At 37.0% G+C, this 116952-nt stretch overlaps 12 protein-coding genes, 1 non-coding gene and 1 pseudogene across 15 annotated transcripts; 12 read left to right on the forward strand and 2 right to left on the reverse strand.

Moving 5' to 3' along the window:
• The first annotated feature begins 435 nt into the window (after window positions 1-435).
• Window positions 436-6007, forward strand: LOC105976912 (fatty acid amide hydrolase-like). The gene is made up of 20 exons (XM_088821815.1): window positions 436-1069; window positions 1651-1760; window positions 2474-2534; window positions 2627-2817; window positions 2908-3037; window positions 3127-3204; window positions 3312-3459; window positions 3541-3653; window positions 3785-3860; window positions 3976-4047; window positions 4168-4222; window positions 4338-4412; window positions 4514-4594; window positions 4688-4788; window positions 4915-5007; window positions 5087-5155; window positions 5290-5354; window positions 5464-5525; window positions 5619-5714; window positions 5822-6007. The coding sequence occupies exons 1-20, from the start codon at window positions 970-972 to the stop codon at window positions 5882-5884; spliced, it is 1839 nt and encodes a 612-aa protein (XP_088677941.1). The 5' UTR covers window positions 436-969; the 3' UTR covers window positions 5885-6007.
• Window positions 6008-7327: 1320 nt separating this feature from the next.
• Window positions 7328-7399, reverse strand: TRNAQ-UUG (transfer RNA glutamine (anticodon UUG)). Its single transcript has one exon. It is a non-coding gene; the product is annotated as a tRNA-Gln (tRNA).
• A 1946-nt stretch (window positions 7400-9345) lies between these two features.
• LOC105976889 (CBS domain-containing protein CBSCBSPB3) lies at window positions 9346-17526 on the forward strand. Its single transcript, XM_013002153.2, has 14 exons — window positions 9346-9945; window positions 11664-11832; window positions 12099-12231; window positions 12561-12731; window positions 13176-13254; window positions 13351-13464; window positions 13555-13621; window positions 13996-14101; window positions 14201-14259; window positions 14973-15079; window positions 15167-15303; window positions 15558-15640; window positions 15728-15817; window positions 16968-17526. Exons 1-14 carry the CDS (start codon window positions 9794-9796, stop codon window positions 17145-17147), a joined length of 1647 nt encoding a protein of 548 aa, XP_012857607.2. The 5' UTR covers window positions 9346-9793; the 3' UTR covers window positions 17148-17526.
• Window positions 17527-18287: 761 nt separating this feature from the next.
• LOC105976901 (Tetratricopeptide repeat (TPR)-like superfamily protein) lies at window positions 18288-22567 on the forward strand. 3 transcript variants are annotated; one of them, XM_088821817.1, is made up of 3 exons: window positions 18288-20034; window positions 20128-20304; window positions 21079-22567. In XM_088821817.1, exons 1-3 carry the CDS (start codon window positions 18378-18380, stop codon window positions 21084-21086), a joined length of 1842 nt encoding a protein of 613 aa, XP_088677943.1. In that variant the 5' UTR covers window positions 18288-18377; the 3' UTR covers window positions 21087-22567. The 3 variants fall into 3 exon arrangements, with proteins under 3 accessions (XP_088677943.1, XP_088677942.1, XP_012857626.2); XM_088821816.1 differs by having other exon boundaries at window positions 21179-22567; XM_013002172.2 differs by lacking the exon at window positions 21079-22567 and adding an exon at window positions 20644-20996.
• Window positions 21112-22567, forward strand: LOC105976903 (putative aspartic proteinase GIP2). The gene is given in 2 exon segments (XM_013002173.2): window positions 21112-21164; window positions 21166-22567. Coding segments are annotated over 2 exon segments (1305 nt in total). The 3' UTR covers window positions 22418-22567.
• Window positions 22568-22851: 284 nt separating this feature from the next.
• On the forward strand, window positions 22852-24161 carry LOC105976818 (putative aspartic proteinase GIP2). Its single transcript, XM_013002077.2, is given in 3 exon segments — window positions 22852-23112; window positions 23115-23560; window positions 23562-24161. Coding segments are annotated over 3 exon segments (1290 nt in total). The 5' UTR covers window positions 22852-22868.
• Window positions 24162-37737: 13576 nt separating this feature from the next.
• On the forward strand, window positions 37738-39173 carry LOC105976819 (putative aspartic proteinase GIP2). Its single transcript, XM_013002078.2, has one exon. It carries the CDS (start codon window positions 37738-37740, stop codon window positions 39064-39066), a length of 1329 nt encoding a protein of 442 aa, XP_012857532.2. The 3' UTR covers window positions 39067-39173.
• Window positions 39174-51440: 12267 nt separating this feature from the next.
• Window positions 51441-52834, forward strand: LOC105976820 (putative aspartic proteinase GIP2). The gene has a single exon (XM_013002079.2). It carries the CDS (start codon window positions 51466-51468, stop codon window positions 52774-52776), a length of 1311 nt encoding a protein of 436 aa, XP_012857533.1. The 5' UTR covers window positions 51441-51465; the 3' UTR covers window positions 52777-52834.
• A 4172-nt stretch (window positions 52835-57006) lies between these two features.
• On the forward strand, window positions 57007-58585 carry LOC105976880 (putative aspartic proteinase GIP2). The gene has a single exon (XM_013002143.2). The coding sequence runs from the start codon at window positions 57124-57126 to the stop codon at window positions 58423-58425; it is 1302 nt and encodes a 433-aa protein (XP_012857597.2). The 5' UTR covers window positions 57007-57123; the 3' UTR covers window positions 58426-58585.
• A 1324-nt stretch (window positions 58586-59909) lies between these two features.
• LOC148768375 (putative receptor-like protein kinase At5g39000) lies at window positions 59910-64261 on the forward strand. The gene is made up of 2 exons (XM_088821819.1): window positions 59910-62852; window positions 62964-64261. The coding sequence occupies exons 1-2, from the start codon at window positions 60008-60010 to the stop codon at window positions 63869-63871; spliced, it is 3753 nt and encodes a 1250-aa protein (XP_088677945.1). The 5' UTR covers window positions 59910-60007; the 3' UTR covers window positions 63872-64261.
• A 13121-nt stretch (window positions 64262-77382) lies between these two features.
• Window positions 77383-78836, reverse strand: LOC148768376 (uncharacterized). The gene is made up of 2 exons (XM_088821174.1): window positions 78691-78836; window positions 77383-78583 (listed from the first exon to the last, which is right to left on the reverse strand). The coding sequence occupies exons 1-2, from the start codon at window positions 78834-78836 to the stop codon at window positions 77383-77385; spliced, it is 1347 nt and encodes a 448-aa protein (XP_088677300.1).
• A 5306-nt stretch (window positions 78837-84142) lies between these two features.
• On the forward strand, window positions 84143-87845 carry LOC105976915 (putative receptor-like protein kinase At5g39000). Its single transcript, XM_088821175.1, has 2 exons — window positions 84143-86806; window positions 86923-87845. Exons 1-2 carry the CDS (start codon window positions 84199-84201, stop codon window positions 87843-87845), a joined length of 3531 nt encoding a protein of 1176 aa, XP_088677301.1. The 5' UTR covers window positions 84143-84198.
• A 9289-nt stretch (window positions 87846-97134) lies between these two features.
• On the forward strand, window positions 97135-101684 carry LOC148768377 (uncharacterized; annotated as a pseudogene).
• A 5303-nt stretch (window positions 101685-106987) lies between these two features.
• Window positions 106988-113613, forward strand: LOC105976894 (CBS domain-containing protein CBSCBSPB3). Its single transcript, XM_013002162.2, has 14 exons — window positions 106988-107367; window positions 108246-108414; window positions 108707-108839; window positions 109206-109376; window positions 110386-110464; window positions 110560-110673; window positions 110784-110850; window positions 111374-111479; window positions 111548-111606; window positions 112086-112192; window positions 112285-112421; window positions 112577-112659; window positions 112754-112843; window positions 112991-113613. The coding sequence occupies exons 1-14, from the start codon at window positions 107237-107239 to the stop codon at window positions 113168-113170; spliced, it is 1626 nt and encodes a 541-aa protein (XP_012857616.1). The 5' UTR covers window positions 106988-107236; the 3' UTR covers window positions 113171-113613.
• Window positions 113614-116952: the final 3339 nt, after the last annotated feature.

Here is a 116952-nt window from a genome sequence, read left to right on the forward strand (position 1 = left end):
TGTAATTTTCCCAGTTTTTTTTATTTATATGTAATTACTTTCTTTTATATATTTCGAAACAGATTTATTTGAAATAAATAATATTATCAACTATCAATTTGCGATTGATCATTAAATTATAAGGAAGCACCAAAAATATTTGGAAATTTGATCAGAAATTACAAAATGGCCCATAACATGTCCCGGCTGGTGTCCTCGAGTGTCGGACATGTGAAACATTAAAAAATTGAAGTTTTCGTGTTACAGAGGTTAGCAATGAATGAAACATTAACGAAAATGACTAAAAGTGTTCAATTTTTTTTAAATACGAGGGACTAATCTGTTTTTTGTTATCAAGAAAGACCAAAAAAGAAACCGAGTTAAACTTAAGGGACTAAAAATATTTTTCCCATTTTAAATATTTATATTATATTAGAAAAATATGCGGTGGATATGTTTGCATATTGTGCTTTTCAAAAATCCGTTTATTTCTGGTTTTGACAAAAAAAAAAAAAAAAAAAAAAAAAAAAAAACAGCCGGCCTGTATATATAATATCTGATCATCGCTTTCTACCTTCTTTAATTTATTTATTTCCTTTTTCTCGGTAGTGTTGTTTTCTCTCGTCACCCATATTTAATTTATTTATATGCATGTGACGCACTTCACCTACATATTTCTTCATTGCCATCTCCGTCACCCCCCATCCCACCCCCACCCCCACCCCCACCCCCACCCCTACCCCCATACTCCGATATGATCTCTATATCTCTATATCTATATCTATACCCCCCACTATTTTATTTCAATGGCCTTTATTATTATAAGAGTTGTTTGATGCATTTTGTTTCTCCATTACTGCTATAATTTTACGATCAAACACTACTCTTTTTCTTCACCGATCATACATACATATATATACATACATACATACATACATACATACATACATACATATATATACACAAAAACACACACATATATATATAGGGATGGGAGTTTTGAAGGCAGAAGGAGTGGTTTACAGGCCCGTTGATGAAGTTGATCTCGGGCCCGAAAGTGACGAGTTCTATCTCCACCCCGAAGTCAAAGGTTTTGACTTTCTTATTTTCATTTTCCGTTTTCACCTTTTTTTTTTTTTTTTTTTAATTAATTTCTTTTCTTCACCCTGGAAAGTGGAAAGAACAAAATATCCATTAAATTATAAATTTCAGAAATTACAGATTCGCCCAAAAATAATTCTGCGCGAACAAATTCAGTGCCTTCTCTCTCCATTTCTTCTTCTTTTTTTTGGTTCCTTTGTGGGATTTTGTTTTCAATTTGTTTCATTTGGTTGAGTATTTTATTTTATTTTATTTTATTTTATGTGAGGGTAATTTTGTCATTTCATTTAAGTCAACCGCGAAAAACAGAATAAGGGGCAGTGTGCTTCGTAAAACATAACATAGGGGTTTTCTTGCTAATTCTTTTAACATGAGGACTTTTTCAGCAATTCAAAATTATACATCGGTGTTTTTTGTAGTTAACTCATTTGTTTGGCTATAATAATAATATATGTATATGTAGCGTTGACATGCAATGCCATACACTGTGTGTGTGTAATAATATTATTTCATTTAATTTCTGTTTTTTTAATTTGATTAATTAATTAATTAATTATATTTATATTATAGCTCCTCGTATGGCTGGACTTGTGGTGAAAATATTTGCTTGGTGTTTGGAGTTGCCCATTCTTGGAGGCATATTGCTCTACTTCTTGAAGAGGAACAATTTAATCCACATGGTATTTTTTATTTAATTTCTTATTAATTAATTAGTACCTATATATATAATAATTGCATTTTTTTCAAAAAAAAAAAAAACCCTTTAATTACAATTTAGTTATAAATTAATTTTTTTTATTCATCTGAGTCCTTCTCATTTGGTTATGAGAATAGGTGAATTTGTTGCCTTAAAAGAGTAAAAAAAAAACATTAAATTTTGCAGTTGAAGATTCTCTATCAGATGGTTGAATTATTTGTCTAATATGGACCACATGACATTTAAATGAGGATGGATATTAATTATTTTATAAATTAATTAAATATACTCTTCCATATTTATATATATACAGTTGTACATATATATATATTAAACGGACGTAACGAAAATGTAGTTTGCCGTTGGACGTCCCACGTTGTTGCTAGGCCGTCGTAGTCTCCTTCAATTTCTTACAGTTGGCTGTTATATATTCATATTGCTGCTATATATAAGCTATTGATCCTCGAAAATAAGCAACGTCGAAAAGTTTTCTTAATTAAATTGCTATAATTAGGTACGAAAGTAGGTTTGGTTGAAATTTTTAATCAATTAGTTATGTTGTATTCGACGCTGGCTACTGCGAATTAAGCTACAACTTTATTACAATGATCTACTTTAATTAATTTCAAAAAAAAAAGAATTAGAGAAAAATCGGATTGAAGTTTTATCAGAGAATTAAACGGCTTAATTTTGCAGCTCGTCTCATTTGCCGATATACAAGAACCACCTCTTTTTGTTCCGTCTCACCCCTACGAAGGTAGTGTATCGTTTTTTTTTTTTTTTTTTTTTTTTTTATCAACAAATTAAATAAAAAGAAATTCAAGCATAATTAATTATTTTTTGTAACAGGAATTGTCGAAAAAGAAGTAAAATGTATCGACTCTGATTTATCCCCACCGCAAAAAGTGCAACATGCTTTCGATTGTATTGAATCGTCACTAGAAAATGTACCGAAGAATATTCCGCCACTTAACTTTCGTAGATGGACTATTTTGGACTACGCAAAAGCTTATACTTATCGAGAAACAACTCCTACGATGGTACTTTAGTCGAATTCTTCGTTCATTTTATTTATTTTAAATGTATATATACAATTTTAATGAAAAAAATCACGTTTCTTGAATATATAGGTGGCGCGTCGATTTATAGCTTGTGTTCAAGATTCATCAAGTCCGAAGATGAAAATGTCGTTTTTTATCAACTACAATGTGGAAGATATTCTAACTCAGGCTGCAGAATCGACTCTTCGTTATGAACGAGGTGCGTAGTTGAATTTTTCTAATTTATTTATTTATTTATTTATTACGTTGTCCTGTTTTTAAATTACGAGTGCATGTTTATTTCGATAGGAGAACCGATATCAGTCTTGGATGGAGTGCCGGTAGCTGTTAAAGATGAGATTGATTGTATGCCGTATCCAACTACAGGTTTTACGCCGTTTTTTAAAAGTTATAATTCAGTTTAAATTTCTTGCATGCAAAATTAACCGGCTCGTAATCGACTAATCGTGTATTAATTCGACTTATTTATCTAGGAGGTACAAAGTGGATGCACAAAGTGAGACAATGTAATAAAGACGCGTGTTGCGTTAATCGCCTCCGTTCATGCGGTGCCATAATAGTCGGAAAAACAAACATGCACGAGCTCGGAGCAGGAATTAGTGGCATAAATCCTCATTATGGGTAATTAATCATATTGTTTTATTTATTTATTTTTCTAGAATTTTATTTTTTCATAACTTTAATTATTTTAATTATAAATAGTGCCGCTAGAAATCCATACGATAAAAACAAGATTACCGGAGGATCTTCGAGTGGATCTGCTGCTGTGGTAGCTGCCGGATTATGCCCTGTTGCACTCGGTGTTGATGGAGGAGGTACAATTTTTTATTGCATTTTTCAATTTTAATTTTTTATTTATTTATAGAAATGGTTCGATTTTCAATAATATTTCATCGAAATAACTTTCATTGTTTTTTTTTTCTGGTTGATTTCATGTATTGGTTAGGATCTGTTAGACTTCCAGCAGCTCTTTGTGGGGTCGTCGGCTTCAAACCAACTTTTGCACGTGTGCCTCTCGACGGGTGTGCATCGATTTTTCTGCATCTATTTAAATTAAATACAACATTAAAAGAATAGTATTTTTTGAACTATATTGATTTTGATCCGACGTATTTTTTTTCTTCGTTTTATTTGTAGAGTTCTTCCCATAAACTATACAGTTGGGATGATTGGAATTCTTGCAGCAACGGTCGAGGATTCGCTCATTGCGTAAGTTTTCTTGATTGGCTTATTAATTTAATTTTTTTTAGTTAATTACAACTCTTGTACATATACATACATATATTCTTGAAATTTATTTAACTAACCATAGTTGGAATTTTTAACCAGTTATGCAGCTATGGCTGGAAACCTTGTTCCATCTGATCACTCTAGCATTACAGTGGTATCAATTAATTAAACCACCATATGTATATATTCTATAGTCTTCATTCGAAATCGACGAAACTTATTATCTAATTATAATATAATTTTGTTGCAAAAAATTAAATTAAAAAAAGCCGAAAATCGATCTGCCCATGCTGAAATCTGCAAACTATACGTCTTCCGACATGAAAATAGCGAAATATGGAAAGGTTCGTGGTCCATTCTCGTCGTGCATTTTCTTTCTCTCCATTTATTTTTAATATAAAAAAATCGTGATTATTTTTTGCGTCTCTCTGTTTTGCTGGATCAGTGGTTCGATGACTGTAGCGATGACATCAGAAACTGCTGTTCCAACGCTGTCGCCGAACTATCTAACAAATACGGTTGGAAGGTAATTACAAAATTCAAAAGATTTCGATTTTTGAATATTTTCGCTATGTATCTAAATTTTCGATTGCACTTTTTTTTTTTTTTTTTTGTAAAGACTGTAGATGTGACGATACCGGAAATCGAAGTCATGCGCTTATCGCATTATCTAACAATCGGATCGGAATGCAGCCAATCAATTGCCACCTACCTAGACAAGTATCATCCCATAATTTATTTTCTTCTTTTTTTTTTGTCCATATAACTAAACGAAGATTTAATTAATTTAGACGTCGATCGATATATCATCGTAATTAAAATAATATTTATAAAATACTGGAACAGGAATAAGGAAGAGCTCGGATGGGACGTCCGAGTAGGTCTTTCCGTATACGGTTCTTTCCACAGCCACGAGTATCTCAATGCACAGAAAATCAGGTTAATTAACATGCATATGTATATATATATATATATAAAATAAGAAAAAATATTTATACATAAGTTTTTTCGTTTGCAGGAACCGTCAACTTCGATTCCACCAGAAGATATTTTCTATTGCAGATGTCATTGTTACTCCAACCGTCGGGTACGAACAATATTCTCTTCAAATAATTTAATTAATTAAAGGGCTCTTTATTATATATATATGCATAGCAAACAAAGTTTCAACTAAATTTTTCGATATTAACTAATTACCTTAAAAAAAATTGTTTTGAACAGTGTCACTGCATACACGATAGGGGACGATTCACTAAAAACCGGTGAACTAGACTACGTAAACGGAGGTAAACTATACTTATATTATATGTAACAAAATCCAATTACGCAGTTGATTATACGATGCGTTTTTTTTAGTGAAGGAATTAACTAATTGTTTTTGTACGATATTTTCAGCTGCGTTAGTACGATTTCAGATAGCTGGAAATTTTCTGGGATTGCCTGCAGTAACTATTCCTGTATGATGGTCACAATTAAGTTTTAATTATTTTTATTTATAGTTTTCGACTTGTAAGATTATCGACCGTTAAATATATATATATTTTTGGCAGATCGGATACAATAAGTCCGGCTTGCCTATCGGCCTCCAGTTCATCGGGAAGCCATGGTCTGAATCAATGCTGATTTACATTGCATCAGCCATGCAAGTAAGTTTTCATTACATTATATATATATATATATATATATATATATATATATATATATATATATATATATATATATTTTTTTTTTAATTTATTGATTTTATTTTCAGGCACTATGTATAACAGAGTGCAAGAAGCCAGAGGTGTTCTATGACTTGCTTGCTAAGGAGTAAAATTAATGTTGATAATTAGTCCTTCAACTGTGAATAAGAATTCTAATTCTGCTGCATTTTGGCATTTTAGTTTTTTAAGTGAATTGATTAATAATAATTTTGAACTCGATTTCTTGCATCAAATCCTTCAGCAGATGTTCAATAATACATATTTATAGAATTGAAAAGGAAAGATGCCTTTAAAAAAAAAAAAAAAAAAAAAAAATCAGTATTTGTATATTTTTAACACCTATAATTTACTATATTTCTAGGGGTTGTCTAGGGTCGTACTTCTCGGACCGTAATCACCCAATAAGAATGAGTCACGTAGGGTTAGTACGTACCCAGTAAAAAATATACGATACCTGCCCTATAATTAAAATTACATAAAAACCCCTAATACTAAAACTTAATTATAAACTAATAATTAATAACTAAAAATAATTACATGCAATGATGATCGTAAAATAATAACATAAATATTGTCGATTAACTTCTTCGTCAATGTTTCTGCGTTTATCCCTGTAAACCTTTCTTCCAACAAAATGATTGATGATCAATATGATGATAAACACATGATTTTTATAATTTATTTAAATTTCTATTAATGACTTTTTATAGTATTACATTGAGGGCAACAACTAGACGATTTTGTCAATCCTAATGTCCTTTTTTTTTTTTAATATCACTCACCATATTTCTCGATAAATTTCTTGGTTGTCTTTGCTATTAAAAAAAATCGAGAGGGGCAACGAAAACACGAAGAAACCCTAGATTCATTTTAATCTGATGACAGATTCTATAACAAGGTTAAAGAAGGTTAGCTAAGGAGAAAAAAATATCTAGATTTGCAGAAAGTTTGATTTTGATTTTGGAGAAAGACATTTGGGAACTTTTGATTTTATTCAACGTGTAATTTTGTTGATTATGATTATTATAATATTATTTTAATAGAGATTTTAATTAATTTGTTTTAACCATATTTTTTAATTTAGTGATTTGAGAATATACATGATTAATTAAGTAATTTATATGAAGTGATAGGTCGTACTAGGATCGTACACAAAATCAATGGATAAGATTAAAATTTAATTATTTTAAACGCACCAGATTAAATATTTTATGGTCCGAGAAGTACACCCTCTCGGACCCTAGACAACCCCATATTTCTAATATAACAAATATATAAAGTTAATAAGTTATATTAAGATTGTCAATAAATATACATAGTTTATACCAAAAATAATATATTAAATACTAAAATACCATTATCATTAATTAATTTTTAATTAATTTAATTAAGAGCGATGTTTATAAGAGCAAAATTATCTTATTGAAACATTAAAATAACAAATAATTTGGTAAAAAAGCCAGCCCAGAGTGAGTACACACATTATAAAATTATTAATTCAGTCATCAGGTGTAAAAACTAAAAACAAAATTAACAACATTATGAAAAAACAAAGGTCCTACCGGGAGTCGAACCCAGGTCGCTGGATTCAAAGTCCAGAGTGCTAACCACTACACCATAGAACCTCTTTGGTTACACTTTGGTCGTGTTAAATATTGTCTAATGCCAATATTTGTAAACATACAGTTCTGAACAGAAATACGAAAAACTGCTTCATTTTTTTTTTTGGCATTTAGTAGTAATTTACAAAAACCATTCAAGTTTAATTTGCTAAAAGTTACTCGAGCATTTTCATTTTAGACTGAAAATATGTAATCCTCCGTGCTCAAAAAAACGTTTGCTCCCGAAAATGGCTTATTGAAACCACGCTTACTTTCCATGGAACTGTGCATCCATTGGCAATTGATTCTCCCTTGCTTAATTTGCGTCTATTATATCGAATTGATTTCACCTTGCTTAATTTTACGTCCAAACTATGTATGCTTCTGAAAAAAAATAATTGGCCAGTGTGAGGCAGCGTGAGCGATATGAGTCGTTGGATTCGAGGGAGAAGATTCATCGGGCTCGCCTATCGCGGCTCTTGTTGTACTTTTGCCCTTCTTTGATATGAATTTTTTTTTTTCAAATCCCGCCATAGTTAGAACCTTCAACAAACACTAGCCAAATATTTTCGTTTGTTTGGTTTTGGGACCTGTTTGCTTGTTCTTCGTCTGCTATTTGAAGAAACCGTTTGCTATTCTTGAGCCCTTTGTGTTTGCGGTTCAACTTCTACGGATTGCAATTTCTATTTCACCCAATGTTTCAAATTACACATTTGAGTCTCGCTAAGCAACGTTCCTATAAATAAAATTTTCCACCCTGAACTACATATGATTTTTTCGATTTATTTTTATTCTCATCAAAACCAATTTATTTCTCTGGCAGTGTTTGTAAATAGATGATGCTGATTTTTTGTTTTTCCTGTTTGTTGTTTGCATTTGATGAAGTCATAAGTAGTTTGTTGTTTGCAATTCAGTAATACAAATTATAATTTTGAATTTGCTATTAGCATTTCATGAAGTTATAGGCGGTGACGCGGCAACAATGGTTTTTTTATAGTTTGAATTTGTACAATAAATAGTATATTTTTCTTTTCTGAAATGTTAAATGTCGTTTCAATTTTACTAATGTCGTTTTGACTTCGAACCTGATTTTGACATATTTCTATTTTGATTTTGGCAAAATTCGAAACACGATAACTGTATTCCTTTGGGTTAGCTTTCTAATACAACTTAAATCCGCTAGCTAGATTGGATGCCGTGTGACAAAGTTATGCATGAATGAGTTACATTTTGAATTTTAGATAACTCAGTACATCAAAGTTGTGGACAGTATCCATTGATTCATGTATATCTTTCCCGTCCGACATCCAATTTCGGTGATTCAAGTTGGATTAGAAAACTAACTCAGAATACTACAAATTCTATTTTTCGGGTTTTGCAAAATTTGGAATTAAAAATGATCAAAATCAAGTTTGAAGTCGTAACGGTATTATTAAGTTAAAATTAATTTTATTTTCAAGTTAAAATTTAGAAGAGAGAAGTTTGAAGAAATTTAATTTAGTAGAGATTTTGAGGATTCAATCTGACTTAATTATGGTATTTTACTACAATAATTATAATTAATTTATTGGAATATAAAATTTTCGAGTTGAATCTATTCACATAAATTAAAATTAATAATGTAGATGTGTATAGCATGTTCCACTCATAAAAGTCAGATTTATTACAAAACATGTTATTTCAATTCCCCAGGTAACAAACTAATTTTCTAATGTAGTGTCTATACTAGTTTTTATTCTATTGAATTCATCAAACATTTATGGAGTATTATTTTATTATTATTTATTATTATAAAACAAAGGGCAAATTACGGCCACCCCTGATGTATGATTAAATTATGAAAAAACCCCTTTTGTTTAGGTAATTACAACCACTCCCCTCCTTTTAAATATTTTTACGTAAAATTTATGTAATTCAGTTATTTACCGGACCAAATAATATATTTTGTTCGATAAACGGTATGAAATGTTGGCGTACCGAAATTTTGGTCCGTTTTTACCGAATTAACAACCCTAAATTTACCTCAGGAGGGGTCTTTTCATAAGATAAATACATAGTTGAGGGGGATGGCTGTAATTACCCAAACATGAGGGGGGTTTTCGTAATTTGACCATAGCTCAGGGGTGGCCGTAATTTGCCCTAAAACAAATACTCTATCGAATTATCTGAAATTGCTTCTGTGGGTACGTTTTAATTTCAAAAGAACTCTTCAATTCTCATTTTCAGTTTGAACAAAAAGTCAAGAAGAGGAGATTAAAGGGTTAGGGCATCCCCAAATATTCGAGCCCTAACCCCTCTCTCTATTGATTCAATAAAAAAATTTCTCCAATTCTCGAAAATGGTGAAATCCAGGTTCCCTCCAGCATAAAATTACGCATTAATTTTATGCGAATTGCAATAAATTAAAAGAAAATAAAAATGAATGGTTCTGTAGTCCCGCCGGCTCCGAGACGCAACAGTATGGCCCAAAAGCGCAATCCCTCCGCCGTGAAGAAGTCACCGGCGCCGCTTTCTGAGAACGGCTCCGCTGCTAATGGCACCAACGCCAAGCCATCCTCGCCTTCTAACTCGTAAGCTCCCCCCCCACCCCCAAGCCCCAAGAAATTTCTCTGTGCCTATTTGTGCATGTGTTGTTTTTTCATATGTATTTGTGTATATGTGCGCGTGTGTGTGGTACTGGTACACGTATTTATATGTATTTAGTTTCTAATTTGGGAAATAAAAGTTGCTGCTTGAAGGTTAAAGTTGAAATCTTTGGAAAGGATACGGTTTGAATGGTTGATATGTATTAGTAGGAATGAATTGGTCTAGGCCCGTATATTTGTGTCAGCTGACGTCAACTCTTTGGGTGTTTGCTGCATGCAGCACACAACGTTGTTGTTAGGGGTGCCGAGAATTTGACTCGGCTAAGATCATCGAACTCTCATTTCAGACTGAGAGCAAATAGTTAATTGGAAAAAAAAACTAGACATCAGCTAAAGAAAGGTAGCGCTTTTGAAGTTAATCCATCTAGTTAGGCATTTTTGAGGATAAATTCAGCTAATGAGCCCTTTAAGCTAGGCCCATCACAAGCCCCCACTCTCGAGAGTAGTTGATCGGTATTTGTAGATTCATCGTGGAGATGACCAAATTACTCTGTACTGAATGTGGATCACGCACGCTATTTTATATTGGTGCAAATTGCATGAAATTGTTGGGGGGATAGGAATATTTTTCTTTAAATAGTATTCAATGCTTTCATGCTCGTAAGTCTTCGTGTGAGTGTTCGAGGTGTTTTGATTACGTTGTCTCTGCATGTCTCTAGTATATGGCATTATGGACTTCACGAACATTTGATTGAGCTTTTATGTGATTTATTTGACATCATCTATGCTGATCGCAATATCTATGTTGTCCAAAGATTACTTGATGTGTTCATGCATATCTGCTTTTATATGTGTTACCTCTATCTCTTAATTATATTTCATTTGCCTATTTAGTCATCTAGTATATCAAAGTACAAAGATTACGGTACAATTATTCAGTTGTTGCCTATTTTACCTCTATGCTCCGACGAACTCAAACATAATTGGTTGTAAAATTGATGATATTTTATGGTTTGAGATCAATTATTTAATTTTGTATATCCACAGGGTTGATTACAAGTACCATCCCTGAGGGTTGGCCTATTTACCAATAAAATATCTTCACAATAAAGTTTAAAAAACGACCATTTAGATTTCTAGGTGGTAAAAATGCAAAATTTCCGATGTGGTACTTTATACAACCTAATGGATTTTAATACTTATGGTTTTTGAAATCTTTGTAGTTAAGTGGGATTTTGTGTAATTAGGTCCAACCTAAGGGATGGTATTTGTCACTAAGGTATTTTTTTTTTTCGATTTTTATTAATTTGTTATATTTTATCTATTCTTTTTCCTGAAAATTCTCACTTTTAATATATTATAGTTTTGTTATCTAATTATATATAAAATTTACTATTTGACTTTATATTTTAACAATGGTAAAAAATAATCGATATATATCTACTTTAAAGAAAATATATGTTATATTCGAATTTAGATGTATATCTGCTATGTTATATCTTAAATTAAGAAAAGTATAAACATTAATTAATAAAATGGTAATTATACTGATACATTATACCTAGCCTATATAGCGAATATAAAATCAGACAACAACCAGACCCCTGAGTTTTATGAAATGTTATAAATAATTTCAATAGCATTCTTGTAATTCGGCCAAACCTAAGGGATTATATTTGTAATTAACACATATCTACATGTAGAAATCTCGCTGGAGGGAGGACTGTGAAGAAACTCCGTTTATCTAAGGCACTTACGATTCCTGAGGGCACCACTGTGTCGGATGCGTGTAGGAGGATGGCATCCAGACGTGTGGATGCCGTTCTGCTAACTGATGCCAATGCCTTGCTTTCGGGAATTGTCACTGACAAGGTACGTATTGACGAGTGTCGTGTATGTAGTATTATTTTGTTGGCTTTGTTTTTTTTTTTTTTTTGCCTTTTGTTTTTCGTGTGTTTTCTTAAGTGGAAACAAGAAGGAAACAAAAATTTGAAGGTAGTTTTGCCTCAAAATCTAATCAGATTTACTTATACTGTCATGAAATCGACTTGCTTCCCTTTAAGTTAGCGAGGTCTATGTGCAGAATTTTATTTTTGAAGTTTTTTATGCTTGAAGCTACTGATTTTTTTTGTCTACAGGACATAGCAACGAGGGTTATAGCAGAGGAGTTGAGGCCAGAGCAGACAATGGTTTCAAAAGTGATGACACGAAATCCAATTTTTGTGAACGCAGATTCTTTGGCTATTGACGCTCTGCAGAAGATGGTCCAAGGTTCTTTTTTCTATTCCTTTAATGCAGACATCATTTGCATGAAAATTTGTATGATTTGGTAGTGAACTAAACTTATAGTTTCAGTTTGTGCGCGTAGCACATTTGAGAATTGATTTCAAGGTGTAAAAATATGAAGATTGGCCAACTTTAGCTGGTTTTAATTACACTGACGTACGCTGTCTTAGTACCGAGTGGAAACTTTCCTCTTTCAAAGTTACGAACACCTCTCATGAGGTTCTGCTTCATATAAAACAGAATATATTAGATAATTACTATATCACCCTTCATATTTGTTTAAATATCAGTGCTCAATTTATCTATTTTAATAGGGAAATTTCGTCACCTTCCTGTTGTTGAGAATGGTGAAGTTATAGCACTGCTAGATATCACTAAATGCCTTTATGATGCCATATCGAGAATGGAGAAGGCTGCAGAGCAGGGAAGTGCTATTGCAGCGGCGGTTGAAGGTGTTGAACGTCAATTTGGAAGCAATTTCTCTGGTTAGTGACTTCGTTTCCATTTTAATGGTTATTTTCTGTAAATATTGTTTATTTTGTTAGGAAGATCAGTTATATGTGTGTCAAAAATAAAGTATTTTCTGAGTGTTCGAAAATTAATTTTCACTTACATATGACACTTTCTCGCAAATCCTATGTTCATACGAAGGTATTGATTTTTTACCGTCAATAAGGAACATTGGCTTTCAATGTGTATAAATGAATCCCCTAGGCAATTGTAAAGTTATGTCGGACCGATACTTTTAATTCCTGGCATAGGCATGCTATCAACTTGAGTATAAAATTTTGTTAGGGTGAATATGCAAACTTGCCTTTACTGATAATTGTTTAGTAATTTTTTTTTTGTTGACTTGTTTATTAATTTAGTTATCTTTCTAATCTTGATAACGATTTCTTTGTATTTTTTGATTTTATTCTGTATTTCAGCCCCATCAGCATTTATAGAAACACTTAGGGAACGCATATTCAAACCTTCTCTATCCACAATCATTTCTGAAAGTTCTAGGTACGTCAAACTTGATTAGTGTTTTTCTTTCTACGAGCAGATGTCTTTCTTGGCCTTGTTTGTATCACTAAGTTTGTAATAATTTCACGCCTTCAGGGTCGCATTTGTATCACCCTCAGATCCTGTTCATGTTGCTGCTAAAAGAATGCGTGAATTACGAGTCAATTCTGTTCTTATTATGACAGGAAACGACATCCAGGGGATACTCACGTACAGTCTTTTGATACAAAACTAAGCTTCTTTTAATATGTGTTCGAAATTGACTTAACTCATGATTATTTTTTTGGACTTATATTTCAGTTCAAAAGATATACTTATGCGAGTTGTGGCGCAAAACTTCTCTCCTGAGCTGACTCTTGTGGAAAAGGTTCCACAGCTTCGTTTTTAATTGTTCCATTTTTCAGATTATGCTCTATTCTCCTCTTATTGCATCAATTACTTGAGTAACTTAATATACTCTTGAACCCTCATGATGTATATAAACACTTATCGTAGGGCTACTTTTGCACCTTACTACAAGTCAAGTCAATTGACTTAAATAACTGTCGGATACACGATTATTAGAAGCTGTCATTGACTTTGGGATCAAAATTACTGCAGTTCTTTTTTGATTTGAAAATCGCAAATCTACTGAAATGTGTTTCCATAAGTTTCATCTGATAATCACTGTTTGGTTCAAGATGTTTCTGTTCACTTATCATGCTTCCATACAATGTCTTTTTTTTTTTTTTTTTTATCAAGGTAATGACGCCTAACCCTGAATGTGCAACGATAGATACAACTATTCTCGAAGCATTGCATCTAATGCATGATGGGAAATTTTTGCATCTTCCAGTTGTCGACAAAGGTGAATACTAGTTCTATAAATCTTCTTTTTTTTTTTTTTTTTTTTTTTTTTTTTTTTTTTTTGTAATTCTCAAAAATTGAAATACTGGTTTCTTGGCAGAGGGATGTGTAGCTGCCTGTGTAGATGTCTTGCAGATAACTCATGCAGCATTTTCTATGGTAAAATCTCTTTTACTTGGTTAAGATAGATCAAGTACAGCTGCATGTGCACACTATGTTCGTTTTTTTTCTTAATACTTTCTGCTTTATTGATGATGCAATATGATGTACTGTGTGGAAATTGGCTAGTAATTGATGAAAACTTTGCCTGAGAATGTGTTTGCTATACTAAATACTCGTCTCGTTTTCTTACCTGTAACATGAGGAATTGAGCTCTGATAAAATAAGAGGAGTCTTTGAGAAGTGGAACTGAATAACAATCTTGTCAGAAGTGTCCTTTTAAGAGTCAAGGGATACTCGATGCTGCCCTTGTTTTTAAAATGTGGCGATGAACATCTCTATGAAATGGAATTTATGCTTTTTTCTTCACCAGTCTATGTATAACAAATACAGCTAATTTATGCTTCGTTTCTTAGATCATGCCATCTCATTTGAAACTTTCTTCATTTTTCTCATTTCATTTAGTTATTTAAAAAAAAAAAAGGAAGAAAAATCAGAAAACAACTCTTTTCTTCCCCTTCTCCGAAGGACTATTCTACACCTCATTTTCAGAAAATAAGACATTTTTGTCTGGTCAGAGGTTCTTCAGATCTGCAACTTGCATTGTCAATCGTTGATTATTTGCTGATGGAAACAATGTAGAATTACTGAATATGGCAGCGTATTATTTTTCAATGGAAGGAAAAGTAAGTTCATTTAATCTTTCTCTCTAGGTCGAAAGTGGCCCTGGCACTGCTAACGATATGGCAACTACAGTGATGCAAAATTTCTGGGATTCGGCACTTAATTTGGAGGCCCCTGACGATTTTGACACTCGCAGGTTCTTGCTTTGGCTTTTCTTTTAAATTATTCTGTCGATAATTGATAGATGTGTGTCTCGACTAATCTTGCTTGATCCTCTATTCAGTGAGATATCTATGTCCCAATATGTGGCATCAGAAGGGACGGAACATGCAAAGTCTGCATATCCATCTCTTGGTCTCGGGAATACGTTTTCTTTCAAATTCAAGGACAATAATGGACGCGTGCACCGATTTAACTATGGTGAGTGTGTAAAGATTTGAAGGCTTTCTATCTTTTATTTGTCTGCCATTGAATATGTGCCGTAAAACCATTTAGTTTTACAGAGCCCTGATTATGTCCTTTAATAAGTAAGCATGACGCCCAAATGTGAAATATGAAATGGAACTTGAAAATTAAAATTAATTAAAATTATTTTTTATTAAGTTTAATGACGAGAAAATCTTCTGTTTGTTCTAATAATGCTTTATGCTTCTTATTTTCGTCTTCCAAACCAGGCTCAGAAAATTTATCCGAACTTGTTTCTGCTGTTACACAACGGGTTGGTGCATCCAATGATCAAAATTGCCCGCAACTTTTGGTGGGTATATAGACATACATATATAGCGATTTCCTTTGTGTTTTTCTTAGTTATAAGGTTGATAATGTTCTTTCGGTACTATCTCAGTATGAAGATGACGAAGGTGACAAAGTTCTGCTCACAACAGATGAAGATCTTGTGAGTGCTGTAAACCATGCAAGATCGGTGGGATTAAAGGTCAGAATGATAGAAATGAACATGCAGATTCATTTACTTGAAAAAAAAATAATAATCATACCTTCCCGGAGCCATAAAATGTCCTTTCGCTGTTGTATGTCAAAATCGTTCATTCAAATGAATCTTTTGTGGAAATAAATCACGTTGTCATTTCCCAATAACTTGCGCAAACTCATTTTCATTCCATTACCCCTAAAATTTCCTGATTTCACTCACAAAACTAATTGTTTTATTATTTCTCCTCAAACGCCCGAATAGCACCAAACAGACAGTTAATAGTTATAACTTCTGTTATATGTTGAGTCGGCATTCCACAACCACCTCCACTACTAGTTGCACTGATGCAGAGATGATTAAGCTAGATATGTGGTGAATGCCATTATCGTAACTTTGGCTAATGTTATTTCCTTATTGTTATAGTGAATTTCTAAATTATCAGCTATTACATTTTTTCCTATAAATAAGTACACTTCCTCAAAATGCTTATCTCTCAATATCATCTTTCAATCGGAGAAGCTTTCATTACATATTTCCTAGTCTGTCATATCTAGGGGTATAAATTGGAACGTAATTTCCCAATTCCTCCGATTCCGATCCGAAATTTTTCAAATTTGGAACAATATTTTTCATTCCGAATTCCGAAAGTTCAAATTCCCAATGTTTCGAATTTTTTTGTAACGGGATTGGATACCATATTCGTTTCCGATTTTAATTTTCCAAAATATTTCCAAAAATTTCGATATTTGTTTTTCAAAAATAACACCAATAATATATATCTTATATGATAGGTTACTGAAGATTCCGAATCATCCAGTATCATTTATAATGGAAATTCCGAATTACGCAGATTCTAATCCGAAAATTTCCGATTTTGTATCAATTTTTTCCATTCCAATTTCCGAATTTCCAAAAGTTCAATTTTTCCAAAAGAATTTGGGAACAAAACTGGAATTAGATTTTCACTTCTGCTCCTATTTCCACACCTGACCATATCTCGCATGTCCTGGTGTGAAATGCTGCTAGAATCGACATCCCGACTACTAGTCTTGCCATTTTGCTTTAAAATAACAGTTTACTTTACTCCGGAGCTCACAATTGTCTCGAATGGTGTTGCTTGGCTTTTTCTTGATGTCGTGTCTTATTTTACCAGGTTTTGAGGTTGCATTTGGAGAGCCACAATTCAAGCGAACAGACAAGGGAGCTTTTATTAGATACCGTAACTGCAGAGAAACCTCGATCGTCAAGCTCTCTCCGCTACGGAATATTTGCAGGAGCAGTTGCTCTGACAAGCATTACAGCTATGGTCTACTTGAAGCGTTCAAACATATGATGTTTGATTCTTACAAAAAGCGGCCCTTTTGTTTTTTCTTCGCCATCAAAATCATGATGCATATGGAGGAAGAACATATTTCGAATTGGTGTAATATCTTGAAAGCAATACTGACAAGGGATCAAGAAACGAGGCGAATAGCAAAAGCAAAGTAAAAAAAGGAATAGTAGTATAGCAAATTTTGATGCCTGGCAAAAAAACAATTGATGAATTCGTGAAGCAAAAAATGTAAACGATCGAAGTAAATGTTTCGAGTCTAGATCCTCTAGACTCTGTTGGCAAGCAAAAATTGTCATCCCATTTTGTCATACTTGTGCATTTGTAATATTATTACACCATTGGAAGATCATCAATTTTGTCAATGTATTACCCTTCTAAAGAGATTATTTGTGCATCAATTGATTTCATTTTCATGTTTCTTTGTGGTGTGTTCTTTCTTCTATCTACAATTAATGAACAAATGTAAAATTGGTAAAATTAATTAATTATGCATTGACTACCTAACAAGTTAAGTAATATGAGATATTTGTTTTATCTGAAATGATAAATGCGGGACGATTTTTAGAAAATGCGGGACATTTATTTAAATTTAATTTTTAATTCTTTCAAACCTTTTATCTCCTTTCAGATACTGTCATTTACCAAAAAAATAAAATAAAATAATTTAAATAAATTAAAGAATCTTATAACTATGACATCTAAAATCTTCCAATTTATTTTTAACAAATTTAAAATTTTAGATGCAGATCACTTCTCGAACTTGAACCATACTTAAATTTATTTTAAACAAATTTTAGACGGAAGATGCCCTTTGCCTGTATGTAATCTTTATATGTGGGTTCTAAATTATATATGTATTTTATTTAAAATATTCTGTGTTACTAAAAATCGTCTATTGTTGCCCTCAAAATAAATAAATCTCGTTCTTCATTTATGAAATTCTTCTTTTAAACACATAAAATGGCATATATGGAGTATTAAATAATAATTTATTCAACTTAATCTCAAATTTTCTTTTAACATTACATCACGTTATACTATGTTTTTACCTATGATGGGTATCAATCAAACCCATTTATAAATCCAAACTTTTGTTCATAAGTTGTACTATTTCTGGATACCATATCTACCAGTTATTTGAACTCTTGGCGGGGAATCCCTCTCTCCCTCTCTCTCTCTCTCTCTCTCTCTCTCACACACACACACACACACACAGACACGCATTGATAAATGAGACGCTCTTCGGCCGAGTTAGCAAGTTTCGTGAGCCGTGCTCTGCTGACAGCATCCGACCAAGCGATTCCAACTCGGGCATGGACTCCGTTGCTAGAACAAACCCTCCACCAACTCGGTTGCCGCGACTCGCTCACTCCGACCCTCGTCGCCCGAGTCATCGACCCGTTCCTCCTCCACCACCACTCCCTCGCTTTCGGCTTCTTCAACTGGGCTTCCCAGCAACCGGGCTTCTCCCACACCTCCGCCACTTATCAATCCGTCCTCAAATCCCTCTCCGTTTCCCGCCAATTCAACTCCATTGATAAGCTCTTGAAGCAGGTCCGATTACAAAAGATTTTTCTACATCCCTCCATTTATCGTACAGTCATTGGTTCCCTTGTCTCCGGGAGGAAAACCCATTCGGCGTTCTCGGTCTTCTGCGATGCTGGTCCGATCGTTCCGGAGATTGGGCCAGAGGTTTGTAATTCGCTTCTCGCGGTGTTGTCTTCTGATGGGAGTATCAAGAGTGCTCACAAGGTGTTTGATGAAATGATTGACAGAGGTGTTCGCTTGAGCACTCTTGGTTTCGGGGTTTTTGTATGGCGGGCTTTTCGGCAGAAGGGATTAAATGAGATTTTCAGTTTGCTGGATGATGTGAGGAAGGTCGATTTTTCGGGAATCGACGGCTCAATAGTCGCCCTTCTGGTTGTTCATGGTTTGTGTACGGAATCCCGTGTGAAGGATGCAATAATTGCCCTCGAAGAATTAAGAAAACGAGACTGCAAGCCTGATTTCATGGCGTACAGAATAGTTGCCGAGTCATTGCGTGAGATGAGGAGTGTGGTTGACATGGACATGATTTTAAAGAAGAAACGTAAGTTAGGGGTGGCTCCAAGGGCTAGCGACTACAGAGAACTTATTCTTCAGTTCGTATCCGAAAAACTTATCTCTGAAGCCAAAGAACTCGGTGAAGTGATTGTGAGTGGGAATTTCTCGATCGACGACGATGTTCTGAACGTGCTTATAGGATCCGTATCCGCTACAGACCCTCTGCATGCAGTCTCGTTTATGAAATCCATGCTCAAAAAGGAAAAATTGCCAACTCTACTTACATTAACCAACTTGAGCGAAAATCTATGCAAGCACGAAAAGGGAGACGAGTTGGTCGAAGTTTTCCAGCTTCTGTCTGCAAAAGATTACTTCATGGACTTAGAGAGCTACAATGTGATGGTTTCCTCTCTCTGCAAGGGTAAAAAGGTCAAAGAAGCTTATCAGGTGCTTCACGAGATGAAGAAGAAAGGCGTGGGCCCGGATGTTTCGTCTTACAATTTTCTTCTAGAAGCTCTCTGCAACGAGGATCTAGTGCGGCCCGCTAAACGGTTATGGGATGAGATGTTTGCTAGTGGCTGCTGTGGAAATTTGGAGAGTTACGGTATTATTATTCGGAAATTCTGTGAAGTAGGATTGGTCGAAGATGCTTGCCGCCTGTTCCACCACATGTTTGATAAAGGGTTGAAACCGGACGAGTCGATATACAAATCTCTTCTTCAAGGCCTTTGCCAGGCGAGAAAACCCGAAACTGCCCTTGAAGTCTTCCATAAGTCGGTTGAACAGGATTCAACACTAGCGAAGACTTTACTGAATCCATTTGTTATTTGCCTGTGCCAAGAAGGTGAAGAATTAACTCATTTATTATTGTTATCGATAAATGGTTCCTGCTCAAAATGTTTTCGTGTTTAATTTATAGATATTTTTTTTCCTTCAGGCTTCCTCCATCGAGCGTCTAAATTATTGCGTGAGCTCACGTGCGTTGTAGTAAGCGTGGAGTCCCATTTGACTTTGCTGAGATACTTAGACGATATTGGAGAGAGTTCGTTGAGCGACGAACACATACAATGGGTTGCAGATAAATCGCCTTCATTGCTGCATGCTATTCGAACTGGTTAGCCATCACTTTCATCGTTTCTACTTTTAGTTGGTGTTTGCAAAAGCTTTTAAAAATAGATTATAAGCTTTTTTTCTCTTATAATTTCTTTTTAGATATTTGTTAAACCGATTTTTACTTTTGCTTAAGCTGCTTTAAGCTATAATTTTAAAAATATCCATGTAACTACTTATTCTATTTAAATTGATTTCCCAGATACTTTAAGAATTAAACACCTAATATCAACTTAACTCATAATAACTAACTTATCTTTTAAATAAGCTTTTGCAAACACCACCTATTTGATAATCAACTCTTTACAAAATATTTAAGAAAAATGGGTTGACCTTTTTATAGGCAGGGAACGCCACATCAGCAAAATCCACATTTTTTATTTATTTTCCATGATTGTGAGATAATAAAGAATTATGAAAAAAACAGAAAAAAAAACAGTTTACTTGTCAATGCTTCTGTTTTAATTGATTTGTTAGGCGTCCACACTTTTGACTATCATGCATTTGTCAAAATCATGAGATGCTATTCGTTTGAATATTATTAATGTAGTTATGACTTATGACTATTAGTTTGCATATGATATTAATATGTTGACTTTATGATATTATTATATTTACCACTTCAAATGAATGTGAAAGGTAATGGTTTGCTGGCATCCCATGTTGTCTGATTAGAAGCAAATCTTTACTTCTGAATCTCTTCTTGCAGATCTACCAAATTGCATTTAAATTTGAATATTTTTTTTTCTATCTAAATTATAAATATGTACATTTCCAGAAGAGTGATGTAGCTCCATTGTTCCTTCTCACAATGGCACCTTCTACTGTTTCAATAGTCATTGTCTCCTTAATTTTGTTAATCTCATTCAAATGCTAAGAGCTCTCGAAAACCCGAAGCCTTCACTTTCCCAATCAAGAAAGATGACTCAACCAATCAGTACTATACCAACATTCAGATTGGTTCCAACAGCACAAAATTCTATGTTGTGATTGATTTGGGCGGCAAATTACTATACTTCAACTCCATCAACTACTCTACAGCCTCGTATCGCCCCGTTCTTTGTGGGACCCCACAATGCAGCATCTCCAGCGGAGGCGGCTGCATGTTCTGCGTCTTTACGCCTCCCGACACACCGTGCACCAACAACACTTGCACGGACTACGCCCTCAACCCTTTCTCCGGCACTCGTGGGTACAGCCCCTTGGGTCAGGACTCCCTTCTCGTGCGCTACGCACGTGGGGCCCACCGCTACTACACCACGGTGGATAATTTCCCGTTCCAATTTTCGGACCCCGTCTTACGGGAAGGCCTTGCGGGTCCTGCCGCAGGCCTGATCGGCCTGGGCCGGACCCGGATCTCGCTGCCGGCGCAGATCGCATCGGCTTTCGGGGTCCGCCAGAGATTCGCGCTCTGCCTTCCGCCAGCTGGAGGCGACGGTAATTTGATAGTTGGAGAGACGACTTATAGCAATCCCTTTGAAGGAATCTCAAAGTTGTCTCTTTTCACCACACCCCTCATAAGAAATCGTGTGAGCACTTTTGGGAATGAAGTGATAGGCAATCTGACTCATGAGTACTTCATCGATGTCAAGTCTGTTAGAGTTGGTTCGAAGACACTCTCGTTGAACAAAACGCTGCTTTCGATTAACAAGAAAGACGGAAGTGGAGGAACGAGCATTCGGACCGTGAGGGCTTATACCGGTCTGCACAGATCGATTTACATGGCTTTGATCGATGAATTTGTGAAGGCTGCTGCTTCACAGAATATTAAGAGGGTGGCTTCTGTGGCTCCTTTCGGGGCTTGCTTCGGTTCGAAGACAGTTACAAGCTCGAAGACGGGCCCGCAAGTGCCGACTATTGATTTTGTTCTGCATAAGAAGAGTGTTTACTGGAGGTTTTATGGCGCAAACTCGATGGTTAGAGTTAGTGATGAGGTAATTTGCCTTGCGTTTGTGGAAGGGGCAACAAATTTGGTAGGGCCAACAACGTCGATAGAAGTGGGAGGATATCAAATGGAGAATTATCTGCTCGAGTTCGATGTGGCTTCTTCCAAGCTCGGGTTTAGCTCTTCACTTTTGCTGCACGATACAAGTTGTTCCAAGTTCGGAGCTTCCTAAGTTGTTGGATTCATTTCTTGGGAACTGCTGTAAAATTTAAAGTTCGGTTTTTACGGTTGCATTGTAATAGTTGGATCATGTTCCGCGGTGTTGGTTATTGGCATCATTGAATGAAGTAACGAGCTGATTGAGATTGTGCCGTATTCTTGATATACTCTGAAAAGATCCAACAACCCGTTAAGTGCACCGATGCACCGTGAACACAAGCAATCGTATTTCCGTTTCACTAATTCGGACATAACACACTTCTAGTGAACTCGACACAGTGGTGGAATCAGTATAGAACTATAATCGGGGGAATCGTTTGGACCCGCATTTTTTTTCATTGGCTAAGGACCCGCTCATTTGAATGTTATTAAAACGTGGTCATGGCACACATGGTACCAATATTTTATATTTTATGAAACACACATGTATCCACAAGATTGATGTATAGCTCCTCACAATATAAATGGCACACTCTACTATATCAATATTCTTTTTCTTCTCCTTATGTTTGTTCTCCTTTTATTCAAATGCCCAAACAACCCCTTCAAAACAACTCCAAGCCTTCATTTTCCCCATCAAGAAAGATGGCAAAACCAATCAATACTACACTAACATTCAGTTTGGTTCAAACAGCACCAAACTGAATGTAGTGATTGATCTCGGAGGCAACTTCCTCTGGTTCAACTCCGTCGACTACTTTAACGCTGCAAATGCCAAATCGCCGACACCGACGGCTGCATCTTATGCATTTCGGATCTTCCCGTGCCTGGATGCACAAACAACACGTGCTCCGACTTCGCGCTCAATCCCTTCACCGGCACTTTGGGTTTCAGCGGCCTAGGAGAGGACGCCCTGCACGTGCGGTCCGCATGTGGGGCCCACGTGCAGTACACGGTGGATGATTTCCCATTCCAGTATTCGGATCCCGTTTTGAGGACGGGCCTCGCGGGCCTCGCCGCGGGTGCGGTTGGGCTCGGCAGGACCGGGATCTCACTGCAGGCGCAGCTCGCTTCTGCTTCCAAGATTCGCGAGAAGTTCGCACTCTGCGTTCGGCCAGCTGGTGGTGACGGTAACTTGATCGTGGGAGAGACGGTTTATAGCATTCCTTTTGAAGAAATCTCGAAGTCGTGGCTTTTCACGACGCCGCTCGTACGTGAAAAATCCCGTGAGCATTTCCGGGAATGAGGTGATAGGCAATTTGACACACGAGTACTTCATCAATGTCAAGTCCATTAAAGTTGGTTCGAAGACACTATCGTTGAACAAGACGCTGCTCTCGATTAGTAAGAAACAAGGAAGTGGAGGCACGAGTATTAGGACAGTGAGGCCTTACACAACTCTGCACAAATCGATATACAAGGCTTTGATCAAAGCGTTTGTGAGGGCTGCTGCATCCAAGAATATTAAGAGAGTGAAATCCGTGGCTCCGTTTGGGGCGTGCTTTGATTCGAGGACAGTTACGAGCTTGAAGACGGGCCCACAAGTGCCGACTATCGATCTTGTTATGAATAAGAAGAAGGGAGTTTTTTGGAGGTTTTATGGATCAAACTCAATGGTTAGAGTTAGTAAAGACGTGACTTGCCTTGCGTTTGTGGAGGGAGGAATAAATTTGTCTGGACCGACGACGTCGATAGAAGTGGGAGGGTATCAAATGGAGAATCATTTGCTTGAGTTCGACGTGGCTTCTTCGAAGCTCGGGTTTAGCTCTTCACTCTTGCTGCATAATACAACATGTTCTAAGTTTGGTTCTTCCTAAGCTAGCTATATGAGTGTGATGGATGTCTTGGAAAGTATTGTAATATAACATTTGAAGTTCAGTTTTTAATTTGTTTATGGTCACATATCTATGTTTGTCCACTGTTTGGTTGTTTGGGTTGGAAATGTTAGAATGAAATATGATGAATGAGTTTGATTTGAGTTTGTGCAATATTATGTAATTCTCCCATGTTTGGGTAATTACAACTGTTCCCCTCAATTCTGAATCTTCTTACACGTTCTCCATTATTTGTGATGAATTCTACATAATTTTCTAAATTCTATGGAATGTCGTTCTCGTGTTTGTACTTGTTTGTGAGAAAATGCAGTTTCTGATGCATGCACCACAATCTGATATTTACAAGCCAAGAGACGCATCTTAGGTCATCTTATTTCAAAATTTGGAGCTCGAATGGGTACGAACTGAAAAATATTCGACATAATCTAAAAGATTCCACTAAATTTGGCACAAGAATTAACGTTTTGGCACAAGAATAAACGTGTAAGAATATTCATGGTTGATAAGATAATTGTAATTATTCAAACATAATTTTCTTTTCTTCATAATTTGACGTTACTTCACAGGCGGCCTTAATTTAACCTATAAAAATTTACATTTGTTATCAAAATGGCGAATGTTTTGAATAAAACATGCACCAAAAGAGTAGCTGCCCCCCACTCACAAGTCATAAGGGTTAATTACTCATTTTCTCAAGTATGATAGTTTTTGTGCAAGTTGAGGTGGTTTCGACAATAATTATGTACACCATGTGTTGTATATGATACGCACCAAATTCTCCTATGTTACAATTTTTTTTGCATAAAACTCACTCTATAGTTAACGACGTTAACTTTTAACGGAAAATGGGATTTCGTGCAAAGTATAATAAAATACAAGGGAGTTTTACGCAAGAAAAAAAAACACAGGAGAGTTTGGCGCATATTTTCCTTAACACAAGAGGGTTTTATGCTGTTTACCCTTTGATAAAACCCCCTCATATGCATTGTATCATTAGTTCAGATCATTTTGTTTTTTCAATTTTTTAGATAAATTCAATTGCATTTTATTCGGTACTTTTGGGAATGATGTGATTGGCAATTTGAGGGCTTATACCGGTCTGCACAGATCGATTTACATGGCTTTGATCGATGAATTTGTGAAGACTGCTGCTTCATAGAATATTTAGAGAGTGGCTTATGTGGCTCCTTTTGGGGCTTGCTTCGATACGAAGACAATTGCCAGCTCAAAAACGGGCCCGCAAGTGCCGACTATCGATCTCGTTATGCAGAACAAGAACGTGTATTGGAGGTTTTACGGCTCAAACTCGATGGTTAGAGTTAATAACGACGTAACCTGCCTTGCTTTTGTGGAAGCAGAAACAAATCTGACTGGGCCAACTATTGCGCCAACTACCTCAATAGTTGTCGGAGGCTATAAAATGGAGAATAATGATTATCTGCTTGAGTTTGACGTGGCTTCTTCCAAGCTCGGGTTTAGCACTTCATTAATTGGTATAACCATGCCAATATTACAAACAAAAATTGGTATTATAGTGCCGATTTTTCCAAAAAAAAAAAAAAAACAATTGGTATGAATATGCGAACTTAAAAAAAAAAAATCGGCGCATACACGCTGTTTTCCAGCTCCGATTTCAATCTTATAATTTAATCCTAAATTGATGAAACCATTGGCAACCAAATAATAAATAAGCATCGATTAATGTTCACAACGCATATTTATCAAGGAACCAATGCTCGATTAATATTTTCGAATTTATCAACAAAAGTTTAGTATAAAAGAACTTACTTGTTGGTGGTGGTCCGGTGGTGGTAGTGGTGTGCAAGTGGGTGGGTTGTATGTCGGCGCTATGGCGATCTCCATGGTCGGCGTCGCCATGGCGGGTTGGACATTTTTGTTTTTGTTTTTGTTTGTTTTTTCCTTGATTGGTCTTGAACAAATTAAAAATAGGAATATAGAGTTTGTGTTTGTATTTGTTAGTATTGGTGGATGAGGGCATATTCGTCCTCTTTCGTCTTGATATAAGAAAATTAGAAAAAAATGTGCGCTTGAACTATGGAACCCTTATATGTGTATTCGAACAATGAAAAAATTGAGCTTACACTAATTCGGACATAACACACTTCTAGTGGACAGGCATCTTCATTTGAATGTTATTCAAATATGGAGAAATGTGGGATACCCCTAATTTTAAAAATATATAGGGATATATTCTATGGATTTTTCTTTCTTGGTCAAAAATCTAAATTCTAATCTTAATTTGATAGACCCCTAGACAAATTGAAATACCCATTTTGCCCTTTTAATTTCAATTTAAAACCCTAAACCCTAGCCCTTTTTTTTCCTTTCCACTCCCACATCTATCTATGTGCCGTCCCCTCCCCACGCTCTCTCTTTCTTTCTCTCTCTCTTCATCTCTCTCTCTCTAACTCTCTCTCTCTTCTCTTTCTTTCTCTCTCTTCATCTCTATGCCCACAGCCCTCCGCCGCCGCTGTTGCTCCCCTCACCTCCTTGCGTCGCCGCCGCTGCTCCCCCACATCCTTGCGTCGCCGCTACTCTCCTCACCTCCTTGTGCTGCCGCCGCCGCTACTCCACCACTGCCTTGCGCCGCTGCTCCGCCACGGCCTTGTGCCGGCCGTCGTTGCTCCTCCCACCGCCTTGAACTCTGTATTAAACCATCCACTTCACCTTTAAAGGTATTTTTTTTAAGTTATGAATGTGCATTCATTTTTAATTTATTTTTTTAAGCTCTGAATTCTTACTATTTCACCTTTTTTAATTGTTTTTTTTATGAAAACCAACTGAATTCGAAAATTTAAATCGTGATGCGACGATGTGTAGTTAGATCTAATGGTGAATTTCAGATTTGAAACCGATGGTGTTTAATTTATATATATTTACTGCATTTATCAAAAAAAAAAAAAAAACATATCTACTATGTTTTTGAATTTTGGAAGATCTGTGAACAATTAATATTAAAATCTTTTTCTTTGGATTAATTAATATTTTTATTATAAATACATGTAATTTCTTTTTTGTATTTATAATGTAGTTTCTTTTTTGTATTTATTTGAAAATGATCCGAAATGCCTCAAGCGTGAGAGTTTTGTTTGTCTGTAGTAGAAATTTAATTAATAGTGGTTACTTAGTCATATACAGTCATATGTAGTCATGTATAGTCATGGCTACTTATAACTATACATGACTATAGGACTTGTAGTATACTATAGTCATTGTAGTTGATTTAAGTTCAGTAAATTAATCAACAAAAAAAAAGTCATTTTCTTTTGTATTTTTCATGTAATCTAATTCGCATGTTCCATTTTGCTATTTAACTCGTATTTTTTTGTTGCAGGTTCTGCTTTTGTTATAATTTTATGACATGCAGAGAATAAGATGCGATGAAGTGCCTTGTGAAGTTGAATTCATGCTACAGTAGTCTAGACCTTATGTGACTATATATAACTATAGATAATTGTAGATAACTATAGTCACCTGTAGTAACATACAACTATATGTATGTTATAGGTTTTTTAATGTACAGTAATACTTGTTCATGTTTGAAGAATATATGCATGTGATTGTATTTTTTTCATTTTTGTTTGTTAGTTGATTTATAATATCAATATCTAAATTGTGAATTTTATTTGTTGGTGGTGATGAATTTTGGGGTAAAAAGACAGTACATGACTACATATAACTATACAGGACTATTGAACTTGTAGTAAGCTGTAGTCATGTGTAGTATACTTTCAGTTCAGTAATTTTACCAAAATTAAAAAAAAATTAAAAAATGATAAATGCAGTTGGTGAAAATGCTGAATGCAGTTGGGCGAAAATTACAAATAAGGGCACAATAATACTTTTGTCTCTCCAGAGGTATCTCAAAAGAAGATTTTTAGGAATGGACTTATCCCTATATATTTTCCATATGAGGGGTGTATATCAAATGTAACCTTCAAATATAGGGCAAAAGACGAGCATCTTCATTTGAATGTTATTAAAACGTGATTAATTTACATTATGGGCATCTTTGGTTGGGTGGTTTGGATAGATAGCTATGGATGGGATATGGTATACTAGGACTAAATTGTTGATTCACAGTGAGTAATTCATTATTTGGTTGGAGTTATGGGGGAGAAACTAATAATACCTGCAATAATAATATCATGTTTTGTTTGGGTGATACCACTGTTTTCTATGGATTTTTTAGGTAAATTACTGGTTTGCCCCTTTTAATACATTTATTAATTAATCGCTCTCTCTACCAATACATCTCCGTCTTCATCATTTATATTTGGGTACAATCTTATGCGAAAGAAACCCTAATCTTCTGCGATGTCTGTGATTGTGGTAGTTTAAAAGATCTTCAATTTAAAAGCCGCTGAGGAATCCGAGCAAATAATTATCCCAAAAAAATTGTATGATCGAATTTAAGAGAAAAAAAAATGAATTGAAATTTAAAATCAGTAAACTGTAAACATACACATGAGAATCAATACGCGTTCTCCACCGGCGTCGCCTTCCTGGATCCTCCACCGCCGCCGCCGCTAGGAAATTCTGTAGCTCCACCGCCGCCGCCAGGAAATTCTCTAGCTTCACCGCCGTTCATCTAAGAGAAGTAGCTCACAATACCAAATAGAATGATTGATCAAATTCAATTCCTGACGTACATAATAGGTAATCAATCCCACAACACAAACAAGATCAAGAACACACACACACACACACACACACACACACACACACACACACACACACACACACACACACACACACACACACACACACACACACACACACACACACACACACACAAGAAATGACGCAGAACGGAAGCACGGTAAATAATTAATTTCTACGAATTAATCCTATAGAACACAAAAACTCTGGAATCCACCAGATAATTGTGAGAAAACTTAGAAATTTTATTAATAATGAAAAGATGCTGAAAAATAAACCCTAGAGCAACTATTTATACCAAAAAAAAAAACGAGAAACCTAATCAAAATAGGAAAACGAGAAAATTACCAAAAAAGACAAAAAAACGAAATAACTCCTAAACCTAATAGAATACCAAAAGTTGGAAACAACCCAACTTGCTCCGATTTTTCTAGAATTAATTATGAATTATTTAAGACTTTCCTAAAATAGCAAAAACGTCGTTTTGAAGGCCTAAACGACCTCGAAACGCCAAAATCCATCGCACATCACAGAACTGTGTGTTTGACTCCCCTCGTCGTTCCGGTTCGGAAAAGCTTGGCCCCACCCAATTCCGACTCCGCCACCTCTGCATCAAGAAACCAATTGCAACGATAATGTAACAAGGAAACGAACCTGTTTAAACGAGGCGACGTCCACCCATGAATTATTTGAATTCCTCGTCCAACAATTCGACATCTTCCAGGAAATAAAACGAATACTACAAATCGAAGAAAAGAGTCGTCATTTCATTTCATGCAAATTAAAATTTGAATTCAGAAGGTCAAAGAAAGATATTGTAGTTTCGATAACTAACCCATTAGAAAATATTCGCTGGTTTTCTTTCTCAGATATTGCACCAGCTTCTTCCGGGATTTTTTCGAATTCTCGTCTCTCTCATTATCTGTCTCACTAATGCAGATTCCTTCCAATCTCCAGTAGACGCCATTACACCCGATAACTGTACAAGAGCACCGGAAATTCGAGAATCGAGCTCGATAATTCTCTTGGCAACTTTCAAAGAAAGCGACTTTTCGCCGTTTTCGATGCAACCTCTCAAAATCGCTGACCACATAGTTGCATCGGACTGAAAAAGAATCTCATCGATAAGATCAATTGCTTCTTTCAGACAACCCGCTCTAGCAAAAAGATCGATCATGCAAGAGTAGTGTTCAATACCAGGATTGATGCAATACTCGTTTCTCATTATGTAAAACCATTTTTTTGTAAAGGAAAAGAATCAAGGCTTGCGTTTAGCCCTTTGACCAGCTGATTTGTAACGGATGAATCACAAGATTCCAGCCTCTAATTATTTGCTGAAATTCAGCACCATAATTGTATATGACTAATTTAGAAATTTAGTGTACAGCTCATCTCTAGATCAAGTCTTCTGTAACTATTTATACACACATAGTATGTGAATGAAAAGTGTGTCTGGTTTCATTGTACTGTGTAAATCTTATATGGTATCACGAGTTTTTCTCTCCCACGAGAATTGATCCAAACCTTACTTCCGCAAAATGTCTTCACCCACCAACCCCGTTTCTTCACCCACCATGTCTCAGTTAATTGCAATTAACGCCGCCTCACAGTTACCATGGAAACTCACACCCTCCAATTACCCTTCTTGGAAGGCTCAATTCGAGTCTCTTTTAATCGGCTACGATCTCATTGGATACATTGATGGGACTCATTCTTGCCCACCTATATCCAGTGCCTCTTCCACTGAAGACATTACCACCCATTTAATTTGGGTTCGTCAAGACAAGCTTCTTCTCAATGCAAGTTTTGCCTCGGTTTCAGAGTCCATCATGCCAATGATTGCGACATCTCAAACTTCGACTGAAGCTTGGTCTCGACTTGTTCGCCTCTACGCGAGTAAATCCCGAACTCGTGTGATGCAACTCAAGGAAGAGCTCACTCTCATTCAGCGTGGAAGTCGGACGGTGTCCGAATTTCTTCATGCCATCAAGTCACTTTCTGATGAGCTTGCTGCAATTGATCGTCCTCTGTCAGCCGATGATATCACCCTCTATGTTCTTCATGGTCTTGGTCCTGATTTTCGCGACATCGCTGCCCCAATTCGTGCTCGAGAAACTGCCTTGTCTTTTGAAGAACTACATGATCTTCTTGTTGGTCATGAATCTTATTTGAAGAGATTGGAATCAAACAACACATCTCAAGTTGTTACAGCACATTCAACCCAAAGATGGAATAACAACAAATCCAAACAAAAGAAGGATTATCCAAGGAACAACTCTTCCAACAATCGACAATATTCTCAAAGAGGTTATCGCCGAAATCACAACGTTGGACAAAAAGTTATTTTCTGCCAGATATGTGACAACTCTGGTCACATTGCGAAACAATGCTCCTTATTTCGCTCATCACATGCCACTGCCAACTACACATCCGCAGCAAGAGGAAAAGAGAAACCTTGGCTCGTCGACTCCGCAGCATCTCACAACATTACTTCTGACATGACCAAATTGACCATCAATCCTGAATATGACGGTACAGACGAAGTTCAAATTGGTGATGGGTCAGGTTTGAAAGTCACGCATGTTGGGTCGATGAATTTAAAATCCTCTAACAAAAAATTTGTCCTAACCGATACACTTTGTGTTCCAAAAATTAGCAAAAATCTTATTTCCGTTCATCACTTTACTAAAGCTAATAATGTGTATCTCGAATTTCACCCTTTTTTTTTTCTTGTGAAGGATCGAACCACGGGGATGACTCTTCTTCAAGGCCGATGTGAGAGTGGTGTATACCCCTTTCCTGTTGATCTACAGCTCTCTGGATCCTCTATTCAAGCTCATGTCAGTGTTCGTACATCTCTTGATGGTTGGCATAATAGATTCGGTCATCCTTCTCCCAAAATTGTTAACCAGTTAGTTAAAACATTTACCTTACCTGTCATTTCTATGCCGTCGTCATCTTCCTTGTGTACCTCTTGCTCATGCAATAAATTACATAAGTTACCTTTTGCCGGTTCAAGCCTTATTAGCACTAAGCCTCTTGAGTATGTTTACTCTGATGTATGGGGACCAACTCCCTCCCCTTCAATTGATGGTCATCGTTATTATGTCATTTTTATTGATCATCATACTAAATATGTCTGGTTATATTTGTTGCGTCTCAAATCTGATGTTTTAACGATATTCTCCAAATTTCACAAAATTGTAGAAAATCGTTTTACCACCAAGATTCAACATCTTTACACAGACAATGGTGGAGAATTTGTCGCTCTTCGTCCATATTTGTCAAATCATGGCATTAGTCATCTCACTTCTGCCCCACATACTCCAGAGCAAAACGGTACTTCGGAACGACGACATAGACACATTGTAGAAACCGGTAAAACTCTCCTCCATCAAGCTAATCTTCCTGACACCTATTGGTCACATGCCATGCTAACGGCAGTCTACCTAATAAACAGGTTGCCTACCCCCATATTAAACAATAAGTCCCATTTTCAAGCCATCTTTCATTGCTCACCAAATTACACAAAACTTCGCATTTTTGGGTGTCTATGTTATCCATGGCTTCGTCCATATAGTACAAACAAATTACAGTCGAAGTCTCTTCCTTGTGTGTTTGTTGGCTATTCTACTAGTCAAAGTGCTTATCTGTGTTATGATCCCGTATCTAAAAAAATATATACATCCCGTCATGTTTTGTTCGATGAAACTATTTTTCCTTTTGCTAAAAACAACTTGTTTCACTTTGAAAATTGTTCTAACCAAGAGTCATCCACACGAGCACTGACTGAGCATACTACGGGACCAGCAGGGCCAACGTTCATCAGCGTTCAGGGAGGCACTCCTCCATCGCCTCGAGTTTTGTCTTCCTCTACATCTGATACTTCTAGCCCCACTACAGATGGTTCCACTATGCCTGTTCCTTTACCACAACAATTGCCGACTCTTGACAATCGTGATGTTGTGCCTCAAAACAATGTTGATGGTTCAGATAGAAGCACCAATACTACTCATTCAGATTTGCCTCGGGTTCGCACCATTACCACACGGTCAATGAATAATGTTTTCAGACCTAAACAATTATTTCTTGTGAGCAAACACCCGTTACCGCCGTCTATTGAGCCGACTTGCTTGTCCCAAGCCTTAAAGGATCCTCGTTGGCGTCAGGCCATGGCTGATGAGTTTACAGCTTTAGTTCGACACGGAACTTGGGATCTTGTTCCACACAATTCTCGTTACAATCTCATCGGGTGCAAGTGGGTTTACAGAGTGAAGTACAATGCTGATGGCGCAATTGATAGATTCAAAGCTCGCCTTGTGGCTAAGGGATTTCACCAACGTCCAGGAATAGATTTCAAGGAGACTTTTAGTCCAGTTGTAAAACCCGCAACTATTCGCAGTGTTCTTGCTTTAGCGGTAACAAAACGATGGTCTATTCGACAACTTGATGTCAATAATGCATTCCTACATGGCTCACTCGAAGAGGATGTTTATATGACCCAACCACCTGGATTTGTTGATGCTGCCCATCCTTCATTTGTTTGCCGGTTACGAAAATCGCTATACGGACTTAAGCAAGCGCCACGTGCCTGGTACCACGCACTCAAGGATTTCCTGCTATTTATAGGTTTTAGCAACTCTCGGGCTGATTCTTCCCTATTCATCTATAGTTCAGATGACGTACTGGCTTACTTCTTGGTTTATGTGGATGATTTGATCATTACCGGCAACAAACCCGCTTTTATTCAGCACGTCATTCATCAACTAGGGACAAAATTTTCGCTCAAGGATCTTGGCAATCTTCACTATTTTCTTGGTGTTGAAGTCCTTCCCACCTCGTCTGGTATCTTTTTAACTCAACACAAGTACATTAGAGATTTGCTGAACAAAACCAAGATGGAGGGAGCTAAGGATGTTTGCACACCTATGTGCACCTCCACTCCTCTTCATCTTAATGACGGCACACCCTCTGTGGACTCAACTGAATATCGACGGGTAATTGGTGCTCTTCAATATTTGTCACTAACGCGGCCAGACATTGCCTTCGCCGTCAACAAACTTGCACAGTTCATGCATAAACCCAGCAATACGCATTGGACAGCCGCAAAACGTCTACTTCGCTATCTTAAAGGAACCGTCAATTATGGTATCTTAATCAATAAGTCAGTCTCGATGGACCTTCGTGCCTACTCCGATGCTGATTGGGCCGGAAATAGGGATGATCGGTCTTCCACTTCGGCTTATGTGATCTTTCTTGGTACTAGCCCAATCTCATGGAGTACCCGAAAACAACGTGCTATTGCTCGATCATCCACAGAGGCTGAATATCGAGCCTTGGCCACGGCTACCTCAGAAATTGCATGGCTGCAGTCCCTCTTTCGTGAACTGAGGGTTAACCTTCGTGCCCCTCCTTCTCTGTTATGTGACAATATTGGTGCTACTCAGTTAAGCTTGAACCCCGTACATCACTCTCGGATGAAACATATAGCAATTGACCTGCACTTTGTCCGTGACTATGTTACCAAAGGCTTACTCAGTGTATCTCACGTTCACACCACTGATCAGCTAGCGGACCTCCTCACAAAGCCAATGAGCCGGTTACGACATCAATGGCTACTTTCCAAGATTGGAGTTACTGATGGCACCTCCATCTTGAGGGGTCGTGTAAAGGAAAAGAATCAAGGCTTGCGTTTAGCCCTTTGACCAGCTGATTTGTAACGGATGAATCACAAGATTCCAGCCTCTAATTATTTGCTGAAATTCAGCACCATAATTGTATATGACTAATTTAGAAATTTAGTGTACAGCTCATCTCTAGATCAAGTCTTCTGTAACTATTTATACACACATAGTATGTGAATGAAAAGTGTGTCTGGTTTCATTGTACTGTGTAAATCTTATATTTTTCCCTTCTTCGACTAATCCACAATGATCGCAAGCCGATAAAACTGCAGTAAAAGTAACTTCATTAGGTGTAACATTCACTCCTCTCATTTCTTGAAACAAAGCCAAAGCTTCGACTCCGAATCCATTTGTAGCGTAACCCACCAACATTGAATTCCATACAACCTCGTTGAATTTCGTCATTTGGTCAAATAATTTCTAACCGTTTCTAACGATACCGCAGTTACAGTAGAAGTCTATAAGGGAAGTTGCTATGACCTGGTCGGAATCTACACCAATGACAGTTGCTCGAGCAAAAATCTGTTAGCCGAGTTCGAGCGATGCAATTCCAGCACATGCAGTAATTGCACTAGCTAGGCTGTATCTATCCATGCTTAAGTCGTTGTCGTTGTTCATTGTGCAAAAGAGTTCTAATACTTCCACAGCATAGCCATTCTGACTCAGATGCTGCTGATGGTTGTTGTAGTAGAAACTCTGGTTCTGGGCGCGAGAGTTGGGGGAAAATTGGCCTGATTTGAGGCCCTCTTCGCCGTAGAGATCGTAGATCTGGTGCTTCTGAAGGTCGATGAGTACATCGTAGGCTTCGGAAATCCGCTTGAATTTGGTCTCGGCCTCCTGCTTGTTGGTGTTTTTGTCGGGATGCCAAATCATGGCGAGGCGGCGGTAGGCTTTCTTCAAGTCTTCGTCGTTGGCGTTGCTGTTCACTTTCAGGATGTTGTAGTAACCAATCCCCCTATCTGTGTTCCGATTCCGATTGTTGAAATTGGGGCTCTTTTTTTTTTTTTTTTTTTTTTTTTTTCTTTTCTTAATTCCTGTTACGGAAAGTGAATGACTGCAAGTGATTGATTGCAGATGTGAGAGGAGGAGGGCGGTGGTGGTGGGCGTGGCTGCGGTGGTTGAAATTGAGAGTAGTAGAGAAATTGAGTTTGAACAAGGAAGGTGGTGAAGAGGTGTGAGATTGGGAAGGAGGAAGAATGTGGGGTTATTTTTTCTTTAATTTTGTTCACATGAGTTTTTACCTGAAAAAAAAAACTAGGGCACGATGCAAGAAAGGGGAAGATGAAGATTGTAGTATTTATATCTATTAATTTCGTAATTGATGTATTTTCGAAGGATATTTTCGACACTACACATGGGTTACAAAAGGGGATTCAATATGTGATAACCAGTCAAGCCAATTTTGGCTTGACTAACAATAATTCGAATGAGGTATTAAATGGGTGGGCCCAACAGTCAATGATGGTAACTCAAGCAAACCAAACGTTGTACAAAACGGTACAACCCATCTCATCTAGGGGTGGTAAACGAGTCGAGCCGGCTCGTGAGCTCGACGAGCCGGCTCGTAAAAAGCTCGAACTCGGACTCGAGGTTTTCGAGCTCGAGCTCGAGCTTTCTGACGAGCCGAGCTCGAGCCCGATTTTAGTTGTTCATCGGCTCGCGAGCCGGATTTATTATTATTTTTTTATTTTTTTTTATTTTTTATATACTATTTTTATTTAAATAATGTATAATAATATAAAATATTATAGAAATAAATACAAATATTAAAAAAATATATAATCACAATTTAGTTTTTATTTTGTAATTTTTAAAATATTTTTTAATAATAAAATAATATTTAAAAAAAGAAAAAAAAAAAAAAAAAAAGAGATTGGGCTCGAGCTCGAGCTCGAGCTCGAGCTCGACAAAATTAACACGAGCTCGAGCTCGAGCCAGAAAAAGAAGAGCTCGACGAGCTCGAGCTCGAGCTCGAACTCGACAAAATAAACTCGAGCTCGAGCTCGAGCCAGCCAAAAGAGGCGAGCTCAGCTCGAGCTCGGCTCGTTCACACCCCTAATCTCATCCCTTGTAATACCCCAACCAAAGAGGCCCTATGTATACTATATCAGTATTTTTTGTGTTATGACATTATTGTGTTCATCACCAATTAATATAATAAGGTCAAGTGGGTGATTCCAAATTTCGTGCCGGGAATTTTAAATTCGTATGTGAGATGTAAGAGATAAGTTTGGTAGGCCAACATCTATCTATAAATAATAAGTATGCATAGGGCTGAAAGTCGGAAGGATCGGATCGGAATTAGCCTTTTCGGAATATTTCCGAAAAAAATCTGAAGTACAAAATCAATTCCAATTCCAATTCCAAAATTTTCGAAATCTAAAAATTCATTCCAATTCCAAAAGGCCCGGAAATTTCGGAATTTCGGAAAGTTTTCGGAAATGACATAAGTATTAAAATTTTGAAACTTCGCTGAAAATTTCATAATTTGCTAAAAATAAAAACATCCACGTCGATAAAAATAACTACTAAATTTCAATTCAAAAAATAAATAAAAATAAACCATATCATAATATCCAATAAAACTTCTAGCAAAAATTAAATAAACTCTTTGGCTTTGCACAAGAAATAATAAACGTAAAACCGTTTTACATAAAATAAACTAGGGCTTTTTTAGGTGACATGGCCCATAAAGAATAAATACAACTAAATAATGTAAAATAAATATATATAATATATATATATATATATATATATGTATATATATATATATATATATATATATATATATATATATATATATATATATATATATATATATATATATATATATATATATATATATATATATATATATATATATATATATATATATATATATATATATTACTCAAAGATGTATTTTTTGGAAAAAAAATTGGAATTTTTTCGGAATTAATTTCGGAAATAATCGGATCGGAAATCGGAAATTCCAATTTTTTTTTTATATAATTCCAATTCCAATCCAAAAAAATCGGAAAAAATCGGAAATCGGAATTTCGGAAATCGGAATGAAAAAAGTTGTTCCAAAATCGGAACTTTTCGGATCGGAACCGGCGGAAATCGGAATTTCCGTTCCAACTTTCACCCCTAAGTATGCACATAGTAGAGCGAGCGCTCCATAATTAATCAATTAATCCTTCTCATTCACAATGTCACCTTCTACTCGCTCAGTCATCCTTTACTCCTTGCTAATTATGTTATTATCATCTTATTCAAATGCTCAAACAACCCCACCAAAACCCCAATCCTTCATTTTCCCAATCAAGAAAGATGCCACAACCAATCAATACTACACCACCATTCAAATAGGTTCCAAAGCCACCACACTTGACGTCGTGATCGACCTCGGCGGCAAATTCCTCTACTTCTACTCCGACGACTACTCCAACGCCACATCATCGTACCGCCCGATCCCGTGCGGGACCCGCAAATGCAGGACCGTCGTCGACACCGACGGCTGCGTCGTCTTCTGCAATACATCGCCCCCCGCGCCAGGGTGCACCAACAACACCTGCGCCGACTACGCGCTGAATCCCTTCACCGGCACCCAGGGCTACAACGGCATGGGCGAGGACGCCCTGCGCGTGGGCTCCACGCGCGGGTCCCGCAGCTACTACACGGTGAATAACTTCCCGTTCCAATATTCGGATCCCGTTCTGAAGGATGAGCTGGCAAGCTCCACCTCCGGAGTGATTGGGCTGGGCAGGTCAAAGATATCCCTACCTGCCCAGCTCTCATCCGCTTTCAAGATCCGCCGGAAGTTCGGCCTCTGTGTTCCGTCTTCCGGCGGCGGTAACGGAAATATGATCGTTGGAGAGACGACATATTACAAAATCTCCAACAAGTCACTGATTTCCACCACCACCCCACTCTTGAAAAATCATGGGAGCAAATCTAACAATGGGGGGTTGGGCAACTTGACGGTGGAGTACTTCATCGGTGTCAGATCCATTAAAGTAGGCTCCAAGACACTCTCGTTGAACAAAACGATGCTCTCGATCGACGAGAGCAATGATGGAAGTGGAGGCACTAGCATTCAGACAGTGAGGCCTTACACCACACTTCAAAGACCACTTTACAGGGCTTTGGTCAAAGAGTTTGTCAAGGCTGCTCAAGCCAAGAATATTACGAGAGTGAAATCCGTAGCTCCATTTGGGGCTTGCTTCGATTCGAAGAGTGTAATTATGAGCTCGAAGACGGGCCCACAAGTGCCGACTATCGATTTTGTTATGCAGAAGAAGAGTGTCTATTGGAGGTTTTATGGATCGAATTCGATGGTTAAAGTTGCTAGGAAAGACGTGATTTGCCTTGCGTTTGTTGAAGGAGAAATAAATATAGCAGGACCGACGACGTCGATAGAAGTGGGAGGGTATCAAATGGAGAATTATTTGCTCGAGTTCGATTTGGCTTCTTCCAAGTTCGGGTTTAGCTCTTCACTCTCGCTGCATGATACAACTTGTTCTAAGTTCCTAAGCTAGGTTAAAAGTGTGATGGAAAGTATTTTGTAAACTTTGAAGTTAAGTTTTTAATTTGTGATCACATTTGTGTGCATGTTCTTTGTTTGGTTTATTTGGGTTGAAATTGTGTTAGTAATATTCTTCTTCTTTCAGAAAACACCCAACGGATTGGAGAATCTACTTATGTTTGCCCAACTTTAAATTCTTCTCTTTCATTTCTCAAAATAAGAATCTATATGTTAAATATTAATTGAGGATATTAATATTAAATAACACATTTCACTGATAGCTTAAGCCTCTGATTGAGATGTCATTCGACATAGTTTCAGAGTCAAATCAAATTAAAAGGTCATGCATTCGAATTCCACTTTCACCCATTTAAAGTATAATTATAATTTTATGCAACGCGGTCACATGGCTCACATACTCCAGTATTCTGTGACCTGTGTGTGTAATGTGTGATCTGTGTGTGTAATGTGTATATATACAAATTATAATTTGTACTTGTCAAATTGGCAAATGTTTTAAAAAGAAAATGTACTTGGAATTTATATGCATAAAAAAGGGTAGCAAAATAGATGCCCTTACGTCCTGCAAGGACGGCCTAGCTGTTGGAGCAAGTGAACATGTATCAATTGACTCAGGTTCAACCGTCTGACAGGTCAAAGCGCGTCATTCAAAAGGACGCCTTTTAAGGGCCGTTCGATCTTTTGATATGTTCTGGACCGTCCGATTGAGAAGACAAAATTGGAGAGATGGTCGTTGATCCAAGCCCAATCCAACGGCCCATATAAAGCGTCATTTGAAATGACACTTTATTGTAGTTCTGAAATCAATCCAAAAAACACCCCAATTTTCAAAAAGATTGACCGAGTAGAAAAAAAATGTCACTGCACCAAAAGGGTAGCCAAGTAGTTGCCCTTACGTTTTGTAAGGGACGATCTAGCGGTTAGAGCAAGTGAGCATGTATCAATTGATCTAGGTTCGAATTCCTTTGCCAACGGTTGCAAGGTCATGTTTGTCACACATATAGTTAACTTAGTGTGGTTTATATCTCTCATATATTTTGCAAACTATTATACGAGAGTGTCACACATAGTAAGTTTAGTGTGGTTTACCTCTCTCGTGTAATTTGCGAATAATTATACGAGAGTGCAGTTTTTGCCTAGTGCACCTATTGGCTGACTGCAGATTCATTCGTTACAAAAAGAATGAAAAAGAAAAAAAAAAAATGTAGCTGCCCCTTACAAGTCACAAGGGTCGGCATTGGCAAGCACTCATTTTCTCAAGTAAATTATGATAGTTTTTGTTGCAAGTCGAGGTGGTCGGTGTTCCATGTGTAGTAATTAAATAATAACCTGCACAGTTGATTATCATATTATAACTATTTTTATATTCTACCCATATTTAATTTTCATACCAATTGAAGTGAGGTTTAAGTAGGGTTGTTTATGTTAATGCTGAATGTCTGAAACTAAACAATGTAAGCATGGTTCGTGTGAACATGTAGATAAGATAAAAAAATATTATCTTTAATCATTTATGTTTTATCGAATATAATATGCATTTGATCAGTGTGCCATCTGATCTGTCCAGATTTGAGGTGGGTTTATTAATTTAGGATAGGCTTGAATTTTTGGAATGGGCTTGCTGAGGGCTGTCGATGAGCACGTTTCACACAGAGAAAGTTCGGACTTAGGCCGGGGTTAACACTCCGATGACCAAATCAGTAAACTGTTTTGAAACTGCGGAGATTTAATATGCTTTATTAAGGACTTTAAAGATTTTTCAATATTTATGAAGAACATATATTTGCTTTTCTTTTTTTGTGTGTGTTTTTCGAGAGACTTACCTTCTTCAGCGGACATCCGCCTATTTATAGATAAAAACGGACGTCGATTATTCCTCCAATTCGATTCAACAATCCAATCACCGTAATAAAATATTACGGACTTCAAATTGTCTTCAATGGTGTTTAATCTGTCCTTACAGAGACGGCTGCGGGCTGGACATGCCAAAAGTAGAGAACATTCACTGCACCTGTCAGATGATTGAACATGCATTAAATGCCTCTATGTGCGGGCGAGCAGAAAAGGATTTCCCCTAACCTTGTCGGTCGCCTCGCATCTCGCTTGGTAAGGCCTTATAGTCTTCATTAGGCCATTTGAGTTGAACTGTGACCTGATCACCATCCATGTTTGGGGAATTCTCTTTAGCAATTGAGGAATGCATGTAAGAAATTTGAATCTATAGTTCGAAGTGTGCGGATCACTTGTCTTAAAAGTTACAGTGAATTACAGACACCTCCTTATAGTAAAGTGTAATTATAAACAAATCCATTATTTTAAAGAAATTACATCCAACCCTGTGATTTGTAAAATTCTTACACCCACCCCTACAAAAGAGTGTTAATCTAAGACTTCCAACCCCAGTAATTTATAAATTTCTTACATCCACCCCCTACAAAATAGTGTTAATGTAAGAAATATATAAATTGCGAGTGGCTGTAACTATGGAAAAAATAAGGGTTTTTTCAATTAATAGCTTTTACCTCAGACGGTGGTTGTAATTTACCTTAAAAGTTATACCAGCACAATAAACCAACAGATGTACACTGGATTTTCTATGAAATGCTAATTGTTTAACGTATGATAATTGAGGAATTTTCAAAAAAATCATAGAGTAAACCGGTACTGCATTCAAGATATTATGATATATAATTTGTGCCTCTTTTCTGTATGACTTATCGTATCGTGATTTTCATGCAACCTCATTTCGAATCTCTAATGTTCGTGGTAGTAAAACTTTGATACTTATATATAATACACTTCTGTTGTTTGTGGGTAAACATGTAATTTCGGGAGATAAAGCCCGAAACTCCTCGTCACCTGAAATGGTAAAAAGTACAAATTAAAAAAAAAATGTTATGGATCTATAATAATGTAAAAAACACATTGTCAAATATTTCGACCTACAGAAATGGTAAAAAGTACAAATTAGAAAAAGGGTAAATAGCACTTTACCCCCTTGTGGTTTCAACTTGTTACACTTTACCCCATGTCATATCAATATAGGTCTTTTACCTCCCTGTGGTTTGCACAATGTAGCGACCATCAGTATATCCGTTAAAGGTTAACGGATAGTGCATCTCACTCGCTCGAAAATGACTTAGTTGAGGTTTTTTTACCATAAATTAATTTTTTTACACCTTTCAACCACAAAGTAACGTTCGTTGTACTCGGGATTTTGAGTGCTCATATTCCGAGTTTAGCCGTTGAATCTGGGGAGACAATTGTCAAATAACCGTAAGCACCGTAGCGGGACAGTATCGTCTTAAGAAAAGATTTAATTCGCCTCAGCTAATCTTTTCGTATTTTTCCTGTTGGAATAAATTGAATTAATGTGAATTCAATATTGAAATTAGTGGCAATTCAATATTGGAAGAAGTGGGCATTCATGTTAGAAGAAGTGGGCATTCATGTTGGAAGAAGTGGAGGATTGAATAAATGTGAATTTGAAGCACTATTGTCTAGATGTATAGACAATTGTCTTTTGATTTTCCTAAGTATTAAATTAGAATTAAAAGAGTTGTTAGTGTATGAGTTATTTTGTAATTTATTAGTAGATTAATGTACTCCTCACTATAAATATGGAGTGCTAGAGATCATTGTAAGCAAGACAAAAAAAAACCAAAAAAGAGAAGTAATTTTTCCATCCACAAAACACTTGTATTTTACTTTCTCTACTCAAAAATATTATTTTTTCAAGTCTTCACAAAATCACTAAAATCCAAATTCGGGATTAATCATTTTTATCCTATCCTGGTGCCTACAAATTGGTATCAGAGCCATCTTAAAAATGTCCACCAACCTTGCTTCTCTTATACCTCGTTTCAATGGAGAAAAATTCGATTATTGGAGTAATCTTATGAAGCTTTGTCTTGAATCTCAAGACATTTGGAGCGTTGTTGAGGAAGGTGTTCAGACTCCCGAAAATGAGGATCAATTGACGAATGCACAAAGGCAAGCTTTGAGAACAGAAAGGCAAAAAGATCGAAAAGCTCTTTTCCAAATATATCAAGCCATCGAAATTTCCGTCTATGAAAGACTAACCAAGGCGAGTAGTTCCATGGAGGCATGGGAAATTCTACAAACAACCTATGCCGGGAAAAATGAAGTAAAGAAGGTTCGTTTGCAATCTTTGAGGGCTGAATTCGAAAAATTGGAGATGAAAGAAAACGAAAAAATTGTTGAATATTTTACAAGAATCACCTCTCTTGTAAATCAAATGGCGACAAATGGCGAAGTCATGGAAACCCAAAGGGTTGTCGAAAAAATTATGCGAAGCTTGCCGGTGAAATTTGATCATGTTGTTGTGGCTATTGAAGAGTCACAAGATCTCTCATCAATGGCGTTGGAGAGTCTACAAGGACGATTGGAGGCGCACGAAGCAAGGATCCTTCAAAGAAATCCTCAAATTTCTTCTCCGGATCAAGCATTAAAATCCCGAGTTACATTCACGGGAGGCCGTGACTCATTCCGTGGTCGTGGCCGAGGTCGTGGCCAAATAAGAGGAGGAAGAAACTCTTACAACAATTACCGTGGACAAGCCAAATCAAATGAAGAGGCGAAAGAGGAGGAGAAATATTTTCCGAACAATTTTCAAAGAGGAAGAGGCCGAGGACGAGGATCATATAAAGGTACAAAGCCTTACGTTGAGTGTCATTATTGTCATAAACCGGGACACAAAATCAATGATTGTTGGGAAAAATATCCAGAAAAAAGGCAAGAAGTTGGTTATTTGCATGAAAATAAAGTCGAAAATATGGAGACTTTATTGATTGCATCTAACGGTAGCTTTGAAAATACTTGGTATTTGGATAGTGGTGCGAGCAAGCACATGACGGGGAATAAAAAATTATTCTCAAATCTCGTCGAAGCTAGCCATGGGACAGTTACGCTTGGAGATGGATACACCTACGCATTAGAAGGCGTTGGAGAAATTGTCTTCAAAACAAAATCCGGAAAAGCCGAAACAATGTCCGAGGTTTACTATGTACCTAACTTGGCAAGTAATTTGCTAAGTGTTGGTCACTTGATGAGGAAAGGTTTCAATATGTTTTTCGACGACTTCACTTGCGTTTTGAAAAAGAAGGATCAGCACATTGCAAATATCGGTATGACCGGAAATAATATTTTTCCGATCAAACTTGATAATTTTGAAGCCTCTTGCCATTTAACCGTGAAGGACGATGTTTCAAAGTTGTGGCATGACCGGTTCGGACATCTTAATTTCCAAAGTTTGAAGGAGTTATCAAACAAAACAATTGTTCAAGGATTGCCGAACATTAAAGCCATGGATGAAATTTGTGAAGAATGCCAATTGGGGAAGCAGCACCGAGAGCCATTTCCTTCCAAATCAAATTGGAAATCACAATCACCATTGGAGATCATTCATAGTGACCTTTGTGGACCATTTCAAGTTCCCTCTCTCGGTGGTAATCGGTATTTCTTGTTATTTATTGATGATTTTACAAGAAAAGTTTGGGCTTATTTTGTGAAAGAAAAATCCGAAACTCTTTCATGCTTCAAAGATTTTAAAATCCAAGTTGAGAAATTTTCCGGTTTCAAAATAAAAAATTTGAGGAGTGATCGTGGTGGAGAATATTTATCTTCTTTATTTGAAGAATTTTGTCGAATCCATGGGATTAGACATGAATTGACGGCCCGGTATACACCTCAACAAAATGGCGTGGCGGAGCGAAAGAATCGAACAATCATGGATATGGTTCGGTGTATGTTGAAAAAGAAGAATATTCCATCGGAGTTTTGGGCTGAAGCGGTCGCTTGTGCCGTTTATTTGATCAACCGATCACCGACGAAGAGCTTGGAGAATTCTACTCCAAATGAGGTGTGGTATGGTAAGAAGCCAAATGTTAGTCATCTTAAAACATTTGGTTGTCTTGCATATTCACATATTCCAAATGCTATGAGGACCAAACTCGACGATAAAGCCGAAAAATGCATTTTCATTGGGTATAGTGAGAGGTCAAAAGCTTACAAGCTTTATAATCCTCAAACGAAAAAAATTGTGATAAGTCGGGATGTTCGGTTTGATGAAAAATCCTCTTATGATTTTTCAAAAAATTCAGAATCATTAACTTGGTCGACCCTTGGAGACGAAGAAGGCGATTCTCAAGCAATGCAACCAAATGATGGTGAAAACGAATCTCCACAAAATTCACCATCACCCCCGCCAAGAAAAACGAGGAGTTTGAGAGAACTCTACGATGAAACGGAGGAGGTGAATGCATCAAATTCTATTTTCTTTGCATTCTTTGCCGGGGAGGATCCAATCTCTTTTGAAGAAGCCTCAAAAGAAGAAAAGTGGAATCAAGCGATGAAAGAAGAGATCAAGGCGATTGAAAAAAATGAAACTTGGGAGCTCACACCTTTACCTTCACACAAATCTCCTATTGGTGTGAAATGGGTGTTCAAAACAAAAACCAATCTTGATGGTTCCATCAACAAATACAAGGCGATGCTTGTTGCAAAATGATACAAGCAAAAAGAAGGAGAAGACTTCAATGAGGTATTTGTTCACGTCTCAAGACTTGATACAATTCGTTTAATTATCTCTCTTGCGGAAATTTTCATGAAGCCACTTGGAGGTCCCGTTTTTTCGAAAAATATTGAAGGTTTGGGAATCAAAAGCAAATTCAATTTACGGGAGGCAATGTGGGAATAAATTGAATTAATGTGAATTCAATATTGAAATTAGTGGCAATTCAATATTGGAAGAAGTGGGCATTCATGTTAGAAGAAGTGGGCATTCATGTTGGAAGAAGTGGAGGATTGAATAAATGTGAATTTGAAGCACTATTGTCTAGATGTATAGACAATTGTCTTTTGATTTTCCTAAGTATTAAATTAGAATTAAAAGAGTTGTTAGTGTATGAGTTATTTTGTAATTTATTAGTAGATTAATGTACTCCTCACTATAAATATGGAGTGCTAGAGATCATTGTAAGCAAGACAAAAAAAAAACCAAAAAAGAGAAGTAATTTTTCCATCCACAAAACACTTGTATTTTACTTTCTCTACTCAAAAATATTATTTTTTCAAGTCTTCACAAAATCACTAAAATCCAAATTCGGGATTAATCATTTTTATCCTATCCTGGTGCCTACATTTCCACAACAATTTTATTCGACGGTTTTGCTAAATTCACTACCGGTTTTATACATCGGGAACAACATTAGCGTCCAAACTACTCCGGAGCGCGCTAGTACACTTTGGGAGATAATTAATTATGTTGGAACATCTTCGTGTTCCAATCAAAGCCCTAATGATTAAACGAGGAAGCTGGCTAGGTTGGAGTAAAAAGGAGAATAATCTTCTCAAATTTAATGTTAATGGAGCTGCTAAATCAACAGAAGCAGCTGGTGGAGGGGTTCTTAGGGATTTCAAAGGAAATTTTTGGTATGGATTTTCATTCTTTTATGGGCAGAAATCTGCCTTATGGGCTGAGCTAGAGGCAATTTATGAAGCTAGAAATATTTGTCTGCACATGGGGATTACTAATTGAGTTTTGTTTGCAAAAAATACCTCTGTGAAATCTCCAACTGCATAAAAAGTCCATGTGAAATAAAATATGATTGAAAAACCCCTATGAGTTTTAGTTAAAGGCACTTTCCCCCCTACGCCGGGTTCGTGTGGTTCACTCGCCGTTTGTGCGAGTGGTGATGAAATATTTTATGGAAAAAGATAGAATTGCCCCTGAGATAGTACAATTTGACTTACTTATAAAGAACTCAAAAATATTAGGACCAAATTGCAATTTTTAAAAATTCTTGAAAACATAATCATCTTCTCCACTCCATCTGCGGCGGCTCAATTTCAGTGAGCGGGAACGCCGGCGTTCCACCTGGCTGGAAGGCCAGAGCCTGAATCAGAGCAGGCCTGGATAGATTTCTTTTTTTTTTTCGTTTTTCAGTTTAATAATTTATTTATGTATTAATATATAATAATATATTTATATGTATTTTCACAAAAACCATGTTGGGGTATTTATGTCTATTCAAGCGTGGTGAACGGTTAAATTGCAAATGGTCAAGTGTGTTTGTTATTTTAAAAAGTTTGTAGGAGGTTTCAGTGATATTTTTAACATGGACTTTTTATGCAGTTGGAGATTTTACAGGGGTACTTTTTGCAAAAAAACTCATTACTAATGTGGTGATTGAATCAGACTCCATACATGCTATTCAGTTAAGAGTGGGAGTTTGTGTATATCATTAGAAAGATTCACAACTTTGGTGAGCAAGATGGTGTGTATAAGCACGTCTTTCGTGAGCAAAACATGGTGGCTGACTCTATTGCCAAAGAAGCATTTGTTCATAGAGATAGGAAGGAGTATCCTACTGCTCAACAACTCAATCCTCATACGCAAAAGCTCTTATTCTTTGATCGTTCTGGTTTTCCGTATTATTGTTAGTCGCATGTGGTTACATAATATTAGAATGGGCGGGAGAAGGACACATTCGTCGATCTTCAAAATGATTGGGATCCAATATCGTGGAACGAGTGCGCAAGCACGTCAAGCGAGGAGGTGTTGGGATATATTGGTTATTGGGGTCGCTTTGTCTATTACGGAAATTTCAAGACAATTAGGGTTTTAGTTTTATTTATTATCTTTTATACCCTCTTTTATGGGCCCTTTTGTTATAAAGTGTTTTAGTTTAGGATCTATTTCCGATATTTGCCTGTCACTACTGTAGGGGTACTCTTTTTCCGTGTGTAGACAGCACAATGTTTTAATAAGGTCCCAAACTCTTTATAGTAATGGAATAATAAAAAAAAAGGGGGAAACTACAATTTGCACCCCTGAACTATGGGGTTTGTCTCAAACACCCCCCTAAACTACCAAACGTAACAAAATAGTCCCTGACTTTAACAGTCAAACATTAGGAATTTATCACCATTAGAAATAATGGGCATTTACATTTTAACCCTTATTATTTTATGCTGCGAAATTAAATTAGGGGTGTCCAACTGACGTGGCATCATCTCACTTTTATGTGCAATAAAATGTCCGACTGCTTTGTGTCGATGGATTTCGCCGGAGTGACAGTAGCGGAAGCACTGGCCTTGGATGCATTGGACTTCTAGCGCTGCTGTTGGATTTGGTGGGTCACGACACCTCTTAATTCAATTATTTATTTATATATATTAATAATGTATATCTTTTGTTTAAAAATATAGAAAAGTCACTTACAACTAAATAATATGAAATGATTATTAAAAAACTTCATAAAAAGAGAAATAATTATTAAAATAACATAGATAAAGCAAGATTTATAAATAAATAAATGTTGTGAGGTAAATAATTATTGGAAATAAATAATAGAAATTTAGAAATGCGTAGTAGATTTGAGTTGACTAAAATTAGAAATAAATTGAGAAAAATATCTATGAAGACAAGTGAAGGGGTATATGTGTCCAAATAAATCCATTAAGATAGTCTAAGATGTGAAAAAGAAAAGTCAACCCTCCACATCAGCAGTAATTAACGAAAGGGGAAAGTACAGTTTGCACCCCTAACCTATAGAGTTTGTCACAAACACCCTTCTGAACTTCAAAACGTAACAAAATGACCAATGACTTTAACAGTCAAACTTTAGATTTTTAACACTTCTACTAATAGTGAGTATTTACATATTAACCCTCATTATGTTATGCTGCAATCTGACGTGGCATCATCACCGTGGATAATCATTTCCCTCTCAATAGACACTACAAGAAAAGTAATTTTAAGTAACAAAACTATAGTAACAAACGAATTATTTGTCACAAAAACTAGTTTATTGTAACAAAATGTAAACATTGTCACTAAATGATCATGTTTTGGTAACGATTAGAAAACATTGTTACTAAAACAACTAATTCGTCACCCAAAAGCCATTTTTTCGTAACAAACGGAAACCTTAGTTACAAAAAGTGAATAATTGTCACGAAAATATATTTTGTCTAGTAACAAACTCTTAATTCGTTACAGTAGCATAAAATTGTCACGAGAAGTATTATTCTTTTGTAACAAATTTTATATGTGTTACAAAAAGTTATAAAATATTATTTACCTTTCATTTCTATTGTATATCTAGTGATAATATTACTCCAGCGGGTGTGGAGAAAACAAAGGGGATAAATAAAAGAACATAGTGGCTCTAGGGTTCTAATTTCTCACCGCCGATACACACCTTTATCCTCTTCAATTTCCACCACCGCATACTTTCAAAATTCGTAACATCATCATCTCCGGCATCCGCATACATTAATTGTTACAATAAATTAAGATCTTGTAACAAAATCAACGTTTGTTACCAATACATTAGTAACGAAATTCAGTAACTTGTCACCAAAACTTTTAGCGTCGAGCTTTAGAGGACAACAAACGGTAACGAACATTGTCGTTACCAACCGTTTTCGTGACAAAAAAAGCCCTTTTGGTGACGAATTATATCCTCACCCAAAGCGAGTTTTTTTGTAGTGAGAAATTAAACCAAACCCTTCTTTTTTCTTTCCTTTTTTTTTCGCTTTTGAGAAAACCAAATTCCTCTTTTGAAAAAACCAGCCCGTGCGCCTAAAAATTGGAATTCACGCTGCAATCCAATAATCAGAAAATATCAACGACCGCTCAAGTCTTTATTAAACCAACAGTTTTCCGATGCTGAAATTCTTGATTTTTCAAACTCATTTGCAATATTTTTTCTTGAATCATACTCAGCGTGTCTTCTTTCTCAATTTCTGTGAAAAGTATGATGGATCTTCCGCTGTGTTTTTTCTTTGTTTAAGAATTTCGTGTGGTGTTTAATGCATTCGTGATGATGATTTCTCTATTTTCTGTTTGTGGGTTTCAGTAATATAACGATGCTCTGTTTGTAGGTTTCAAAAATATATCTACAGTTGATTCTTTAGTTATCAATGTGATTTTTTTGTTTTTATGTTTTTTGGTTTGTTGGTTGACTAATTTCATGGAAGTCCGAGTTGATGTTATTACATCTACTTCGTTCTCTTGGTTATCCAATTATTTATTTGTTTTTTAATTTTTTCCAATTCTGATTTTCCATATTCTTTTGGCAGAACTTGTTGAGAAGTGCTTCAAGTGAGGGGTAAATATGTCCAAATAAATGTAAGTAATAGTTTAAGATGTGAAAAGGAAAACGTCAACCCGCCCGCATGGGTGTAGCTCAACTGGTTCCGGAGGTGGTAAGTTGGTGCAAGGTCCTAGGATCGAATCCTGGCAGCCGCAGTGTGGGAATTTCAACTCCAAATGAGGGTTGGTTCCTTGTGGGCACCAGGTCCGGGTCCGCTACCTTAACGGGCCGTTGAGTTACCATGATTTACATCTTCCATCAATCCTTGTCGGGCCAAGGGATGGGGGCCCTGGGGGCGAGGGATTCGCCTTTTGGTGCAAGGAAAAGGTCAACCCGCCACATCAGCAACAACTAACGGAATGGAAAATGAGGGGTCATTTTGTTACGTTTTGTAGTTCAGGGAGGTGTTTGCGACCAACCCCATAGTTCAAGGGTGCAAACTGTATTTTCCCCTTAACGGAATGGCAAACAGAGGGATTGATTTGTTACATTTTATAGTATAGGGGCTGTTTAAGACAAGCCCCATAATTCAGGGGTGCAAACCGTACTTTCCCCTAAAAAAAGTTTGCCAAAAAAAAAAAAAATCAATATTGCTTATTTATTAATTTATTGTCTCTACACGCTTTTGACTGAGTCTTTATAATCATCTGAGTGTTATTAATGTTGACTTATGACTATTAGTGTACATATGATATTAATACCTTAATTTTTTGATAAGAGCAACTCCAATGGAGAGACATCAAAATGGAGCATTAAATATACATTTGATACTTGATATAATACTTTGATACTTCTAGAAAAAAAATTCACTCCAACCACAAGTATCAAATAGATTATCAAATTTTAAATATATAAATAATTATATTATTAAATGCCACGTGGCAAATTGTGATAGGTTAATAGAGTGGTTACATTTTTGATACCTCATTTTCCAGGGAGTATTTTTGCACCTCGGGGTGGTTGAATATCAAAATAGTTCTCCATTTAATGCCTCCATTGGAGGAGGATTTTTTAATTTTGGAGCATCAAAGTGGTAGTTTTTCATTTTGATACCCCATTTAGTTGAGTTTGAAATCTTGAATTTAATCGGACAAGACGAATGTCAAAGATAATAATGGTTTGCTGGCATCCGATGTAGATCTACTAAATTTGATTTCAATTTTTTTTTCTTTTTCTTTTTTTGCTAAATTGTCACCTTCTATACATAATCTAGTTTATAAATACGTCCATATCTAGAACACTTATTTAGTACCCCTCCATTTCTCTCAATGGCTCCTTCAACTATTTCAATAGTCATTTTCTCCTTACTTTTATTCTCGTCTTATTCGAATGCTCAAACAACCCCATCAAAGAAACCCGAAGCCTTCACTTTCCCGATCAAGAAAGATGACACAACCAACCAGTACTACACCAACATTCAGTTTGGTTCAAACAGCACCAAACTGAATGTGGTGATCGATCTCGGAGGCAACTTCCTCTGGTTCAACTCCGAAGACTACTTGAACGCTGCATCGACGTTCCACCCGATCCCATGCGGGACCCGCAAATGCCGAATTGCCGAAGCCATAGGTTGCACCTTCTGCTTCCTAAAGCCCGCCCAGCCAGGGTGCACGAACAACACGTGCTCCGACTACTCCCTCAATCCGTTCTCTGGCACTTCAGGGTACAGCGGTTTGGGAGAGGACACCCTGCGCTTGCGCTCCGCACGTGGGGGCAACGTGTACGCGGTGGACGATTTCCCCTTCCAGTACGCACATGACGCTATGCTAGAAGGCCTGGCGGGTCCCGCCTCGGGCGTGATCGCCTTGGGCAGGACCCGGATTTCACTGCAGGCGCAGCTCGCGTCTGCTTTCAAGATCCGCGAGAAATTCACGCTGTGCGTCCCGCCAGCTGGCGGCGACGGTAATTTGATCGTCGGAGAGACGGCTTACAGCAAACCCTTTGAGGAAATCTCGAAGTCACTTGTCACCACTCGGCTGGTGAGAAATCCTGTGGGGCTTTTGGGGATCGATCTGATAGGCAATTTTTCGAGAGAGTATTACATCGATGTAAAGTCGATTAAAGTTGGTTCGAAGACACTCTCGTTGAACAAAACGCTGCTTTCGATTAACAAGAAAGACGGAAGTGGAGGCACTACCATTCGGACCGTGAGGCATTACACGGGTCTGAGCAAATCGATTTACAGGGTTTTGGTCAAAGAGTTCGCGAAGGCTGCCGAGTCCAAGAATATTACGAGAGTGGCTTCTGTGGCCCCGTTTGGGGCTTGTTTCGATTCGAAGACCGTTCTGAGCTCGAAGACGGGCCCACGAGTGCCGACTATCGATCTTGTTATGGAGAAGAAGAGTGTTTACTGGAGGTTTTATGGATCAAATTCAATGGTTAAAGTTAGTAAAGACGTGATTTGCCTTGCGTTTGTTGAAGGAACAATAAATGTGTCTGGACAGACGACGTCGATAGAAGTGGGAGGGTATCAAATGGAGAATCATCTGCTTGAGTTCGACGTGGCTTCTTCCAAGCTAGGGTTTAGCTCTTCACTGTTGCTGCATGGCACAAGCTGTTCCAACTTCGGAGCTTCCTAGGTTGACTTTGTGATGGGTTACGTTTCTTGGGAAAGAAAGTATTGGTCAAACTTTGAAGTTTCAGTTTTTCTTATTTACTTATGGTCACATTTTCTATGCATATCCTCTGCTTTTGATTGTTTTTTTTTTTTTTTCTTTAATTTTTTTGAGTAACCCTGCTTTTGATTGTTGTTGGGTTGAAATGTTACTCCAAAAAAAAAAATGTTAGAATGAATAATGATTTTATTTCTTGCTATTTGTGAACAAAAGCTATGGCTACTCATATTTGGGATAAAACAGTTTTTCCCCTCAAATTTGCACCGATTTCACATTTGGTCTCCCATATTCACAAAAGACACATTTGGTCCCTCATGTTTTAAAAATTCAAAAAATTTAGTTCTGTCATTTTCTCGTTAAAACTAACGGAATCAAGCGTGTTCCCATCACTTCCTTAACTGACGGACTAATGGTAAATCTAAATAGACGTAAATGACAAAAAATGCTAAATTATTCAAACATGAGGGATCAAATGTGTTTTTTTTGTGAACATGAGGGATCAGATGTGAAATCGGTGAAAACATGAGGGACGAAAATGTTAATTTCCCGACTCATACTTTTATTGCACTGATTGGAAATAAACAGACTCTTGACATAGCTATTACTGGATTGAAAAAAGAAAAAAGTGAATATAAACATTTATTACTAAATTGAGAAGGGGAATAATTTATATTTTCGAAATATAAAATAATAACAAATTTATTTCAAGAGAATATCACACTAAAAAAATGTGAAAAAAGTTGTTGCAAAGTTGGAGTTTGTTGAAATGTGCTGAAATCAACTGTTCTCCAATTGAATGTGGTGAAATGTTGCGAAGTGAACAAATGGCTTTCATAAAAATATAGTTAAACTTCTATAAATTAATTTACAAATTAATACAGTTGAAACTAATAAAATTTTATTGATTTAGCGAAATATTAAATTATTGAACTAATAATTTAGCAGGTGTTTTATTGAGTCGGGGTCAAAATAATATATTATTTAAGTGAAATTATTAATTTATTGAGTATTAGTCATTAGATATTAATTTATTGAGATACTACTGTTTATAGTATAATAAGGGTTGTTTTGGTCCCGGACATCCAACAGCTATATGGAGAGTGCCAAAGAGTTACTTGACTTTTGGCCCGTGGAGGGGGCATGTGTTACAATCGATATTTCAGAGGTATTCGAATTTTTTTTTTTTTTTTTTTTCTTCTTTTTTGTCAAAGTAGGTATTAATTATAAAGGGCATACTTGGAGGGTGTTATGTGTAATTAATCCTAAAAAAATAAGTATACAAAAATTAAAATTGTGGTCATATTATGATGTGAAATAGTTCATAAGTTCATATATAACATCAACTTTATGAAGTCCTTCACGGGAGATGGACTTTTTTTTATTGTTCTCCAAATGGCAACTAAACTAAAATATATAGACTATTGACAATTTTTTTTTTCCCCAAATGAACGATACAATCAACCATATTGGTGAACTGGGTAAATCTACGCCCCCGGGCGTATAAACTATAGACAATGTTCTTGAATACATGTATGGTAAGATACTACATAGAAAAGTTTATCGAGTGCACCGGCGGTACTAAGAGGGGGTCCAAGATCAATAAAAAAAAAATTAAGGTATTTTGTCATTATATTTTTTGAATATTACTTTTACCCCCAAAGTTTTTGTAAATATGCCTCTTTAACTCTTAATTTTTTTTAGTCTCCATAATCTTATATAAATTATAGATATTTATAGCATATTTAATAGAACAATATAGAATAAAACGTTTAAAAGTTGTATTATTTTAAATAAAGTTTATGAATATTTACTGTTTTCTTTATCAATGCCTCTAAAAAATAATATTGGCTGATGCCACAAATCCTCAAAATATTAAGCGATTTACATTATTAGAATAATTTGTATTGATTAGATTTTTTTTAATGCTTGAAATATGATAAAATTACAATATATATGCTTTTTAATAAAAAAAAAAAAAAACAATATAAACATATTTTTGCAATGTCTTGTGAGCCTAATTTTTTTCCAGAGCGCTACCTTTAAATTTTGATCCTAATTCCATCCCTGACCGAGTGAAGTACAAAAACAACTTAACATTACATTAAATCCCTAAAATGAGTTTTAAAATTAGAAGTTAGATAACCATTTTAGAGAACTTCATTGACGCTGTAAATGAGCTTCAAAATAGAAATTATGTCCCAAATCTCTCAATATTTATTATTTATGTTGCTTTATATATTTATTTTTGTTCTTAAAAGAATTATAAATAAAAATAACTAAGGAAAAAGATATACATAATAATTAAGCTATAATCTATATAAAATATGAAATAATTCATAATTTGCTTCGCCACTTCACAAAGAGATTCGTAGTTGCATATGTGCACAAAATAAATATATAAGTATAATGCAATAACGTGCAATTAAAACACAATGCTACAAGCCAAGTACGAAGCTCGATCATGAATGTGTTATAGACAAGAAGAATTTAAATTGGGCTTTTACTGCCACTGTTATTAATCTATATAGTTATAACAGCTTTGACTATTCAATGCGGGTACACCGTACACATATCAAAATTCAAAACTCAACACTTTACAATGCACCACGCCAATACAACAGTTAATTGATTTAAAAATAAAAAACGCGCCTACCGACACGACCTTTACTGTCATAAATTCTTGACAAGGAAGAAGTGTTAACCTAATTAAAGCGACTTCTTGACTACTATTTAAAAATAAAATCTCAACTGCTGTCTTTATTTCTATTTTAACTAAACTATGACTACATATCGCGTGTGTGTGTGTCTATATATATATATATATATATATATATATATATATATATATATGTAGAGCTAATTGCACATAACCCCCTATGAAATTTCAAATTGCCGAAAAAGTCCTCGTGTTAAAAATATTAGCAAAGACCCCCCTATGTTGTGTTTTACGAAGCACACCGCCACTTACTTCAAAATTGATGGTTGACTTGTATAAAATTACTAAACTACCCCTAATACGTTTTTAGTAATTTTCAGTTTTAAACAAAAAGAAATGAAAAAAAAAGATATCACACAAAACGGAGTAAACCAGCTTCTCCCCTCTTCATTGCACGTCTAGGAAAAGGAGAAAAATGGTTGCTGACAATGGTGGGTGGGGATTCCTTTTTTTTTTTTTTTTTTCTTTTCAGATCCGAAGAAAAAAGTGTTGCAACGGCCATTTTCGGCACACGGAAATTGTGGATTCAGAAGATAAAATAGCGGTGGTGGCATTGAAAGGCAGCGGCGGCGGCATGGTGGAATCGGAGAGTCGGCAAATGATTCTTCGAGTTTGACATTATTCTTCTTCTTCTTCCTGAATGTATGAATTAAGTTTTCACAAATTGAAAGAAAATGCTACGGAAATTGGAAGAAAGTTCTTTGAAGGGTTTTTGTATATTTTTTTGTTTGGGCAGGGATGTGCCGTTTTTCTTCCCTTTTGTTTTCTTGGATTTGGAATAGAAATGAACTTCATGTTGATATATGGATTTGGTTGATGGTTTTGGCTGGAAAAAATCATGGTGAAAAAGTGGAGGGCTACTCTTTAGGTTGAAGAAGATGGGTTAATTGAAAATATAAAGGACTAAATTGAAAATTTTAAAAACTTCATTTTGGTACTTATAAAATTTCTGGTTGCATTTTGGTATTTCGTGTCAAAAAACGAACCCCCACTTTCATCCATGGCGAGTGAAGTGCACGGTGAGCTCCTAAGGGCCTTATTGCCTTTAACTAATTTTTATAGGAGGTGTTTGCTAATTATTTTAACACGAGGTCGTTTTCAGCAATTCGAGATTACACAGGAGTGGTTTTTGCAAAAAACCCTATATATATATAGTTAGTGAGAAGTTATTTCATCATATCAACAGTTAATAATTACTCTGTGTATTTCACCACGTATATATCGCGGATCAAAGATCACTTCTGAGTTATAAAATAAAAAACACATGAAGTGCGTGAAATCAATTTGCAGCATGTTACTGGATGGATTAGAATTGATGGGTTTTGACTTCTGACCTTCAATCACTCATTCAATTTGAGTTGGGAATTTTGACTTCAATCCGCCATACAAATAAGATATCTACAAGATAAAGATGATGCTGATTAGCTGGAATGCTAACCCCTGGTCAAAGTCAACTCCAATATATCTAATCTCTAAATCTAAATCTAAATCTTTGCAGATATTCAAAAACTAAATACACCAAAAAAAATCAACTACAAATATGTACTGATTTATTTCAGAAAAAGAATAACAGTCACATTATTCCTTAAGGACAAATGGCCCCTTCAACTCTCTCAATCATCATATTATCCTCATTCCTCTTGTTTTCTCTTTCAAATGCCCAAACAAAGCCACAAGCATTCACTTTCCCAATCAAGAAAGATGCCACAACCAAACAATACTACACCACCATTCAAGTAGGCTCAAACAGCACCACTCTCGACACTGTCGTCGACCTCGGCGGCAAATTCCTCTACTTCTACTCCGACGAGTACTTGAACGCGGCTTCATCGTACCGCCCGATCCTATGCGGGACCCGGCAATGCGAGATCGCAAACGGCGTCGGATGCATTTTCTGTTTCCTGAAGCCTCCCCAGCCAGGTTGCACCAACAACACGTGCTCCGACTACGCCCTCAACCCCTTCAGCGGGACACAGGGCTACAGCGGCCTCGGCCAGGACGTCCTCCGCGTGCGCTCCACGCGGGGTGCCCTGTACCCGCTGAACAACTTCCCGTTCCAGTTCTCTGATCCCGTCTTACGGGAGGAACTGGCTGGTCCGGCCGCTGGCCTGATCGGTCTCGGCCGGACCAGAGTCTCCCTGCAGGCGCAGCTCGCGTCTGCTTTCAAGATCCGCGAGAAATTCGCACTCTGCCTCCCTTCGTCCGCAGGCAGCGACGGGAACTTGATCATCGGAGACACGGCTTACGTCAGTCCGTTCGAAGAAATTTCGAAGAATTCATTTTTCACCACGCCCCTCGTGAAGAATCCCGTGAGCACAGACATGAACGAGGTGATAGGCAATTTCACGGCGGAGTACTTCATCAATGTCAAGTCCATTAAAGTTGACTCCACAACACTGTCGTTGAACAAAACGCTGCTCTCGATCAACAAGAAAGATGGAAGCGGAGGCACGAGCATTCGTACGGTGAGGCCTTACACCGGTCTGAGCAGATCGATTTACAGGGCTTTGGTCAACGAATTCGTGAAGGCTGCCGCTTCGCAGAATATCAAGAGGGTGGCGGCCGTGGCTCCTTTCGGGGCGTGCTTCGATTCGAAGACGGTTACGACGTCGAAGACGGGGCCCAATGTGCCGATTATCGACTTTGTCCTGCAGAACAAGGATGTGTACTGGAGGTTTTACGGCGCAAGCTCAATGGTGTTAGTTAGTGCAGACGTCATCTGCCTTGCGTTTGTGGAAGGACAAATAAATCTGACGGGACCAACAACCTCGATAGTTGTCGGAGGGTACCAACTGGAGAATCATCTGCTTGAGTTCGATGTGAAATCTTCGAAGCTCAGATTTAGTCCTTCATTGTTGCTGATTAACACAAGTTGTTCCAAGTTCGGAGCTTCCTAGGTTGTGTAACGGTCAACTTTGAATTTCGAGTTTTTATGATTCAAATGAAATAAAAGAATGACAGTCCCTTTGTATTTGTGAAGTGAAAGGCTTCCTCTGGATGAGCTTCCTCACTTTGATTATTTATTATATTGGAATGAAATAATGATGTGTTTATTAAGTTTTTGCCATTTTCTTTTAACTTTATTAAGACTTCGAATAGGTCACTTATTTAAAAGGATAAAATGCACTTTGTCCCCTACAAATTTCTCATTTTCGCATTTCCCCCCCTAAAAATTCAAAAACTGGATAATCTCCCTTTAAAATATTATTTTGGTTGCACATTAATTTGCCTCAGAAGTCAATTTTTTGTGGGCATTGTGCAACAAAAATAACATTTTAATGGGGCAATGTGAAAAAAGATAATGTTTTTAAGGGGTAACATGCAACAAAAATAACATATGAAGGGGCAATATGCAACAAAAATACTCAAATGCCGATGAATAGTTCATTGAAATTTTGCTATTGGGGCAATTTGCAACATGAATAACATTTTGAAGGGGGACATTCACTTTTTAAAATTTTGAGGGGGTAAAGTGCAAAAATTAGAAAATTTTAGGGGGTGATGTGCAATTTGCCCTATTTAAAAAGAATAATAAATAAATATAACAAAAAGAATAATGGATTCAATCATAGGCTCATCAACTTCATATACATTTGTATTGTTTTCATTTCTTGATCACCATTCACTGTTGACTAGACAAAATGAAACCATGAATCTGTCTGTATATCTCGACTTTCATTGTTGTGCTGTTTATATGCCTTGTCATCAAATTCACAGAGCTACCGTTAGTAATCCAACGCACATCACATAAGAAACGAACTTTGAAACAAAAGAACCAGAAACAACGTCTACGATTTCTATGTACTAGTAGTATAACTTGAACAACATAATGCAATAAAAATGCATGAAAAATAGTCAGAAGGAAACCTTCAATAATTCATATTAAAGAACCCCAAATATTATATTACCGGGTAAACATCTTCCTGAATCGAAACAATTCATATTACGTGCAGTAGACAGAATAAAAAAGAAATAAATAAAAAGGATCGCGTTACTCGAATTTCTAGAATATAGACTTATGACATTCAGTAAAGAACTAAAAGGGTACCGAACAATATAAAAATCACAAGAAAACGCACCATCTACGGACGCTGCACCGAAGTGAAACTTTGAGAAGAAATAAAAAATGCCAAAATGGAAACAGAATATATTTAATAAATAGTTGTAGTTAATTATGTTGATTTGCTAGGTCGCGGGGATGCATTTGACCTTCGCAGATTCCGAATTCCAGAAGAACCATTCAAGAGTTCTTCTTATGTGCTTTCCATTAGAAGTTGACTAATTAGATGCCAACCATTGAGAATGAAAAAATCAAACAAGTAATAAAAATTTCTTGCCAAGTCACCAAAACGTTATAGGGCTCAACAACTTTATACAGTTATATTTATTTAATTTCTTGCCAAGTCCCCGTAGATTATGAAAGTCATCACCGATCAAAGATCATTCATTTGTTTTACAACATAACACAAAAATTGAACCATGAATCTGCATCCACTTTCAATTGTTGTTCTGTTGTTTCTTTGCCTTCTCATCAAATTCACAGCTGCATTTAGTAATCCAACTCAATTCACAGGTTATGTTTCGATTAATTGCGGTTCCATAGGCACTTCGATAGCAAACAATGGCAGGGGATGGGTTGGAGATGTACATCCAAAATCTTCTTCCTTGCTACAAACTAAGGGCTCATCAACCACTGCAATTGTCGTCCCTAAGTTGATCTCTGCCGATCCAGTTCCATACAAAACGGCAAGAATCTCTCAATCTCAATTTTTCTATGAATTCCAAGTGAGCCCAGGTCAGAAAATTCTTCGTTTTCACTTTAATCCGACTTTATATAAAGGTTTCGAAGGGTTCAAGGACTTGTTCACTGTTGAAGCCGGTCCTTTTACTCTGCTCAGTAACTTCAGTGCTTCACTAGCAGCAGAAGCTCTCGGTGTTGATTCTTTTGTCAAGGAATTCTGTTTAAGCATACAAGAAAATCAAAAACTAACTATAACTTTCTCTCCTGAAATTAGTCATTTGTTAGATACATATGCTTTCATAAACGGCATTGAGATTTTCACAGTGCCTGCAAGTCATTCTTACTTTGAAGGCGGAGATGTTGGGCTCCAATTGGTAGGCGAGAAGTTTCGGGTTTACATTGATTCCAGCACTGCACTAGAGATATTTCACCAAGTAGAGTTTAAGCAGAGCAATGTTCATTCTGCCGAAAATTTTCATGGACTGTTTCCCAAGTGGGAGAACGTAAATGCAAAGAGGAGAAACAATAACACATGGAAAATACCGGTGAATGTGGGGTTCAAGTACTTGATCAGAGTTCATTTCTCCGAGTTAGGGCTCAAGATTGCAAGAAATGGTGATAATAAGTTCAAAGTCCTTATTAATGAAATGATTGCTCGAACGAATATTGACGTCGTTAAGGAAAGCGATGAAAATAAAATACTCTGGTATAGGGACTACACGGTGAAGGTGAGAGGAAACAAAAAAGAGGGAAAACGTGATATCTTGATTTCATTGCAATCATATGATGATCTTATAGACGATCAGGTACTTGTTTCAGGGTTCGAAATATTTAAGTTGAGCAACTCCGATAACAGTCTTGCCAGTCCAAATCCTTCACCTCTAGCTCGGGATTCAGCTTCCCACACTGTAACTCTATTCCTTTTTCTTTATCACAGAAATGCAATCGCAAATGTTACAATAGCTATGATGTCTTTGGTGTGCATAATTGGTTATAATTTGCGGGAAATTCGGGAAGCTAATATAACTGACGAGGAAAACAAAAGAAAGCCAAAGCCGAAGCCATCGCCATCGCCATCTGCAAGGGCTGAACGTACTTGTCGCCGTTTTTCACTGGATGAGGTCCAATTAGCGACACAAAATTTCAATGACACACTACTAATTGGAAGGGGCGGATTTGGTGAAGTCTACAAAGGCCACATTGATAATAAGCAAACTACCGTTGCTATAAAGAGGTTGAAATCAAGCTCCAAGCAAGGAGCACAAGAGTTCTTGGCAGAGATCGAGACACTTTCTGAGCTCCGACATGTTAACCTAGTATCTCTAATTGGTTACTGCAATGAAGAAGGAGAAATGATTCTTATTTATGAATACATGCCATCTGGAACATTGGCCGATCATATTTACAAACTTGCAGGGGAAAATAATACCTGCCCTTCTCTCACATGGAAGCAATGCCTTGATATCTGCATCGGAGCTGGTCGAGGACTAGATTACCTCCACACAGGCCATGGAGTCATACATAGAGATGTAAAGGCTTCAAATATCCTGCTTGATGAAGATTTCATAGCTAAGGTTTCTGATTTCGGATTGGCCAAGCTCGAAAACAAAAGCAAGTTAAAGACCCACATCACCACGAACGTTAAAGGCACGTTTGGGTACCTTGATCCAAATTATTTCAGCACTCATAAACTAACCAGGAAAAGTGATACGTATGCCTTTGGAGTGGTGTTGTTGGAAGTATTGTGTGGGAGGCCCGCAGTAGATTTGAAGGTTCCAGAGGATGAGCGAGTTCTGTCCAAGTGGGCTCGAGATAAGATTAGCATGGGAGAAGCTGATCAAATTGTATCACTTAGTTTGAGAGACGAGATTTCACCAGATAGCCTCAAGACATTTGTCGGAGTTGCCCAAAGATGCTTATCCGATGAACTAAAAAACCGGCCAACAATGTCTCAAGTTGTGTCACAACTTGAGTTCGCGATCGAGCAACAGGAGACAAAACAACTTTCAAAAATAGCAGCAAGCGCTTCTAATGACAGCCATTGTCTTAATAATGATAAAGATTGCCTATCATTTCAGACGAGTCAACCAACAGTTTTCTCTACAGCTGTGCGAAATTTCACACCTCCTCCAAAGGAACAAACTAATAGCAATGTGGTTATTGTTCAACTTCCACAAAATGATAGCAATGGCCTATCAGTTCAGACGGGGCAACAAACAATTTTCTCTACAGCCGTGCAGAATCTCGCACCTCCTCCGAAAGAACAAACTAATAGCAATGTGGCTATTGCTAAATTTCCACAAAATGATAACGATGGCCTATCGGTTCAGACGAGGCACCCAACAATTTTCTCTACAGCTGTGCAGAATTTCACACCTCCTCCAAAAGAACAAACTAATAGCAATGTGGTTATTGCTCAACTTCCACGAAATGACAATTATGGCCTATCAATTCAGACAGGGCAACCAGCAGTTTTCTCTACATCTGTTCAGAATTTGGCATCTCCTCCGAAAGAACAAACTATTAGCAATGTGGCTATTGCTCAGCTTCCACTCAAGGGAAATGAATTGCCATCAATTTCAGGTACAAATTCAATAAATGGAGAAAAAACAAAACATTCATATCTTGATATTCAAACTTGTCATGGTCTAATTTAATGTGCTTCTGATGTTACCTGAAATGTAAAACTGGCAGAGTTTGATTTGCATACAAGTACACCTGCCATGAGTGAATCTTGTTCTACATGGGACTTATGCAGATGTTTCTCGTTAAAGGAGATCAAAACCTCCACAGACAACTTGGACGACAATTCCATCATCGGCAAGGGAAGATTCTTCAATGTGTACAAAGGGTTCATCGAGGACACCGCCACCACCACCACCGTGGCCATCAAAATAGTGAAACTGTCGTCGTCCTCAGGTGTCCGCAAGTTTCTAAATAGAATCGAGATACTTTCGCAGGTAAGGCACCTCAACTTGGTATCACCGATCGGCTACTGCAATGAGGGCGGACAAATGATATTAGTCTACGACTACATGGTGCGTGGCAGCTTACATGACCATCTCTACAACTCGGTGAAGAATATAAAATTAACGTGGAAAAGGCGCCTCCAGATTTGCTTAGACGTTGCCGTAGGATTGCACTACCTTCACATGGGCAATGAGTACAACCCCGTCATGCATCGCGGAGTCAACTCCACAAACATCCTACTGGATGAGAAATGGGTGGCCAAGGTCTCCTTCGGGCCAAGGTATATCGAACTACGACGGTCGACAACAGAGGACGACGTGCACTACTTGGGCATGGTGTTGTTCGAAGTGTTATTCGCCAAGCCAGAGGAGCCGATAAACTTGGACAAATGTGTTGAATTTTGTAAAAGGGAAGAGACACTTATGGAAAAGGTTCAACCATTACTTGGGGACGGCACAGAACCATATATTGATTCTAATCTGTACCATCAAATTGCCCCTAAATGTTTGAGTGAATTTGTCGATACAGCCCTGTCATGCATAAATGAAGAGCAATGTAAGCGGCCGACAATGAGCGACGTTGTTCGGAGCCTCGAGTTCGCGATGCAGCAGCAAGAAGCGATCGGAGGATAAAGGCGGCCGCACAGCTTCCCTTCGCTGAGCCTTCTTTCCCGCACCGGGTAAATCTCCTATTTTGTGAGCAAACTTGAGCCGAATCTCAGAAAGAATTTGGGAAAATTCTTAGAAATAAATTAGGGATTTGGAAAATGGAAAATTGTTTGGAAGAAAGAGGAAAGATGTAAATCGCACATGTCATATGCATGCAGGGTCTCATTTTTTTCTTTCTTGGGTAAAGTTTCAAGTGGGGATGAAATTTAGCCCTATTCAGTATTAGAGCAATCATTTGTTGAAGAACTAAATGTTACATACAGTTGAATTTATTTTCTGCTAACATTATTGTAAAAGTAAAAGAAATGGATTTTGAAATACAATTCACCATATTGAATAATTATTATTCGTCAATTTGTTATGTAAAACGAGGGTTGCTAATTCAAATCAATTAGTAATATCTCGTGCCGATAAATCTTGAAATAATAGAAAAACTTTGAAGTAAGCAATTATATATGTAAGCATGAAAACTGTGAAGTAAAGGGATAGCATTACCTGACAGACGAGAATCCATTTGGTGGAGAGGTTTCAGATGAAGTACTATATCCAAGTCGATCTTCAGTGTATGCAGCCGATCTTCAATCAAGAAGCCTTTTTTTTTTTTTATCTCACTGCGTCATTTCTTCAAACACCTTGACTTCATTTGCTGAAGATTCACAATTCACCAAAGCAGTAGCCAAAGCCAAGTGACACACTCTGTAACGCAAAGATCACTGTATGTTGAGAAAACCAAAATCAAATCCGACAGTATCTTTATGCCTTGCTTGTTTTAACGCCTGGTTGCAAAGTTTTTGACATCGTGATGAAACTATTAAATTAATATTAGCTTTTTTTTTTTGGGGGGTGGTGGTGGTGGGATTAATCGGTTTTTATTAGGTACGCCCTACAACGCGTACACAAATGTGTCCCCAAATGACTCGACTCGGCCGGACAAAATATTTGAGACAAGTTCGACTGGAACTGGTCGGCCCGGTTTATTTTTATGCTACATCGGGTGAAATATACTGATTAGATCTTTAGCATTCATATACCCACAAACACACGCACACCCACATTGGTGTGTAGATCAATGGTAAAAAAAATATAAATGTAGGTGTAGTCTGTGGGCGAATCCAGGTTTTACGTCAAGGGTGTGCGGAATGTAATAAAAAAAATATAAACATGCAAAAAGAATGTTGATTAACTGCGTGAGAAATTGGGAAAAGAAAGTGGACAGGGTTTTATTGACTTTTAGACAGTGGCGAGTCCAGGAATATTTTACATGGTGGACTTAAATTTTCAAGGGTTCGGGGGCAGCACCTCCGGAAAAACATTAGGATTTTTTTATGACAAAATTAGAAAATAGGATAATAAAAAGAAGAACATCAAAAAAAGAGAAGGAGCTTTTTTGCATTAATTTGAATTTTAGGTGACTAATTAATAATAATTGGGGTTTTTTTTGTATTAATTTGGATTTTGGGTGGGCTAATTAATAAAAATTGGGTGGGTTTAATAGATATATAGGTATAATATGCGGGTAATTAGTAAATTGAGGGTGGGCTTGTGTCCACCCTCCCAAAGGGGTAGACTTGCCTAGACACGGCCATGGGCCGGTTCGGGCCGGTTCACGCCGGTTCGCGGTTCACTTGTTCCGGAACCGGCCCGTACTACAAGCGGTTCGGCGGGTCGGCCCGGCCCGCCGGTTCACTCCGTTTCGGGGTCAGCCCGGGAATTTATATATATATATATATGTATATATATATATATATATATATATATATATATATATATATATATATATATATATATATATATATATATATATATATATATATATATATATATATATATATTGTTTTGAAAATACTTGATGGATAAATAAATTAAAAGAATTGATTTTAAATAGGAAAAAAACTTTGAACTTAATTTTATCGGAAAAAATGTGGTGTTAATGTATTTATAGGAAAAAATGAGGGGGGGGAGGGATTCAAAAAAGAACAAATAACGTCCGGTTCAACTTTTTTCAGTTTTTTGTGTTTTATTTTTTATTTATAAATTCGGGTGAACTGCCGGGCCGGGCCGGCGATTCACGGTTCACCTATATCTAGAATCGGGCCCGTCCCGGGGACGACGAGCCGGTTCACCGGTCAACGGTTCGGGTCGGTTTGTCAACGGGCCGGTTGGGGCCGAAAACCGGCCCGTGGCCGTGTCTAGACTCGCCCCTGCTTTTAGGTAAGGTGTATATATTTTACTTATTTTCAAATTAGTCCCTTTTAACTTGATACATTAAAAGTACCCTAAGTTATTATATATATATATATATATATATATATATATATATATATATATATATATATATATATATATATATATATATATATATATATATATATATATTATAATTTTTTTTATTATTATTATTTTTTTAAATCCAAGGGTGTACAAGTGCACACCCTAGAACCATTATAGATCCGCCACTAGGTGTAGTCTTCATCGGGTGTGCATAGAAATAACCCGGTCGACCCTCTTTGCACCGGCCTATTAGGATTTGGTAAACAGCCAACAAGAATTAACAAGATTTTTCTAATGTAGATAAAATTTCGAGATACTTAGTTACACTTAGAGAACTCTTCATTTTAATCCACACCAAGTACGGGTGAGCAAAAACCCGAGACAGAGAAACCAAAACGAAAATCGAAAAAATTGAGCCGATATGCACCGTCCCGACTTAAAACCTCCTATACGGTAATTTCTTTTTAAAAAGTCGAAAATATCGGTTTGTGTATAGAGAATAAAAAGAATTACCGAGGCGAACCAATTTATACAAAACGATGTCGTTTTGATATAGTATAAATATTTACCGTCTTCCCCTAGCTTGCCTCTATCCTTCGAACGCCTCCATGTGACATGGTTTTTAATAGTTAATTTTGGGCTCTGACATGTTTTCTATAAGTTAATTTTGGGTTATTATTTGTTAATTTTCTCAAACAAATGTAATGAAAGTCAAAATTCACTGTTAATCAAAAATCGGTTTTATGCTGAACCGATAGATGAAATCGAAACAAAAAATAAACCGAGTTGATATCGAAACCGTTAACCGAAAATCGAAAAACCGATTAACACCGAACCGAAAAAAACCGACATGTTCAGTTCTTAAAATATGAAAAACCGATATTATCGGTACGTGTTTGGTTTATTGCAAAAACCTAGTCGTACCGATCCGTACACACCCTATCACTAAGAGCATCTCCCACCCATCACCAAATCACATATTCATCACCTATTTTAGGTGTTTTTAACCTAAATCTCTATACCACCATTACACCTAAAATTATAGTGATTTAGTTTAGTCTCCCACCTTGGTGAAACTCTATATCACTATATATATCCCTAAATCCTATATTTTCACCAAATGTGGGTAAATTACGAAAAACCCCCTGAGGTAAGGCATATTAAAAAAAAATCCCCTCATGTTTGCGTGATTATGAAAATCCCTCTCTGATCAGTGTTTGACCGTTTAAATTCACAAAAAAATATTTTATCCATTTTGCCCTTATGTTATTTGAAAAATAATAAAGAGTTAATAATGATGTAATTTGCCTTACTTTAGTGGAAGGACAAATAAATCAGAAAGGAACAACAACCTCAATAGTTGTAGGAGGCTATCAAATGGAGAATCATTTGCTTGTGTTTGATGTCGCTTCTTCTAAACTCGAGGTTAGCTATTCATTGTTGTTGTATGATACCAGTTGTTCAGAGTTGGGAGATTCCTATTAGGGATGGCAATGGGGCGGGCTTTGCAATCTCTATCCCCGCCCCGCAATTAAAATCACCATCCCATTCCCATAAAAATTTCCGAACTTTATAAAAATAGTCCCTATACCCGTGCCATAAAATCCCCACAGGTATCGGGGCGGGTAAAAGTCTCCATCTATTTTTTTAATAAATAAATACGCAATCTATTTATAATTTAAGGGTTTATTTCAAAAAATAAATCAATAATTAATTATATAACCGAAACCTAAAAATCCCCATTTGTAGCTAATATTTAATATATTACTACTATTTAATTATTTATAATATAATAATTAATAAATATATATTATATATATAAATAATGTGGGGCGGGTACGGTGGCGGGTCTACGGGGCCGATATAGGCAAACCCGTCCCCATACCCGTACTCGGTAAAAAAAAATCAATCCCTATACCCGCCTCATTTTTTTTTCGGGGCGGGTACTACCCGAATTTTCGGGGCGAGTCGGGGTGGGGATCCATCGGGGGAATCAAATTGCCATCCCTACATAAGGTCCCGACAATTTCGGGGCGAGTCGGGGTGGGGATCCATCGGGGGGATCAAATTGCCATCCCTACATAAGGTCCCGCGTGTGAGTTGGTCGTAATCACATAAAATTTATATATTTCGACATGGCCAAAATTTTGATAGGACTCGAAATGAAATCGAGACGGAACTATGTATATAATGCAATCGAATTTTATATGAGAAATTTACAATAAAATTATTTCACCTTAGTTTAAATGGGGTTTTTCTGCATAAGTTTCTGACCAACCATCTTTATTCTAGTTTCAGGGTTATATATCGTTCGCCAATAAGCTAATCCCTTAAATATGTATTAATTATTATAAATAAAGGAAAAATAATGTATATGACAAAATTACCCCCAACCTTTTACACCCAATTGTAAATTGAAACCCTAATTTAATCAGTTTTGACCACAAAAATTTCCGGCGTTGACTTATTTTAGGTTTTGTCTTTCTAAAATGACTTTACTGCAATTGTACTGTCTTTGACTTTGTTGTGTTAATAATACTGCTAGAGATTAATATAACAATATTGCTGTGTTAAACTGTAGTATAGTTAATATTACTGTATTTAACAGTAATATAGTTAATATTACTGTCAACCACAACAATATTGTTGTTTAAACGGGGCAAAAAGATGTTAAAGAAAAAAAAGAAAAAGAAAGTCAACGTCACCGGAGACCGGCGTTGACCGCCGGTCAGCGGCGACAGAAGCAGAAAAAAAAAAAAAAAAAAAAAAAAAAAAAGTCAACGGCGGCGACAGGCGAAATTGTACTCCAAATTGAGTTTTGAGTCAAAATTGAATAATTTGTGAATTTGGGGGTCAAATTGAGGTTAAATTAAATTAAATGATGAAGTTGGAGCATATTAAAATTTGAGGGCATATTAAAATTTCAGGGGCTATTTTAGTCTTTTACACACATTTGGACAATGTGTGAAATTTTTTGTGAAAGAATTTTTTGTCTTGACCACTTATGAATCAGTATCCTTGATGGCTTAGTTGTAACGTGCCATATTTTGATTTATTGTATTTTAATTTACATATTGTAATTAATCACCATATTTTAATTTGAAACTCGCAAATTTTAAAAATAAAATTTATATCTTTATTGTAAATTTGACAAGGTAATTTGAATCATCCCAACCAAAGCATCAATGAAAATTTGATGGTAAAAAATAACTTAGTTTTTATTCTATGAGAGATTAATTCAATGTGATTTTGACCATGATAAAAAAATCGAGCATAAGAAATTATAGAACATAAAAGTTGTTGATAATTTTGTGGGTTTATAGTTCAACTTGAATACATCAAATTTTCATCGGGTTTACATTTCATATATACACATCCACAGTGGTGTCTAGCAACTGTAAAAATTCATCCAATAAAATCGAAACAGGGTATAGCAGAAAATAACCCTAAATAGATACTTCATGTTTTTTTAAATTATCAATCTCACTATGTATACAACAAGATTAATTCAATGATTTTTTTTTTTTTATGTCATAATTCAAATTAAATATCAAAGAAAGAGTAAAGCTGCAAAAAATATATTTGTGTAATCTCTAAATAGTAAAAAAATCAAGATGATAAATAAACTAGCGAAAATCCCCTATGTGAAATTTGTTCGAAGGCAGAACCCCCCTGGCTGACTTTCGTGTGGCTCACTCTCTGGATGATAGGCCTAATTGGGCCAACCCAATGGGCCTACAAAATCTTTACCTAATGAGCCACGAACCCAATATTTAAGACCACTATCACCAAGGCCCAATGACTTTCAAGTAAGATTTGGGCCCGGCAATCTCAACTAAGCTATAAATAAAGGTTTGAATTCATTCCTTAAGGTACGTCCTATTAACTGAGCAATACTATAGCATGTATTCTCTGGACTATTTCCACTATCCGCACGTCTGACTTGAGCGTCGGAGGGGTTTCCGCCGGATCAACCCCCGGCTTAGTTTACGTGTTCTATGATCGCAGGTATCTCAAGGTCATCAAACTCGTGAGCCAGTGATTCACTCTGCTTTTCCAGCTCATCCTACTTCAACTCACTAAGGTGATCTATCTCTAGCATCATCATTTTGGCGCCGTCTGTGGGAAGGCAAACATAATCACGTAGCGTGCATGATGGCCTTGAGACATTTGTCCATGGGGAGTGTGACACTGCTAACGACCTCCCACCTCGTGGAGGCTCTGGCTTGCCACTTCCTCCTCCTCGTGCTCGGGATCCACCACGAGACTTTCCTCGGATGTCCCACTAGATCCTCAACAGGATTCACATCTTCCCGCCCCTTGATCGGTTCAGACAACCGAGGAGGCCCTTCAACGCTAGCAAGGGTTATAAACTCCCTAGGGGCTTATCTCTGCCCCCAAAATATTTCGTTCGCCAAGGGTTATCGACTCCCTGGGGGTTTATAAGTGGGACATCCGAGGAAGGTCTCGTGGTGGATCCCGAGCACGAGGAGGAGGAAGTGGCAAGCCAGAGCCTCCACGAGATGGGAGGTCGTTAGCAGTGTCACACTCCCCCTGGGCAAATGTCACAAGGTCATCAAGCTCGTGAGCCAGTGATTCACTCTGCTCTTCCAGCTCATCCTACTTCAACTCACTAAGGTGATCTATCTCTAGCATCATCACTGGATGTGTGGCTAATAGCTGATTTTTGGACGTGAAATGACGAAATAGTCTCTCAAAATATATTTACATGTATATATATATTTTCATTTTAATTTGATTGTTTAGAAATTAAAATATTATTAAAAAATTAGTAAGTAATTAAATTGAAAAATTACAAAAAAATTGGTAATTAAATTAAGTATATTTTTTTTTAAAATACAAAATAAAGAAACATATAAAATGGAATTTAAGTTTTTTTTGATGTAAGGATAATTTAAAATATATACCTATATTATCTGATAGTAAAAATAAAAATAAAAGATCTCATTGTACATTTCCAATTAAGATATAACAAAAATAAAGAAAAGAAAATAAATAAAATAATTATAAAATATAAAAAATTATTAATTGCAAAACCCCGGGATATGTGTGTCTTTTTATATCAAGTCAAAACACACAAATTAGTAATGGGCCGAGTATACTATATTGATTCGTCCGAGTATGTTGATGGATCTTCTAGATTCTGCAAATAAGAACACAGAAAAGAAAAACCGGGCTGATGCCGGAGTTAGCACTTCGACGGCCAAGTTAGTATATTTCTGGTTTAAGAGATATTGAATAATAAGTTGTATGTTATTTTTATTAAGAAAAAGGATGATTTCAGTTGCATTAACTTTTTACTATTTATAGGAAGAGCTTCTAAGACCGGACTCCAAATACGGATTCCACTTCTATTTTAGTTGTCACCTTCCAAATGTTCCAGACTTCCAATGACTATTAAATTAAGCTTACCTGTCTCCTCAGTGAACAGTGTTGTGAGCTGCTTATTCCCTATACTGCATATTCTCTGACATCTTTGACACTTGAGAAGAGGGGCATTTAATGCAAGTTGATTGTCTCCGGTATCTCATAGACCATATCTTGTAACTCTCGCCTTTGCCTTCTCGCTACTGCGAGAGCGACTCACCTCTCGCACCCACGATCGACTCTCGATTAGGTCTCCTAGATAGGCCCAAAACATTGATTTATCAAATCATCTAGTATGTATATTCTCTGCTATTCCTGACATTTGAGAAGACACGCATTAAATGTAAGTCGGCGGTGTTGCTTTCTTTTTCAGATAATATTCCTTGTTCCCGTCCTCTCTTTTTGGCGAGCGAGAACTTCCCTTTCTCTCGCCCTAGAGTTGACTCTCGCGATATTTCAATTATTGGGCCATTATTGGGCCTTCTTTTAATGGGCCGAAATAGTTAATTTTTACCGAATCAACTAGTCCCCTACTCGCGAGTACAGAGCTGAAGTCCTTCGCGAGTAAATTTTCCTTTATTTGACATCGAGACCTCTGGAAAACTAAAAACAAACATATATTATTATTATTAATATTAATATTAATATTATTATTATTATTATTATTATTATTATTATTATTATTATTATTATTATTATTATTATTATTATTATTATTATTATTATTATTATTATTATTATTATTATTATTATTATTATTATGATTATGATTATGATTATGATTATTATGATTATTATTATTATTATTATTATTATTATTATTATTATTATTATTATTATTATTATTATTATTATTATTATTATTATTATTATTATTATTATTATTATTATTATTATTATTATTATTATTATTATTATTATTATTATTATTATTATTATTATTATTATTATTATTATTATTATTATTATTATTATTATTATTATTATTATTATTATTATTATTATTATTATTATTATTATTATTATTATTATTATTATTATTATTATTATTATTATTATTATTATTATTATTATTATTATTATTATTATTATTATTATTATTATTATTATTATTATTATTATTATTATTATTATTATTATTATTATTATTATTATTATTATTATTATTATTATTATTATTATTATTATTATTATTATTATTATTATTATTATTATTATTATTATTATAATTATTATTATAATTATTATTATTATTATAATTATTATTATAATTATTATTATAATTATTATTATAATTATTATTATTATTATTTAATTAATTTATTATTTATTATATATATATTTTTTTGGCGATTGCACTTCTCGAAGTTGCGACTCTTCACTCGAGGAGATCTGTCTTTTCATCTTAAATGCGACGCGTGGGCTGCCCTAGGTAATCGTGCAGCCGTCGCTTCATGTCGCCCGTCGCTTCATGTCGCCACTTCCCCTACTATAAGTAACACTCCTCTCCCCCATTCTTCCACTTTTCTTTCTTCTACCATTTCTTCCTTTTTCCGGCGTCTGTTCTCTCCTCTTCCGGCGATTATTCCGGCCTTCCCTTTTTCTCCCAGGTATATTTACTCCTCTCTGTGGCTTTCTGTTTTACTCACTTCTTCCCTTCAAACATCTATGGCTTCTTCTTCTTCTTCATCTGGAGAGGCCCCTCTTCCGCCTTCCACGGTTGGCTCTTCACGCGCCGCCGTGCTGAAGAGAAAGAAGAAAACAATGATCTCCAAAGTGCGTGGTAAACCCTCCTCTCGCAGGATAGGGGAGGCAGATGGACCTGCTCCTCCCCTATCCCAAGGTCGCGGGATCGTACGCGAACCTAAATCGAGAGAGCCCACCTTACATATTCCCTCCGTCCCTGTTAAATCCATCCTTACGGCATATGACATAGCCGACCTTCTCATTCGACAAGGTTTGGATGTATCCTATGACATAGCCCTTCCGGAGCCTACCCAGGACTCCCTACATCCTCCTCTCGGCTTCAGTATTTGGTATTTGGATCAATTTCTTGCGGGCTTATCCCTTCCTATTCATCATTTCTTTTTTGCGGTGGCAAGTAAATACAAAGACCCCCTTAACCAATTTCTCCCCAATTCTATCAAATTTATGTCCGCCTTTTTTATGATTTGTCTCGAAGCAGGTCTCAACCCGACCGGTGATCTTTTCCATTCAGCATTTGTTATAAACCACTCCCCTTCAGGTTTTTTCCATTTAACTTCTCGCCCGCGGTTGGGACTTTTCAGCGGGCTGTCCAACAAAGTTCAAAATTGGCCCCAAAGGTTTTTCTTTGTTTGTCCTCCTTTCCCAGAGGTTTTTCCTACCTCTTTTCTGTTAGATTCTCCGACACCCGTGGCGGTGTCGGAAGACTGTAAACCGTTCCTTGCTCATTTGGCAGCTCGCGCCCCTCCCGAGCGATGGGATGTCGAGAAATTGATTGCTACTCCCCCTCTTTTTACTCGCTCGGGACTTTGGGCTATATCCTGCCCTGACTCTCGCTCGCTCGGTATTTTTATCCCCTTTGCATTTATTATGTAGTTTATTCATCATTCATTTATATAACATTGTTCTTTGTCTAGGCTAGATGATGCGAGAAGCTATGAAGGCGGCTCTTGCCAAGCAACGCGCGCAGTCCTCCTCTCGCCAAATTTCTGAATCCACTAGTCATGCTCCTTCGGCTCGTCAACCTTCTCCGGACAGGGCCGTGACCAGCGCAGCTCCGGGAGCCTCTTCCGTTCCTCCGCGAGCTGCAACATGGGAACCAGTTATCGAGTTGGGTAGCGAGAATACTGCCCAAGGTACGCCTGATCTCTCGATTTATGCCGAGAGGACTTCTTCGGGTTTGGGGGGTCCAAAATCCCTGCGTATGTCCGAGAATGCAGAGACTTCTCTCGCCTCCAAACGCTCTCGCGTCCGAGAGGGTGGTTTCCTGTCGTCCTACCATCCTGATATTCCTATGGAGGACCTGCTGCTGGACTTCGACCAGCTGAGATGTGTCGAGGATGCTCAGGCTCTCGAGCGGCTGTCCCCCGAGCAGAAGCATGCTCGCGTACTATTTCACGCCTCTCAGGTAAAATGGCAAGCCTTTATATTTTATTGCCTCATTTACATAATTCGTTTTACTGCTTACTTAGACCTTGTAAAAAAATTTTTTTTTTGTTTTTAGATGAACGTGCTTTTGGCTCATGGCTTTGGTGCCGACGAGTCCTCTCGCCAAGACGAAGTCAACCGCCTCAGAAGTGAGGTAAATGAGAAGTCAGCGGAGGTGGTCCAACTGCGAGATTATGCTCGCCAGCTGAAACAAGCTAAGGAGACCTCGGATGAGAAAGTTCAGATGGAAGCCCAAAAATACCGGGAGATGAAATCCTCCCTCGAGAGTAAGGTTAGAAGGTTGGAGGCGGAGAAAGAACAGACAATGGCCGTGGCTCGCGAGACCACGAAAAACATGGAGATAGAGTGCATACGCGCAGTGGCACACGAGAGGGCAAAGGGGCTGTATGAGACACTCTGCTCGCCCAGCGGGCAACACTTTTTATGCAAGTATCGTGAGGCGTTAATCAACAACTATCCCCTGTCGATGCACTTTGCTTCCAAAGCTGCCTCCATAGGGGTCGGTTACTTCGAACGTGGGGTTCGTCTGTATGCAGAGAAGAACGGCTATCCCGACCCTACTGAAGTCATAGGATACTTGCTCGACCAGCTGGGTGACGAGATTCCCGGGTGGGAGGGAAATCCTGAAGAACCGCTCGATCATGATTGGTGGTCACAGGTCTTAGAAGAGATGCTTGCATCCCTAAACCGTTATGCATCTCACGCTCCCTCCACGGTGGCTCTAATGGACTCGGGTCATCCATTCATCTCAGATCCTCCCTCTGCCTAAGCACCTGCTCTCGCAAGCTCTGGTCCAACCGAGCCCCCAACTGCTACGGATGTTATTCCTGACTCCTGAACAAGTGTTTTAAAGACATCTTTTATTTGTATTTTTAGTATCTTCCTGTATTCCAAAACTCTTGTTTAATTCTCGTTTTTTTTTTTTTTTTTTGCTATTTTCTTTCGGAGATTTTGTTTATTTGAAACTGTGTTTTGGGCGAGATCCTTGCATTTTTATTTTTAATATGTATTTCTCGTCTTCTATCGAGAGCTTTTGAGCTCGCGTTTGCTTAGTTCTTTAAAGGATCTTTTCTGAATTTATGCTTTGTTTAGGATCCATGATCCTTACATTCTATCCCTCTTAGATCTCGCGTTGTTTTTACATGCTTCTCGATTTCAATTGAGGATCTCTCTAAGCTTATGCTCTTGCGGCCTCCATGATCCTCGAATTACATCGTGCTCCCGCAACTTCGATGATCCTTGAATTCTATCAAGGATCTTTCTGATCATGTGCTCTCGCAGCCTTAATGATCCTTGAATTCTATCCAGGATCTTTCTGAGCATGTCCTCTCGCAACCCTAATGGTCCTTGAATTCTATCAAGGATCTTTCTGAGCATGTCATCTCGCAGCCTTAATGATCCTTGAATTCTATCAAGGATCTTTCTGATCATGTGCTCTCGCAGCCTTAATGATCCTTGAATTATATCAAGGATCTTTCTGATTATGTGCTCTCGCAGCCTTAATGATCCTTGAATTCTATCAAGGATCTTTCTGAGCATGTCCTCTCGCAACCCTAATGGTCCTTGAATTCTATCAAGGATCTTTCTGAGCATGTGCTCTCGCAGCCTTAATGATCCTTGAATTCTATCAAGGATCTTTCTTTTTGTCTTTATGCCCTAGATGTGCTTTACTTTATACAGGTATATCAAACAAGAGAGGGCCTTTCATATTGTGATGTTACGAGGAAAATCGTTCGTCTCTTTTATGCGAGACGAACTACAATATGAGCCTTACATTTAGACAAAATATAAGTTTCAAAAAACGGGACGTTCTACCGTATTCCCCATTTTATACATAATATTTTTTTAAATGACAAATATTCCAAGCACGCGCCACCTGTTTTCCTGACATATCGCATAGCATATACACTCCTCCTGCGAGGACTTTTTCCACCTTTGTATGGTCCTTCCCATTTCTCCATTAACTTACCCAGCTGCTTTAGGGCATCCGCCTGTTTGAGGACCAAGTCCCCTACTTGAAATGCTCTCGCTTTTACCCTTCTATCGTACGCAGCCTTGATCCTTGCTTTACTTGCCTCCATTCTGAGCCTAGCATCCTCCCGTTTTTCCAATATTAAATCTAAGTTTTCTCGCAAGCGTTGATTATTAGCCGCTTGTTGGATGTTCATAATTCTGCTCGATGGCATCCTTATTTCAACAGGGGCCACTGCTTCAGACCCATATACGAGCGAGAAAGGGCTATCTCCCGTTGATTCTTTTTGTGTTGTTCGGTATGCCCATAGGACAGCATGCAACTCTTCCACCCAATTTCCCTTTGCTTTTTCTAATCGTTTCTTTATCCCCTCGAGTAATATACAGTTAATTACCTCGACTTGGCCATTCGCCTGCGGGTGTGCCACCGCTGCAAAGCGCTGTGCTATTCCTAAACCCTCGCACCACTCACGTATCTTTTTTGAGTTGAACTGTGTGCCGTTGTCCGAGACGATGTTTTTGGGTAATCCATACCGACAACAGATATTCTGCCATAGGAACTTCATAATTTCGGTATCTGTAATTTTGGCGACTGCAACGGCCTCGACCCATTTGCTAAAGTAGTCCACTGCGACTACCAAGAATTTTCTCTGACCGCTAGCGAGTGGCAAAGGTCCTATAATATCAATCCCTCATTGTGCGAATGGATGTGGTGATGTGATGATCGTCATATCCTCTCCCGGAACATGGATAAACGGCCCATGTTTCTGACATTTATCGCATTTCTGGACAAACTGCATTGCGTCTTTCCTCATAGTTGGCCAAAAATATCCGCTCCTCAGAACCCGTGTTATTAGGGCCCTTCCCCCGGCATGATCGCCACAACATCCTTCATGGATCTCTCGCAACACATATTGACCCTCTCGTATGTCGGGACACCGTAGATGCGGTCTTGTATATCCTCTTTTGTATAGAATATCCCCGTCAAGACAAAAATACTTCGCTCGCTGGTTCAGCCTCGCTATCTCTCGCGAACTCCCTTGACTTTTGCCAATCAGATGATTTCTTATCTCCGTTCGCCAATCCTGCACTCCCGTCATTCCTAATATTTCGTGCCCAACCTTCAACGATGGCTCTCCTACAATTATCTGAATTTTTCGCGACTCGCAGCCCATATCCATGCTTCCTATTTTGGCAAGAAAATCTGCTCTCGTATTTTCCTCTCTCGGGATTTGTTTCAGATCTACCCCTTCAAACTCCTTTATAAGGACCCGCGCCAGCTCGCAATAACTATTCATTCTGCTGTCCTTGGTCTCGAACTCTCCTTTTATCTGCTGGACTACTAACTGTGAGTCTGAAAAGATAGTCAGTCTTCTTTCACCTGCTATCGCGGCCAATTTCATACCATGTATTACTGCCTCGTACTCTGCCTCGTTATTGGAAGCTCGAAATGGTAACTTGATCGCGTATTTTGCTTCCTCGCTCTCGCCTGCCTTGTGTAATACCACTCCTGCTCCGCTCCCCATTGAATTAGAAGCACCATCCACAAACAGCCTCCATTCTGCCACCTCACTAACCCTTGTAGTTTCTTGCAGGAAATCCGCCAGAGCTTGGCCTTTGATTGCCAACCGCGACTCATATTCTATGTCGAATTGCCCTAACTCGACTGCCCATTTCACCATCCTTCCCGAGACATCAATCCTTCCTAGTACTGTCTTCATCGGATGGTTAGTTCGGACTACTATGGTATGCGACATGAAATAAGGCCGTAGTTTTCTAGCTGTAGTTACTAATGCTAGCCAGATTTTCTCGATCTCGATATACCGCTCCTCCGGTCCTCGCAAAAACCTACTCGCATAATACACTGGACTTTGCTTTGCTTCTTTACTAGTACTGCGTTGGATAACCAAGTGGGAAATCGTATCTCCCGAATTTGACCCGCCATTAACAACTTTTGTACTTCCTCCTGGATTATTCTATCTTTTTCAGCTCCAAAATGCCTTCTCTTCTGCTTGACTGGTTTCGTCCCTGCTTTGACATTCAATCTGTGAACAGCTAAACGACTATCGATTCCCACCAAATCCTTTGACGAGAATGCGAACACATCCAGGTTGTTGCGCCAAAACTCTATTAATTGTTCTGCCATCGTGGTATCCATATCTCTCCCGATTCTAGTTGTGCGACTAGCATCCTTCTTGCATAGCTGCACAATCATCAATTCCTCCATGGGTCGCACGTGGCTATCCTCCTTTTCGGGTCGATTTTAGGACGAGGCTCATCCCTTTCCATCATGTCAGCTCGCCCACTATGAATGGTATCTATCCTCCCAGTTCGCCTTAACGCATCGTAATAGCACCTTCTCGCGGTCTCTTGATCTCCCCGCACCTCTCCGATCTGATCTTCCATGGGAAATTTTAACTTCATATGGTAAGTAGATACCACGGCTCGGAATAGATTCATGGACGGCCGACCAAGTATCATGTTTTAAGTGGAAGGGACATTCAATACTAGGAAATTTATTAACCTAGTAGCTCGCACAGGCTCCATAATCAGTGATATGGGTAGGCAAACCTCTCCCAGGGCCTGCACCGTCTCGCCTGAGAATCCCATTAAGCTGGTCTCCACATATTTCAGCTCAAAGTTCATATTCATTTGCTTGAAACAACTGTAAAAAATGACGTCTGCAGAACTCCCCGTGTCAACTAGTATTCGCGCAATGTCGAAGTTGGCCACCATGGCTGTGATTACTAGGGCATCGGTGTGAGGCTGTTGTATCCCCTCCTCGTCTACCCGTCCGAACATGATGGGAGGGACTTGCGACACCCTCTGCACCTCCGCGAGCTGTGACTCCATCTCGTATAATACTTGTAAGTTCGCTCGACTTGCCAGATCGGCAGCCTCCACCTCTACGAAAAGCTCTTCAGTTTCCCTCAATTGTCTTAGATGGGCCCTCCGAGCCCTATTTGAATCACCTCCTGAAGGTCCTCCGTGTATCATGTGGATAAACCCTCCTGCTAAGGGTTGGTCCTTCCTCTCGCCGGCCTTCTCTCGAACATTCTCCGACCGGTTAGCAACAGGCCGAGTATGCGGGGCCAATATGCTCGCTGGAGGCTGTCCGGGTTTGACAAATTCGGGCAAGTTTTTTGCCCGAATGAGCCTTTCTATCTCGTCTCTAAGATGCTGACATTCGTTCGTGGTATGTCCATAATCATTATGAAAACGACAAAAACTTCCCGCGACCGGATTTTTCTTGGGAACCTCGGAATAGGTGCGAGGCCACTTCAACTTGGGATGGTTCTCGATCGCCATCAAGATCTCGGCAGGAGGCGCAACCAGTGAGATATAGTTCTCGAATCGGGGGCCCACTCTTCTTTCCACCAATCCCTCCTTTTTGGTTAGAGGGATAGGTCTTTGCACTTTCTCTTCTCGCCTTTCCTTTCTTTTATCCATTCCTTTATCGACGGCCTTGCCCTGCTCGGCTTCCTCAACATTCATATACCGCTCCGCCTTTCTTAATAAATCGTTAAACGAAAGAGGCGGCTTTTTGGATATAGAGGTAAAGAAATCTCCAAGTCGCAATCCCTGGGCTAAGGCATTGATCAGGACCTCCTCCGAAGTTATTAGAACCTCCAAAGTGGCTGTTATGAAACGCTTAATGAAACTTCGTAGATGCTCTCCCTCTCGCTGTTTGACCGCAAAGAGGGTCAAAGTACTCCTCTTCTGTTTTTTGGAGCTCGCAAAATGATCGAGGAAAAACAGAGGCGAGCTGGTCAAAACTGCCTATTGAGGCGGGCCAGAGCTGACTAAACCACGCTTGAGCGGGTCCCGCCAAAGTGGTAGTGAACACCCTGCATTTTACTCCTTCCGAAAAACGATGTAGGTCTTAAGTGTTGTTAAATCTGCATAGATGCTCGCTAGGATCCGTGGTCCCCAGATATTCGTACGTGACTGGTCGAAATGAACCAGGAAGTTCATCATTAAGTATTTGTGCAGTGTACGGGCTCCTTTTGGTCTGAACATGCTCTCGTGAATTTTCTTGAGCGAGCGTCGCGTTCAGTGACTCTCGCTCCAAAGCAGGCTCCTCATCGGACCTGTCCGTGTATTTCAAACGTCTTTTCGTGGGCGGCAACCCCTCTTGCTCTCTTCTTTCACTTGGCGACCCACCTTGAACTACTGCTGTAAGGAGGGCCTGGAGTGATTCCATGGTTATAGTTACCGTGGGACTGGGAGCTGCAGGATCAGGCATGTGCAAAACCTCTACCTGACGGGCAGATGTACTTCCCAGGTAAGGTCCTTCTAAATCAGGACAAGGTGCTGGACTAATTTCAGCCTCTGTCGGATCAGGTTGACTAGCCCTCTCGATTGGGGTATCCATTTTTAGATTTTTGGACTGGAAGAAGGAGAAAATGATTTTGAAAGGAAGAAATGATGCTTTTGAGAAGGTTTTTGGCTATTTATATTTGAAACGTTCCCACAGACGGCGCCAGTTGATTCATCCGAATATGTTGATGGATCTTCTAGATTCTGCAAATAAGAACACAGAAAAGAAAAACCGGGCTGATGCCGGAGTTAACACTCCGACGGCCAAGTCAGTATATTTCTGGTTTAAGAGATATTGAATAATAAGTTGTATGTTATTTTTATTAGGAAAAATGATGATTTCAGTTTAATTAACTTTTTACTATTTATAGGAAGAGCTTCTAAGACCGGACTCCAAATACGGATTCCACTTCTATTTTAGTTGTCACCTCCCAAATGTTCCAGACTTCCAATGACTATTAAATTAAGCTTACCTGTCTCCTCAGTGAACAGTGTTGTGAGCTGCTTATTCCCTAGACTGCATATTCTCTGACATCTTTGACACTTGAGAAGAGGGGCATTTAATGCAAGTTGATTGTCTCCGGTATCTCATAGACCATATCTTGTAACTCTCGCCTTTGCCTTCTCGCTACTGAGAGAGCGACTCACCTCTCGCACCCACGATCGACTTTCGATTAGGTTTCCCAGATAGGCCCAGAACATTGATTTATCAAATCATCTAGTCTGTATATTCTCTGCTATTCCTGACATTTGAGAAGACACGCATTAAATGTAAGTCGGCGGTGTTGCTTTCTTTTTCAGATAATATTCCTTGTTCCCGTCCTCTCTTTTTTCTTTTTGGCGAGCGAGAACTTCCCTTTCTCTCGCCCTAGAGTTGACTCTCGCGAGATTTCAATTATTGGGCCATTATTGGGCCTTCTTTTAATGGGCCGAAATAGTTAATTTTTACCGAATCATATATAAATAATTTCATAGGGGGGTTTTTGCTAGTTTATTTATTAAATATATTTTTTAATGCTATTTCGAGATTACACAAGGGTATTTTTTGCAGTTTACTCATCAAAGGAATTGTAAAACATAAAAGTTACAGATCTTTAGCCTAAATTCATGGAGATTTTCGTAATTTACCCTATAAATTAATCAAATCACCTAACTTATATAAGTTATGTTGATACATTATTGCCTTTATTTGCTATCCATAAGAAATAATTAACACTTCAAACGAATATTAAACACAAAATAAATTGTTTACAAAGAAAGGGTTAATTCCACTTTGCACCCTTAAAATGTATTATTTTGGCACTTTACACCCCCAATATTTATGGCACTTTGCACCTTCAAGACATGCTTAATCGTTCAAAGTGCACCTTAGTAAAATTTTCGGCCATAATTTTATGTCGTTAACTTATTTTTTGATCGCCAACGTGGTCATTTTTGTCTATTAAATTGATTTTTTCTTCGAGGTGAAAAGTGATAAAGTATTTTCAAGCGAAAATGATTCTGTTGATAGTCAGAAAATAGGTTAACAATGGAAATTCATGACGGAAAATAAAATAGGATTCAATTTGAACAATTAACATGTTCCGAGGGTGCAAAGTGCCATAAATTATTTTTGAGGGTGTAAGGTGCCAAAATGGTATATTTCAAGGGTTCAAAGTGAAATTAAGCTACAAAGTAATTGCAAAACCACCAAAAAAACATCAGAGTGCTATGAAAATTATTAGAGAAAAAAGACTGAAAATAAGAAATAAAAAAACATGTCATTAACTTCTTAGTTCTTACTTTTACTGTGAGAATTACACTTTTGGTCCATCACGTTTGGTCTGATTCTACTTTTGATCATTGTTGTTTCTAAGTGAACAAAGTTCACCTCCAAATTTCAATTTTAAACACTTTCGGTCACGCCATCACATGCATGTTAACAAATAATAACGAAAAATACTATTTTAGGGCCAAAATTGAAATATTTTTTTTTTGGGTTTATGGCGCAAGCTCAATGGTTTTAGTTAGTGCAGACGTCATCTGCCTTGCGTTTGTGGAAGGACAAATAAATCTGACGGGTCCAACAACCTCGATAGTTCGATGTGAAATCATCTGCTTGAGTTCGATGTGAAATCTTCGAAGCTCGGGTTTAGGCCTTCACTGTTGCTCATTAACACAAGTTGTTCCAAGTTCGGAGCTTCCTAGGTTGTTCGAATTGCGACACGCGGTGAATTGGATGTTATTGTAACGGTCAACTTTGAATTTCGAGTTTTTATGATTCAAATGAAAGGCTTCCTCTGGATGAGCTTCCTCACTTTGATTATTTATTATATTGGAATGAAATAATGTGTTTATTAAGTTTTTGCCATCTTCTTCAACTTTATTACGACGAATGTGTCTGTTATTTAAAAATAATAATAAATAACATAAAATAAAATAAAATAAAATAAAAGGAGATTGGGTCGAATCATAGGCTCATCAACTTCATATAAAATTCACTGTTGACTAGACAAAATGAAACCTAATGCAATAAAAATGCATTAAGATTAGTCAGAAGGAAACCTTCAATAATTCAAATTAAAGAATCCCAAATATTATATTACCGGGTAAACATCGAAACAATTCTCATCGACCATTAGTTTGCCAGTATAATACAATGGACCTAGCTAAATAGATAAGTGCAGTAGACAGAATAAAACATAAATAAGTATATAAGATTTAAATGTATGTGTTGCTCGAATTTCTAGAATATAGACTCATGCCATTCAGTAAAGAACTAAAAGATCACAAGAAAACGCACCATCTGTGGATGCAGCATCCGAGTGAAACTTGGGAAGAAATAAAAAATGCCAAAATGGAAACAGAATATATTTAATAAATAGTTGTAGTTAATTATGTTGCTTTGCTGGGTCGCGGTGATGCATTTGACCTTCACAGATTCCGAATTCCAGAAGAACCATTCAAGAGTTCTTCTTATGTGCTTTCCATTATAAGTTGACTAATTAGATGCCAACCATTGACAATGAAAAAATCAAATAAGTAACAACCAAACGTTATGGGGCTAATCAACTTTATATAGTTGTATTTATTTAATTCTTGCCAAGTCACCGTAGATTACGAAAGTCATCACCGATCAAAGATCATTCCCTCTCTCCCAAATTTCCCATCATTCATTTGTTTTACACAACAGAACACAAAATTGAACCATGAATATGTATCCACGTTCAATTGTTGTTGTGTTGTTCCTTTGCCTTCTCATCAAATTTACAGCTGCATTTACTAATCCAACTCAATTCACAGGTTATGTTTCGATTAATTGCGGTTCCATAGGCACTTCGATAGCAAACAATGGCAGGGGATGGGCTGGAGATGTACAGCCAAAATCTTCTTCCTTGCTACAAATCAAGGGCTCATCAACCACTTCAATTGTCGTCCCTAAGCTGATCTCTTCCGATCCAGTTCCATACAAAACGGCAAGAATCTCTCAATCTCAATTTTCCTATGCATTCCAAGTGAGCCCAGGTCAGAAAATTCTTCGTTTTCACTTTAATCCGACTTCATATAAAGGTTTCGAAGGGTTCAAAGACTTGTTCACTATTCAAGCCGGTCCTTTTACCCTGCTCAGTAACTTTAGTGCTTCACTAGCAGCTGAAGCTCTCGGCGTTGATTCTTTTGTCAAGGAATTCTGTTTACACGTACAAGAACATAAAAAACTAAACATAATTTTCTCTCCTGAAAGCAGTCAATCGTTAGACACATATGCTTTCATAAACGGCATTGAGATTTTCACAGTGCCTGCAAGTCATTCTTACTTTGAAGGCGGAGATGTTGGGCTCCAACTGGTAGGGGAGAAGTCTCGGGTTTACATTGATTCCAACACTGCACTAGAGATATTTCACCAAGTAGAGTTTAAGCAGAACAATGTTCAGTCTACCGGAGATTTTCATGGACTCTTTCCCAAGTGGGAGAAAGTAAATGCAAAGAGGAGAAACAATAACACATGGAAAATGCCGGTGGATGTGGGGTTCAAGTACTTGATCAGGGTTCATTTCTCCGAGTTGGGGCTCAAGATTGCAGGAAATGGGGATAATATGTTCAAAGTCCTTATTAATGAAATGATTGCTCGAACGAATATTGACGTAGTTAAAGAAATGGATGAAAATGACATACCCTGGTATAGGGACTACACGGTGATGGTGAGAGGAAACAAAAAGGAGGGAAAACGTGATATCTTGATTTCCTTGCAGTCATATGATGATCTTATAGATGATCGGGTACTTGTTTCAGGGTTTGAAATATTTAAGTTGAGCAACTCTGATAACAGTCTTGCTAGTCCAAATTCTTCACCTCTAGCTCGTGATTCAGCTTCCCACACTGTTCAAACTCTATTCCTGGTTCTTTACCACAGAAAAGCAATCGCAGATGTTGCAATAACTATGATTTCTTTGGTATGCATTATTGCACATAATTTGCGGAAAATTTGGGAAGCTAATATTACTGACGAGGAAAACAAAACAAAGCCAAAGCCGAAGCCATCGCCATCTGCCAGGGCTGAACGTACTTGTCGCCGTTTTTCACTAGATGAGATCCAATTAGCGACAGAAAATTTCAGTGACGCACTACTAATTGGAAGGGGCGGATTTGGAAAAGTCTACAAAGGGCACATTTATAATGAGCAAACTACTGTTGCTATAAAGAGGTTGAAATCAAGCTCCAAACAAGGGGCACAAGAGTTTTTGGCAGAGATCGAGACACTTTCTGAGCTCCGACATGTTAACCTAGTATCTCTAATTGGCTACTGCAATGAAGAAGGAGAAATGATTCTTGTTTATGAATACATGCCATGTGGAACATTGGCTGATCATATTTACAAACTTGCAGGTGAAAATAATATCTGCTCTTCTCTCACATGGAAGCAATCCCTTGATATTTGCATCGGAGCTGGTCGAGGACTAGATTACCTCCACACAGGCCATGGAGTCATACATAGAGATGTAAAGGCTTCAAATATCCTGCTTGATGAAAATTTCATAGCTAAGGTTTCTGATTTCGGATTGGCCAAGCTTGAAAACAAAAGCAAGTTAAAGACCCACATTACCACGAACATTAAAGGCACGTTTGGGTACCTTGATCCAAATTACTTCAACACTCATAAACTAACTAGGAAAAGTGATACGTATGCCTTTGGAGTGGTGTTGTTGGAAGTATTGTGTGGGAGGCCCGCAGTAGATTTGAAGGTTCCAGAGGATAAGCGAGTTCTGTCCAAGTGGGCTCGAGATAAGATTAACATGGGAGAAGCTGATCAAATCGTATCAGTTAGTTTGAGAGAAGAGATTTCACCGAATAGCCTCAAGACATTTGTTGGAATTGCCCAAAGATGCTTGTCTGATGAGCTGAAGAACCGGCCAACAATGTCCCAAGTTGTGTCACAACTTGAGTTCGCGGTCGAGCAACATGAGACAAAACAACTTTCGGAAATAGCAGCAAGTGTTTCTAATGACAGCCATTGTCTTAATAATGATAAAGATGGCCCATCAGTTCATACGGGTGAACCAACAATTTTCTCCACAGCAGTGCAGAATTTTAGACATGATCCGAAAGAACAAACTAATAGAATTGTGGTTATTCCTCATCTTCCACAGAATGAGAAGCTTCCACATAATGAGAATGATGGCCTATCAGTTCAGATGGGGCAACCAACAATGTTCTCTACAACTGAGAAAAATTTCACACCTCCTCCGAAAGAACAAACTAATAGCGATGTGGTTATTGCTCAACTTCCACTCAAGGAAAATGAATTGCCATCAATTTCAGGTACAAGTTCGATAAATAGTGAAAAGTCAAAACTTGACTATTCATATTTTGATATTTATACTTGTCATGGTCTATATTAATGTGCTTATGATGTTACATGAAATGTAAAATTATAGCAGAGTTTGATTTGGATACAAGTACATCTGCCATCAGTGAATCTTATTCAACATCGAACTTATTGAGACGTTTCTCGTTCAAGGAGATCAAAACTGCCACAGACAACTTCGACGACAATTCCATCATCAACAGGGGATTATTATTCTATGTGCACAAAGGGTTTATCGAGGACAGCGCCACCACCGTGGCCATCAAAAGACTAAACCGGTGGTCCATATTTCCCCGCAAGTTCCTAGATAAATTTGAGATGCTGCCGCAGGTAAGGCACCTCCACTTAGTATCATTTATCGGATACTGCGACGAGGGCGGACAACATATATTAGTCTACGATTACATGGAGTATGGCAGCTTGCACGACCATCTCTACAACTCGGAAAATAATACAATATTATTGTGGGAAACACGCCTCCAGATTTGCTTAGGTGTTGCCGTAGGATTGCACTACCTTCACATCCACAAAGAGTACAACCACATCACACATTGCAAAGTCAACTCCAAAAACATATTTATCGATGAGAAATGGGTGGCCAAGGTCTCCATCGAGCCAAGGTATACATCGCTACTACCACCGTGGATGCCAGAGAACGACAGGAACGACGTGTCCAACTTGGGCGTGGTGTTGTTTGAAGTGTTATTCGCCAAGCCAGAGGAGCCGATAGATTTGGACAAACTTGTTGAATTTTGTAAAAGGAAAGGGACGCTTACGAAAAAGGTTCAACAATTACATGAGGACGGCACAGAACCATATATTGATTCTAATCTGTACGAGCAAATTGCCCCTGAATGTTTGAGTAAATTCGTCGAGATAGCCGTTTCATGCATAAATGAAGTGGAAAGTGAGCGGCCGACAATGAGTGACGTCATTCGGAGCCTCGAGTATGTGATTCAGCTGCAAGAAGAGGCGGACCTTCTCTCCGCTTAGCCTTCTTTTCCGCACCGGGTAAATCTCTAATCTCTCGAGCAATTTTGAACCGAATCTCAGAAATAATTTAGGGTTTGGAGTACGAAAAATTGGGAAATATGTAGTTTGGAGCATTTTCTTATAAATAAATTAGGGATTTGGAATATGGAAAATTGTTTGGAAGAAAGAGAGAAGATGTAAATCGCGCATGTGATCATATGCATGTCTCATTTTTATTTTCTTGTGTAAAATTGTCATTTGTTGAAGAACCAAATATTATATTATATATACAGTTCAATTTATTTTCTGCTTCCTTTACTGTAGGGACGATCATTATTATAAAAAGTAAAAGAAATGGATTTTCAAATACTACAGTTTATTGGAGCTTTACGTGATTTCCAATAATTGATATTAATTGAATTATGTGAAGATTAATTTCATTTATTTACTTGATCATAATCTTGAAGTAAATTGAATGAAAATTGTCTTTATTGAATGATTAAAGCTTAAAAATGTGCACTCAATGAGATCGAGGGATAAGACTAGTTTGGTTTTAGGTGTCCACAAGTATTACTTTTGAGGACATTTAGTAGTTAGTCAAATTATTTGACCCAATATTCAAATAATAAAATATTTGGCCAAACCAAATAAATAATTAATTGGCCCATTTGAACTCGGTGAAAAGAAAATACACAACTTTCTACTGGGTTTTTTTCCAACCATTGCAACCCTCTATGAATGGATCTCTACCGTCTATATAAATGAAGGCAGAATATGGTCAATTATGTATGGAATTTAATCGGGAATTACGAGATAGTTCTTTGTATTCTTCTTTTCCTTCGTCTAAGTTTCTTTCGTAGTTGAAGTTCGTCGTGGGTCGAATATTATCGTGCAAATATTTGACTATCGATCGTTGTTCAAGGAACTTTTCAACGTTCACAGCCCGAAAATATTGTCTTAAAGGAATTGCTTTGGCAAGTCTCGATCGTTCTTCGGATTTTCACAATTCCTCTTTTCGACAAACAAGTATTTTCGTCCGTCTACGCATATTGTTATTAATCATACCAGCACAGTTCACCATATTAAATAATTATTATTTGTCAATTTGTTATCAATTATACCAACATGCAAATCAAATGAAAGCTGTAAAGTAAAGGAAAGGGGAATAGCGTTGCCTGGTAGACGATCGAATCCATTACCTGCAACTTCTGAATATAACAACACAACTGCAATGTTAGCAGTTATATAGCCGATCCCCATTGCCCCAAATTCTTTACCCGAGACCTCGACATAAAGTGTTTTTTTTTATTTTCCATTTCCGCCCTCCTCTACTTTTTGTTCCCGTGTCGACTCATAGTTGGATGCGTCATTTCTTCAAATACCTTGACTTCTTTTCCTGAAGATCCACAGTTCAACAAAGTGATACGGAATTTCCAATTTTCGCCGGTTCGGATATGAAAAGTTCCGATTTCAAAACAATTTTTTTTCATTCCGATTTCCGACTTTTTCTGAATTTTTTTGGATTGGAATTGAAAATATATAAAAGATGTTTGTATTTCTGATTTTCTGAATTGTACAAAAGTTTGTAAATTTTTTTTAAAAATATGAAAACTCATGTGATTTCGGAAATTTCGAAATAACTTTCGAAATTGGAGTGAATTTTTAGATTCCAAAAATTTTGGAATTGGAATTAGAATTAGTTTTATACTTCCAAAAAAAATTGGATTTTTTTCGAAAAGGTTAATTTCAATTTGTTCCTTCCGACTTTCGCCCCTACCTATGGACTACGCCTACACAAATGTGTCACCAAATGACTCGGATCAACCAGACAATATTTGGGTCGAGTTGAACAAGAACGGGTCGGGTCCTATTTGCGCCGGCCAATGAGGACTTGAGAAACATGAACTAATAAGATTTTGCTAATTTAGATCAAATTTCAAGATACGTCTTTACACTTTGAGAACTCTTCATTTTAACCCAACCAAATATTTTTGGGGTAATATGCCTCACACCCCTCAAACCAAACATAATTAGATATGAGTGAGAATCTCAAATAGAATATTTTAACCACATCCCTATTTTAAAATAAAAATTGACACATATCATTTATTTTTTATTTAACCCAAAAATACCCTTACAAAACCTAATAAAAACACCTGTCTCTCTTCCCCACTCTACGCCGCTCTCAGCACCCCCTCTCCTCTCTCTCTCTCTCTCTCTCTCTCTCTCTCTCTCTCTCATATGTGCGTCCCCAAGCCTCCATCATTTTTTATTCCTTTTCTTTTGCCAGATTTATATTTAATAAATAATTAAATCCAACTTTCTCTCTCTCTCATATGCCGTCCCCAAGCTCTCTCTCATATGCCGTCCCCAAGCCCCCTCTTTTATTTTTCTTTTTCTTTTAACAGATCTATATTCAATGAAGGATTAAATCCAATTATAGTGGCGGTAGTTATGGTAGGTGGCGACGGCTATATGGTGGTGGTGGTTATGGTAGGCGGCGACGGCTATGGTGGCGACGACATGAAGTTGTGCGGCGGGGGGCTGTGGTTATGGTTGGGATGTTATTGAAAGCATATTTTGAATAATTAATTGCATTTGATTTTCTTATTTTTAAGAGAATTTGCTTAGTTTGGTTTTAAATAACAGATTTAGGTTTTCTCAATGTTGGTAGGTGATAACGGTCGCGGCGGCTGTGAGCTTTGGCTGCTAGGGTTTGCGTTGACTGCTAGGGTTCACGGCTGCTGGGAGTTGTTGACGGCTAGGGTTTGGTAGGAAAACATAGTACACCGTAGTACACCGTAGTACACTATAGTACACTATAGTACACCGTAGTGTAGGTCCACCGTAGTATGCTATAGTACACTGTAGTATACCATAGTCTACTACAAACAAATCGAAAATATGTAAATTGTAAAAAAAAAATTAAAAATAAGAGTGTTTTTTTTTGTTGTAATTTTCAATATTGTGTAGAATTAAAAAAAAAAGAAAAAAAAAGAGAGAAGTTTTTATAGTAGTTTGTAAAATGCTGAAATGAATAATATGAAAAAAAAACAAAAAAAAAAAAGGAAGATAAACAGATATGTAACACCCCACCTTTCCAAAACCCGAAAACCTTAAAACCCGAGACTAATATTCCTAACTCGAGAACCCTAGGGTAATATTATTACGTAATATTAATTATATGCATTACGTGAATAATTACGTGCGCTATTATATGTGTGATTTATATTTTCGTAAATTGAAATTCTAGGAATCTCGTGAATTGCGTGACTTACGTGAATAATTGTGTATCTTAATTATTTGGTAAATTACTTTTATATATGTTCGAAATTGTTGAATTATGTGGATTATATATATATATATATATATATATATATATATATATATATATATATATATATATATATATATATGATTCGGACCGGAATTACTCGATAAGGCCCAAGACAAAAGACCACTAAAGATAGATGGGCCCAGCTCGCACGGCCCACCAGAGAGTCAGGCCCAGGGTTACAAGTGGCCCGCAAGGCCTGTCTGGCCCATCCGCACAAGGGGTGACGGATGGATGACTCGACCCCTCGAGAGGACCTCACGGGTCGGGGAGGTCATAAATGATGGGCGGCGCATTTAATGTCCTGACAACAACATTAAATGACGAAATGACCAGGTGCGGCCGAGCGGCTGATGCCCAAACGTCCCAGTCAGACCTACTGGAGGAGTCATGATGACTCCAGTCGTCCGGACGGCCCGGATAGAAGGACGGCCGCCGCTAGCAGTCATCGCTGAATTCCCGGGTCAGCAAGCAATGGACCGAGGGGCATGTATAAAAGGAGAACATGCCCGCCTGTAAACGAGGCACTTCTTTTTCGTTCCTTCTTCTATATACAAATATATTCAGTCCTCATGCAAAACAGTGATTAAACCGTTACTGACTTGATCGTCGGAGTGCTAACTCCGGCATCAGTCCGGCCTTCTCTTTTGCAGGTAACGGGAAAGGCGGGAATATCCAGCCCAGCTGTTTTCTGTCGGATCAATATATATATATATATATATACACATGCATATACACATATACATACTATTACATGCATCGTACATATTTGAGTATATACCTATGTCCGAAAATGTGTGTGTGTGTGTGTGTCCGAATTATGTGTGTGTGGTGTTTATGCAAGTTGGATTTAATTAAATAAATAAATTAGTACTAAATATGCATGTCTTTCCACTTGACAATTTGCCATCATTTCCTCTAATTCTACACTCAAGAGGAGATTAGTAAGATGAAGAGACACTCTTCATCTTTTCCTTCCAACACCTAGCCACATTACTTGTCTCCTCCTCAGGGTCGGTCCGGTGTATTCTGAGGCCCGGGGCGAGAATATTTTGTGCCCTTAATAATATGAGGTCTCGGTCCGACTTTTTTTTTTCCTTTTTTTTTTGATGAAATAATATATATAAATATTTATTAATTTAAATTTCACTATCAATAAAATATTGAAAATATTAATGCATATCTAAATTTTTTTTATAAAGCAAATGTTAGAAATGTATGAAATAATTTTTGTTTGAATAAAATAAAAAAATTTAAATTGTATATATTGTAAACTAAGTTTTAAATTTATAAATAGAAAATATATTTTTTTTTAAACAATAGAAGAATAAAAAAAAATTATACAATAGAAATATATTTTTTTTTCACATAAAAAATGTTAGTATATATATATAAAAACACTGAAACTGGGCCCCTAGTAAAACTGGGCCCCTAGTAAAACTGGGCCCTGGGCGTGGGCCCTGCTCGCCCCACCCCAGGGCCGGCCCTGCTCCTCCTCCCTTCCCCACCGAAGCAAATCACCACCACCATCGGCCCTCTCCAACCTCCACCTCACCTCCCATTTTCAAAGAAATTCCCAAAAATAAGATGAAAGTTCCTTATTTAACACTTGCTATAGATTACTCCAAAAACACTATCAAAACCGCTTGTCTCCTTTCGGGAGATCACAACTCATCCCTCCTTGAAGCTCACACCATTTCATTCACAATCAAGGTAGCTTGGTTGGACTTCGGTGCTTGAAAGCCTCTCTTCCTTCGGTTGTTTTCTTTCTTCGATTTTAAGGTAAGAAATTTCGATTTCTTGCTGCAATTAAAGGGCATCAATAGTATTGAAATGGTTTTCATAAAATTTTAAAAGATTGGAATGATTTCAAAAATTTAGGGTTTTTTGGAAAAAAATGGAAAATGAATGTTTCTTGTCAATTTCTTGTTCTTGCATGCATCATCTATGTTGATAGTGAGTAGATACAACTTTTATTGGCCAAAAGCATTAAAATTTTCGGATTTCAAAAAGGGATTTCAAGAAAAATGAATTTTTGAACTTTTATGTGGTTGCATGTGTAGATCTTCAAAAGTTTTGGGTCAAATCTGTAATTTTTGAGAAGTCAGTCCTAAATGTGTTTTCAAAACTGTTTTCCAGCATTTATTGAACAAATATTTCGGATTTAAAGAAGTTTTGTAAGAAAAATTGATTTTTGAATTTCTAATAGTCATGCATGTGTAGATCTAGAGATTTTGGGGTAAAATATGTAATTTTCGAAATTTCTGCATAAAGTAACTTTTCAACTTCGTTTTCTGCATCTAGTAAAGTGAAATTTCAGATTTGTTAGGGGTTTTCATGAAAAAGTGGAATTTGAACTTCTAGTGTGGTTGCATGTATAAATCTTGAAACTTTTGGGTCAAAACTGCAATTTCCGAAAGATCACTCATTTTTAAAGTTTGGATCTGTTTTCCAGCAAGTATTAAATAGGAAAAAGTTTTATTTACAAAGTTTTCGAATAAATTAAGGTCACATGTGAGTGTTGGATTTTCAAAAGAAAAATAGAAATTTTCGAATTTTAATTTCAAGAAAATTCGAAACTTTGTAAAAATTTAAAATAATTTCAGAATCTGAAATTTGGGTCAGTTAGGAGTTATAGTATTTAATTTGAGAATTTTTGGAATTAGTTTGCTATCATTTCGAATTTAGGATAATTTGCATGTCATTTATATATGTTTTGTGCTTTAATGTTTATGTCTTTGATTAAATGGTTATGAGTGATGAGATTTGAGATTTTGTACTTTTAATTGTTGCTGGATGTGGTTTAATGGCTGTGAGAATTTATTGAAATGGATTATTACCTATAAGTGGTAATAAGTTCATTAAATGAAATGTGAAAAAGGGGTACTTGCTTTTCAAGCATGGTTTGATGTTAAATAGTGATGTTAATGTGTTGGTTGCATGTGTGTGTGTGTTGAATACGTGTGAGTGTGTGTGTGCTGATTGTGCATGTAGTGTGTGCCGTGTGTGGTTGTGTGTTTATATGTGTGAATTTTGGGGATTTTTACCCAAATTACAAATATGTGGTAAATTGTAAGATTGTGTGATTTTGTGGCATTTGATTGATATTTGTGATGTCATGTGTGGGTTATAGCACTATTTCGAAAAGTTGCATTGAATGATTTTTTAAATTGAAAGATTAATGGAATATCGGGTAATGAACACCTCGGATATAGTGGGCCGGTATCCAACTAGGATGATGTGTGTAGTGGTTTGATTCCACTTAGTGAAAACGGGCTCGTAACAGGTTTATTATCCAGGTACAGAAATTAATCTTTCACGGATCCGATAAAACGAAAAATGTGTTTTTCATAATTTTCACAAAAAGGGCATTTTAGTCATTTTGCATAAGTACGTGATTTGTGTGAATAGTGTGCTTTCGTGAGTTATGTAATGTTATCGATTGCCTTGTGTTGTTGTACGGAACGTGGGTAAGAATGGGTATATAATATTATATATTACGTATAACGTATTTCCAAAGTTCGATATTACTCGAATTTCTTACTGAGCTTTATAGCTCATATAGATGTCTTTTAATTGCAGGTAGTAGTAATCCTCAACCGGGATGGATCGAGTAGTGGATCGAGGTCTTGCACGGAATTTTGGAAGACGTACGAGGACCTATGAACGATGCTAGAGACTTTTGGTTATTTTCTTTTGGTGATGTAATATTAAACCTAAATACTTCCTTTTCGTATCTTTTAAACTCGTTATCTATATGGATCGTACCTAACCCCTACTATAATATAGTAAGTTTCGTAATTTGCTATTTTCATGCCTCCGTTAGTGATTTCCGAATTATTCACCAAAATAACCCTTCAAAACTCTGATTTCTTGTCGAACCGAAAACCGATAGTAATATTGTGACACCCGAACGAAAAACCTCCCCTTGAAACTTATTTCTAAACAAAGCTTTTATTCGGCTAAAGTAACCTAAGAAAGTTTTTCGAAAGTGCAAAGTTTTCATTACCCAAAAGAAGAGATTTTTGATAATTGCATTTTCACCCCATTCCAATGTTTTAAAAATTACAAAGAGATCCTTTGCTTGCGCTAGTTTAATGAATATTCCGATAAACCGGTTCGATTTATCGCCCGACTAGAAGGGGGGTGTTACAAGATACTTGTAAAAAAAATTAAAAAAATGTTAAATGAAGATAGGATTTATTAAATGCATAATAAATAAAATGATAAATGCAGTTTGAAATTTACTTAATGTTTATTTCGAATTTGTGAATAGAGGGGCATTTTTGGAATGAATTTTATAAAGGATGTTGTAGCAACAAATTCTTATCTGTGATTTAGACAAACAAGAAAAACTTGCACAAAAATAATTTATTGAATTAAAATAAAATATTGCAGGTTACAAACTCTAATTTAATCCTCTGATTCTTCTCTCTAGAACGATGTATGTTTTGACTTTGAATTTTGGAGTCGGGTCGTTGACTTGATCTTCTCCGGATTTGATATGGATTTGAATAACGTCTTCCAAGGGTCTTGCGACTTGAATCTCGGATCGAACGCTGAACTTTGACGGGTTTTGACTTGAAGATCTTTGAGTTCTTGATGGATTTGGCCCTTCAATCTTCCTTCGATCTTGATTTGTTGAACTCTGACGGGTTTCGACTTGAAGATCTTAGAGTTTTTGATGGATTTGGCCCTTCAATCTTCATTCGATCTTGATTTGTTGAAGAACGCCCTCGATTTGATGAAGAACGCCTTGAATTTGATGAAGAACGCCTTGAATTTGATAAAGAACGCCTTGAATATTGTAGAGAGAATTTTTTCCTACGGTTTTTTCTTCTTCTTGAGTTGTGTGTTGAATTGTGTAGGGAGGATCCCTATTTATAGTGGTAGAATAAGAGTCCTACATGAATTCTTCTTGATGACGTGGCGCGATTTGATTGGCTCTCTTTAAATTGATATTTATCTCTTATAACTTGGAAGAGAAGAAACAATCCTATTGGTCAATAATTAATTGATAATTATCTCCATGGCTTATTTTGCAAGATAAATTATAATCTTGGGATTCAATTTAATATAATATAAATTATATTAAATTTACGTGTCTACAAATGCCTCTCGAGACTTGTTCACGGACAATGCGTCTTGGAGTGAATGAGTCTCGATAATTGCTTAACTTCGATTGCAGCTTGATCTAGCAAAACACATACATCTTTTGAAATCATGACTGGACTTAGAGAGATTCTAAGTTGCCTACGTACCTTATAGAGGGATCAAGTCATAACGTAGTTCAAAATATATCCTTTTGAGGGATGTCATGCACAGTTTACACTCATGTGGGCAAGGAGAAACATTTCAGTTTAAGCTCGTGCTGAAGGAGCATTTGACTTGAATTTGTAGATAGTTTATGTAACATCCCGTAATTTGCATTAGATTATTTTAATAATAATAATAGCTATTATTTTATTAATAATTAAATATGATATTTGTTATAATTCGAAATCCAACCAAGGAAAATTCCTTGTAAGGAGTTTTAATAGATTTGGGCAACACAAATAGAGTTTTAATAGACTTGGGCAACTCCTTGAATTTCTTGTTTCCTTGTCTACCTTTCTCCTAATTCAATCCCACGTTGTTTCTTTGTTTCCTATTCCTTTTGTTTCCTTTTACCACTAAATTCGAAATTCCTTTTATTTGCCTCCACATAATTTCTGAATTGATAAAATACTATTTTGCTTTGAATAAAAAAAACGAAAAATTCACTTAATATTTTCTCGATTAGTTTCTTTAGAACTTCGAAGGGAGTTTACGAGTGGAAAAAGGCAAGAGAGTGTGAGATCAAAAGAGGGTTAAAACCTAATTGTGTGAAACACGAGTGAATTGAGTGAACATCATATTGAGTGATACACGTGAGGGAGTGGTGAGGAAAATCTTTTTTTTGTTTTTTCTTTAACAATATTTTGCAGTTCAAAGATCATGTCAAGGAATGGGAGTGGTGATGAAAAGGGAGAAACCACGGAGCAGCACTTCCAACGTCTGCATATAACCCTTCAAAGGATGCAAAATCAAATCGATGAGTTGAGTAGGGTAAGACCTGCACCGGCGCCACAACTGCGGCCACCTATTCGTCAACCTGTTGTACGCCAACGTGACGAATTGGAGTTCGATGAACAATTCTTCGATGAGGAATCTGAGGCAGAGTCTAATACTTCTAGACGATGGCATAGAGGACGAGGGAACAGAGGGGGCAGATTTGACATACCAAGGCGAGTTAATGTGGGACGAGAAAGAGATGAAGTTCATCGAAACCTCAGCTCGATCAAATTGAGTATACCGTCTTTCCAAGGGAAGAGTGATCCCGAGGCATACATAGAATGGGAAAGAAAGGTTGAGCTCGTTTTCGATTGCCACAATTATTCCGAGGAAAAGAAGGTGAAGCTTGCAGCTGTAGCGTTCACCGATTATGCTATCATTTGGTGGGATCAATTGGTAGTGACTAGACGCAGAACCGGCGAACCACCAATTGTCGATTGGGAATCTATGAGGCACTTATGAGCCCTCACATTATTATAGAGACTTGCATCTGAAATTGCAAAGCTTGAAGCAAGGTACTAAATCAGTCGAGGAGTACCATAAGGAGATGGAGATTGCAATGATTCGAGCCAATATTGAGGAGGATCGAGAGGCCACGATGGCAAGATTTATTTGCGGGCTGAACCGCGAGATCGCTAATGTAGTGGAGTTGCAGCACTACGTTGAGATTGAGAAGGTCGTTCATATGGCCATGAAAGTTGAGAGGCAGCTTAAGCGAGGAGGGAGAACTACAGCTCGAGCCGAGGTAGCAAGCTGGAAACCGCGATGGAATCCTACTTCGAAACCCGAGGAGAAATCGACAACAAAACCTTCCAATGAAAATCCAATCAACCGGGCACCACTTGAGAGAGGTAGTAATTCGTCACAACCACAACGTACACGTGATATTAAATGCCATAGATGTCATGGAGCAGGTCATATTGCCATGGACTGCCCTAACCGGCGAGCTATGATTTTATTGGATAATGGCGAGCTGGAGTCCGAGGAAGAGGAAGAGTCAGCTTCAAAAACAGCACCTATTGAAGGTGACGTGGTACAAGCTGTTGATGGACTCGCACTTGTTGTACTTCGAACTCTTCACGTGCAAGCTGAAGAAGATGGTGATGTAATACAGCGAGAGAACATCTTCTATACACGCTGCCATGTTCAAAACCGAGTATGTGGATTGATAATTGATGGAGGAAGTTGCGTGAATGTAGCTAGCAAGCTAATGGTAGACAAGCTAGGGCTGCAAGTCACCAAACATCCGAGACCTTACAAACTTCAGTGGCTGAATGAAAGTGGCGAGTTGAGAGTGACGAAACAAGTACTGATTTCCTTTAGTATTGGACAATACAAAGATGAGGTGATGTGCGATGTTGTGCCCATGCAAGCAAGTCATATCTTACTTGGGCGACCTAGGCAATTTGATCGACGATCAGTCCATGATGGTTACAAAAATCGCTACACTTTTACTAAGGATGGCAGGCGAATCACACTTGCGCCTTTACCACCTCGTCAGGTGTTTGAGGAGCAAAATTAATCATATTAAGAAGTCCATTGCTGCAAGTTCAAAACAAAATGAGAATGAACGTGTTAGTAGTAGTGGAGAGGTAAAACAAGAGAGTTTAGCCGAAGTGAGAAAAGAAAAAGAAGAGAGTGCAGACTTAATAAAGAGAGATGAGAGAAAAGTGAGCTTTTATGCAAAAGAAAGAGAGATTAAGAGTGCATGTAAGGGTGAAAGAACAATGATGTTGTTAGTGTTTAGGGAGTCCTATTTTTCTAATGCTAACATTAATTCTTCTTTGCCTAGTATTGTTATTTCTCTTTTTGCAGGAGTTTGATGATGTCTTTCCGGACGAGATGCCAACGGGGTTGCCACCAATTCGAGGGATCGAGCACCAAATTGATTTTATTCAAGGGTCCCAAATTCCAAATAGACCAGCTTACCGAAGTAGTCCCGAGGAGACGAAGGAGTTACAACGGCAAGTGGACGACCTGTTAGCTAAAGGACATGTTCGAGAAAGCATGAGTCCTTGTGTAGTGCCGGTTTTACTAGTACCAAAGAAGGATGGGAGTTGGAGAATGTGTGTTGATTGTCGAGCCATCAACAAAATTACGGTAAAGTATCGACACCCCATTCCTCGATTAGATGACATGTTAGATGAACTACATGGTTCCATTATCTTCTCAAAAATTGATTTGAAAAGTGGTTATCACCAAATTCGCATGAAAGAGGGAGATGAGTGGAAAACTGCATTTAAAACTAAGCACGGATTGTATGAATGGTTAGTGATGCCTTTTGGTTTAACTAATGCACCAAGTACGTTTATGCGACTTATGAATCATGTTCTGCGATCTTACATAGGAAAGTTTGTTGTTGTTTACTTTGATGATATCTTAGTATATAGCAATAATTTGCATGATCATGTTGAGCATTTGAGGTGTGTCTTGGAGTCCTTACGGCGAGAACAATTATACGCTAATTTAAAGAAATGTGATTTCTGCCTAGATAGGATAGTTTTCCTTGGTTTTGTTGTGAGTTCTAGGGGCGTTGAAGTGGACGAGGAAAAGGTTAAGGCAATTCGTGAATGGCCAACACCCAAGAACGCATCCGAGGTGCGAAGCTTCCATGGCCTAGCGGGATTCTATAGGAGATTTGTACCGAACTTCAGCACAATTGCAGCACCTTTGACCGAGGTGATCAAGAAGGAGGTTGGCTCAAGTGGGGCGAGGCGCAAGAGAATGCATTTCACACTTTGAAAGATAAGCTAAGTTCCGCTCTTTTATTACTTTTACCAGACTTTTCTAAAACTTTTGAAATCGAATGTGATGCTTTTGGAATTGGTATTGGTGCAGTGCTTATGCAAGACAAGCGACCTATCGCTTATTTCAGCGAGAAGCTCAATGGCGCAACCTTGAAATACTCGACCTATGACAAAGAGCTCTACGCGTTGGTGCGAGCTTTGGAGACTTGGCAACATTACTTGTGGTCTAAGGAATTCGTTATACACACATATCACGAATCGCTAAAGCATCTTAAGGGCCAAGGCAAGCTGAACCGAAGACATGCTCGGTGGGTGGAGTTTATCGAGATGTTTCCTTTTGTGATACAGTACAAACAAGGTAAAGATAATGTCGTAGCTGATGCACTATCTCGCAGGTATGTTCTCGTGTCAACCCTTAGTTCTAAATTCTTAGGTTTTGAGCATGTTAAGGAGCTGTATGTGAACGATCATGATTTTGCTACGATATTTGCTGCATGTCAAAAAGGAACTTTTGAAAAATTCTACAAGCATGATGATTATTTGTTTAGGGAAAACAAACTTTGCATGCCTAATTGTTCGCTTCGTGAATTACTTGTGCGAGAATCACATGGAGGTGGTTTAATGGGACATTTTGGTGTTTCTAAAACCTTAGATATTTTAAAAGAACATTTCTTTTGGCCGCGTATGAAGCGAGATGTTGAGAGGATTTGTTCGAAGTGTCTAACATGTAGGCGAGCTAAATCTAGGGTTAAACCATATGGATTATATATGCCATTACCTGTTCCTACTCACCCTTGGACCGATGTATCAATGGATTTTGTTTTAGGGTTGCCGAGGTCTAGTAAAGGTCGAGATGCTGTTTTTGTTGTGGTAGATCGTTTTTCTAAAATGGCACACTTCATTCCATGTCATAAAACTGATGATGCTACGCATGTAGCAAATTTATTCTTTAGCGAAGTAGTGCGATTGCATGGGGTACCTCGTACTATTGTTAGTGATAGGGATGTTAAATTCCTTAGTCATTTTTGGCGTGTTTTGTGGGGTAAGTTAGGTACGACTTTACTCTTTTCTACTACTTGTCATCCACAAACCGATGGTCAAACCGAGGTAGTTAATCGAACTTTAGGTATGTTATTGCGAGCTGTTCTTAAAAGAAACCTAAAGTCATGGGAGGAATGCATTCCTTTTATTGAGTTCGCGTATAATAGATCTGTGCATTCTTCTACAAAGTTTTCACCTTTTGAGATTGTTTATGGTTTTAATCCGCTAACTCCTTTGGATTTGTTGCCTTTACCTGTTAATGAGATTTCTAGTCTAGATGGAAACCGTAAGGCAAAGTTAGTGAAGAAAATCCATGAAGAAGCACGCGAGCACATTGTGAGAAGGAATGACCAAGTTGCGAACCGAGCTAATAAGGGGTGAAAGCACCTTACCTTTCAGCAAGGAGATTGGGTTTGGGTTCATTTTCGAAAGGAAAGGTTTCCCAATCAGCGGAGTCCAAAACTTAAGCCACGAGGAGATGGACCTTTCCAAGTGCTGGAAAAGATTAACGATAATGCCTATAAGATCGACCTTCCAAGTGAGTATCAAGTTAGTTCGACATTTAATGTTTCTGACCTATCTCCGTTTGATGTAGGTTCAGATTCGAGGACGAATCATTTTCAAGAGGGGGAGGATGATACGATCCATCCAATTACGCGAGCTAGTGCTGAGCTGGATGAAGGAGTTGATGACTTGGACGAGCTGCATGTGCCAAGAGGAACGATTACCCGAGCTCGGGCCAAGCGCATTGAAGCAGCCATGCATAACTTAGTAGCACACGAGCTCCAAAAGGAAGAATTGACGAAGTCTAGTTCGATCCCAGCTGAGCTTAATTGGAGTGAATTATCGGGCCAGATTGTGAAGCAAGCCGAGCTCAAGGACTTGAGCCCGTCTAGTCATCCAGCCGAAGAAGACGTGACTTGGAAAAGATGATTATTATTAATTTTCGTATTTTATTATTGGACAACTTATTTCTAGTTATTTAGAGTCCGATTTGAACTAGATTTAGTTTATTTCATTATTTCCTTATAATAGATAAGTTAGGATTTATTTTCCTTGTTAGATTAGGTCTCTTTGACACTTATAAATAGGTTGTTTTAGGTCATTTTTATTTGGACGTTTTTAAGTATTATTTTGAGAGATTAAAATTCTCCTTCGTTGTTCTTCAACAACTCTTCGGGATATTTTGCGAGTGGATTCTTGTGAATTATTCTTAGCACTATAGTATTGGTTTCTGATTCATTATAATCACGGGGTCAATACTTCCACCTTGATAATATTGGTTTCTAGCTCTCTATAGCTACGGGGTCAATATTCCGAATTCCGCCAATCGAATCCTTTATTTTTTGGACGTTCCGTTCTTGCTTCCGCATAAGATTATTGGGTCCCGTAACAAGTTCTACGGGGTTCGTATCATCGATGATCCGAAGGTACCCTGCGAAACCTTAATAAGTTAAATTTCCAGTGGTGGTGGTTCTCGATTGTTTACACCGGCGGTGGTCACCGTAATTGGCTAAAACTTCAGCTCACTCGTTGGAACGAGGGGAAGCAAAATCTTCTGCCGCACCTGTTTTCGGACCCGAAATTGAAGGGTTTCGAATGCGAATTTGGAATCGGTTCCTTCAGGAAACTCGTAGAGGACATCGTAAACTATAAGTAAGTGTTCAATTGTATTGAATTAGAATATTTAATATACGTGTTTTAGAGGTCGGAATCCGATAACAGTAATCTGCCGGAAACAGGGCAGTTTTGAGTATCTTCTTGCGGGACTGTTTTCGATATGTTGGGATCATAATTTGGGCTATGTGCCTTCATGAAACTTGTATATTAAACTTCCAGGTTTCATTTGATGTATTATTTGGACAATTTGGATAACCGTACAATTTGTTATGATTTTTCAAACGGGCTGTGACAGTAAACGAAATTATCCAAAAATCTGGCAGGTTTATGTGTTCATCTTTCGGGGTTGTTATGGACGGGTTATGTTGTTAATTTGGGATTAGTGTCTTTAGTAAACTTGTAGATACAAATGTTATCTTTAACTATATATATCTTATAGGTCATTTGGATAAGTACGACGATCGCAGTGATTATTTGAATAAAGTGTCACGAGAAGCAATTCTTAGTATATGTTTAAGAAATTGACTATGTCATATAGTGGATGGTAATATGGCTATATTACTGTTTGGATTCTTATTTAGTTCTAATATTTGCATAGGTGTTGAGCGTAGTAAAGCTCTCACTCAAGGCTTAAGCTTAAAGATGCTTCTATAGCACTTCTATAGCACTATACCGTTGGACTCCAGATGAGAAACTATGACTCCTTATCCAATTTCTTTCCTGCGCATAATATCTCCTTTGTTTGAACCGAATATTTTGTACATATTGAAGCCTTTGATACCTTGATTATATTTGTTCTTGAAATATGATCCTTAATGTTCTGCGAGCATATTGTTTTCTTGTCTCGAACTTGGAACTTTGATCTTGTTCTTGAAATTTTGAACTTGTCAATTCTCTTGGTTGATATGTTCACGGCTAATTCCTATACTTGATTCCTTGGCTTGAACATTTTCCTTGAATCGATTTGTCTTGAATGCTTTCTGAGAATAAATATTTTGTTTGCTCGAACTTGAATCTCATGTTTATTGAATTCATAGAGATCTTGATATACTCGTTCTTGGAACCTGACATGGAATTTATTGTTCTTCTTGAATTCCATATTCACGACAATTCTTCATTGGCTTGAATTGAAATCTGAACATGTTCATTATCCTGAGACTTGATATTCAATTATCATGATCATGACTTATCTTGTGAATGATTGACTTGATTCTTGAATTGATTATTGAAATGAATGACTTGATATTCCTAAAAGGAATGATATTGATTCTTGAACCTATTGTCCCCACCCTTGAGGACGCTCTTGGGGGAGCTGGGCCCTAGGACCATTTCGGTAAGACGATCGGGCAGTATTGGGCTGACGATGACTGGCCTCCCGAATGGTACCTCCTGATCGTTCGGACTCACGTTCGTTTGGAGTTAAATGTTCTTGAGCCGAATCGGCACGTTCCGGTCGTGCCTTTTGCCTGTTTCCGACCGAGTGGCCACTCGGGACGGATTGGAGGGATAAGGATGTGATATGATTTTATTTGTTGGGAGTTACAAGGTTGGAGACCCCACCAAATATTGAACTCAAGCCGTACATGTTACACTCTTGTACATGTTACACTTCTGTTAATGAAATTTGATATGCTTAATTGGGCCAACCCAATGGGCCTACAATTTCTTTATCTAATGGGCCACGAACCCAATATTTAAGACCACTATCACCGAGGCCCAATCACCTTCAAGTAACTTTTGGGCCCGACAATCTCAACTAAGCTATAAATAAAGGTTTGAACTCAATCCTTAAGGTACGCCCTATTATCCAAATAATACTAGGGTCATATTCTCCCAACTATTTCTACGATCCGCACGTCTGACTTGAGCGTCGGAGGGGTTTCCGCCGGATCAACCCCCGGCCTAGTTCACGTGTTCTTTGTTCGCAGGTATCTCAGGGCCATCTAGCACGTGAGCACTGACCCACTTGGCTTTCCCAGCTCCCTCAATCTCAACTATCTAAGGTGATCTATTTTTAGCATCATCAAAATTCTTGTAAAGTCTCTCGTTATATGTTCTGTTCTGTTGATTCTCATCATACTCATGGATCATATGTTTTTCACTAAGTCATTTGGACTTATTCGTTTCTCCTTTCTGATATTAATGCGCAGGTAAAAGATAGACTTAGACCTAAATTTTCATACTAAGAGTTAAAGCTCGTGTATGCCTCCGATTAGTCTCGTCGAGAGGTATCTCTATTTATGTTCCGTATAGGAATCCTTTGATCGAGAATTTTGTAATAGAGTAAGTGGTGTCGAAGTCGACTTGTAATAGAACCTCCTTTTGTAAACACGACGGTATAGATATTGGGGGTTTAATGTTTTGATTATCGAAATTTTGAGGAGCATATTTGGGGTCATTGAATGTACTGCATGTTGAGTGGTGTTCTGCCACGAGGTTCCTGCTACTCGGGGCGGGGCGTTACAGTTTACGCTCGTATCAAGGAGTCTTGACTTGATTTCGATATATAGATAGTTTATGCTCGTATCGAGGAGCCTTGATTTGATTAGAATATATAGATAGTTTATGCTCTTATCAAGGAGCCTTGACTTGATTTGGATATATAGATAATTTATGCTCGTATCGAGGAGCCTTGACTTGACTTGGATATATAGATAGTTTATGCTCGTATCAAGGAGCCTTGACTTGATTTGGATATATAGATAGTTTATGCTCATATCGAGGAGCCTTGATTTGATTTGGATATATAAATAGTTTATGCTCATATCGAGGAGCCTTGACTTGATTTGAACTCGTAGACCTTTTAAACTCGTGTCAAGGAGTGTTTTATTTGGACATGTAGACCTTTTAAACTCGTGTCAAGGAGTGTTTCATTTAATTTGAACATGTAGACCTTTTAAACTCGTGTCAAGGAGTGTTTCATTTAATTTGAACATGTAGACCTTTTAAACTCATGTCAAGGAGTGCTTAATTCGTTTTATTTGGACATGTAGACCTTTTAAACTCGTGTCAATGAGTATTTAATTTGATTTGGACATGTAGACCTTTTAAACTCGTGTCAATGAGTGCTTCATTTGATTTGACTTGTCACATTGCATAGGATGTTGTTTCTTCAAAAGACTTGCCCCCATCCTTTTGATCTTCTTGTTCTTCTTCAACATGTTCTTCTTTGAGCTGATACGACTTTTGGAACGAAGATTCTTCGACTTCATTCAAATTAGGTTCCTAGTGAGGGACTTTTCACTAATATTTCTTTTAAATTAAAGAGAATATCTTTTAAATATAAATAATGGCATAATAATAATAATAATAAAAGAATTTTGCGTGCCATACCTTTTCCAAGTCAAATGTTTGCTAGTGATGCCGTCATTAGCAGCCCCACCCCTTCATCGCTTCATCAGCCTACCGCCCCTTCACTCCCTTTCTCATTATCTATTTATTTATTTATTTATTTATTTATTTATTTATTTATTTATTTATTTATTTATTTATTTTTCCTTTAAAGAAAATTCAAATTGTGTGTTAGCAATAAGGGAAAGCCAGGATTTTGAATCATGCATATATTGATTTTTTTGCACCCCGAAACAAAAGAAAGATACTCTTTTTTGGACTGTTTCTAATTTAATTCAAGGATCCATACAATTTCAACATGGTTACATAAAATTATGGTTAAATTCCATTTCACATATAAAATGTTTGCTTATGTTATGTTTACATCTCACTTTATTTCTTTCTCCGAAATGATTTTGTGTTTGGTAAAGTTTCTAAAAGAAAAATTCAAAAACAATTTCTAAAGTTTCTCTCTTCTTCAGTCATTATGTGATTGCTATAGTAAAAAGATTTGACTGTTACGATAAAAATTATCTTCACTAAAAAACCAAACAAAGATCACTTTTTTTTTTTTTTTTGAACTTTTTACATTTTTTTCTAACAACACTAAGAATGATACGAGCGCTACAGTATATGTTGTCTCATTTCAAATTATAAACAGACATTACTTTCATAATAATAATTCTCTGAAAACATATTTCTCCAAAATAAAATGAAAATAACTCCCAAAACGTATCCAAACATTGTCATTTTGTTGCAACTTGCAGCAAAAAAAAAAAAAAAAGTAAATAAATAAAATTACTTTGCACACTTAAAAAGGTAATAAAATTTTCACATTGCATCCAATATACATAAAATTACTTTTTGTTTTTTTGAAAAAATAAAATAAAATAAAAAATTAGTAGGGGGTAAAAAGTTGAAAAAAATTTAAATTTGGGGGTGAAAGCGCCATTGTAGAAATATATTTAAATTGGGTAATCTGAAATAAACCAGGTTCATTCAAAAAGGAGTGCTGCAAGCAATTCTCAGCAAATAGCAAGAAAGAGAAAGAAAAAGGAGAGGAGGCTGAGTCAGGGGCGCATCGTCCCCAAATCGCCGAGCCCTAATCACTCCGACTGACTCAAATTTTTCTTGAAAATGTCGTAACCTCTTTCTGCCCTTCTTCTTCGCGGATAATTTATTCGCAATTTTTTTTTTTTTAATTTATTATTATATATAGAGAGAGAAATCAATTGAAAGGTAAATAAATGAACGGTCCTCCGCCTGCACCCAGACGCAACAGTATGGCCCCAAAGCGCAGCTCCTCCGCCGTTAAAAAGTCGTCGGCGCCTCCTTCCGAGAATGGGATTAACCAAAACCCCTTATCTCCTTCTAATTCGTAAGCTTCTCCTCCCTTCCCCCCACTCATACTGAACAAAAAAAACAATAAAATATTTCAGTTTTGCTTTTCATATCCTTGTTTTTTTTGTTTTTATTGGTTTTCGATATTTGAGTTTGATTAATGATGTGCTGGGGGGGGAATAAATCCGCTACTTGAAGGTGAATGTTAGAATCTTCGAAAAGGAAACCGTTTTGTGGTTGACATATTTACTAGGATTGGATTTGTTAGCTTGAGCATATGTAGACGCAAGGATTTACTACATGTAGAAGACTGATCACGCGACTGGTGAGAATTTATTTACCGAGAAGCACTGCAGCTATTAGTAATGCCTTTGAGATTGATCACGATTATTAAATATGAATTAGTTTAAATTCTTGCCACTACTAGAACGGCTTGAAAAGTAAAGGGTGTCGTGAAATTTCTCCTCTACGTTTGGTATGCCATTTCATTAATGTTCATTTTGCGGGTACGTACCCAAAAAATCTTTTCTTTGGATGGAATTTTAGTGAGATGGAAAAGTTACCTTGATACCAATGCACGTAAGCGTCGTACTAATGTTCGCTAAATAGTACTAAATTTTTTTATAGTTGTCTCGTTTTCCTGTGTTGGACTATTAATATGGCTCACGTGGTTGAATTTTTACTGGTCGGTTTTGACATTACCTGTGTTAGTTACGTGTATGTATTGTGTCCAAATAGTGTCTCATGCATATATGCATTCATAATTGTTTTCCCTATATGTTGATTGTATTTGATCGTATTGTGTTTACATGTATATATGCATGTTTACTTTATAATATATCAAAGTAAAAACATTATGGTGCAATTACTGAATTCTAGCCTCTTTTTCATCTACATGTATATATATATATGTAGGACTGCTGCTGGGGAGAGGACAGTGAAGAAACTCCGGCTATCTAAGGCACTTACGATTCCTGAGGGGACCACTGTATCGGATGCCTGTAGGAGAATGGCAGCTAGGCGAGTTGATGCTGTTCTTCTGACTGATGCCAATGCCTTGCTTTCTGGAATTGTTACTGATAAGGTACAACTCATCAAATGAGTATTCTGTATAAACTTCTATTTTTGGCTGGTTTTGTTTTGTTTGTTAGCAGTTCCGTTTTTTTTTTTTCTCGTGTTTTTCTGATGTTGAAGCTAGAAAAGAAGAATTCAAAGTCCGTGTTTCTGCATATACTGATCAGATTAACTTATATATGATCATGGAACTTACCCCTATCCCCTTTAAATCATTGAGATGGAATATGCAATATCATCGTTTTAGATCGCTGATTCTTGACTTTACTGATTTACTTTTCTTTCTTTTCTTTTGTACGCAGGACATAGCAACCAGAGTTATAGCTGAGGACTTGAGGCCAGATCAGACAATAATTTCGAAAGTGATGACAAGAAACCCACTTTTTGTGAACTCGGATTCTTTGGCTATTGACGCTTTGCAGAAGATGGTCCGAGGTTACTTTTCCTTACCTTGTTTGCTTACAGAGTATTTGTTATGCAAATTGCCCAAGAACTCGTATGATTTGGTACTGAATTCGAATTTAAGTTTCAAACTGTGCATGAGGCTGCTTAAGCATCGATTTAAAAAGTGCAATTATTTCTGAAAAAACGGCTGACTTTTGCAGGTTAATTACGTTAACTTTCCCTGAGATTTACCTAAAAACACCGACTGTATGCTTCTTTCAAATTACCAACCTCTCCCATGAGCTGTTACTTTGTTTGTTAAAAAAGCCCAAATGCTCATTACATGTTTGCATGTTACCCTTTGCACATATCTATATTTAATTGCTACTTAATATTACAACTTACCTGTTTTAACAGGGAAATTCCGACACCTCCCTGTCGTTGAGAATGGTGAAGTTATAGCAATGTTAGATATCACTAAATGCCTTTATGATGCCATATCAAGAATGGAGAAGGCTGCAGAGCAGGGAAGTGCTATTGCAGCAGCAGTTGAAGGAGTTGAACGTCAATTCGGAACCAACTTCGCCGGTTCGTCTCTCTTTTCTTGCTGTAAATACTGATTTCATATTAGAAAGATCACCTTGATTCAGGCATAATAAAAAGGAAAATAGTTAGTAGTGAAAAATAATTTTGGCTTGTTTATGCTCACCTTCTTGCAAAATCCTGTAATATGAAGGTTGATATTTGTGACTGGTTTTTACTTTCCTCATTTTGTTGCATCTTGATGGAGCAAACCCCGACGTTATTAGTCGCTCCTAATCCTTTCTTTCTGTAAGCATGCTATCAAGTGCGATATGAAAGTTTAATAGAGTAAAGTACAAAATTTTCAACTTGTCTTTATTTGTGGGCTGATGTAGCATATGAAAGTAGGGAAGGGATGTGGAGAAAAATCAATAGCAATAACTTGTTTTCTCAGAAACACATTTTTTGATGTTTTTTACTGGTGACCAACTATCATAGTATATGAAATGATGGGTGTCCATGGATTTCAAATTTCTTCAACTCTATATTTGCTGACTTAAAAAGATTAAGTCCAAGTTATTAGCATTAGCTTTCTAGGTTATGCTTAGACAATCTAGACGTGTCTGAACAAACTCTTCCATGTGGTTTTGTTACATTCTAGTTGTAGCACATTAGTCGAAAGCTCACAAGTACAGATTCATCTTAATTTTGTGCAATTGGGGTCTCCATTCAACCTTACGGTTCTTCTAGGAACTCATATGAGACCAGTTAAGAAACCTAACTCGACTGCTAAGAAAAGCTGCTGTTACTTGTTACTAAAATGTTGAACCCAAAGGCTTAAACCCAAGGTTCTAGTTAGTTGCTAGTTTGAACTTTGAACTGCCAAACGAATCCTTATAATCATTTTAAAATCAATTATATTCACTGTTATGTGATTGAATTTTGGATCGTATAATACGTCATATACATTTATCTGAAATGTCTAGCATTTATCTTCTACTTCTGTAACTACTGACTACATATACCTTGATAAATTTTTTATTTTTATTTTTATTTTTCGTTCTCTATATTTCAGCACCATCAGCTTTTATCGAAACACTTAGGGAACGCATGTTCAAGCCTTCTCTGTCCACCATCATTTCTGAAAATTCCAGGTTCATCGTCATTTCTGAAGGTCTTTCTTTCTATGAGATGACGGTTTCTCGGAATTTTTTATGATACTAAGTCTGTAATATTGCTATGTTTTCAGGGTAGCAACTGTATCGCCTTCAGATCCTATTCATGTCGCAGCTAAAACAATGCGTGACTTTCGGGTCAATTCAGTTCTTGTTATGTTAGGAAACAACATTCAGGGGATACTCACGTATAATCCTTTGATCAGTAAACTATGCTTTTTGACTTTAGTAGATGTGTGTAAGGGATTTTTCCAAAGATGATTTAGCTCATGGATTCTTTCTTCGAATTTTATTTCAGTTCAAAAGACATACTTATGCGAATTGTGGCTGAAAACCTCTCTCCTGAGCTGACTCTAGTGGAAAAGGTTAGGCATCTTTTTCACTCTAGTGATTCCAGTTTGCACAATACGCACGGCATTTTGTTGATATTGCTTCGTTACCTGCCTGAAAAACTTGAGATGCTTTCGACCATCATGATGTATATAGTCACTTGTCGCGAGGCTGCTTCTGCAACCTAAAATAATTGAAATCAGATTGACTGTATAACCCTTTCAGATGTTTTCAAAAGTTAACCAAATTTCGGGCTGTTATCACTCGGATTAATTGAGCAGATAATTGATAAATAAATTATTCTAATTTTGATGGTGTAAGACACAGAACCCAAGTTATATGGCCCCCCCTTGATCTTTGTTTTAAGCTGTCATGAATTTTGTAGTCAAATTACTGCTGCAGTTCCTTCAATGATCAGAACTAGTATAACTTATTCCACCCAACATAAATATAAAATTTATAGATCTACAGACATGTGCTTCCTTAACTTTTATCTGATTGTCGTTGTTTGGGTTTAAGATGTTTATGTTGACTTATCATGCTTATATGTACTTTCAGGTGATGACAGTTGACCCTCAATGTGCAACAGTAGAGACAACTATTCTTGAAGCATTGCATATAATGCGTGATGGGAAATTTTTACATCTTCCCGTTATTGACAAAGGTGAGTAGTAGTACTTCTATATGTTTTCTTTCCCATTTTTTGAAATATTGACGTTATTTTCTTGGCAGATGGATCTGTTGCTTCCTGTCTAGATGTTTTGCAGATAACTCATGCAGCAATTTCGATGGTAAATATTTTTCTCTTGATTGCCGTAGATCAAGTGTAGCTGAATTTGCATGTTATGTTCTTTTTTGTTATATTGCCTTGTTTACGTAACATATTTTTCTTATCTGGTGGGGAATTGATGCATTTGCATATTATTGAGATGATTATGTATTAAATTTATTAGTTCCCTTGCTAATTCATCTTTGAACAACATTAACTTTTGATGAGCAAATTATTATGTTATTTTGTAAATGACACTCGTATTGTCTCTCTCAGATCCTGTGTTATGTTCTACGATTGGAAAGGAAAATTTCTGTCAATATGAATTCAGTGCATGCATTTTTGTTTGGTTGTTAGTTCTTCAAACTCGCCACTTATATTGACAACCTTTAGTATTCACCATTAGGAACAAATTTGAAATAGTGAACATGGCAATGTATTATGTATATTTTTTTTCCTCAACGGATAGTCAAGTTGAGCTCCTTTATTCTTTCTCTCAAGGTCGAAAATGGCTCTGGCACTGTTAACGATGTCGCAAATACAGTGATGCAAAATTTCTGGGACTCGGCACTTAACTTGGAGGCGCCTGATGATTATGACACTCACAGGTCTCTATTTGGCTTTTCTTTTTTAATTATTTCGATTCGATGACAATTGGTAGATGTGTGTGTCAACTAATCTCGTTTGCTCCTCTATGCAGTGAGATATCTATGTCCCAATATGTGGCGTCTGATGGCACCGAACACGCCAAGTCTGCATACCCATCTCTTGGCCTCGGGAATTCGTTTTCTTTCAAATTCAAGGACAATAATGGGCGTGTTCACCGATTTAACTATGGTGAGTGTGTGGAGCTTATTTGGCAACCGTTAGCTTTTATCTTGATTCGTTTTGCATCATCGTACCTCATGTGTGGATTTGTTATTTATGTCTGAAATCCAGCAGAACATCTTCAACATGTTGTCACGATTTTATTTTTCTGTCCTTCCAACTAGGCATGGAAAATTTATCCGAACTCGTTTCTGCTGTTATGCAACGGGTGGGCGCATCAGAGGATCAAAAGCAACCTCAACTTTTGGTGGGTAGTATATAAACACATATAGCAAATTCCTCGCCTTTTATCCTCTTTGACGAGAAGCTTCTTAATGCGTTTTCCTTATTATCTCTCTTAGTATGAAGACGACGAAGGTGACAAAGTTCTGCTCACAACAGATGGAGATCTTATTAGTGCAGTAACCCATGCGAGATCTGCTGGACTAAAGGTGAGTCGATATTTTCCCCCACCCCTCGTATTTTCATATTTACAGATTACCGTAAACTGCGAAACACGCGGGATTCGATATCTACCTTCAGGATTGGCCATGTTTTAGGTACATACGTCTTATGTTATGTATATATATATTTATCAGGTTTTGAGGTTACATTTGGAGTACTATGAATCAATTCAAGAAACACGGGAGCTATTGTCTGATACAGTGAAGAAGGCTGAGAAAGGTGGATCGAGCTTTATCCGTTACGGGATATTTGCAGGAGCAGTTGTTGTGACAAGCATGGGTGTATTGGTCTACTTGAAGCGCTCGAATACATGAAAGGTACAAATCAAGTCGTGTGATGATGCATTAGCTGTTAGAATATATATATAATTGCCTTGCGCAAAATTTAATCAGACTCTGACGAGCAGCTCTTTTGGTGTTTTGATCAAATAATGCAAATGTTATAAATTGCATCGATGAAGAACACTATCTCGATCTTTTGTAAAAAACTTGAGGCGGAACACTAACAAGTGATTAAGAAACGGGGGGGAATTGGAGAAGTGAATAGAAGGGATAAAATACGAGGTGGCAAAATGTAGTAATTTTGTCTTGTTATATTATTAAGCAAATAGCATTGTTTGCAATCCTGCTTGGGTTGTTATACTTGTTGAATATGGGATGGTTACCTCTGAAATTTCACGATGCATTGCAGTTTATGTAAGTTGTGGAAATGTCCATGAAATGTTTTTCGCGGTTTGAAATTTTCTAATTCGGATTTTTATTTTAATTTTCGAATTTGGTTGGAGTAGATAAATGATATTTTCTTCAAAATTGTGGAATTTTTCTGTTTTTGTTTCCCATAAAAATGTAGAAGTAAGATATTACTGGAAACTGAAATTTTCAAAATGAGTTTTAGTAAATGTAGGATACTTTATTTAAAAATTCAAAACCTAATTTCCATTTCATCTTATTTTATCAAACTCTTCTTTTATAAGTCTTCAATGACATTATTTAAAAAAAATATATATTACCCCATTAATCAACCAAGTACATGGGTTTATCGATTTTGGAGGATTGTAGGGTTGAAAGTGAGGTAAAAATCCATTTGGGCGCTATTTTATTTTTTTAATTGTTACTTGATGCAAAAAAAATCATCTAAATCTAACTCTACAAAGACAAATCTAAGTTCCAACTTTAAATTTAGATGGTTTTTTTTTTTTCAAATTTAACTCTAAGAAAAAACAGGTATAAAGACATACCGGATAAAATTAAAAAAATGTCCTACGTTTACTAAAATTCGTTATGTATTTATTATTTCAGTTTCAGAAATCAGAATGAATTTTAAATTTTCAATTTTTTTTTTTTAAATCGAAACTGAAATTGATTTTCACGTTTGGAAAAGATTGAAGAAATTTATCGACATTGTATCGACTTTCGATCCAATCCGTCCAATTTTCAACTGCGACACTTGCTTTTACCAATGAGACTTTGATCCACCAAATAAACGGCTATGAATGAAGACATCTCTGGTCAACGTAAACTCGTTTATTCATGTTGACTATTAAACCTAGTTGCCAAAAAAAAAAAAGACAAGAAAATCAAATGCAGACAAGAAGGAATTGAATGAGATATTGTCGGTTGGAAAATGTACTCTAGTTTCTGAAATTGTTCATATTTGGTCGATACTTGTGCTACACATACCAAATTTAATCTTACTACTAAACATATATACTATTAATTAAAGAAAATATGAAATGGTCAAAAAGTTATACCAGTTGTCTTTTACCTTATTGTTGATGTATTGATAAGTTTAAATATTTAATACAAATTAATAAATAAAAAAATCTTAGTCAAAAGAGCTCCATATTATTTGTCTCCTCGAGAATTTTTTAGCTCAAATTATTTGTCACTTTAGAATTTCAGAAAACATTAAATGTAGTTTTTTTTCTATTTTACCTCTTATCACTTTTAATTACTTAGTTAAAAACACTTAGTAATAAGGGTATTTTAGTAATTACCATATTGTTATACTATAAACTATACATATTTATTGAGTTTATTAATATGTGTGCAACAAAAAAAAAAAAAAAACGATATATAATATGAGATGGAGAGAGTAATTCATACTTCATTCATACTGGTTAATAAAACTAGTAAACATACATTAAGTCTGAGAAAAATATTTGATGTGACTAAAATACCCTTCTAATTTCGTGACATAAAAATTGTAACTCACTGAAATAGCTTTTCAATGCCGCCGGAATCACGTGATTTGGAATCCGGGTGAGAGAGATATGCTCGACTTAATGGACACTGACAAAGATGTTGCGGGGTTTCTTCTTCTGAAGTGACTAAAATACCCTTCTAATTAATTGTTTCACCTTTAATCATCTATCAACTAACTAATTGATAGTCAATAAGTAATAAGGAAAAAAATGAAATCAATGATTTATTGAAAATCAAATAATTCTTGATGATGACAAATAACTTGACATAAAAGTACTAAATAATAAAATAAATAAATGTAAAAACAGAAAAAGGGAGAAAATGGTGATGTTCCAAGACATGGCATGAGATGAACACATCAACAAAATAAATCTGCTATTAATTAATATATCTCATTTCCCAAGAAAATTTAAAAGATATGATGTCAGTTTTTTTCTTCATATCTTCTCTCTCTCTCTCCACAATGACTCACTCAGTAATTTTAATTCAATTATCATTTTATTTTATTTTATTTTCTGTGATGGGGAATTAATATATATATAAATATTAAATAGAATTCGAATTTGCATAGAGACTTATTCAGGCTTTCAGCCTGTTGAACAAACAGTAGCTATACATGGAAATATATATATCTACTCATCTCTCTCTCTCTCTCTCTCTCTCTCTCTCTCTCTCTCTCTCTCACTCAGAGACACACACAGAGGCCAGAACACAAAACATGTAATAACTCTGCACATAGTTTGCAGAAATATGGAAAAATGAATATAATTGGCAAAATAAAATGATACAGGATCTATATATTCTTTTATCAACAAACCCTCTTTTCTTTTCTTGTTAAAAGTTTACATCTTTACATAGAGATTCACAATTCTTTATTTTTCCTCATATCTAAATTTTAAAGAATAAATAAAAATAAAATAGAAAAATATATAACGTAAACAAATTAAAAACCCATATGTATGTCACAATTCTATTATTGAAAATATTTCATATCTGCATGATGATCTTTTCTTTCACACAATTAGTATATATTCACAATTAAAGAGGCATGCATGAAAATGGGTTGTGGCATCTTTTTTATTTCACTGTTTAATTTCTTTATTGGATATTGATGACATTATTTATTATTTATTATATATATAAATATATACATCAAAACACTGTTTAATTTGTGCAATTGCTGTTTGTTCATCTCTCCAGACCTGCAAATTAAATTGACACTTTTGTGAAACAATTTTGCATTTAATATATATATTTTTATATATATCTGACTTGCAGTTGAGTGTGGATACATGCATACATACTATAAGCCAAAACAAGGCTAAAAAAACAGTGACAATTCATGCATATATATATAAATACATACAAAAATATAGATTTAGTAGTAGCTAGAAATCTATACAGAAAATGCCAAGAAATCTAAGGAGCTAATCTAGCAAATCTAGCCCTAGGTGAAAAGAACAGTTCCCAGTCACACTTAATTATCTGTTTAAAATTAAATTAAAATAATAAAATAATATATATAGATAATTTTGATGAATATATGGTTTAATATTTTAATTTTCAAGATAATTTCTGACTGCTTAAAAAAAAAATTAAAAGGTAACCACAAAATGAAAATGTTTAACCAGCAGCAGCTGGTTCAATAAGATGCATGAATCTGATTATCTGCCATCAAAATGAAAATCAAGAAAAAAACACACACACACACACGTACGTGTGTGTGGGTGTGTGAGAGAGAGAAAATGGAAGTGTATATACCCGAATCTTGGATCACCAGCAAATGATGGTTGAGGGGAATGAAGCCTGGTCCGAGAGTCATTGACCATGGTTAACTATATATATATATATATATAATTTCCCTCCAGGAGAAAAATCACAAGAAATACAGA

Source organism: Erythranthe guttata, chromosome 8 (genome assembly GCF_056151865.1).
Source record: "Erythranthe guttata isolate IM_541 chromosome 8, IM_541, whole genome shotgun sequence".
NCBI lineage: Eukaryota > Viridiplantae > Streptophyta > Magnoliopsida > Lamiales > Phrymaceae > Erythranthe > Erythranthe guttata.

Excerpts from the sequence above, each read along its gene's own strand:
- LOC105976912 (XM_088821815.1), top strand. The coding sequence starts at position 970 with ATGGGAGTTTTGAAGGCAGAAGGAGTGGTTTACAGGCCCGTTGATGAA. Across the intron at positions 3,038-3,126 it reads GACTCTTCGTTATGAACGAG|GAGAACCGATATCAGTCTTG; the intron begins GTGCGTAGTTGA and ends TTATTTCGATAG. Across the intron at positions 3,861-3,975 it reads GCACGTGTGCCTCTCGACGG|AGTTCTTCCCATAAACTATA; the intron begins GTGTGCATCGAT and ends TTTTATTTGTAG.
- LOC105976889 (XM_013002153.2), top strand. The coding sequence starts at position 9,794 with ATGAATGGTTCTGTAGTCCCGCCGGCTCCGAGACGCAACAGTATGGCC. Across the intron at positions 9,946-11,663 it reads CCATCCTCGCCTTCTAACTC|AAATCTCGCTGGAGGGAGGA; the intron begins GTAAGCTCCCCC and ends ATCTACATGTAG. Across the intron at positions 15,304-15,557 it reads CGTGCACCGATTTAACTATG|GCTCAGAAAATTTATCCGAA; the intron begins GTGAGTGTGTAA and ends CTTCCAAACCAG.
- LOC105976901 (XM_013002172.2), top strand. The coding sequence starts at position 18,378 with ATGAGACGCTCTTCGGCCGAGTTAGCAAGTTTCGTGAGCCGTGCTCTG. Across the intron at positions 20,035-20,127 it reads TATTTGCCTGTGCCAAGAAG|GCTTCCTCCATCGAGCGTCT; the intron begins GTGAAGAATTAA and ends TTTTTCCTTCAG. Across the intron at positions 20,305-20,643 it reads GCTGCATGCTATTCGAACTG|GCAGGGAACGCCACATCAGC; the intron begins GTTAGCCATCAC and ends ACCTTTTTATAG.
- LOC105976819 (XM_013002078.2), top strand. The coding sequence starts at position 37,738 with ATGTCACCTTCTACTCGCTCAGTCATCCTTTACTCCTTGCTAATTATG.
- LOC105976820 (XM_013002079.2), top strand. The coding sequence starts at position 51,466 with ATGGCTCCTTCAACTATTTCAATAGTCATTTTCTCCTTACTTTTATTC.
- LOC105976880 (XM_013002143.2), top strand. The coding sequence starts at position 57,124 with ATGGCCCCTTCAACTCTCTCAATCATCATATTATCCTCATTCCTCTTG.
- LOC148768375 (XM_088821819.1), top strand. The coding sequence starts at position 60,008 with ATGAATCTGCATCCACTTTCAATTGTTGTTCTGTTGTTTCTTTGCCTT. Across the intron at positions 62,853-62,963 it reads TGAATTGCCATCAATTTCAG|AGTTTGATTTGCATACAAGT; the intron begins GTACAAATTCAA and ends TAAAACTGGCAG.
- LOC148768376 (XM_088821174.1), bottom strand. The coding sequence starts at position 78,836 with ATGGCAGAACAATTAATAGAGTTTTGGCGCAACAACCTGGATGTGTTC. Across the intron at positions 78,584-78,690 it reads CCAGTCAAGCAGAAGAGAAG|TACTAGTAAAGAAGCAAAGC; the intron begins GCATTTTGGAGC and ends TATCCAACGCAG.
- LOC105976915 (XM_088821175.1), top strand. The coding sequence starts at position 84,199 with ATGAATATGTATCCACGTTCAATTGTTGTTGTGTTGTTCCTTTGCCTT. Across the intron at positions 86,807-86,922 it reads TGAATTGCCATCAATTTCAG|CAGAGTTTGATTTGGATACA; the intron begins GTACAAGTTCGA and ends GTAAAATTATAG.
- LOC105976894 (XM_013002162.2), top strand. The coding sequence starts at position 107,237 with ATGAACGGTCCTCCGCCTGCACCCAGACGCAACAGTATGGCCCCAAAG. Across the intron at positions 111,607-112,085 it reads CTCATGCAGCAATTTCGATG|GTCGAAAATGGCTCTGGCAC; the intron begins GTAAATATTTTT and ends CTTTCTCTCAAG. Across the intron at positions 112,422-112,576 it reads TGTTCACCGATTTAACTATG|GCATGGAAAATTTATCCGAA; the intron begins GTGAGTGTGTGG and ends CCTTCCAACTAG.